This window comes from Salmo salar, chromosome ssa14 (assembly GCF_905237065.1).
Source record: "Salmo salar chromosome ssa14, Ssal_v3.1, whole genome shotgun sequence".
Taxonomy (NCBI): domain Eukaryota; kingdom Metazoa; phylum Chordata; class Actinopteri; order Salmoniformes; family Salmonidae; genus Salmo; species Salmo salar.
Genome location: NC_059455.1, coordinates 21,113,085 through 21,257,263, shown reverse-complemented (window position 1 = coordinate 21,257,263; position 144,179 = coordinate 21,113,085). Strand labels below are relative to the sequence as shown.

Sequence of the window (144,179 nt, the reverse complement as noted above, 5' to 3'; positions counted from 1 at the left end):
AAGGTCCTTCACAGTTTTATTTGAGAAGGCTGTACAGCCATCGAGATTCATTTTCAGATATGACTGCAGACCTCTTTGTTTCCTGGGAACTAGAACTAGCATCTCTGTTTTGTCTGAGTTTAAAAGTAAAATATTTTTCCGCCATACACTTCCTTATGTCTGAAACAGAGTAGGACATTTTAGGATTTCACCATGTTTCATCGAAATATACAGCCGTGGGTCGTCTGTATAGCAGTGAACGTTGATATTGTCTTCCCGAATGACATCACCAAGAGGTAGCATATATTGTGAAAACAATAGGGGTCCTAAGATGGAACCTTGAGGAACACCAAAATGAATAATTTATTTGTCAGAGGACAAACCATCCGCAGAGATGAACTGATACCTTTCTGACAGATAGGATCTAAACTAGGCAAGAACCTGTCTACATAGACGAATTACTGTTACCAATCTTTCCAAAATAATGTGGTGATCGATGGTGTTGGAAGCCACACTAAGGACTAGCAGCACAGGGATAGATGCAGAGCCTTGGTCAGATGCCATTAAAAGGTAATTTACCACCTTCACGAGTGCTGTCTCAGTACTATGATGAAGTCTGAAACCAGACTGGAGCGTTTTCTATACCTTATTTGTCTTCAGGAAGGCAGTGAATTGCTGAGCAACAGCTTTTTCTAAAATGTTTGAGAGTAATGGGAGATTTGATATAGGCCAATAGTTTTGTAAATGCTCCAGGTCAGGGTTTGGCTTTTTCTTGTTGAGGCTTTATTACTGCCACTTATAGTGAGTTTGGTACACATCTGGAGGAAAGGGAGCCGTTTATTATGTTCAACATAGGAGGACCAAGCACAAGAAGTAGCTCTTTCAGTAGGTTAGTTGGAATAGAGTCCAGTAGACAGCTGGAAGGTTTAAAGGCCATGACTATTTTTGTGAATGATTCGAGAGATACAGATTAAAAGACTTGAGTGTTTCCATTGAAACGGATGGAGGTCTTTATTCCAGTGAGATTGCTAAGGCAAACACCGCTATGTTGAGATTTTCCTGACCTAGATTGAGGCACAGCCAAGGTCTGAATGTGGTAAACTAAGCAGACTACACTGCACCCTATCTCATTGTGGAGCAAGAAGTGTTAGAGCCCTGTCTATGTTGATTAATAAGATGAGAGCACCCTTCCAGCAAGGATGGAGTCTGTCACTCCTCAGCAGGCCAGACTTGGTCCTGAATCCCCTTTTGGGAGGGGCTGAAAACTGTTTTCAACCAGCGATTTAGTTGTGACACTACTCTGGAGCTCAGCACTCCCCCTAACTGGGACAATTACTTGATGCTGACACATCTTTCTGGCTAATTTACATACTGAAGCTATGTTGCACTTCATGACCTCTAACTGATTCATCCTAACATCGTTGGTGCCGACGTGGATAACAATATCCCTATGCAGTCTACACTCAACAGTTTTAGCCTCAGCCAGCACCATCTTCAGATTAGCCTTTATGTCGCCAGCCCTGCCTCCGGGTAAACAGCGTATGATCGTTGGGTGATTATTTTTAAGTCTAATATTGTGGGTAATGGAGTCGGCAATGACTAGGATTTTCAATTTTTCAGCTAATAGTGGGAGGCTTCGGCAGTGGGGACCCCGTAACAGGTGGATGAGAGACCTGATAAGTCACGGCCATTGACTCCGACTCGTTGCTTACCGTAACTTCCGGACTATTAAGTGCACCTGAATATAAGCCGCAGCCACTGAATTTTTTTATTTTTATTATTCTGAACATAAATAAGCCGCACATGTCTATAAGCCGCAGGTGCCTACGGGTAGATTGAAACAAATTAACTTTACACAGGCTTTAACGAAACACGGCTTGTAACAAAAATAAATAGGCTTTAACGAAACACGGTTTATATCAAAAATAAATAGGCTTTAGGCCTATCTTTCCGATTTGGTCCTGCCGTACATACCTACACGTACGCTACGGTCACAAGACGCGGGCCTCCTAATTGTTCCTAGAATTTCTAAGCAAACAGCTGGAGGCAGGGCTTTCTCCTATAGAGCTCAATTTTTATGGAATAGTCTGCCTACCCATGTGAGAGACGCAGACTCAGTCTCAACCTTTAAGTCTTTACTGAAGACACATCTCTTCAGTAGGTCCTATGATTAAGTGTAGTCTGGCCCAGGGGTGTGAAGGTGAACGGAAAGGCTGGAGCAACGAACCGCCCTTGCTGTCTCTGCCTGGCCGGTTTCCCCTCTTTCCACTGGGATTCTCTGCCTCTACCCCTATTACGGGGGCTGAGTCACTGGCTTACTGGTGTTCTTCCATGCCGTCCCTGGGAGGGGTACGTCACTTGAGTGGGTTGAGTCACTGACGTGGTCTTCCTGTCTGGGTTGGTGCCCCCCCTTGGGCTGTGCCGTGGCGGAGATCTTTGTGGGCTATACTCGGCCTTGTCCCGGGATGGTAAGTTGGTGGTTGGAGATATCCCTCCAGTGGTGTGGAGGCTGTGCTTTGGCAAAGTGGGTGGGGTTATATCCTACCTGTTTGGCCCTGTCCGGGGGTTTCATCGGATGGGGCAACAGTGTCTCCTGACCCCTCCTGTCTCAGCCTCCAGTATTTATGCTGCAGTAGTTTATGTGTTGGGGGGCTAGGGTCAGTCTGTCACATCTGGAGTATTTCTCTTGTCTTTTCCGGTGTCCTGTGTGAATTTAAATATGCTCTCTCTAATTCTCTCTTTCTCTTCCTTTCTCTCTCTCGGAGGACCTGAGCCCTAGGACCATGCCTCAGGACTACCTGGCTTGATGACTCCTTGCTGTCCCCAGTTCACCTGGCCGTGCTGCTGCTCCAGTTCCAACTGTTCTGCCTGCAGCTATGGAACCCTGACCTGTTCACTGGACGTGCTACCTGTCCCAGACCTGTTGTTCCAGACCTGCTGGAACCCTGACCTATTCACCGGACGTGCTACCTGTCCCAGACCTGCTGTTTTCAACTCTCTAGAGACAGCAGGAGCGGTAGAGATACTCTCAAAGATCGGCTATGAAAAAGCCAACTGACAGTTACTCTTGTGTTACTGACTTGTTGCACCCTCGACAACTACTATGATTATTATTATTTGACAATGCTGGTCATTTATGAACATTTGAACATCTAGGCCATGTGCTGTTATAATCTTCACCCGGCACAGCCAGAAGAGGACTGGCCACCCCTCATAGCCTGGTTCCTCTCTAGGTTTCTTCCTAGGTTTTGGCCTTTCTAGGGAGTTTTTCCTAGCCACCGTGCTTCTACACCTGCATTGCTTGCTGTTTGGGGTTTTAGGCTGGGTTTCTGTACAGCACTTTGAGATATCAGCTAATGTAAGAAGGGCTATATAAATACATTTGATTTGATTTGATTTAACGAAACACGGCTTGTGAGAAAAAAAATTGCAGTAAGCTTTAGTTGTCTTTTAGCACTGAGTCAATTCCTCATGCTGCTGTTTCCAACGTCTTATCATCGACTCATTAAGACCAAGCTCCCGTGCAGCAGCTCTATTTCCTTTTCCAACAGCCAGATCAATCTCCTTCAACTTGAAAGCTTGAAAGCTTGAAATGCATCATATGCATTTCTCCGTGTCTTTGCCATGATGAGGGTGACAAAATGACTACCGTAATCAGAATGATGGGAAGTTTGAGAGCGCCCGATTTAATCTAAACAGTAAACAAAAAAGTTGTTTGACTTAACCCGTTCGGCAATTTCATTGGTCTAATGAAATCTTCATGCCGGCAAAAAACGGAGCACGTCACAGAATGTGTTTTTTTGGAGAAAAGAAATTTGAAAGCGGGAAAAATCCATATATTAGCCGCGTTATTGTTTAACCTGTTAGGGCTAGGGGGCAGTATTGACACGGCTGGATAAAAAACGTACCCGATTTAATCTGGTTACTACTCCTGCCCAGTAACTAGAATATGCATATAATTATTGGCTTTGGATAGAAAACACCCTAAAGTTTCTAAAACTGTTTGAATGGTGCCAAAACCTGAGAAGATTTCAAGCAGGAAGTGGCCTGTCTGAGAAGTAGTGTTTCATCTTGGCTCTTTTTATTGAAGACTCAGGATCTGTGCAATAACGTGACACTTCCTACGGCTTCCATAGGGTCTCAGAGCCCGGGAAAAAGTTGAACGATATCGAGGCAGGCTCTGGCTGAAACACATTATCCCTTTTGGCAAGTGGCCACTCAGAGTACTATGGGCTTAGGCGCGTGCCTGCTTCGACCGAATGCTTTCTTTTCCTTTCTCTGTTTACCTAAAAGAAGATTCCCGGTCGGAATATTATCGCTTTTTTATGAGAAAAATGGCATAAAAATTGATTTTAAACAGCGGTTGACATGCTTCGAAGTACGGTAATGGAATATTTAGAATTCTTTTGTCACGAATTGCGCCATGCTCGCCACCCTTATTTACCCTTTAGGATAGTGTCTAGAACGCACAAACAAAACGCCGCTGTTTGGATATAACAATGGATTATTTTGGACCAAACCAACATTTGTTATTGAAGTAGAAGTCCTGGGAGTGCATTCTGACGAAGACAACAAAGGTAATAACATTTTTCTTATAGTAAATCTGACTTTGATGAGTGCTAAACTTGCTGGGTGTCTAAATAGCTAGCCCTGTGATGCCGGGCTATCTACTGAGACTATTGCAAAATGTGCTTTCACCGAAAAGCTATTTTAAAATCGGACATATCGAGTGCATAGAGGAGTTCTGTATCTATAATTCTTAAAATAATTGTTATGCTTTTTGTGAACGTTTATCGTGAGTAATTTAGTAAATTCACCGGCAGTGTTCGGTGGGAGTGCTAGTCACATGCTAGTCACATGCTAATGTAAAAAGCTGTTTTTTTATATAAATATGAACTTGATTGAACAAAACATGCATGTATTGTATAACATAATGTCCTAGGTGTGTCATCTGATGAAGATCATCAAAGGTTAGTGCTGCATTTAGCTGTCTTCTGGGTTTTTGTGACATTATATGCTAGCTTGAAAAATGGGTGTCTGATTATTTCTGGCTTGGTACTCTGCTGACATAATCTAATGTTTTGCTTTCGCTGTAAAGCCTTTTTGAAATCGGACAGTTTGAAGCCTCTTCGTTCTTTCACCGTTTGCTCTTCTGGGCCCTTTTTTGCTGTTTGACTTTGTGATGTGAACAGGATAGCTGGGAAAAGTCTTCACAAGCACATCTCTAACGATGCCTTTGCTGTCAGCATTGACACCGACCACTCTAGCCAGCTTGTACTGTCCTCTTAGCGCGTTTTGGTCAGCCAACCAGACCACATCTCCAACAGCAACATTTCTCTTTTTGGTATGCCATTTGTTCCTTATGAACAGATTAGGTCCAGCCAATTGGCTCCACTTCTTCCAGAAACGGCTTACCTCTGCTTGAATATGTTTAAGTCTTTTGTAAGGGTAGCCATCAAACTGGAAATCTCCAGGGTCTCCCTTTGGATTGGTACGTCCTAAAAGCAGAGAATTCGGGGTGATGTACTCTACACAGTCTTCTCTGCTTTGAGTTCTTGCATCAATGGGTCTCTCATTAGCAAGGTTGGCTGCCATGAAGAGAAAAGTTTGGAATTCTCCCCACGTAAAACCACCATCTCCACCAAGGTTGCTCAACGCCCGCTTCACTACTTTGACAGCTGCCTCTGCGGCACCATTCCTATGGGGAGAGTCTGCAGGGTGGATCTTCCATGACCATTCTGTACCATGCTTGGCAGCTGTGTCTTCAAGTTCAGACTTATTTTGTTGGTTAAAACCTCTTGGGGCTTGGGGGCAGTATTGAGAATTTAGAAAAAAATATGTGCCCATTTTTAACTGCCTCCTACACCAACTCAGAAGCTAGAATATGCATATTATTGTTCAGGTTTGGATAGAAAACACTCTGAATTTTCTAAAACTGTTTGAATGGTGTCTGTAAGTATAACAGAACTCATATGGCAGTCAAAACCCTGAGACAAATTCTGACAGGAAGTGGATACCTGATGTGTTGAATTACCCTTAAGCCTATGCCATTGAAACACACAGGGGCTTATTAATTTTTGAGCACTTCCTATGGCTTCCACTAGATGTCACCAGTCTTTAGAAAGTGTTTTGAGTCTTATACTGTGAGAACTGAACGAACAAGAGCCTTGGAACGGTGATGGCCGATTAGACTCTTCCGCGCGAGTTCATGTTTGGTACTCTCGTTCCAAAACGTTTTAAAAGAGAATGCAAACGTCCGCCTTGAATATTATTAATGTTCTGGTTAACCTGAGTTGTACATCTTTTTGATGTCTCCTAGAAAAGGCACTAATGATTTATGCTATACAACGTTTGACATGTTTGAAAGAACGTAAATATTTTTTTTCCCCTCGTTCATGACGAGAAGTCCGGCTGGGATAGATCATGTGCTAACAACACGGAGCTTTTTGGACATAAATTAAGAGCTTTTTTTTTTGGATTTGTTGACACTGTTTTGCCTTGTTTTTCCTGCAGACCACACAGCTGTCAACCATTTTCTTGGCAAGTCTACGGCCTTTTATTACCCAGGCTTTCTTCCTCATCTGGAGAAGGGTTCCCGCCACTCCCTCGTGGTTTGCTTTGTGGGATTCTTGTGCCAGCAGTGTAGACACCCATGCTTCAAAGGGTAAAACTGGCACTGCTGTCTTATCTTCGTTGAATGTCTGAATTCTGCCTCCACAAACTAGCAGCCCAGACTTCACATCTTTGTATACTGTCAGTGTGCTTAGAGTTGTCTGAAAAATCTGTACCTTCTTGAGCTGCGAGAAAAAGGTATTTGAGTGCATCTTCATGTTCTTTGACAGTCGGCACAGCTTGCTTGGGTGATCTTACCTCCCTCTTTGCCTGTTTAGGGGCCCGGCCCTTCCTCTTCAGCCACTGCTTGGCTGCTAGACAAACCCAGGCAACGACTCTCACCAGTTTGGACAGGCTAATGAATCTTTTTACTTCCACAAGATCTTTAACCCAACCAGTGGGCTTCCTTCTAAGAAGAGTTGGGTTCACCACAGGTATTCCCTCTTGAGTTTCACTCTTTGGACTTTCCTGAGTGCTTTGTAGGTCTTCTTTCTGCTGACTACTTCTCGCTTCAGCTCTTGTCAATGCACCTGAGAATGCCTTCCTCTGGAGCTTGTTTACACTCTCCCTGACATGAGCTGCAACCTCTCCAGATGATTTTATAGGCCACTCCTCCACTGGCCACTTTAGGAACTCTGGTCCCTCTTGCCATGTGGAATTCTCCTTCAAATCTTCAGGAGCACCCCCTCTTGTTATGATGTCAGCTATGTTTAGATCCCCACGGATCCACCACCAGTCTTGCACTTGTCCAGCCTTCTGGATTTCACCCACTCTGTTTGCAAAGAATGTTTTGTACCCATAACTGACTCTTTTAATGGCTCCCAAGACCGTTTGACTGTCAAGTAGATGGAACCATCTCTCGATCTTAATTCGAGCATGCTTTTCCACATACTTCCTGATCCTGGCTGCGAAGACAGCACCACAGATCTCAGATTTTACAGCGTCTCCCTTCTGATCCAGGGGTGTCAGCTTGGCTTTTGATTCAACAAATCGAACTTTAGTGCCTTGACTTGTCTCCCATCTTAAGTACATCACAGCTCCATAGGTTTTATCACTTCCATCATTCAACAAATCGAACTTTAGTGCCCTGACTTGTCTCCCATCTTAAGTACATCACAGCTCCATAGGTTTTATCACTTCCATCAGAGAATGTGATGCCCCACGGTTTCCCTTCCCAGCCAGCTGGTGTGAGGCTCCTGTGGAATTTCACCTCTCCAAGCTGCACATATTCTTCAAAAAGTTGGATGGCTTCTTCCCTGAGGTTTTCTGAGAGAGGTTGGTCCCAGGTTTCTTGGGTTAGTTTCCCACCCCCTCCTTCTTGGAATGCTTTTCGAACAAGAATTGCTCCCTTCTGTTTGGCAGGTGTAACTAAGCCAATTGGGTCGTACAGTCCAGCCACTTGGCTTAAGAGGGCCCTCCTAGTCAGTGGGTTAGGTATCTCAGTTCTCACCTCCTCCTTGAGAAGATTTTTCCCAACTCTCATCTTCTTTTTCCTTTTTGAAAAGTTAACTGAGGTTAACCTGTTAGGGCTAGGGGGCAGCATTTGCACGTCTGGATAAAAAAAATGTACCCGATTTAATCTGGTTACTAATCCTACCCAGTAACTACAATATGCATATACTTATTATATATGGATAGAAAACACTCTAAAGTTTCTAAAACTGTTTGAATGGTGTCTGTGAGTATAACAGAACTCATTTGGCAGGCAAAACCCTGAGACATTTTCTGACAGGAAGTGGATACCTGATGTGTTGTATTGACTTTAAACCTATCCCATTGAAAAACACAGGGGCTGAGGAATATTTTGGCACTTCCTATTGCTTCCACTAGATGTCACCAGCCTTTACAAAGTGTTTTGAGTCTTCTGGAGGGAGATCTGACCGAACAAGAGCCATGGAACGATGATGTCCCATTAGACACCTGGCGCGCGAGTTCATGTTGGGTACCCTCGTTCCAATACGTTATAAAAGAGTATGCATTCGTCCACCTTGAATATTATTCATGTTCTGGTTAAAAAAGGCCCTAATGATTTATGCTATACAACGTTTGACATGTTTGAACGAACGTAAATATATTTTTTCCACTTGTTCATGACGAGAAGTCCGGCTGGCTTAGATCATGTGCTAACAAGACGGAGATTTTTGGACATAAATGATGAGCTTTTTTGAACAAAACTACATTCGTTATGGACCTGTGATACCTGGAAGTGACATCTGATGAAGAGAATCAAAGGTAATGGATTATTTACATAGTATTTTCGATTTTAGATCTCCCCAACATGACGTCTAGTCTGTATCGCAACGCGTATTTTTCTGGGCGCAGTGCTCAGATTATTGCAAAGTGTGATTTCCCAGTAAGGTTATTTTTAAATCTGGCAAGTTGATTGCGTTCAAGAGATGTAAATCTATAATTCTTTAAATGACAATATAATATTTTACCAATGTTTTCTAATTTTAATTATTTAATTTGTGACGCTGACTTGACTGCCGGTTATTGGAGGGAAACGATTTCCTCAACATCAATGCCATAGTAAAACGCTGTTTTTGGATATAAATATGAACTTGATAGAACTAAAAATGCATGCATTGTCTAACATAATGTCCTAGGAGTGTCATCTGATGGAGATTGTAAAAGGTTAGTGCATCATTTTAGCTGGTTTTATGGTTTTGGTGACCCGGTCTTTGAATTGACAAAACATTACACACAACTCTTGTAAATGTACTGTCCTAACATACTCTAAATTTATGCTTTAGGGTGTTTTCTATCCAAAGCCAATAATTATATGCATATTCTAGTTACTGGGCAGGAGTAGTAACCAGATTAAATCGGGTACGTTTTTTATCCGGCCGTGTCAATACTGCCCCCTAGCCCTAACAGATTAACATCCTTATCATTTATCGCCCTCCAGGTTCCCTTGGAGAGTTCATCAATGAGTTTGACGCCTTGATAAGTTCCTTTCCTGAGGATGGCTCACCTCTCACAGTTCTGGGTGACTTTAACCTCCCCACGTCTACCTTCGACTCATTCCTCTCTGCCTCCTTCTTTCCACTCCTCTCCTCTTTCGACCTCACCCTCTCACCTTCCCCCCCTACTCACAAGGCAGGCAATACGCTTGACCTCATCTTTACTAGATGCTGTTCTTCCACTAATCTCATTGCAACTCCCCTCCAAGTCTCCGACCACTACCTTGTATCCTTTTCCCTCTCGCTCTCATCCAACACTTCTCACTCTGCCCCTACTCGGATGGTATTGCGCCGTCCCAACCTTCGCTCTCTCTCTCCCGCTACTCTCTCCTCTTCCATCCTATCATCTCTTCCCTCTGCTCAAACCTTCTCCAACCTATCTCCTGATTCTGCCTCCTCAACCCTCCTCTCCTCCCTCTCTGCATCCTTTGATTTCCTCTGTCCCCTATCCTCCAGGCCGGCTCGGTCCTCCCCTCCTGCTCCGTGGCTCGACGACTCACTGCGAGCTCACAGAACAGGGCTCCGGGCAGCCGAGCGGAAATGGAGGAAAACTTGCCTCCCTGCGGACCTGGCATCCTTTCACTCCCTCCTCTCTACATTTTCCTCTTCTGTCTCTGCTGCTAAAGCCACTTTCTACCACTCTAAACTCCAAGCATCTGCCTCTAACCCTAGGAAGCTCTTTGCTACCTTCTCCTCCCTCCTGAATCCTCCTCCCCCTCCCCCCCTCCTCCCTCTCTGCGGATGACTTCGTCAACCACTTTGAAAAGAAGGTTGACGACATCCGATCCTCGTTGCTAAGTCAAACGACACTGCTGGTCCTGCTCACACTGCCCTACCCTGTGCTTTGACCTCTTTCTCCCCTCTCTCTCCAGATGAAATCTCGCGTCTTGTGACGGCCGGCCGCCCAACAACCTGCCCACTTGACCCTATCCCCTCCTCTCTTCTCCAGACCATTTCCGGAGACCTTCTCCCCTACCTCACCTCGCTCATCAACTCATCCTTGACCGCTGGCTACGTCCCTTCCGTCTTCAAGAGAGCGAGAGTTGCACCCCTTCTGAAAAAACCTACACTCGATCCCTCCGATGTCAACAACTACAGACCAGTATCCCTTCTTTCCTTTCTCTCCAAAACTCTTGAACGCGCCGTCCTTGGCCAGCTCTCTTGCTATCTCTCTCAGAATGACCTTCTTGATCCTAATCAGTCAGCTTTCAAGACTGGGCATTCAACTGAGACTGCTCTTCTCTGTGTCACGGAGGCTCTCCGCACTGCTAAAGCTAACTCTCTCTCCTCTGCTCTCATCCTTCTAGACCTATCTGCTGCCTTTGATACCGTGAACCATCAGATCCTCCTCTCCACCCTCTCCGAGCTGGGCATCTCCGGCGCCGCCCACGCTTGGATTGCGTCCTACCTGACAGGTCGCTCCTACCAGGTGGCGTGGCGAGAATCTGTCTCCGCACCACATGCTCTCACCACTGGTGTCCCCCAGGGCTCTGTTCTTGGCCCACTCCTATTCTCGCTATACACCAAGTTACTTGGCTCTGTCATATCCTCACATGGTCTCTCATATCATTGCTATGCAGATGACACACAATTAATCTTCTCCTTTCCCCCTTCTGACAACCAGGTGGCGAATCGCATCTCTGCATGTCTGGCAGACATATCAGTGTGGATGACGGATCACCACCTCAAGCTGAACCTCGGCAAGACGGAGCTGCTCTTCCTCCCGGGGAAGGACTGCCCGTTCCATGATCTCGCCATCACGGTTGACAACTCCCTTGTGTCCTCCTCCCAGAGTGCTAAGAGCCTTGGCGTGACCCTGGACAACACCCTGTCGTTCTCCACCAACATCAAGGCGGTGACCCGATCCTGTAGGTTCATGCTCTACAACATCGCAGAGTACGACCCTGCCTCACACAGGAAGTGGCGCAGGTCCTAATCCAGGCACTTGTCATCTCCCGTCTGGATTATTGCAACTCGCTGTTGGCTGGGCTCCCTGCCTGTGCCATTAAACCCCTACAACTCATCCAGAACGCCGCAGCCCGTCTGGTGTTCAACCTTCCCAAGTTCTCTCACGTCACCCCGCTCCTCCGCTCTCTCCACTGGCTTCCAGTCTAAGCTCGCATCCACTACAAGACCATGGTGCTTGCCTACGGAGCTGTGAGGGGAACGGCACCTCCGTACCTTCAGGCTCTGATCAGGCCCTACACCCAAACAAGGGCACTCCGTTCATCCACCTCTGGCCTGCTCGCCTCCCTACCTCTGAGGAAGCACAGTTCCCGCTCAGCCCAGTCAAAACTGTTCGCTGCTCTGGCACCCCAATGGTGGAACAAGCTCCCTCACAACGCCAGGACAGCGGAGTCAATCACCACCTTCCGGAGACACCTGAAACCCCACCTCTTCAAGGAATACCTGGGATAGGATAAAGTAATCCTTCTAACCCCCCCTTTAAAAGATTTAGATGCACTATTGTAAAGTGGTTGTTCCACTGGATATTATAAGGTGAATGCACCAATTTGTAAGTCGCTCTGGATAAGAGCGTCTGCTAAATGACTTAAATGTAAATGTAAATGATCTTCATCAGATGACACTCCTAGGACATTATGTTATACAATACATGTATGTTTTGTTCAATCAAGTTCATATTTATATAAAAAAACAGCTTTTTACATTAGCATGTGATGTTCTGAACTAGCATACCCACCGCAAACTTCCAGTGAATTTACTAAATTACTCATGATTAACGTTCACAAAATACATACCAATTATTTTACGAATTATAGATACAGAACTCCTTTATGCAATCGCGGTGTCAGATTTTAAAATAGCTTTTCGGCGAAAGCACATTTTGCAATATTCTGAGTACATAGCCCGGCCATCACGGCTAGCTATTTTGACACCCACCAAGTTTGGCCCTCACCAAATTCAGAATTACTATTAGAAAAATTGGATTACCTTTGCTGATCTTCGTCAGAATGCACTCCCAGGACTTCTACTTAAAGAACAAATGTTGTTTTGGTTTCAAATAATCCATAGTTATATCCAAATACCTCCGTTTTGTTTGTGCGTTCATGTCACTATCCGAAGGGTGACGCGCATTTCGTGACAAAGAATGTCAAAATATTCCATTACCGTACTTCGAAGCATGTCAAACGCTGTTTAAAATCAATTTTAATGCTATTTTTCTCGTGAAATAGCGATAATTTTCCAACCCGGCGACGTTGTATTCATTCAAAGGCTGAAAGAAAAAAATTGAGAATTCTTATGAACGCGCATCTCCAGTGTCACTGTTCCCAGGCTGACCACTCACAAATTCTCCTGCTGTTCTTCGCCCAGAGACAGCAGACACCCCATTACACTTTCTGGCGCCTTCTGAGAGCCAATTGGATGCCTTAGAAAATGTCACGTTACAGCAGAGATGCTGTATTTTCGATAGAGATGCAACTGAAGGACAACAAATTGTCAGACAGGGCACCTCCTGTATGGAATCTTCTCAGGTTTTGGCCTGCATTATGAGTTCTGTTATACTCACAGACACCATTCAAACGGTTTTAGAAACTTTAGAGTGTTTTCTATCCAAATCTATTAACTATATGCATATTCTCATTTCTGGGCAAGAGTAGTAACCAGTTTAAATTGGGTACGTTTTTTATCCGGCCGTGCAAATACTGCCCCCTAGCCCCAACAGGTTGCTCTCCGGTAACTATACAGTAAAGGTTAATTATCTCCAGTTGTACAGAAAGTACCCTGGATGAGCATCCCAATTCCTCCTCCTCACAGACACTGCAAATCTACTTGTAGTGGAAGCTACTCATCCATACCCAAGAATGAATGGTAAACTGAACGATGAGAGAACCCGTGTGGATCTGGAAATCTCCTCTGCTGTTGTAACAGACTCTGCTCTGTACTACTGTGCTCTGGAGCCCACAGTGACAGGAAACCTGCCAACACTGTTCAAAAACTGCTATCTATTCAAGAGGAGGAGCTAAACTAAGCAAACCACAGGGGGATATCATTTAGTCTGTCACAGGGGAGTGGTACCTCAGTGTTACTGAGAGAGCTGCTGAACTTCCACCATCATGTTCCTCTATCCACTGTTATTCATTTCTGCACTTGTTGGTGAGTTTTCTCAACGTTCATTATAGCCACTGTTGAAACAAGGTTCAAAATTAAAGATTAACACTGTGGGGTGGCAGGTAGCTTAGTGGTTAGAGTGTTGAGCCAGTAACTAAAAAGGTTGCTGGATCGAATCCCTGAGCTGACAAGCTAAAAATATGTTGTGTTACCTCTGAACAAGGCAGTTAACCTGTTGGGGTATAGGGGGCAGTATTTTCACGGCCGGATGAAAAACGTACCCAATTTAAACAGATTACTACTCTTGCCCAGAAACTAGAATATGCATTTTATTAGTAGATTTGGATAGCAAACACTCTAAAGTTTCTAAAACTGTTTGAATGGTGTCTGTGAGTATAACAGAACTCATATGGCAGGCAAAAACCTGAGAAAAAGTCAACCAGGAAGTGGAGGATCTGAGAATTGTAGTTCTTCTTTCTAGTCCCTTTTGAAACTACAGTATCTGTGGGGTTACGTTGCACTTTCTAAGGCTTCCGTTGGCTGTCTAAATCCTTCAGAAAGTGGTTTGAGCATTCTCCTGTCACTGGGCTGAGTATAGGAGCTCAGTTACTGACACAGCGGTTGCATCCACGAGTAGTCTATCTATAATTCTTTAAATAATTGTTATATATTTTGTCAACGTTTATGATGAGTATTTTTGTAAATTGATGTGCACATTCACCTGACATTTTGGTGGGAATACATTTTCTGAACATCACGCGCCAATCTAAAATGCTGTTTTTGGATATAAATATGAACTTTATCGAACAAAACATACATATATTGTGTAACATAATGTCCTAGGAGTGTCATCTGATGAAGATCGTCAAAGGTTAGTGCTTCATTTAGCTGTGTTTTGGGTTTGTAAAGCCTTTTTGAAATCGGACAATGTGGTTAGATTAACGAGAGTCTTATCCTTAAAATGGTGTAAAATAGTTGATTGTTTGAGAAAATTGAATTGTGGTATTTTTGTTGTTTTTGTATTTCGCGCCATGCGATCCCATTGGCTGTTGGCTAGGGGTCCCGCTGGACCGCCTAGATGTAAGATTAACCAGACAAAAACACAGATAATGCATTTTAGAAAACCAGGTACTAAGAGAAGTGTTTTAAGTTTTGTTTTGGTGAAGACACTCGGGGTTAATAGCATTTATAAATATTTGGGTATTTTTATTGACGAACATATTACCTTTCTATACGGAACATCTGCCCTGGCCGACTCAGCAAATAGAGCTCTTGGGGGAGTTTTAGGAAAAACCAAAAACACTCAAAGATATTGGTTATGTTACATTTTCCAAACTGTATCAGACATGCGTGTGTCCTGTTCTGGACTATTCAGTAGGAGTGTGGGGTGCGAAGAGGTATTTTAAAAACAAACATGTTCATAACAGAGCAGTACGTTACATTTTAGGTGTTCACAGGTTTGCACCTGTACTTGCAATAACAGGGGACATGGGCTGGGAACCCTGTGAGGTGAGATGGAAGGCGTGTATGCTGAGCCTTTGGAATAGACTGTTGGATATGCCAACTGCCAGAATAGCGAGTCAAGTTTTTCAATGGGATCTATCCATATGGGGCAACTGAAATGTTTGACCGTTTTCAACAGTCTGACTGTGAACATCTGTATGAAAACCAAATTAAGTGAGACATAGATATGATTAAAAAACAACTGTTGATGCAATTTGAAAAAAAATAGGTGGAGGAGATTCATCATAAACACAAATTGAGAAACTTTTGTTTAATTAAGTGTGAATTTGTGTGTGAGCGATATATCATGTATAACCTACCTAAAAGCAAGAGATCACTATGTGCACAGGTCAGATCAGGGATATTACCTCTGCGTATTGAAACAGGTCAGATCAGGGATATTACCTCTGCGTATTGAAACAGCTATGATCAGGGATATTCCCTCTGCGTATTGAACAGGTAAGATCAGGGATATTGTCTCTGCGTATTGAAACAGGTCACATCAGGGATATTACCTCTGCGGGGGAGGGTGTGGCTCAGCTGGTAGAGCATGGTGTTTGCAATGTGTTTGCAATGCCAGGGTTGTGGGTTCGATTCCCACGAGGGACCAGTATGGAAGAAAAAAAATGTATGCATTCACTACTGTAAGTCGCTCTGGATAAGAGTGTCTGCTAAATGACTAAAATGTAAAAAATGTAAAAATGTATTGAAACAGCTATGATCAGGGATATTGTCTCTGCGTATTGAACAGGTAAGATCAGGGATATTGTCTCTGTGTATTGAAACAGGTAAGATCAGGGATATTGCCTCTGCGTATTGAAACAGGTCAGATGAGGGATTTTGTCTCTGTGTATTGAAACAGGTCAGATCAGGGATATTCAAACAGGTAAGATCAGGGATATTGCCTCTGCGTATTGAAACAGGTCAGATCAGGAATATTGCCTCTGCATATTGAAACAGGTCAGATCAGGGATATTGCCTCTGTGTATTGAAACAGGTCGGTATTGTGGTGAAATGGAAGAGGAAAGACAATGTAACTATTATGATCTTGAAGAAGTATAGAATGAAACTCAGTTTATCCTCTATTACCCTTTCTACCACGATATACGCTTGCTCTTATTTCAGAAAGCACACCAGATATACCCAGGCATTACGTGGCTGAATGACGAGGAGAAATTTAAATGTTTTTATTTGTCTGTATATGGTATGTCTGTATATGGTATGTCTGTATATGGTATGTATGTATGTATGTATGTATGTATGTATGTATGTATGTATGTGTTTGTACAGTATGCATATATGTATGTATATTATTTTACTGCTCTAGGGATGTAATTATTGTTTGGATAGCCTAATTTACTATTATGATTTGATTTACTTTTTATTTTTATTTATTATATGTATTTATTTATTATTATTATTATTATAAAAAATGTAAATCACTCTTTGTGGTGCACAATGCAGAGAACACAGGAAGAAGAGTTATGATTTAATTGCCATAGTGAATTATTGTAATGTTTGTTCAGGTGTCAATTAATCCCAAAAGGGATGGGTTGCCAATTGGCGATTTGACACGAAAATAAAAACATCCTTAATGTACAGTAGACCTGATTTTTTTCATCTGTACTGGTACTTAGGGATGCACTATCAAAAACTGAGCCTGTGTATGTGTTTTATAGTCTACATCTGTGTGATGTGATCAATCAGTATATTCCAGTTCAGAATGCAAATGCTTTATTATATTTTAACAGCAACAGTTCCAACCTAGACAGTGTTTTTAATGGGGAAAAATAAACATGAATAGCTATTTATATTTAATTTCATTGTTATTCGTCATTATTGCATTTGTTTTAGGCTGGCATAAGGGCAATGAAATGTACCGATTTTTACATATAGTCGCATGTTTTCATAAGCTTGGGTCCCAGGAAAACACAGAATTTCTCATTTGGGTCCCATGCTGAAAAAAGTTTAACAACCCCTGATCTGGGTTCCTGGATGCTTTCACAGCATTATAAGTCTAGATTAACGAGAGTCTTTAAAATGGTGTAAAATAGTCATATGTTTGAAAAATTGAAGTTTTTGCATTTGAGGAATTTGAATAACGCGCCACGGGATTACACTGGCTGTTGCTTGCGTCCCACCTAGCCCATAGAGGTTAAAATGTTTAATTAAGATGGTAACTTTTTGTTCTGCCTTTAAAGGTTTACAACCTAATTTACTGGCTAATTTACTGGCTAATTTACTGGTTAAATTACTGGACAGACCAATTAACTGAAGGTAAACTAAAAATAAAAAAGATTGAGTTGGAAAATGTAGTTGTCCCTGTGTCCTTTGGATGGTGAACAAGAGGAGGACTTGACAGTTGTAAACCACGCGGAGCGGCCTGGCCCTGAGGATAAACGGCTTCAGATCCAGAAATAAGCTGTTGACGCAGAGGAAGTCAAGATGGCGGAAGATGTCCTGGGGAAGTCGGTCCAGCAGCTCAAAAAGGAGAGGACCACTGCAAAAAGCAGCTTCACCAGACAAGCCATCTTCATTTCAAGAGGAGCAAGCAGCATGCTTCAAGTGGAGTTAAAGGAGGAATTCGCTAAGCTTTCAGATTGTTTCAGAAAGATGCTCGATGCCAACGATGACTACAGGATTGGACTGGAGGCTGACATGACTGAGGATGAGGAACCAGGTCTTAATGAACAGCAAGAGGCTGACATTGATAGATCTGTAAATGAAGGTGAAACAAAGTTGGCGGAAATAAGAGACATTGTTCAAACAAACCTGTGGTCGAGGTATGGAAGGAGTGAACTTCTTGTGGCAATCCTGGAAGCTGAAAAAGCCAATGATAAAGCGGCTTATGTACCAGTGGAAAGTGCCAATTTAGAGGGCTATGAAGTGCACCTCGCTCTCTTGGACAAGAGGATAAAAGAGGCCATCTCAGCAATGTCATCATGGGAGCGATGGATCCCTGTAGAATTAAAGGACGAATTAGATGGAAGAGTCAAGGACGTAAGAGCATTCTACTACAGGCTTGAGTTAAGGAGACCTGAATTTGCCACTGCACGGACGACCAATGAGCGAGGCACAGGAGTGAAACTACTACCCCAACCGGCAACATCCACACCAATAGTGAGAATCAAGCCAATCTCTCTACCTATCTTCAATGGAAGCAGGAGAGAATATCACAGATGGAGGAAAGACTGGGAAAGCCTGCAAAAGCAGGGAGAGCCATCCGGATCCACTGAAGTTAAGAAAATTCAACTCCTGGAGAGTGTGGATGACAAAATCTCAAAATACCTCAGACTTTCAACCTACACCACTGCCGATGACATGTTCAGAGTCCTGGCGAACAGGTATGGCAACAAGTCAACCATCATTGTGGAAATCCTGGAAGAGCTGGAGAAGATGCCACATGTGAAAGGGAACCAACCAAGAAAGGTAATTGATCTCATACAGTCAGTGGAGAAGGCTCTAGCAGATCTCACAGAGTTAGGAAACTCTGGAGCCATAAATAACCCACTGGCAATTAGATCCATTGAAAGCAAGTTGCCCGACTTCATTAAAAGAGACTGGGTTATGATCATGGTTGAACCCAGAAACGATGTCACATCAGACAACCACTTTGTCATGCTCTTGAAGTTCCTGAAAAGTCAAGAAGGAATACTGGAGAGACTCGAACAGCTCAGAACTGAGGAGAAGGTGGAAAAATCGGATCGTTTAGACAAGAAGTATGACAGAAAGATTGCCTCAACAAAAACCACAAGGAAAGAAGAGCTTGATGAGGTATGTGGTGTATGTGGTGATAGTGGGCACAACAACAAGATATTCTTCTGTAGAAAGTTCAAAAGACTTAACCTGTTGAGGGTAGGGGGCAGTATTGACACGGCTGGATAAAAAACTTGCCCGATTGAATCTGGTTACTACTCCTGCCCAGTAACTAGAATATGCATATAATTATTGGCTTTGGATAGAAAACACCCTAAAGTTTCTAAAACTGTTTGAATGGTGTCTGTGAGTATAACAGAACTCATATGGCAGGCAAAAACCTGAGAAGATTTCATGCAGGAAGTGGCCTGTCTAACAAGGTGTCGTTCTTCTTGTCTCTGTTTATTGAAGAGTGAGGATCTTAGCTGTCCCGTGACACTTCCTACGGCTGCCATAGGCTCTCAGAAGGCGGCAAAATGCTGAATCGTGGCTTTGCAGGCTCTGGCTGAAACAAAGTAGCGCGTTTGGGTAGTGGCTGGTTACAGTACTGTGAGACTCAGGCTCGTGCCCGCGTCGACCGAAAGCTTTGTTTTCTTTCCTCTGTTTAGCTAAATGGACATTCCCGGTCGGAATATTATCGCTTTTTACGAGAAAAATGGCATAAAAATGGATTTTAAACAGCGGTTGACATGCTTCGAAGTACGGTAATGGAATATTTAGATTTTTTTTGTCACGAATTGCGCCATGCGCGCGACCCTGATTTACCATTTCGAATAGTGTCTGGGACGCACGAACAAAACGCCGCTATTCGGATATAACGATGGATTATTTTGGACCAAACCAACATTTGTTATTGAAGTAGCAGTCCTGGGAGTGCATTCTGACGAAGACAACAAAAGGTAATCAAACTTTTGTAATAGTAAATCTGATATTGGTGAGTGCTAAACTTGCCGGGTGTCTAAATAGCTAGCCCGTGATGGCTGGGCTATGTACTTAGAATATTGCAAAATGTGCTTTCACCAAAAAGCTATTTTAAAATCAGACATATCGAGTGCATAGAGGAGTTCTGTATCTATAATTCTTAAAATAATTATGCTTTTTGTGAACGTTTATCGTGAGTAATTTAGTAAATTGTTAGTGAATTCGCTGGAAGTTTGCGGGGGGTATGCTAGTTCTGAACGTCACATGCTAATGTAAAAAGCTGGTTTTTGATATAAATATGAACTTGATTGAACAAAACATGCATGTATTGTATAACATAATGTCCTAGGGTTGTCATCTGATGAAGATCATCAAAGGTTAGTGCTGCATTTAGCTGTCTTCTGGGTTTTTGTGACATTATATGCTAGCTTGAAAAATGGGTGTCTGATTATTTCAGGCTTGGTACTCTGCTGACATAATCTAATGTTTTGCTTTCGTTGTAAAGCCTTTTTGAAATCGGACAGTGTGGTTAGATTAACGAGAGTCTTGTCTTTAAATAGCTGTAAAATAGTCATATGTTTGAGAAATTGAAGTAATAGGATTTTTAAGGTATTTGAAAATCGCGCCACTGGATTAGACTTTCTGTTGTGTAGGTGGGACGAATTCGTCCCGCCTAGCCCAGAGAGGTTAAGCTTGAAAGGGCTGGTAACTGTGACAGCATGGAATTCAAATGAGGAGATAGACAGATGGGTCAGGGGAGAAAGAGAGAATGTCCACTTGGGAGAGATGAGGATTCCAGTGCCACCACCCCGCTGGCTCGATGCTCTAGGGGTATGCGAGAACACGTAGTCAGACGAGGAGAGAGCAGTAGGAGTAGCAGTGTTATCTGTGGTAATCCATGTTTCCGTCAGCGCCAGGAAGTCTAGGGACTGGAGGGTAGCATAGGCTGAGATGAACTCAGCCTTGTTGGCCGCAGACCGGCAGTTCCAGAGGCTGCCGGAGACCTGGAACTCCACGTGGGTCGTGCGCGCTGGGACCACCAGGTTAGAGTGGCAGCGGCCACGCGGTGTGGAAGCGTTTGTATGGCCTGTGCAGAGGAGAGAGAACAGGGATAGACAGACACATAGTAGACAAGCTACAGAAGAGGCTACGCTAATGCAAAGGAGATTGGAATGACAGGTGGACTACACGTCTCGAATGTTCAGGAAGTTAAGCTTACGTTGCAAAAATCTTATTGACTAAAATGATACAGTACTGCTGGCTGGTGGAGTAGGCTAGCTAGCAGTGGCTGCGTTGTTGACTTTGAACGTGTAGCTGGCTAGGTAACCTCGGTAGTTTCAGTACTACACCTTGTCATGATACAAAGCAACTTTGTAGCTAGCTAGCTAACATAACACTAATCAAGACGTTCCTTGTAGTGTATTTAGTTTCAACAATGCTGCTCGTCGGTAATAGTTGGCTGGGTTAGGAAAAATGGCGTCGCGGGGGACGGAAATAGCTGGCTAGCTAACCTCGATGGCTGGCTAGCTAACAATTATCAAGCTATGACAAAGACAACTAAGTAGCTAGCTAGGTAACACTGCACTAGTCAAATCGTTCCGTTGTAAAGTATTAGTATCTACAGTGCTGCTAGTCGGTAACGGTTGGCTAGCTGGCAGTGGGTTAATGATGACTAGGTGTGTTGAGTAAGTCTGGCGCCGCGTCGCGGCTGGCTGGCTCACCTCGATAATACTCAAACTCAAACTACACAATTATCTTAGATACAGAGACAGCAAAGACAACTATGTAGCTGGCTAACTAACACTAACACCACACTAATCAAGTCGTTACGATGTAATAGTTTCTGCAGTGCTGCTAGTCGGTAGAAGTTGGCTAGCTAGCAGTGATGACTAGCTAGCTAGCAGCTAGCAGTGTTGACTACGTTAGGAGGACGAAGATAGCTAGCCTCGATAATTACTCAGTTACTCTAAACTACACAATTATCTTTGATACAAAGACGGCTATGTAGCTAGCTAAGAAGAATTGCTCAGATCAAACAAATCAAGCCGTTGTAATGTAGTGAAGTGTAATATTACCTGTGGAGCGAAGCGTGGTGCGGCTGCTCGCTCCAAACCGGAAGCCAGTATCGAGATCATCAAAGGTTAGTGCTGCATTTAGCTGTGGTTTTGGTTTTTGTGACATATATGCTTGCTTTGAAAATGGCTGTGTGATTATTTTTGGCAGGGTACTCTAATGACATAATCTAATGTTTTGCTTTCGATGTAAAGCCTTTTTGAAATCGGACAATGTGGTTAGATTAACGAGAGTCTTGTCGTTAACCTCTCTGGGCCAGTGGGACGCCCACCTACTCAATAGCCAGTGTAATCCCGTGGCGCGATATTCAAATACCTTAGAAATGCTATTACTTCAATTTCTCAAACATATGACTATTTTACACCATTTTAAAGACAAGACTCTCGTTTATCTAACCACACTGTCCGATTTCAAAAAGGCTTTACAACGAAAGCAAAACATTAGATTATGTCGGCAGAATACCCAGCCAGAAATAATCAGACACCCATTTTTCAAGCTAGCATATAATGTCACATAAACCCTAACCACAGCTAAATGCAGCACTAACCTTTGATGATCTTCATCAGATGACAATCCTAGGACATTATGTTATACAATACATGCATGTTTTGTTCAATCAAGTTCATATTTATATCAAAAACCAGCTTTTTACATTAGCATGTGACTAGCATGTGACTAGCATTCCCACCGAACACTTCCGGTGAATTTACTAAATTACTCACGATAAACGTTCACAAAAAACATAACAATTATTTAAAGAATTATAGATACAGAACTCCTTTATGCACTCGCTATGTCCGATTTTTAAATAGCTTTTCGGTGAAAGCACATTTTGCAATATTCTGAGTAGATAGCCCGGCCATCACAGGCTAGCTATTTTGACACCCACCAAGTGTGGTACTCACCAAACTCCGATTTACTATTACAAAAGTTTGATTACCTTTGCTGTTCTTCGTCAGAATGCACTCCCAGGACTTCTACTTCAATTACAAATGTTGGTTTGGTTCCAAATAATCCATAGTTATATCCAAATAGCGGCGTTTTGTTCGTGCGTTCAAGACACTATCCGAAGGGTAAAGAAGGGTGACGCGCCCGATGCGTTTCGTGACAAAAAAATTCAAAATATTCCATTACCGTACTTCGAAGCATGTCAAACGCTGTTTAAAATCAATTTTTATGCTCTTTTTCTCGTAAAAAAGCGATAATATTCCGACCGGGAGTCGTTGTTTTCGTTCAAAGAGAGAGAAAGTAAACATGGTGTCGGGTCGTGCACGCGCCTCCAGTCTCATTGTCCTCAGATCGACCACTTACCAAATGCGCTAATGTTTTTCAGCCATGGCCTGCAAAGCCACCATTCATCATTCTGGCGCCTTCTGAGAGCCTATGGGAGCGTTAGAAAATGTCACGTTATGCCAAGAAAAAGTCAGATAGAGCGCTTCCTGTTTGGAATCTTCTCAGGTTTTGGCCTGCCAAATGAGTTCTGTTATACTCACAGACACCATTCAAACAGTTTTAGAAACTTTTGGGTGTTTTCTATCCAAATCAAACAATTATATGCATATTCTAGTTACTGGGCAGGAGTAGTAACCAGATTAAATCGGGTACGTGTTTTTTATCCGGCCGTGCAAATACTGCCCCCTATCCCCAACAGGTTAAAATGTTGTAAAATAGTCATATGTTTGAGAAATTGAAGTTATAGCATTTTTGAGGTATTTGTATTTTGCGCCACCTAGCCCAGGGAGGTTAACTCTGCTACCCTGTGTGAATTGTGAGGAGAGCCAACTATAAGAAATAACATTGTTAGACTGTCAAATTCCCAAGTGCTTTTCCAACCACTTAAAAAAATGTAATTGAAGACTACTGATTGAAGGGTAAAGAATACATATTTCTCACAGTGCATTGAATAGGAAGACAGAGAAACACTAGACCACCTGGTGAGTGCACACAGCACAGGTGTAACCACAGTTCTCTGATCTCAACCTCTGCCATTATAATATCAAATTGTGGTTTGATGTTCAAATTTGATCCTCGGTTCATCAAAGCATTTTTGATCTGCAGGTTTTTGTACAGAGTCTTATACACATTCTATCACTGGGTATAACAATTCTCGTAATAACAATCTCTGAGAGCACAGTAGTAGAGAGCTGTGTCTGACAGGGTTAGATGTGTTATGATCAGTTCAGTTGTAGTCCGAGACGTTTTGGATGTATATCTTTTATCAGGGATATGTTCCCTCGTACTTGATTTGGCACCTTTATACAGTAGAAACTGAGGAGCCTGGTTATCATAATGCCTGTACCAGTAAAGCAGAGGATAATTCCAGCTTGCATCATATGAGCAGCTCAGAGTCACAGGTTTTCCCTCTGTACTGATGACTTCATGCTTTACAGCAGTAATGTGCTCCCCAGCAATTCGTTCTGTAAAGAAAATATAGAAACATAATCAATTGGGTGTCAATCTCAATTTCCATTAACAATACGGGCTCACTTAAAACATTTCGTAATCCTCACCTGTACAAAATGTAGAGAACATCCATATCAAACCAAGTAACATCATCATGAATCTACTGTATGTTGACCAACTAACTAAAATATGTATCCTGTAATCATGTGTACAGTTTGAACAGGATCTTCGTAGCTCCTCCCTATACAACTGTATTGTCAATGTTACACTCCCCCAGATAGCACATCTCACACACACACAATTGAGAGGAGCACAGGGTCGTGGCAGTGCAGTGCCGCTAGATGGAGAGCATGTTGTGGGGTTAAGGGCCTTGCTCAAGGTCCCAACAGTAAGGAATTGTTGTCAGGATCTGAACCCAGCAACCCTCCAGTTACAAGATCCGGGTAATAGAACTGGCAACCTACCGCTCAGTTTATGACATGAAACCCATTTAATAACGGTTCAAAATGAAGAGTGGTGATGATGGTGATGAAGGTTTGGTTTCTTAAATGACAGTAAAGATGGATTCAATGGAATTAAAATGAGAGACTGTTTAGAATATTAAATCAGATTAAATTATTCTGATATTCATGACAAATATAAAATCCGGTCACAGGTAGTCAAACATTCAAAAAAACGTTCATATTAAGAAGGGAACATAATGGATGGTAGATAGGATCTATTCAGACTCCGGTTCTAGGGGTTCTAGGGGTCTCAGATTCAGGTTGTCTGTGTCTGTATTGTCAGGATCAATATTATATTTCTGGATTTCCTGTCACTGTGGGCCTCAGAGAACAGTAGTACAGAGCAGAGTCTGTCACTTCAGCAGCGGATATCTCCAGATCCACATGGTTTTCCTCTTTTTCATATTTGATGGTTCATTTTGTGCTATCAGTGTAGGTTATGATCCCAGAGTAGTCCACTGTGAGGAACTGTGGAGAGGATCCAGGGTGCTGGAGGTACCATAACAGACTGTTGGTTAATGAGCTGTTGTATCTACAGGAGAGTTTAACACTACTACCCTCCATAATATCCACTACATCTCTGTCTGGAGTAATTATGTCTTCAACACTTGTACCTGTAAAAAAGAACAACACGTATTACTGAGTCAATGTAGACAGTGTACAGTATATCCACACTTGGTGTTTCAAAGTGTATTGCCACTTGATATTGATAATACCATATTGTAATGAATACTGAACAGTGTACATTCTGTTAGTACACATTCAGTTAATGGAGAGTGAATCCTTACCTACAAGTGCACACAAAAACAAGACTGGATAGAGCAGCATCATAGCCACTGGGCATTAGACAGAGACTTCTTTAATGATCTTCTCTTGGAACATTCACACTCTGTGTGAATCAGTTCCACTCATTACATGTTAAAAGGCGCTCGGCAAGGAAGAAGCCACTACTCCAAAACCATCATAAAAAAGCCAGACTACGGTTTGCCACTGCACATGGGGACAAAGATCATACTTTTTGGAGAACTGTCCTCTGGTCTGATGAAACAAAAATGGAACTGTTTGGCCATAATGACCATCGTTATGTTTGGAGGAAAAAGGGGGAGGCTTGCAAGCCGAAGGACACCGTCCCAACCGTGATGCGCGGGGTGGCAGCATCATGTTGTGTGGGTGCTTTGCTGCAGGAGGGACTGGTGCACTTAAAAAAATAGATGGCATCATGAGAGCGGAAAATTATGTGGATATATTAAAGCAACATCTCAAGACATCAGTCAGGAAGTTAAAGCTTGGTTGCAAATGGGTCTTCCAAATGGACAATGACCCCAAACATACTTCCAAAGTTGTGGCAAAATGCTTAAGGACAACAAAGTCAAGGTATTGGAGTGGCCATCACAAAGCCCTGACCTCAATCCCATAGAAAATCTGTGGGCAGAAGTCAAAAAGCGTGTGCGAGCAAGGAGGCCTACAAACTTGATTCAGTTACACCAGCTCTGTCAGGAGGCATGGGCCAGAATTCACCCAACTTATTGTGGGAAGCTTGTGGAAAGCTACCCGAAATGTTTGACCCAAGTTAAACAACTGAAAGGCAATACTACCAAATACTAATTGAGTACTACTGACCCACTGGGAATGTGATGAAAGAAATAAAAGCTGAAATAAACCATTCTCTCTACTATTATTCTGAAATTTCACAATCTTAAAATAAATTGCTGATCCTAACTGACGTAATCAGGGAATTTGTACTTGGATTTATTGTCAGGAATTGTGAAAAACTGAGTTTAAATGTATTTGGCTAAGGTGTATGTAAACTTCCGACTTCAACTGTATGTATCGAGGAAGAATATATGTTATAGACTTCATGTTCCATCCACTGTAGTTGAGAAGTCTCATTATTGTGGGGCTCTGCAGTAGGGAAGGAGCTAAATGTATATTCAATTGTTAAGTTGAATTGTTGGGGGCAATGATACCACACCGAAACCTGCAAAGGCATGCCGCGTGCATCATTTAACTTTGGTGGTGGGTCATACCATGGATCATTAAGCTATCTGATTTGGAATTTTAGGACCCTTTAGGTAAAAAAAAATAACAAGATGATTTGATAGCCCAAATTGTACACTACGAACAGAAGTTGGCACATCGACAGCGAGAGTCTCTCTTTCCGTAGAGTGGTCACATAAATTTTTTAGGCAAAACGGTTCGGACGCTACAGACATATTTGTGAGAATATCAATTTTCAGGATGTCTCATGGTCTGACAAACACCCCTGAAGCTCGGCCACCTTCCACCGCAGAGGCAGAAGACCGCCATAGGCTGATGCGGTGGTTTGAGACTCAGCCCATGCAAACATGTGTATCTCTACCTTAAAGGAATAGAAACAAACTATGAGACTCCACTGACACCTATTGACTCTCACTAGTAACTTGCCCTTGAAAAAACAAGCAATCTCAAGGTTTCACCTTGTTGGGCAGAATGTTGATCACTTGATGAAACTATTGTATCATTATTATACATAGAAAAACCTTGTCACTGGACGTCATAACCTTGGAGGGCAGTCTATAGGAGGAGGACAGACAAAGAATATATGTCACTTAGCTTAACATACAGTAGGTTTGCTACTTAAGGATGTCATATAGGATGTCTGTTTCCTCCCATGGTTCTTGACAGGTTTTTGTACAGTGTCACAGTTTCCTGTCACTGTGGTCTTCATGGCATGGTAGTCCAGAGCAGAGTCTGTCATATCAGCAGAAGAGATCTTCAGATCCCCACGTTTGTCCACTTTGTCAATGGAAACTGTCAGATGAGGAGGTGGGGGAGTAGCTTTAAATATAGACCCCTCTGGTGTGACTTACAATAGGAATTCTGGTTAGGATCTGGGATATTGGCGGAACCACTGTAGATTGTAAAGAGTGCCATCATATTTGCAGGAGAGATGGACATTCCTTACCTCCTGAACAAGCTCTTCTGTAGTCACAGGGTTTATTGAATCCGCAAAACTGTTTCCTGCAAAAAGATTTGGTCAAATAACTTCTGTAACTGTGCAGTTGTAACTGACGTAAAAAAATTATGAATGTGGAATTATTATGATTATTATGCTGTTCTTTCACAATAAGATTAAATTAAAAGATTTTAATCCGTATAATAACTTGCCTAAGAAAGATAAAAAGAGAACAAATGAGAAGAAAAACATCTTGCTAGACCTTTGAGAAACTAATAGACAGCACTGAGAGACATGACTAACTAGCTACTTCCTGAACAATAACATCCCATAAAGTACATGTGGGTCTTTGATTATACAGCCCCTCCTCTTGACACCAACATGAAATGTTCTCTGTTATGGCTTTCTTTCTACAGTTTTTATGGGTTTCCTGTCACTGTCGGCTGCAGGGCACAGTAGTACAGAGCAGAGTCTGTCACCTCAGCAGAGGTGATCTCCAGATCCACATGGGTCTTATCTTCATTTAGTTTAACAGACATTCGAGTGTCGGTCAATTCATTATGTGTCTTTAACCATCCTTCAAAATGCACTTACCAAAGAACATTGAAAGAAGTAGAATTGCATAAAACATCTTCATGGTGTCTGAGTGACTGGCTTCATGCGTTGTCAAGTAAGAGTGTATCCTCTCATATTGTTGACTACATACTGTAATGTTAAAGCACTCATTGACTTTGTAGCTCCAACTCTCTACACTAAAGGTGGTTGGGTATTTCAGTTCAACTGTCTTTCTGGGTTGGATTTCTGCTCAATGTCATCTTCATGATTTCGCTGGAGTTCTGAGTGGAGATATTTCAGCTCATGACCGCCCTCTATTGATATTGTCTCAAAATGTATGCTGTTCACAAAAAGAAGAAGAAAAAGACAATTACTGCCCGTAATCCTTTAAGCAGTGGTTCCCAATCTGTAGTGCGAGGGGTCAGCCAGTGCGGCTTTAAACTTATTCTTGAAAGTTGTAATAGTAGAATGCATGAGGTGCAATTTCGAAATTGGGTAGTGCATCATCAGTTCCTCTTGTCATGTTATTCATTGCATACCTTAGAGAGCTATTTATAACTTGTCAGCAACGTACAGATCAAGTTTTTTAATGATTTTTTTTAGCCCATAGATATTGTTAATTTTTTTGTCACTCAAATATCACATGAATAAACATTGCGTGATGTTCCACGATGCTGGAATGGAGTCACCGAGTGAAAACGTTTGGGAACCCCTGCTAAAAGGAAGCAAAACAACACTACAAATGTTCTTCATTCTGTATTTATTCAGACTAGTATCTTTGATCATGTTATATCAGAACAGGAAGATGCAGACAATATAAAGTATTATTTCCTCAATAAAATGTATATTAAATGTGTTTTCTTGCTTCTTTTTCAATTAATGTGGATATTCAGGAAAAAATGAATGTATTAATGTACTCTAAATAATAACTGATTGATCAGAACACAATGCACTGTTCACCCCCAAGGGTCTTGACAGGTTTTTGTACAGTGTGTCTGGGTTTCCCGCAGTGGTACAGAGCAGTCTTCCAATTCAACAGAGGAGATCAAGTCAACACGGGTTTTTACCTTTTTTCAGTCTACCAGTGTGTTGTGGAGTCGTAATTTATGTATTCTGTATATACATACCGCTTCATTGGATCAAAAGTAGATATTCTGGTCTGGATCCGGGGTATTGACGGTACCATAATAGATTGATGATGTTGCCCTTGTATTTGCAGGAGAGAGTGATTTCTGTTCCTTGGAGAGCATTGACTTCAGGCTTCAATGGAGTTATTGTATCCTGCTACAAACTATCACCTGCAACAACGTAAGTATTGTCATTATGTTAATGTTTATTCCAAATGAGAAACAATACATGGGTTAGGTGCCCATAAAGTATGACAAGAGAAATAATTGAATTCAGCACTCACTTACAAACGCAGAGAGGAGAAACAGTAATATGAGTGACATCCTGACACAGACTAGATAAACCAACTGAGAGATAAGACAGTGAGAGAGCTGAGTAGTTCCTCTACAGAGACATCCTCATGGTTGCAGGTATACCCAGCCTATACCAGTGTTTGACTATGAGGCCCCTCCTCTGATAACTGGATATGTAACTCTTCTTCTGTGGTTGGTGGTTAAGGGTTTTCAGTTCCTATTGGCCTCCTCTGTTTATTTTAGACTTAATTTATATCTGAAAATGTGAAGTTTTTGCTGTAGTCTTTGTTTTTCCACACGGTCTGTATGAACCTGAGCTGACATACGAGGAGGGACAGGTTTCTGGACATATCCTGATTTTGTGCTGAGAATCAGGAACACTGGTTTAGACCTGGGATACTAACGATACCACTGTAGATTGTTTACAGAGCCAGTGTAGCTACAGGACAGTGTGATGGTATCACCCTCTACACAACCCACCATAGGGTGGGCATCTTTTGGCATCTTCAAAACTGCTACTTATCAAGAGAGGAAAAATATGCGGCTGGTCTTGACTTTTTGGTCTGTTGATGATTTCTTTCCCCTTCTCATTATCATAATACAATTTAGTGATACTCAAATCTGCGGTATAATTGTATTTTTGACAACTTTGAAATACATTCTGGGTTTTAAATTAAAACTGTCAAATTGAATACAGTACTCACCAACAAGGACTAGGAGGATGAGAAATTATGAAAGCAGCAACATAGCTGATAGACACAGTATCAAAAATACTTTGACACAACATAGGCAGAGTTGAATATCTCTCTCTGCAATAATTGTTCAGTCTTGCTGATTGGAGAAAATGTTGTAGCTCCACCTACCACCAAAGACAGGGGCTGTTGAACAACCACATTTGTTGTTTCTCTGTATGCCATGCAATCCTTGTTTAATGTTAGTATTGATGCATTCATTTATTTTTAACAACGCTACTCCATTCATATTACACTGAATTATGAAGATAAAAGTTTGAAATGAATACAGTGCAATTGTGCTGTTTTTTGTATTTTATTTAAGTTACCTTTGTAATTTCATTACTTTTATTTTTCAAAAAATAAGTAGAAAAAACAAGTTCTATTGAATGTCAAACATAAAATACAACAATACAACATAACATAAAATACTAATTAAAAAAACATTAAACAATACAAATCAAATGTTGTTTTTTGTTTTTTATTTCATTTAACTTTGTTATTTTTGTACATACATTTCTTGTACTTTCTGTTACTTATTATTTTTTGAAAGGAGGTTTGGGAATATTTTTGACTTAAAACCTGTTGGGGCTAGGGGGCAGTATTGAGAATTTTGAAAAGAATATGTGCCCATTTTTAACTGCCTTCTACACCAACTCAGAAGCTAGGATATGCATATTATTAACAGATTTGGATAGAAAACACTCTGAATTTTCTAAAACTGTTTGAATGGTGTCTGTAAGTATAACAAAACTCATATGGCAGGCAAAAACCTGAGAAAAATACAACCAGGAAATGAGAATTTTGTGGCTGTACTATTTTCGAGTCATTGCTAATAGATCACACAGTGACAAACGATTCATTCCGCACTTCCTACGGCTTCCACTAGATGTCAACGATCTTTATAAAGTTGTTTGAAGCGTCTATGATGAACAGAGACCGAATTAGAATGAAGGGAAGTTGACGTCCCTGGGATGTCGTCACTTCATTATTGCGCGCACCTGCGCGTGCATGTGAGGCGAGACATTTTTCAAAACGTTTTTCAAGACACAGGAGAGGTCGGGTTGAAATATTACTGATGTTTCATGTTAAAAATGGCCCTAAAGATTGATGCTAAACAACGTTTGACATGTTTGAACGAACGTAAATAGATTTTTTTTTTTACTTTTCGTCGTGACTTTTCCCCCCCGCTCTACTTTTGAGGAGCCTACTGAACGCGCTAACAACATGGAACAACTTGGAGTTATTTGGACATAAATTATGAACTTTGTCGAAAGAAACCACATTTGTTGTGGACCTGGGATTCCTGGAAGTGCCTTCTGATGAAGATAATCAAAGGTAAGGGATTATTTACAATAGTATTATTGATATTAGATGGTGCTAACCTGTATATCCTAGCCTATTGTTCTTAGCATGTTCTTAGCATAGGACCCCGTTTATTACAAAGTGTGATTTCCCAGTAAAGTTATTTTGAAATCTGGCAATGCGGTAGCATTTACGAGATGTTAATCTATAATTCTTTGAATGACAATATTAAAGTTTACCAATGTTTTCGAATAGTAATTTTGTAAATTGTAACGATGATCCAACGGAAGCATTTGAGGGAGAAAAAAAATCTGAATTTCACCGCTACTGTAAAATGCTGTTTTTGGATATAAATATGAACTTGATGGAACAAAAAATGCATGTGTTGTATAACATAATGTCCTAGGAGTGTCATCTGATGAAGATTGTCAAAGGTTAGTGCATAATTTTAGCTGGTTATCTGCTTTTGGTGACGCCTGTCTTTGAATTGACAAAACATTACACACAGCTATTTTCAATGTACTCTCCTAACATAACCTAACTTTATGCTTTCGCCGTAAAGCCTCTTTGAAATCGGACAATGTGGTTGGATTTAGGAGATGTTTATCTTTCAAATGGTGAAAAATAGTTGATTGTTTGAGAAATTGAAATTATTAGATTCTTGCAGTTTTGAATTTCCCGCCATGGTCACTTGTCAATAAATCCCAATACCGGGAACAGAGCGGGAAGGGGTCCTCAACAGGTTATTAATGTCTTATGTTATCTTCTACTCTTCTTTTTATAAAGCTGCTTTTGAGTATTCAGAAATAAAATACTGTAGATCTTCTGACTGGCATGGAAGTGACTAGAGTCTTCAGAGGTATAAGGATAATTAGGAGTATGAAAATAGGGTATTTGATACAGTGGTACTTCATTCATATTATATGTAATTATGAAGAAAATAGTAAAACATTTATAGTTGATCTGGACATGAAGTTAGGGTTAGGGTTATGACTAGAATAGAGGTGTTTAGTGTTTAGGACATATTCATTAACCTGCATGTTGATAACTTTCTCCCCGTAATCAGATGTTCTAGGTCTTTATAGTGTCTCTGGCTTTCCTGTCACAGTGGGCTGCAGGGTACAGTAGTACAGAGCAGAGTCTGTCACTTCAGCAGAGGAGATCTTCAGATCCGTAAGTTTGGCATTTTTGTCATGATGTAGAGTGGACCCTAGTGTAATATCCACGTACTCCATAACCAGTAACTGTGGTGCTGATTTGGGATATTGTCGATACCATAGAAGATAATTAACAATAGAGGAGTAGTTACAAGAGAGAGAGAGTAACTCTGTCACTTTCTGAAGCAACTTCTACATCAGTGTAGGGTGATAATACCACTTCAGAACTGACATCTGTAAAACATAAACATACATTATATTTAATACTTTAAACACACATGGAAAAATGAATGAATTCCAAATGCAGTGTAAAGATAAAAAGTATTCAAAGTAAAAAACTTGTATCCTCATGTAGTGCATTATCTTCATGATCTTTGATTTGAGAAATAAATACCTCTCAACATAATCACACTTGCTTTGAATGAAAATGTCATTACTTACCTATCAAGCCAAAGAAGAGTAATAGTGAACAGAACAACATTGTAGATGGCAAGATGTGTAGAATAAGCACCAGCTGCTGATGAAAAGCACAGCATCAACTGGCTATGATCTTCATGGTAGTATCATGTTTATCTTGAGGATTCATAATCTAATCCTGAGTTTATACTTTAGCTCCTCCTACTGACAGTGTAGAAACAAAGATGTTTCATATACATTTGATTTATTCACTAGAGAATCCACTTGATGGCACTGTGGTCTAACAGAAGACAGCAAATGCTTGTAAATCCATGAAATTCAGCGCACTACTGAGTCAGTATGTTTTGCAGCACTGTGGAGGTCAGAGCACAGCATTACAGTGCAAAGTGTCGTATGGTTTTTAACAGTGTTTCTCAGTTTCATGTCAATGTGAGCTCTACAGTACAGTCGTACAGAGCAAAGTCTCTCACTTCAGCAGAGGAGATCTCCAGATCTTTGTTCAGTTTAACAGTGAGGTAAGACTATGGGGGTTTAGCTCTCACTACAGTCCTAGAGGCATGGAGGATGAAGAGGAGGACTTGGGGAGCTGATACTGGATACTGTTTATACCGCAGTACACTGTATGCTAAGGAGTAGTTGCTGGAAAGCAAAACTACCCTCCTCTTCATAAACTTTTTGTTAGTTTGTCTGGATGGTCTGCTGATAACTGCCACCGACAAATATGAATAGGTGACAGATCAATTACAAGATTGATTTATTTGAAATGAGGAAATATCTTCGTATTTACGCTAAAATCCAGACAGCTGTAACCTCTGGATCTTCAAGGGGAATGATTTTGCTGTGACATTCAGAAGGGCATCAAGTCTCTCCTTGAACTCAGTAGTAGTGTCTGCAGGTGAACATCCCTTCTCAGCATAAACATGGAGGTGATATTTGCTAGTTGTTTGTACCAGAAGAGATATGGTGATTGATCACAAATAGACAAGTGAGTGTTGTTGGTTGCCCTTCTACGACCATTACATCTTTTGTTGGCTGTGTTACATTCTCTTCTGCTCTGCACCCTGAAAAGAAAGATAAATATATCTTCACAACATATAATAATAATGTATATAAATAAAATGAACAAGTGCACAGAAAGAGACAGATGAACAGAGTGATGTTATACAAAAGCAGCATGTAGCCAGAACATGCAGGATCAGCCAATTTCTCATGACTAGTCAGTCAGTTCGTAGTGGAAAAGGTTAGGATCAGAACAATGCTGATCTATCTATCACAGAGCTCTGACACCCTCTGTCCTACTGTTGATGCTTCATGTTGTTCTGTATTACATGCAGTAGTAGACCATGGGGAGGTTTCTGTCTGTATGACATCCTCTGATTCAGGGGTGTGAGTGCTTTGTTAGGTTGCCCCCTTCAGGTTGACTTCCATACTACACCACCAAGCTGTGTGAATTGTGAATAGGGCCAACAATAAATAACAATATTTTTGCACTTTGTCATATTCCCAAGTGATTATCCAACCAATATAAAACAAATGCCTACGGTAAGTGAAATTGAGGACTCCTGATTGAAGAGTGAAGAATACATATTTCTCACAGTGCATTGAATATGAAGACAGATAAACACTAGACCAGCTGGTGATTGCACACAGCACAGGTGTGACCAGAGTTCTCTGATCTCAACTTCTGCCATCATGACATCAAATGTGGTTAATGTTTAATTATGATTTCCACTTCAAAGCATTTTGGTCTGCAGGTTTTTGTATGGTGTACTATACACTTTCCATCACTGTGTCAAGAGCACAGTGGTAGAGAGCTGTGTCTGCCAGGGTTAGTCTTGTTATCACCAGTTCAGTTGATGTTCGGGATGTTGTGGATGTATATCTCTGATCAGAGATCTGTTCACTCTCGCTCTGTGATCTGGCACCTTTATACAGTAGAAACTGGGGAGCCTGGTTAGGATAATGCCGGTACCAGTAAAGTAAAATATACTCTAATTTTGTTTCATATGTACATTTCAGAGACACCGATGATCCCTCAGTGGGGGTGTACTCCTCCTTGTCAGGAGTCACACTATCTCCAGATACAATTCCTGCAGAGAAAAACATATAATAAAAGTGATTGATGACACATGCCTATTTTTAAAGACTTTTTAGAAATCAAGTAAGTTATTCACATTTAAATGACTTTACTTCAACAAAATATGTTTTACTACCAAAACCATAATGTAATAATCTGATTATAAGGATGCAAGGAGTTCAAATGTTAGGTATTGTTTACCTGTAGTCATAATCAGAATGATCAATACACTGATTGATTTCTCCATCTTCAGACTGATGTTTGCATTCATTCACTCTCCTCTGAAATGTCCTTCTGTGTGTCACTGTGTGAGGTGTACAGCCCTGCTAACGTCACACCCACCACAGACGTAAGGCTTCAATTTTTTCTACACTGGTGCCAAGGATACAGTCGTTTTTGTAGGGGGGCTGTATATCCTGTTGTCACAGTGGGCCTCAGAGCAGAGTAGTACACAGCAGAGTCAGACAGCTGCAACCTTTGGATAGTCAAGGGGACAGAGCTAGAATTGAAATTCAGCCTGGAATCAAACCTCTTCTTAAGCTCATCAATATTGCTCCCTTCTGCATAACGATCTCTTCTCAGGACATACTGAATAGATCATTAAGCTATTTGATTTGGAATTTTAGAACACCTTTAGGTATAAAAAATATGTAACAAGATGATTTGATGAAATATTGAATTTGCCCTATACAACCAAAATCCTATAGAAACGTATTCAATAACACATTCATAAATAACACATTCATAAATGGCAAAAAATGAAGTGTCTGTCCTTTAACTATGACCTTGTCACTGGTCTTCATGACTGTGGAGGGCAGTCTGTAGGAGGAGCACAGACACAGAAGATCTGTCACATAACTTAACATACAGTAGGTATTTTACTTAAGTTTGTCATATAGGATGTCTGTTTCCTCCAATGGTTCTTGACAGGTTTTTGTATAGTGTCACCGTTTCCTGTCACTGTGGTCTTCATGGCACAGTAGTAAAGAGCAGAATCTGTCACATCAGCAGAAGAGATCCACACGTTTGTCCACTTTGTCAATGGAAACTGTCAGACGAGACCCCTTTGGTGTGATGTACAAGAGGAATTCTGGTTGGGATCTGGGATATTGGCGGTACCACTGTAGATTGTAGACAATGCCATCATATTTGCAGGAGAGATGGACATTCCTTCCCTCCTGAACAAGATCTTCTGGAGTCGAAGGGTTTATTTTATCCACAAAACTGTTTTCTGCAAAAAGATTTGGTCAAATAACATCTGTAACTGTACAACTGTGCAGTTGTAACTGACATTTAAAAATTATGAATGTGGAATTAGCATGTTTTTCTGCTGTTCATTCACTGTAAGATTAAATGAAAAGATTTCAATTCATATAATAACTCACCTAAAAAAGCTGAAAAGAGAACAAATGAGAAGAAAAACATATTGCTAGACCTTTGAGAAACCGAAAGACAGCACTGAGAGACCTGACTCACTAGCTACTTCCTGAACAAAACATCCATAAGCTACATGTGGATCATTTATTGTACAGCCCCTCCTCTTGACACCAACATGAAATGTTTTATGTTATGGCTTTCTTTCTACAGTATATTGTATGTTGTCAGGTTTTTGTACAGTGTTTTTTGGTTTCCTGTCACTGTGGGCCTCAGAGCACAATAGTACAGAGCAGAGTCAGTCACTTCAGTGGAGGAGATCTCCAGATCCACACAGGTCTTATCTTCATTCAGTTTAACAGACAGGCGAGGGTGGGTCGATTCATTATGTGTCTTTAACCCTCCTTCAGTGAGGAGGAGCAGGAATTCTGGTTTTGATCTGGGGTATTGTTTGTACCACAGTAAAGTATCAGTAGTATAGTAGCCAGTGTAGTTGCAGGATAAAGTAATACCATCACCCTCAAAAACACACTCTTCAGTTGTGGCTGATATTATTTCCTCCTCATTACTGCTACCTGAAATAAATAATGTTAACCTCTTGGCGTTCCCCTAGGATAGGGGGCGCTACAGCGATTTTTGAAAGAAAATCGTGCCCATTTTAAACGGCCTACTACTCAAACTCAGAAGCTAGGATATGCATATAATTAATACTTGTGGATAGAAAACACCCTAAAGTTTCTAAAACTGTTTGAATGGTGCCTGTGAGTATAACAGAACTCATATGGCAGTCAAAACCCCGAGACAGATCGAAACAGGAAGTGGAATTCTGAATTGCGAACTCAACTTCATCACGTTGCCTATTAATCACACCGTGAGCTATGGTTCATTGGTTCATTGAGTCTTTACAATGTGGTTTGAGCCTTCTACTGTGAAAACTGAATGAATGAGATGCAGTGGAACGTGGTCACACGGAGAGGGCCATCACCATTATGACGCCGGCGCCCCTGGTTACCCTCCCCTTTCGAAACGTTTTGAAACCGAATGCAATCGTCCCCCTCGAATGTTATTGGAGCTCTCGTTGAAAAAGGCCCTACAGATTTATGTTATACAACGTTTGACATGTTTGAACGAACCTAAATAAGAAAAAAATGCATTTTGTTGAAAGAGTAGCCCCGCGCAGTTCGGAACTTTTGGTTCAGCCTTCAGAACGCGCTAACAACAACAAGCTAATGGAACATAAAGGATGAACTTTTTCGAACGAAAATACATTTGTTGTGGACCTGGGATTCCTGGAAGTGCCTAAGGATGAAGATAATCAAAGGTAAGGGATTATTGACAATAGTATACAAGACTAGATTTGATATGCGATTGTTCCAAGATAGCTAGCCTATTGCTATTGCTAGCCTATTGTTCTGAGTATCGCATCCCCTTTTATTGCAAAGTGTGATTACCCAGTAAAGTTATTTTTAAATCTGGCATTACAGGTGCTTTCAAGAGATATTCATCTATAAATCTTAGAATGACAATATTACATTTTAAAAATGTTTTCGAATAGTAATTTAGTAAATTGTAGCGCTGTTTCATTGGATGCATTTGAGGGAAAATAGTTAGTCAACGTTACGCACCGATGTAAAATGCTGTTTTTATATATAAATATGAACTTTATCGAACAAAAGAATGCATGTATTGTGTAACATGATGTCCTAGGTGTGTCATCTGATGAAGATTGTCAAAGGTTAGTGTAAAACGATATAATTTGAAAAAAAAATGTGGGAAAAAAAAAATGATTACATTTTGTTATGCTAATGGAGATATGATTTTTCGCTGGATGTCCGTCCCGAGGTCGCACAGGGGTTAAACATGTTTTGAATAAATCATATTGCAATTCATGCACCATAAATGCTATATAGACATATGTGTGCAATCAAAAACTGCAGTGCAAATCCTTTGCACTTACCAATGAACATTGAAAAAAGCAGAATTGTATAAAACATCTTTATGGGGTCTGAATGACTGGCTTCATGCGCTGTCAAGTAAGAGTGTATCACTATTCTCTCCTAAAACATATTGTAGACTACATAGTGTAATGTCAAAGCACTCATTGACTTTGTAGCTCCAACTCTCTACACTAAAGATGGTTGGGTATTTGAGTTCAACTGTCTTTCTGTGTTGGATTGCTGCTAAATGTCATCTTCATGATTTTGCTGTAGTTCGGAATAGAGACATTTCAGCTCATGACTGCCCTCTATTGGTATTGTCTCAAAATGTATGCTGTTCACCAAAATAAGAAGAATAAAACAATTACTGCCCTGAATCCTTTAATTAACCTGTTGGGGCTAGGGGCCAGTATTTTCACGGCCGGAAAAAAAACGTACCCGATTTAAACTGGTTAATACTCTTGCCCAGAAACGAGAATATGCATATAATTAGGAGATTTGGATAGAAAACAATCTAACGTTTCTAAAACTGTTTGAATGGTGTCTGTGAGTATAACAGAACTCATATGGCAGGCCAAACCTGAGAAGATTCCATGCAGGAAGTGCCCTGTCTGACAATTTGTTGTCCTTCTGTTGCATCTCTATCAATATTACAGCATCTGTGCTGTTACATGACACCTTCTAAGGCTTCCATTGGCTCTCTAAAGCATTCAGAAAGCGGAATGACGCGTCTCCTGTCTCTGGGCAAAGTACAGCAGCAGAGTTTGTCAGTGGCCTGCCTGGGGACAGTGAGACTGAGATGCGCATTCACGAGACTTCTCAATTTTTTTCTTTCAGTGTTTGAACGAATACAACGTCGTCCAATTGGAATATTATCACTATTTCACGAGAAAAATAGCATAAAAATTGATTTTAAACAGCGTTTGACATGCTTCGAAGTACGGTAATGGAATATTTTGAAATTTTTTGTCACGAAATGTGCCGGCACGTCACCCTTCGGATAGTCACTTGAACACACGAACAAAACGGAGCTATTTGGATATAACTATGGATTACTCAATAACTGATTGATCAGAGTACAATGCACTGTTCATGCCCAAGGGTCTTGACAGGTTTTTGTACAGTGTGTCTGGGTTTCCTGTCACTTTGGGCTGCAAGGCGCAGTGGTACAGAGCAGAGTCTTCCAATTCAACAGATGAGATCATCAAGTCAACACGGGTCTTCTCTTCATTCAGTGAACCATTGTGTCATGGAGTCGTAATGGATATAGCCGGTACGTACATGCTTTGTAGGATCAAAAGAAGACATCCTGGTCTGGATCCGGGGTATTGACGGTACCATTGAAGATAGTTAACCTGTTATGGCTAGGGGGCAGTATTTTCACGGCTGGATAAAAAACGTACCCGATTTAATCTGGTTACTACTCCTGCCCAGTAACTAGAATATGCATATAATTATTGGCTTTGGATAGAAAACACTCCAAAGTTTCTAAAACTGTTTGAATGGTGTCTGTGAGTATAACAGAACTCAAATGGCAGGTCAAAACCTGAGAGATTCCTTTACAGGAAGTGGCCTGTCTGACCATTTATTGTCTTTCTTTGACATCTCATTCCATTACAAAGGATCTCTGCGGTAACGTGACACTTCCCACGGCTCCAATAGGCTCTCAGAGCCCGGGAAAAACCTGAATGTCGTCATTCCAGCCCCAGGCTGAAACACATTATCGCCTTTCTCAAGTGGCCGATCAAGGGACTGTGGGCTTAGGCGCGTGCACTGGCCGCCCCCGTCTTTGTGATTTTTCCTCTGTTTACCGAAAAGGAGATTCCCGGTCGGAATATTATCGCTTTTTTACGAGATAAATTGCATAAAAATTGATTTTAAACAGCCGTTGACATGCTTCGAAGTACGGTAATGGAATATTTAGAATTTTTTTGTCACGAAATGCGCCATGCGCGTGACCCTGATTTACCATTTCGGATAGTTTCTGGAACGCACGAACAAAACGCCGCTATTCGGATATAACTATGGATTATTTTGAACCAAACCAACATTTGTTATTGAAGTAGAAGTCCTGGGAGTGCATTCTGACGAAGACAGCAAAGGTAATAACATTTTTCTTATAGTAAATCTGACTTTGATGAGTGCTAAACTTGCTGGGTGTCTAAATAGCTAGCCCTGTGATGCCGGGCTATCTACTGAGAATATTGCAAAATGTGCTTTCACCGAAAAGCTATTTTAAAATCGGACATATCGAGTGCATAGAGGAGTTCTGTATCTATAATTCTTAAAATAATTGTTATGCTTTTTGTGAACGTTTATCGTGAGTAATTTAGTAAATTGTTAGCAAATTCCCCGGAAGTTTGCGGGGGGTATGCTAGTTCTGAACGTCACATGCTAATGTAAAAAGCTGTTTTTTGATATAAATATGAACTTGATTGAACAAAACATGCATGTATTGTATAACATAATGTCCTAGGTGTGTCATCTGATGAAGATCATCAAAGGTTAGTGCTGCATTTAGCTGTCTTCTGGGTTTTTGTGACATTATATGCTAGCTTGAAAAATGGGTGTCTGATTATTTCTGGCTGGGTACTCTGCTGACATAATCTAATGTTTTGCTTTCACTGTAAAGCCTTTTTGAAATCGGACAGTGTGCTTAGATAAAGGAGAGTCTTGTCTTTAAAATGCTGTGAAATAGTCATATGTTTGAAAAATTGAAGTTTTTGTATTTTTGAGGAATTTGTATTTCGCGCCACGCCAATCATTGGATATTGGAGCAGGTGTTCCGCTAGCGGAACATCTAGATGTAAGAGGTTAATGGAGAGGGAATTCTTACCTACAAGTGCACATAAACAAGACTGAATAGAGCAGCATCATAGCGACTTGGTGTTAGACAAAGACTTCTCTGTAAAATGATCTTCTATTGAGACATTCGCTCTGGGTGAATCAGTTCCACTCATTACATGTTTTGTGTAACACTATTCTCCCCCTCTTGACATAATATAATGGGTTCATGTTGACTCCACTTGATGGCAGTATTGTCAAATAAAACCTGGAACTACAGAGTAGAAATACTCTCTCAGGTGATGTTAGGTTTTTGTACAGTGTTTCTGGGTTTCCTGTCACTGTGGGATTCAGAGCACAGTAGTACAGAGCAGAGTCTGTCATTTCAGCAGAGGAGATCTTCAGATCTGTACGTTTTGAATTTTTGTCATGATTTAGAGTGAACCCTGGTGTAATATCCGCATACTCCATAACCAGTAACTGAGGTGCTGATTTGGGATATTGTCGATACCATAGAATGCTACCAGTGGAGGTGTAGTTGCAAGAGAGAGTAACTCTGTCCCTTTCTGAAGCCACTTCTTCATCAGTGTATGGTGTTAATACCTGTTCAGAACTGACACCTGTAAAAACATAATATTATATATATTACTTTAAACCCACATGGGAGAATGAATTCATTTCAAATGCAGTGTAAAGATAAAATGTATTCAAAGTAAAAAAACATGTATCCTCATGCCATGCGTTACCTTCATGATCTTTGATTTGAAAAATAAATAACTCTCAACATAATAACACTCAGTTTCAATGAAAAAGTAATTACTTACCTATCAAGTCAAAGAAGAATAGTAGTGAACAGAACAACATTGTAGATGGCAGGATGTGTAGAATAAGCACCAGCTGCTGATGAAAAGCACAGCATCAACTGGCTATGTTCTTCATGGTAGTATCATGTTTATCTTGAGGATTCATGATCTAATCCTGAGTTTTATACTTTAGCTCCTCCTACTGACAGTGTAGAAACAAAGATGTTTCATATACATTTGATTTATTCACTAGAGAATCCACTTGATGGCACTGTGGTCTAACAGAAGACAGCAGATGCTTGTAAATCCATGAAATTCAGCGCACTACTGAGTCAGTATGTTTTGCAGCACTGTGGAGGTCACAACACAGCAGTACAGTCCAGAGCGTTGTATGGTTTTTGTACAGTGTTTCTGTAATAAGGGTCGTCTAAAGGAGACCAAAATGCGGCATGTGAAGTGCTCATATTACTTTTAATGAAAACACTTAGCAAAGTAACAAAATGACCAACAGTCCCTTCAGGTACATACAACGAAATGGAAAACAACCACCCACAAAACCCCATGAAAAACAGGCTGCCTGTTTGGAAACCATACCCGGCACCAACATAGAACAACAATCTAGACAACCCACATAGAAAACAGAAAACCCAAAATACATAGACAAAAACACCCCCCTGTCACACCCTGACCAATCTACTATGGAAAAATGACCTCATACTAAGGTCAGAACGTGACAGTACCCCCTCCAAAGGTGCAGACTCCGACTGCACCTAAACAAAAAAAAATAAAAAATAACCCCAAACAGAAAGGGAGGGCAGGGAGGGTGACAACAGTCTATGGCGGCTCATATGCAACACCCAGAACCTTCCTCTTCTCCCGATCCTCCAGCAACGGAGGTGGCTCTGGCTCAGGGCGAAACCTCCATTCCGCCTGTAGATTCCTCTGCTTCTGTAACATAAGCCTGTAGATCATTATTGGAGGAATCGACCTCCAAGCCGCCGCTGGAGGATCTGGGCTGCAGGCCGCCGCTGAAGGCTCTGGGCTGCAGACCACCGCTGAAGGCTCTGGGTTGCAGACGACCGCTGAAGGCTCTGGGCTGCAAACCTCCGCTGAAGGCTCTGGGCCGCAAACCTCCGCTGAAGGCTCTGGGCCGCAGACCTCCGCTGAAGGCTCTGGGCCGCAGACCTCCCCTGAAGGCTCTGGGCCGCAGACCTCCGCTGAAGGCTCTGGGCCGCAGACCTCCGCTGAAGGCTCTGGGCCGCAGACCTCCGCTGAAGGCTCTGGGCCGCAGACCTCCGCTGAAGGCTCTGGGCCGCAGACCTCCGCTAAAGGCTCTGGGCCGTAGACCTCTGCTGAAGGCTCCGGGATGAGGAGCGTCGCTGGAGGCTCCGGGCGGAGGAGCATCACTGGATGCTCTGGACTGGGGAGCGTCGCTGGAGGCTCCGGGCTGGGGAGCGTCGCTGGAGGCTCCGGGTTGAGGAGCGTCGCTGGAGGCTCCGGGCTGAGGAGCGTCGTTGGAGGCTCCGGACTGGGGAGCGTCGCTGGAGGCTCCGGGCTGAGGAGGCGTCATCATCGGTTCCGGACTTATGACCGTTGCTACTGACTCCATGCCATGTATCATTTCAATAGGTTCCTCGACAAGGATCATCCTTACGGGCGTTGGACCATCGACTATCACTGGAGGCTTTTTACTAGGAGCAGGAATCGGTCTCACCGGACTGGGGAGACGCACTAAGGGCCGAGTGCTCACAGCAGGCACTGGCTGTACCGGGTTTTGAATGTGCACTGGAGGGAGAGTGCGAGGTGCAGGAATCTGTCTCACCGGACCGGGTAGACACACTAAGGGCCGAGTGCTCACAGCAGGCACTGGCCGTACCGGGTTATGGACGCGCACTAGAGGAAGAATGCGAGGAACAGGCACAGGACATACTGTGCTACGGAGGCGCACTGGAGAGAGGCACGCACATGCTCGCTACAAAAAGCACGAGTAGTTGACTAAGGCCTCAACCCTTGCCCACCCAAACTACTCGCATGCGCCCCCCCCAAAAAACATTTGGGGGCTGCCTCCCGTTTCTTCCAGGTAAGTTCGAAATCTTTTGATTACATGGCCCCAAGTCCAGTTTCTCCTTTCCCACCATTCTTCCACTGACCAGGTGTCCATATCTACCCGGGCACGCCGCTTGATCCAATCATGGTGGGTGGTTCTGTACTAAGGGTCGTCTAAAGGAGACCAAAATGCGACGTGTGAAGTGCTCATGTTACTTTTAATGAAAACACTTAGCAAAATAACAAAACGACCAACAACAGTCCCGTCAGGTACAAACAACGAAACGGAAAACAACCACCCACAAAACCCCATGAAAAACAGGCTGCCTAAGTATGTCTTCCAATCAGAGACAACAAAAAACACCTGCCTCTGATTGGAAACCATACCCGGCACCAACCTAGAAAATACAACATAGAACGACAATCTAGACAACCCACATAGAAAACAGAAAACCCCAAATATATAGACAAAAACACCCAGGCTGTCATGCCCTGACCAATCTACTATGGAAAAAAGACCTCATACTACGGTCAGAACGTGACAGTTTCTCTGTTTCATGTCAATGTGGGCTCTACAGAACAGTCCTACAGAGCAAAGTCTCTCACTTCAGCAGAGGAAATCTCCAGATCTTTGTTCAGTTTAACCTCTATGGGCTAGGTGGGACGCTTGCGTCCCACCTACTCAACAGCCAGTGTAATCCCGTGGCGCGATATTCAAATACCTTAGAAATGCTATTACTTCAATTTCTCAAACATATGACTATTTTACACCATTTTAAAGACAAGACTCTCGTTAATCTAACCACACTGTCCAATTTCAAAAAGGCTTTACAACGAAAGCAAAACATTAGATTATGTCAGCAGAGTACCCAGCCAGAAATAATCAGACACCCATTTTTCAAGCTAGCATATAATGTCACAAAAACACAGAAGACAGCTAAATGCAGCACTAACCTTTGATGATCTTCATCAGATGACACACCTAGGACATTATGTTATACAATACATGCATGTTTTGTTCAATCAAGTTCATATTTATATCAAAAACCAGCTTTTTACATTAGCATGTGACGTTCAGAACTAGCATACCCCCCGCAAACATCTGGTGAATTTACTAAATTACTCACAATAAACGTTCACAAAAAACATAACAATTATTTTAAGAATTATAGATACAGAACTCCTTTGTGCAGTCGCTATGTCCGATTTTAAAATAGCTTTTCGGTGAAAGCATTTTGCAATATTCTCAGAAGATAGCCCAGCCATCACGGCTAGCCATTTAGACACCGACCAAGTTTAGCCCTGACCAAACTCAGATTTACTATTAGAAAAGTTTGATTACCTTTGGTGTTCTTCGTCAGAATGCACTCCCAGGACTGCTACTTCAATAACAAATGTTGGTTTGGTTCAAAATAATCCATAGTTATATCCAAATTGCGGCGTTTTGTTCGTGCGTTCCAGACACTATCTGAAAGGGTGACAAAAAATTTGTGACAAAAAAAATCTAAATATTCCATTACCGTACTTTGAAGCATGTCAACCGCTGTTTAAAATCCATTTTTATGCCATTTTTCTCGTAAAAAAGCGATAATATTCCGACCGGGAATGTCCATTTAGCTAAACAGATGAAAGTAAACAAAGCTTTCGGTCGACGCGGGCACGAGCCTGAGTCTCACAGTACTGTAACCAGCCACTACCCAAACGCGCTACTTTGTTTCAGCCAGAGCCTGCAAAGCCACGATTCAGCTTTTTACCGCCTTCTGAGACCCTATGGCAGCCGTAGGAAGTGTCACGGGACAGCTAAGATCCTCACTCTTCAATAAACAGAGACAAGAAGAACGACACCTTGTCAGACAGGCCACTTCCTGAATGAAACCTTCTCAGATTTTGGCCTGCCATATGAGTTCTGTTATACTCACAGACACCATTCAAACAGTTTTAGAAACTTTAGGGTGTTTTCTATCCATATGTAATAAGTATATGCATATTCTAGTTACTGGGTAGGAGTGGTAACCAGATTAAATCGGGTACGTTTTTTAACCAGCCGTGAAAATACTGCCCCCTAGCCATAACAGGTTAACCTCTCTAGACTAGGCGGGACGAATTCGTCCCACCTACGTAACAGCCACTGCTATCCTGTGGCGCGATTTTCAAAACCTTAAAAATCCTATTACTTCAATTTCTCAAACATATGACTATTTTACAGCCATTTAAAGACAAGACTCTCGTTAATCTAAACACACTGTCCGATTTCAAAAAGGCTTTACAACGAAAGCAAAAACATTAGATTATGTCAGCAGAGTACCAAGCCAGAAATAATCAGACACCCATTTTTCAAGCCAGCATATAATGTCACCAAAACCCAGAAGACAGCTAAATGCAGCACTCACCTTTGATGATCTTCATCAGATGACAACCCTAGGACATTATGTTATACAATACATGCATGTTTTGTTCAATCAAGTTCATATTTATATCAAAAACCAGCTTTTTACATTAGCATGTGACGTTCAGAACTAGCATACCCCCCGCAAACTTCCGGGGAATTCGCTAACATTTTACTAAATTACTCACGATAAACGTTCACAAAAAGCATAACAATTATTTTAAGAATTATAGATACAGACCTCCTCTATGCACTCGATATGTCCGATTTTAACCTCTATGGGCTAGGTGGGACGCTAGCGTGCCACCCGTGGTGCACTCCATCAACAGCAGGTGCATTTCAAGAGCGGCAAATTTGAATCCAAATAAATGTCAAAATTCAAATTTTTCAAACATACAACTATTTTACACCCTTTGAAAGATAAACATCTCCTTAATCTAACCACGTTTTACGATTTCAAAAAGGTTTTACGGCGAAAGCATAAATTTAGAGTATGTTAGGACAGTACATTTACAAGAGTTGTGTGTAATGTTTTGTCAAGTCAAAGACAGGGTCACCAAAACCATAAAACCAGCTAAAATGATGCACTAACCTTTTACAATCTCCATCAGATGACACTCCTAGGACATTATGTTAGACAATGCATGCATTTTTAGTTCTATCAAGTTCATATTTATATCCAAAAACAGCGTTTTACTATGGCATTGATGTTGAGGAAATCGTTTCCCTCCAATAACCGGCAGTCAAGTCAGCGTCACAAATTAAATAATTAAAATTAGAAAACATTGGTAAAATATTATATTGTCATTTAAAGAATTATAGATTTACATCTCTTGAACGCAATCAACTTGCCAGATTTAAAAATAACCTTACTGGGAAATCACACTTTGCAATAATCTGAGCACTGCGCCCAGAAAAATACGCGTTGCGATACAGACTAGACGTCATGTTGGGGAGATCTAAAATCGAAAATACTATGTAAATAATCCATTACCTTTGATTCTCTTCATCAGATGTCACTTCCAGGTATCACAGGTCCATAACGAATGTAGTTTTGTTCAAAAAAGCTCATCATTTATGTCCAAAAATCTCCGTCTTGTTAGCACATGATCTAAGCCAGCCGGACTTCTCGTCATGAACGAGGGGAAAAAATATATTTACGTTCGTTCAAACATGTCAAACGTTGTATAGCATATATCATTAGGGCCTTTTTAACCAGAACATGAATAATATTCAAGGTGGACGAATGCATACTCTTTTATAACGTATTGGAACGAGGGTACCCAACATGAACTCGCGCGCCAGGTGTCTAATGGGACATCATCGTTCCATGGCTCTTGTTCGGTCAGATCTCCCTCCAGAAGACTCAAAACACTTTGTAAAGGCTGGTGACATCTAGTGGAAGCAATAGGAAGTGCCAAAATATTCCTCAGCCCCTGTGTTTTTCAATGGGATAGGTTTAAAGGTAATACAACACATCAGGTATCCACTTCCTGTCAGAAAATGTCTCAGGGTTTTGCCTGCCAAATGAGTTCTGTTATACTCACAGACACCATTCAAACAGTTTTAGAAACTTTAGAGTGTTTTCTATCCATATATAATAAGTATATGCATATTCTAGTTACTGGGTAGGATTAGTAACCAGATTAAATCGGGTACATTTTTTTTATCCAGACGTGCAAATGCTGCCCCCTAGCCCTAACAGGTTAAAATAGCTTTTTGGTGAAAGCACATTTTGCAATATTCTAAGTACATAGCCCAGGCATCACGGGCTCGCTATTTAGACACCCGGCAAGTTTAGCACTCACCATAATCATATTTACTATTATAAAAGTTTGATTACCTTTTGTTGTCTTCGTCAGAATACACACCCAGGACTGCTACTTCAATAACAAATGTTGGTTTGGTCCAAAATAATCCATCGTTATATCCGAATAGCGGCGTTTTGTTCGTGCGTTCCAGACACTATCCGAAATAGTAAAGAAGTGTCGCGCGCATGGCGCAATTCGTGACAATAAAATTCTAAGTATTCCATTACCGTACTTCGAAGCATGTCAACCGCTGTTTAAAATCAATTTTTACGCCATTTTTCTCGTACAAAAGCGATAATATTCCGACAGGGAATCTCCTTTTCGGCAAACAGAGGAAAAAATCCCAAAGGCGGGGGCGGTCGGGGTCATGCGCATAAGCCAGTGTCCCTTGATCGGCCACTTGAGAAAGGCGATAATGTGTTTCAGCCTGGGGCTGGAATGACGACATTCTGTTTTTTCCCGGGCTCTGAGCGCCTATGGACGACGTGGGAAGTGTCACGTTAGAGCAGAGATCCTTAGTAAATGATAGAGATGGAAAACAAGTTCAAGAAATGGTCAGACAGGCCACTTCCTGTAAAGGAATCTCTCAGGTTTTGACCTGCCATTTGAGTTCTGTTATACTCACAGACACCATTCAAACAGTTTTAGAAAATTTAGGGTGTTTTCTATCCATATGTAATAAGTATATGCATATTCTAGTTACTGGGTAGGAGTGGTAACCAGATTAAATCGGGTATGTTTTTTATCCAGCCGTGTCAATACTGCCCCCCATCCTAAACAGGTTAAAGAGCATATTGAAGTTAGAAGCAAAAGCCTACAACTATTTTAGCACTGTTTCACGCTGCTCTGTGACAAGCACGACACAGGGATTCTTTAGCTAAATACCCCAGTACTGTACTGCCGGACATCACGTTGTACAGCACCATATTTTCCTTTCCATCCTAACAGAAACCCAGAGGGATTTGTACCCCGGTCTCCTACATGCCCTGTATTCTGTAGTACAGACATGGCTTGCTCTCCCTTATGTAAGGAATTAGGCACTCTCCCATGTTTACTACAGTATGTATTGTAGATTGCACTGTAGCCTAATAAACAAATAAACACATTTTGTTAATAAAATAATGATAAAAAAATACTCTTTCAAAATGCAGCTGTACAGTGCCATATTTTCCATTCCATCCTACCGGAAAGCCTGAGGGTTTCGTTTTTCATGGAATAGAAACACCATAATATTATTAAAATGAATTAAGCAAGTACCAGTCAAAAGTTTGGACACACCTACTCATTGAAGGATTTTTATTTTTACTATTTTCTACATTGTAGAATAATAGTGAAGACATCACAGCTATGAAATTAAACCGGTCTCCCGTGTCTAGAAATGTAGAAATACTCTCTTAGACGATGTTAGGTTTTTGTACAGTGTTTCTGGGTTTCCTGTCACTGTGGGCCTCAGAGCACAGTAGTACAGAGCAGAGTCTGTCACTTCAGCAGAGGTGATATCTAGATCCACACGAGTCTTCTCTTTGTTCAGTTTACCAGAGATGCGAGAGTCAAGAGAATCAGCTCTCTGTCCAGTCCCAGTGTAGTGCGGGATGAGCAGAAGGTATTGGGGAGCTGATCCTGGAGACTGTTTATACCATAGTAGATTGTCTGCTGAGGAGTAGTTGCAGGAAAGAAGAACATTACTACCCACTTCTGCATACACTTCATGTTGGTTTGGCTCGATAGTCTGCTCATAACTGCCTCCTGCAAATGCGAAGAGATGAACATTGAGTAATTTTTTTTATGAAATCAAAATGCATTGTTGTAATTTTCAAAAGAGATAATAAGACGTTACTTTGGAAGTGATATATAACTTACCTATTGTTGAGAACATAATAATTGAACAAATTAACAACATGGTTGGAAGTCAACTGACTAATAGCTCAACAGAAGCTGAATACTCCAACCCAACTTAATCTGCAAAGTTTTACTGTAGCACTGTACTACATTGTTACTTCAGCAGAGGAGATCTCCAGATCCACACAGGTTCTCTCTTTATTCAGATTAACAGTGTCACATCTGCTGCTGCAACACCCTCTACTGCTCATCCTGTGTCTCCTTGACCTGCCGTCACTCCCCCGAAGTCTCTCCCTTTCCCTCTCTCTCTGTGTGTGTGTGATTGTGTGGGTGGAGACAGGTGTGCTGGAGTCAGAGCAGATCCCTACCAGCTGAAACCTATTCCATATCGTAATCTCTGCTCAGTCAGTCTACGGTTCTAGTTTGTTTCTATTCAGATCCTGTTATCCTGTTGTGCCTGTTCTCCTTGCCTGACGCTGTTTTCCTCTCCACTACAGTTCTGTCCGCTCTGACTCTGGTCCCAGTCTCCAGTTCCACGTCTCGTCATCCTGCTACTCTGTCCTGGAGTCCCCACTCTACTACTCCCTTGGATTCCCCTCCGGACCTGCGTACCATGTCTCAACCCCTCTTGCTCCAGCCTCAGCCTCCGGACCAGGTTTCCAGCAACCCGCCCAATCTTCCCCTAACCTGCACTCCATCTCCCCCTGTGTTTCAATAAATACCTTGGTTACTTCATCCCAGTCTCCTCATCTGAGTCTGATCTTGGGTTCCCCGGTTCCACTCCGCGCAACAAACAGACAGTCGAGGGTATGGAGGATCAGCTTTAACTACAGAGGGCTTTGAGGTGACTGTAGTGTAGAGGAGGAATTGGGGAGCTGATACAAGTTTAGATAAACATTTTCAATTCATGGGACATTATTACATACTCTGTGTCATCTTCAATACAAGTGAAAGATAACCACTCAATTACATTTCTTCTAGGAAGTGCTATTTTCAAATGACACTTGACCTTGAATAAACTTAACCCACTGTTCCCCGTAGGCTGTCATTGTACTAAGAATGTGTTCTTAACTGACTTGCCTAATTAAATAAATGTTTAAAACCTTTTTTTATCAAAGAAGAGTAAAAGTGAACAGAACAACATTGTAGATGGAAGGATGTGTAGAATAAGCACCAGCTGCTGATGAAAAGCACAGCATCAACTGGCTATGATCTTCATGGTAGTATCATGTTTAATGTTGAGGATTCATACTCTATGTCACGTCCTGACCCTTGTAAGATGTCATTTTCTATAGTAGAGTATGTCAGGGCGAGACAGGGGGTGTTTTGTGTTTTCTATGTTATCTATTTCTATGTTTTAGTTCTAGTTTTTCTATTTCTATGTTGTTGTTTTTTTGGGTTGATCTCCAATTGGAGGCAGCTGGTCCTCGTTGCCTCTGATTGGAGATCATATTCAGTAGGGGTTTTTCTTCCTGGGTTTTGTGGGTGATTATATTTTGAGTAGTGTTTGTTTCTCTCTCTGCGTCACGGTTTTGTTGTTTTGTAATTCAGTTATTTATGTTTTGCAAAGTTTCACGAATTTAATAAAATGTGGAACTACACCAGCGCTACATCTTGGTCCGCTCCTTCAGACAGCCGTGACAATCTAATCCTGAGATTTATACTCTAGCTCCTCCTACTGACAATTTAGAATCAGAGATGTTTCATATACATTCCATTTATTCACCAGAGAATCCACGTTATTGCAGATGCTTGTAAATCCATACAATTGAGCTCAAGTTATGCGTTACTGTGGATGTCACAACACAGCAGTACCGTGCAGCATGTCGTATGGTTTTTGTACAGTGTTTCTCAGTGTCCTAAAACGTAGGTACCATCTCCTGTAGGTCATGTCATGTGCGTATAGAATGTGTCAGATTAGGTTTTTGTACAGCGTTTGTAGGTCTCCTTTCACTGTGGGCTTCAGTGCACAGTAGTACATCGTAGAGTCTTTCTCTTTAGCAGAGGAGATCTCCAGATCCACACGGTTCTTCTCATCATTTAGTTTGACTGACTGTCTAGGATCCAGACCTGGAGCCCGTGATGGAGACCCAACACCATGCAGGATAAGCAGGATATACTGAGGAGGTGATCCAGGGTCCTGGAGATACCATTGAAGAGAGACTGCAGATGAGTAGGTGCATGAAAGTGTAATATTGCTACCTGCAGGAGCATTCACCTCCTCTCTGATTGGCTCAATGTTCTGGCCATTACTGTCACCTGCAAGAGATGCAAAATATGTTATTCTTCTGTTATTACTCTGTTATAGATCTATTTTCAACACATCAACACTTAGTTTAGATTAAACATAACACCAATAATAGTAGATTACTTACATGCAACTACTAAAAGCCAAATATATGTAGGGATTTACATTGTGGCTGAAACTGGAAGTTAAAATTATAACACAGCACAGACAGATGAGCAGAAGTAACAGCAGACTTCTTGCTGCTGCTTGATGCCACTGTCACATCCTCAAAATGCAGGGCTGAACTGAAATATGATTACCTTAGTCTCCCCCTTTTAATTGGATATTGGATAAAACTGTGTTATTTATCTCCATTTATTTTCATGATTTTATGGCACAGAGTTGGCAGAAGGACCTGATCTGTCTACTGTGATGTCAAACAGGAAAACATTGATTGAAGGGCATATCTGTAAGATAATTAATCTACTGTATTCACCACGAGGCAATTCATTCATTCACAGGTCTATTTGTTTTCATCTTTATATCTAGAATCTACTGTATAAATCTGCAATATATTCAGACAACCGAATTAGTTTCTGTCACTTTTTCATTTGTTTCTTTCATTGTGGGCTCCAGGGCACAGTAGTACCGAGTAGAGTCTAACACTTCATCAGAGGAGCTCTCCATGGCCACACGGGTTCTCATCTTTCAGTCCAACAGACAGTCGAGGGTCTTCAGGTATAGCTTTCACTACAGAGGGGTTTGAAGTCACTCCAGTGAGGAGGAGGAAGATGGGAGATGATCCAGGGTACTGTTGATACCACTGGAGAGTACTAGCAGAGGAGTAGTTACAGGACAGATTTATGACATCTCCCTCCAACCCAAACACCTTATCTGATGTTGGAGTAATGTCATTCCCATGACTGCCACCTGGAAAACAGTTATGGAAACAGGAATTAGTTTTAGGAAATTGTTACAAAATTCAATTCATTATTCAGTGTATTTATAATGGACAAAATATCCTTCACAGTAATATTACTCAAGTCTCCAGTAATTACATTTGATATGTGATTGGATATGAAGAATAGCATCAATCTCACCCACTAGTGCGTATGCTAAAATTGATCCCAGTGACATGCTGGTACGTGTTATTTAACACAGTGAAAAGAGTGAACACAAGTAGAGTTATGACAGATTGACTCCCCTGGTTTCTGACTGTCACCTATAAAAGGCATTTCCTTTCCTCTGCCTCAATTATGTAACACATTCCCTTAAAAAAAGGCACACAACACAAAGTACTGTACAGACAGTGTTTTTGTAAGGGAGCTGTATACCCTGTTGTCACAGTGGGCTTCAGAGCACAGTAGTACACAGCAGAGTCAGACAGATGCACCCTCTGGATCATCAAGGGGACTGATTGTGTCTTGGCATTTAGACTTGCATTGAATCTCTCCTTGAACCCTGCAGCATTGTCTCCAGATCCAATAGAATAACGGTTCAGCATATGTTTAGGGAAAGAATTTGCTTCTTGTTTGTACCAGTAGAGATATGCAACATTATTAGCACTAGTGGTGTTATATTGACAACTCAGTGTTACCAATCCTCCTTCTGTAGCAATCACACCTCCTGGTTGCTGTTGGACATGGTCTCCTGTGCACTCTGGAAGATAAAAAAAAGATGAAGTGAGTGATAATAACAAATAAATATAAAATAATTAGATAGAAACAATGAGGGAAAAGGTTCCATCATACCGAAGCAGAATACATCAAGAACCAGCCAGATGATCAGACAGAGTACCATGGTTATACAGAACACACTGAGAGTGACTGTGAGTTACAGTAAGAGGTAGAGATCCTCTCTCTCTCTTCCATGTCCATCTCAGCCTGTATATCACCATCAACTGACAGACATGAAGGAGGAGTCTGCTCAGAGAGAGGAAAGATTGAATGGAAATGTATGGGTAAATATTACCTCGCTAATATTAGTTGTAAGCACTCTTTGCAGTACATTAGCCAAAGTGAAAGCTTACGTTTTGCTCTCATGAAATGAAAAGTAGCCTAAAGCAATTGTCAATTACACAAATGTTCCATGAAGTGAGTATAATAAAGATATATTTTGTTGTTGTTAAAACCTACAGATATGATATTATAATTCATGTTCAAACACTCATGTAGCCCACAGAGTATCTAATTCAGGTCGGCTACTGTACACAAAGTATATTGAAATACATGTTGTTATTTTGTCCCAACTTTTCAGTGGTACTGTATGTTTCAATGTACACATGTGAAACCTATAGTTTTTGTAGGGGGGTGGTATATCCTGTTGTCACAGTGGACCTCAGAGCACAGTAGTACACAGCAGAGTCAGACAGCTGCAACCTCTGGATCGTCAAGGGGACTGATTTTGAGTCTTTATCTAGATGGGCATCAAATCTCTCTCCATATCCAGTGGCATTTGTACTTCCAAAAGAAAAACGTCCCAGCATGAACTTTAGAAAGTCATTTACTTCATGCTTGTACCAGAACAGGTAGAGATCATTAGTATTAACTGCATCAAATTGACAGTCCAGTGTGACCTGTCCTCCCTCAGTAGCAATCACATCTCCTGGTGGCTGAATGAGTCTTCTCCTCTGCATTCTGGAAAAGGACACATATTTGTATTAGGGGAAAGAGGAGGTAAGCAACATGATAGAGGGAATTGAAATGCATAAACATTTATAGTAGTATAAAACTGAAAAATATGTTTGAAAAAAGAAAGGGATTGGAGAAAAGGACATAAACAAATAAGATAATAATAATATTAACAAAATAACATTATAATACCATAACAAAATGCAGCAAGAATCAGTAAATTCCTCAGCCAGGGTCCCATGTCTGCTACTGTGAGATCAGTGGGAGAAGAGTAATACCACTCTGATGTAACTAGGCAATGATGAGATGATGAAATCCTTATCTCCTCCTCTTTCTGTGTATCGTCAAACATGATTTGGGTTTGAAAAAAATATATATTTCCGGCACTCCACAATCTTTTCAAAGGTCGATAAATTTCATAAAGCTTGTGACATTGTCTGAACAACCCTGTACCCTGTGTTGTTGTACAGTGACTGAATCACTTGTCGTCACAGTGGGCTTCAGAGCACAGTAGTACACAGCAGAGTCAGACAGCTGCAACCTCTGGATCGTCAAGGGGACAGAGCTAGATGTGAAATTCAGCCTGGAATCAAACCTCTTCTTGAACTCATCACTATTGCTCCCTTCTGAATAACGATCTCTTCTCAGGACATACTGAGGAGAGTTACTAGTTAACTGGATGTACCAGAAGAGATCAGGAGATGGACTACTGGTAGTGTAGTTACAGCTGAGTGTTACCAGTCCTCCTTCAAGGGCAGTAACCTGTCCACTCTGCTGGTCAACAGCCTCTTCACCTCTGCAATCTGAAAAAGTTGTTAAAATAATAATTCATCAATAATTGTATATTAACTTATTAGCTCAAGTTCAGACAAAGAGAATAGGAAGGAGAAGCACGATACAGTACCAAAATAGCATGCAGTCAGGATAAGTAAAGTATTCTTAAGCCAATGTTCCATTATGATTCATGTATCGAGGAAGAGTAGACTGTTATAGACTTTATGTTCCATCCACTCTAGCTGAGAAGTCTCATAATTGCGGGACTCGGCATTAAGGGAGGAGCTAATTGTTTATTCAATATTATTTTGGAGTTTGGGGAGGGAGGAGGGTTATTTTAAGATGGTCATTCCATCTTAAATGGATCATTGATCATTCCATGGATCATTTAACTATTTGATTTTGATAAAATATAGAATTTGGCCTTTACTACCAATTCCCGTTGAAACGCATTCATAACACATTCATGAATGGCAAAAAATAACATTTAAAAAAATGTATCTTAAGGAATAAGATTTTGACGTGTCTGTCTTATTTCTAGGAGATACAAGAAAGCTCAGGAAATATTTACAGTACTAGTCAAAAGTTTGAAAACACCTAAACATTCATCCAGAATGAGTAGGTGTGTCCAAACTTTTTACTGGTACTGTATGTAAAAAATGTTTCACACATATTTAACCCCTTAAACTTTCCATCTTGTTTGTAAGAATTGTCCCTTTAAACAATTGGGTCACATTAGTTTGTAGCCTAAACAGTGGAGAGACCAGAGGAGAGACCACCATCGTATTTCATGAGACTCTCATCTTTCTAAAGAGTGGTCATATCAGTTTTCTAGGTCAAACCGTTCAGACACTACAGACGTTTTATGGAAAAGACAGATTTTCAGGATGTCTCATGGTCTGACAAACACGGCTGTGGCTCGGCCACCTTCCACCGCAGATGCAGAAGACTGCCATAGGCTGACGTGGTGGAATGAGATGCAGCCCATGCGACAAAACAGATAACTCTCTCTTAAAGGAAAATAAGCAAACTATGAGACTCCACTGACACCTATTGACTCTCACTAGTAATTTGCCCTTGAAAATATAAGCAATGTCAAGGTTTCACCTTGTTGGGCAGAATGTTGAACACTAGATGGAACTATTGTATCATTATTATACATAGAAAAACTTTGTCACTGGACAGTTATTCATAACTGTGGAGGGCAGTCTTTAGGAGGAGCACAGACAAAGAAGATCTGTCATATAACTGATCAGGAGGCAGAGAGAACATCTCAGTCGACGAGCCACCTGGCTAACTTGGGCCAGATTAGTCTGTCCTTCAGAAGGTGTAATGGGAGGCACATGTAGGATATGAAGGTACCTCACCTGAAGATCAGCCAGGAGCTGCAGAAACGGCTGTTTGTGTGTTTTTTTTTTAACTTGCTACTTACACTTGCTTACCATATTTAAATGTTGAGGAAGTTCAGAGAATGACAAGGTCTATTATCATTCTATTGTCTATTTTTGCACAAATAACTCATTGTCAATTGCATTGTATTGTATGCTGTGCACATTTCAATTTATAAGGACACTAAATCGTCACATGAACAATGAAATATTACAACATGACGATATGTGAAGTTGAATTATTTTTCGTATCTCGTGACCCAGACCAAAACAGTGTAAGATCCTTAGATGTTTGTCTTGTCTGTTACCAGTCAGTTGGCTTCAGGTATGCTCCTCTAAAGAGAGCAGTACATGGATTTACAACCAGAGGACCAAACCACTGAGCAGGTCCATGTTGAGAACAATGATGTCATGTAAACCATGCATATTGTATGAATATCACTGGAGGCTGCTGAGGGGAGGACGGCTCATAGTAATGGCTGGAATGGAGTCAATGGAAAAGTATCAACCACACGGAAACCATGTTTGATATCATTCTACTCACTCCATTCCAGCCATTATTATGAGCCTTCCTCCCCTCAGCAGCCTCCACTGATGTATATGATGGGATTAAAAGGTCTGACTAACAGAATAGGAATACACATCAAATTGACACAATCTATAAATGCTCAAATCATTTTAAGGACAGGTGCAAACGTTGGAGTCATAAGCTTTATTTACAGGACAAATTAACATACAGGAGACATTTATTAGTGTTTTGATGTCTAAAAGCTAAGGGTTAGACACCATATCAAGCAGAAACTGGATAAATCCCTGCTGACTTGGTCTCTGCTGAGGTTTTTCTACAGTGTTTGTAGGTTTCACTGTGGGCCTCACAGCGCAGTAGTACAGAGCAGAGTCTGTCACTTCAGCAGAGGAGATCTCCAGATCCAAACGGTTTTTCTCTTCATTGAGTTTGACAGATATTTGAGTGTTCAGAGGATCTGTTTTCTTTATAAACTCTGTACCTTATATGTACAGGAGGAACTCTGGCCTTTGTTCTGTGTCTTGGTAAAATCAATTGTTATATTAAATGGAGGAACAGTTTGAACTCCTGCTGTCTCTGGCTCCACACCCACCCCGCCCGGCCATCTAGATGTGTGAAAGTTAGTGTATAAGCTAATGATCCATCATGTATGACATCAAATCAAATCAAATGTATTTATATAGCCCTTCTTACATCAGCTGATATCTCAAAGTGCTGTACAGAAACCCAGCCTAAAACCCCAAACAGCAAGCAATGCAGGTGTAGAAGCACAGTGGCTAGGAAAAACTCCCTAGAAAGGCCAAAACCTAGGAAGAAACCTAGAGAGGAACCAGGCTATGAGGGGTGGCCAGTCCTCTTCTGGCTGTGCTGGGTGGAGATTATAACAGAACAAGGCCAAGATGTTCAAATGTTCATAAATGACCAGCATGGTAAAATAATAATAATCATAGTAGTTGTCTCGGGTGCAACAAGTCAGTAACACAAGAGTAAGTGTCAGTTGGCTTTTTCATAGCCGATCTTTGAGAGTATCTCTACCGCTCCTGCTGTCTCTAGAGAATTGAAAAAAGCAGGTCTGGGACAGGTAGCACGTCCGGTGAACAGGTCAGGGTTCCAGCAGGTCTGGGACAGCAGGTCTGGGACAGGTAGCATGTCCGGTGAACAGGTCAGGGTTCCATAGCTGCAGGCAGAACAGTTGAAACTGGAGCAGCAGCACGGCCAGGTGAACTGGGGACAGCAAGGAGTCATCAAGCCAGGTAGTCCTGAGGCATGGTCCTAGGGCTCAGGTCCTCCGAGAGAGAGAAAGAAAGAGAGAAAGAGAGAATTAGAGAGAGCATATTTAAATTCACACAGGACACCGGAAAAGACAAGAGAAATACTCCAGATGTGACAGACTGACCCTAGCCCCCCGACACATAAACTACTGCAGCATAAATACTGGAGGCTGAGACAGGAGGGGTCAGGAGACACTGTGGCCCCATCCGATGAAACCCCCAGACAGGGCCAAACAGGTAGGATATAACCCCACCCACTTTGCCAAAGCACAGCAGCCACACCACTGGAGGGACATTCCTGGGATAGTGAAAAACTTACATTTTGTATTACCATATCATCTTTGTATGTTGTCTATAGTTATGTACTTGAAAATGTATCAACTGACCAATTCGGCACATTTGGGCAGACTTATAAAAATATATTTTTTAAAATATGGTGCAGAATTGCAATGCTTCACTGGATCAATCTGAAACATTGCATACTTACTTCTGCCATCTAGTGGCCAAAATCTAAATTGCACCTGAACACCTCCTGTATATTTTAAACTCAGCAAAAAATAAATGTCCCTTTTTCAGGACCCTGTCTTTCAAAGTTAATTAGTAAAAATCCAAATAACTTCACAGATCTTCATTGTAAAGGGTTTGAACACTGTTTCCCATGCTTGTTCAATGAACAATAAACAATTAATGAACATGCACCTGTGGAACGGTCGTTAAGACACTAAGAGCTTACAGACGATAAGCAATTAAGGTCACAGTTATGAAAACTTAGGACACTAAGAGGCCTTTCTACTGACTTTGAAAAACACCAAAAGAAAGATGCCCAGGGTCCCTGCTCATCTACGTGAACCTGCCTTAGGCATGCTGCAAGGAGGTATGAGGACTGCAGGGCAATAAATTGCAATGTCCGTACTGTGAGATGCCTAAGACAGTGCTACAGGGAGACAGGATGGACAGCTGATCGTCCTCGCAGTGGCAGATCACGTGCAACAACACCTGCACAGGATCGGTACATCCGAACATCACACCTGCGGGACAGGTACAGGATGGCAACAACAACTGCCCGAGTTACACCAGGAACGCACAATCCCTCCATCAGTGCTCAGACTATCCACAACAGGCTGAGAGAGGCTAGACTGAGGGCTTGTAGGCCTGTTGTAAGGCAGGTCCTCACCAGATATCACCGACTACAACGTCGCCTATGGGCACAAACCCACCGTTGCTGGACCAGACAGGACTGGCAAAAAGTGATCTTCACTGACGAGTTGCGGTTTTGTCTCACCAGGGGTGATGGTCGGATTTGAATTTATCGTCGGAGGAATGAGCGTTACACCGAGGCCTGTACTCTGGAGCGGGATCGATTTGGAGGTGGAGGGTCCTGGGGTGGTGTGTCACAGCATCATCGGAATGAGCTTGTTGTCATTGCTAAGAATCTCAATGCTGTGCTTTACAGGGAAGACATCCATCCTCCGCCATACTGCTCATTCTGTGCGTGATTTCCTGCAAGACAGGAATGTCAGTGTTCTGCAATGGCCAGCGAAGAGCCCGGATATCATTCCCATTGAGCACGTCTGGGACCTGTTGGATCGTAAGGTGAGGGCTACGGCCATTCCCCCCAGAAATGACCGGGAACTTGCAAGTGCCTTGGTGGAAGAGTGGGGTAACATCTCACAGCAAGAACTGGCAAATCTGGTGCAGTCCATGAGGAGGAGATGCACTGCAGTACTTAATGCAGCTGGTGTCCACACCAGATACTGACTGCTACTTTTGATTTTGACCCCCCTTGTTCAGGGACCCATTATTCAATTTCTGTTAGTCACATATCTGTGGAACTTGTTCAGTTTATGTCTCAGTTGTTGAATCTTGTTATGTTCATACAAATATTTACACATGTTAATTTTGCTGAAAATAAATGCAGTTGACAGGGAGAGGACATTTCTTTTTTTGCTGAGTTTATTATGGCCTTTCTCGTTAATTTCAAAGGTGATGGAACAAAAAAAAAGTTTTTTCAGTTTGTATTAGCTTTTACCAGATATAATGTGTTATGTTCTCCTACATTAATTTCACATTTCCACAATCTTTGAAGTGTTTCCTTTGAAATGGTATCAATAATATGCATATCCTTCCTTCAGGTCCTGAGCTACAGGCAGTTAGATTTGGGTGTGCCGTTATAGGCGAATATTGAAAAAACAGTAGGTATGTTACTTATGTATGTCATACAGGATGTCTGTTTCCTCCCTTGGTTCCTTACATGTTTTTGTACAGTTTGTCAGAGTTTCCTGTCACTGTGGTCTTCATGGCACAGAAGTACAGAGCAGAGTCTGTCACATCAGCAGAAGAGATCTTCAGATTCACACGTTTGTCCACTTTGTCAAGGGAAACTGTCAGACGTGGAGGTGGGGGAGTAGCTGTAATTATTAACCCCTCTGGTGTGATGTACAGGAGGAATTCTGGTTTGGATCTGGGATATTGGCTGTACCACTGTAGAGTGTAGACAGTGCCATCATATTTGCAGGAGAGATGGACATTCCTTCCCTCCTGAACAAGCTCTTCTGTAGTCACAGGGTTTATTGAATCCCCAAAACTGTTTCCTGCAAAAAGATTTGGTCAAATAACTTCTGTAACTGTACAACTGTGCAGTTGTAAATAACATTTAAACACTATGAATGTGCAATTACTATGTTTTTGTGCTGTTCGTTCACTGTAAGATTAAATTAAAAGATTTCAATCCACATAATAACTCACCTAAAAAAGCGGAAAAGAGAACAAATGAGAAGAAAAACATCTTGCCAGACCTTTGAGAACCTGACAGACAGCAGTGAGAGACCTGACTAATTAGATACTTCCTGAACAATAACATCCCATAAACTACATGTGGATCTTTGATTATACACCCCCTCCTCTTGACACCAACATTAAATGTTTTCTGTTATGGGTTTCTTTCTACAGTATATGTTGACAAGTTTTTGTACAGTGTGTCTGGGTTTCCTGTCACTGTGGGCTGCAAGGCGCAGTGATATAGAGCAGAGTCTTCCAATTCAACAGATGAGATCATCAAGTCAACACGGGTCTTCTCTTCATTCAGTCTACCAGTGTGTCATGGAGTTGTAATGGATGTATTCTGTACAGACATGCTGCTTTGTAGGATCCAAAGAAGACATTCTGGTCTGGATCCGGGGTAATGTCGGTACCACTGTAGATTGTTAACATCGCCCTTGTAGTTGCAGGAGAGAGTGATGTCTGTTCCTTGAAGGGCATTGACTTCAGGCTTCACTGGAGTTATTGTTTCCTGCTCCATACTATCATCTGCAATAATATAAGTATTGTCATTGTGTTACTGTTTATTCCAAATGAGAAAAAGTACATGGGTTAGGTGCCCATAAAGTATGACAAGAGAAAGAACTGAACGTTTCCAGTGAAATGCATCTTAGTGTTTAATGCAATCAATAACTGAAAAAAGCAATGACACTGTTTTCAAAATGTTATTTGGTTTAAGCTGACAATTCAGCACTCACCTACAAACGCAGAGAGGAGAAACAGTAATATGAGTGACATCCTGACACAGACTAGATAAACCAACTGAGAGATACGACAGTGAGAGAGCTGAGTAGTTCCTCTACAGAGACATCCTCATGGTTGCAGGTATACCCAGTCTATACCAGTGTTTGACTATGAGGCCCCTCCTCTGATAACTGGATATGTAACTCTTCTTCTGTGGTTGGTGGTTAAGGGTTTTCAGTTCCTATTGGCCTCCTCCTCTGATTATTTTAGACTTAATTTCTATCTGAAAATATCTTGTTTTTGCTGTTGTTGTTGTTTGTTTGTTTTTTCAATAGATAATACCATACCATGCTATACTATATATACCATCTGCAAATAAACCTTCTCTAAGAATAGTAGAATATTGTGTCACTGTTAATGAAGATGGAGATCATTCCAAAGAAAAAGCCTTCTTCCCACGTCTTTGTGTCAGACTGTGTGGGCTCCATGGCACAGTAGTACAGAGCAGAGTCTGTCACATCAACAGAGGAGATCTCCAGATGCACATATTTGGCTTTTTTGCCATAATTTAGAGTGAACCCTGGTGTAATATCCACGTACTCCATAACCAGTAACTGTGGTGCTGATTTGGAATATTGTGATACTAGTTTACAAATGCACTAGAGACTCCACTTGATGGCGATGTGGTCAAAGAAAATAGCAGATTGTAAAACCACAACCTGTCAGTTCCTCCTCATTAGCTCATTTTAGATTTAATTTCTATGTGGAAATGGATAGAGAATGATACTGTTTGTTTTTTCAATGGATCAACAATGCAATACCGTATGTATCATCTGCAAATAAACCATATGATATGATTCATAATATGGTTTGGAAATGCATTATTTAAAAAAAATCACCATACTGTATATACCATGCTATACCATATATATATAATCTGCAAATAAACCCTAATAGTAAGAATTGTATAATATTGTATGATGATAAGGATGAAGTGAATTCTTAACAGAATTCTTACATCCCAAATCTTTGTGTCAGACTGTCAGCTTTTTGTATGAGGAAGTGTTTCCTGTCACTGTAGACTCCATGTCACAGTAGTACAGAGGAGAGTCTGTCACTTCAGTAGAGGAGTCTGTATGAACGGTCTGTATGAGCCTGAGCTGGAAGGCGAGGAGGGACAAGTTTCTGGACATATCCTGATTGATATCCTGATCCTGATTGCCATGCAATCCTTGTTTAAATTACATCCTAGGATTGAAGCATTTATTTATTTTTAACAATACCACTATATTCATGTTATACTGCATTAGGAAGAAAAAAGTTTGAAATAACAATTGATCTGAACATGAATTTAGGTTTAGGGTTATGGCTAGGGTTAGTGTTAATCCAGGGTGTGAACATGAAACTAGGGTTAGTGATCGGGTTCGGGTTATGGCCAGGGTTTATCTGGGATGTGGACATGAATCTTGGGTTAGTATTAGGGCTAGGGTTACGGCTAGGACAGAAGGGTTCCACACGGGTTCTCCCTTTATTCAGATTAATAACTGTCAGAACTGTCAGATTAACAGACAGTCGAGGGTCATCAGGTTTAGCATCAGGTCTGTCACTTTTTCATTTGTTCATTTGTTTCAACAAATAATTCACTGTTAATTTCCAGCCTACATGTATATTATTTGTCTATTGAAGGTAACCTAATAATGAAAATGTTTCTCTTAGGGGATGTCAGTGTTTCCAGGTCACAGTGTGTCTGGGTTTCGTTTCATTGTGGGCTCCAGGGCACAGTAGTACAGAGCAGAGTCTTTCTTTTCAGCAGAGGAGATCTCCAGATCCACACGGGTTCTCTCATCGTTCAGGTTTAGCTTTCACTACAGAGGGGTTTGAGGACACTCCAGTGAGGAGGAGGAAGATGGGAGGTGATCCAGGGTACTGTTGATACCACTGGAGAGTACTAGCAGAGGAGTAATTACAGGACAGATTTATGACATCACCCTCCGACCCAAACACCTTCTGTTGTTGGAGTGATGTCATTCCCATGACTGCCACCTGGAAAACATGTATGAAACAAAAATTGTATTAAAGTGTATTAAAAATTGATAAAATGTCATTCACAGTAATATTACTCCAGGCTCCGTTAATTACATGGGATATGTTATTAGATATGAAGAATAGTATCAAACTCACCCACTAGTGCATATATTAAAATGTATCCTGGTAACATGCTGGTAAGTGTTATTTGACACAGTGAAAAAAGTGAACAGAGGTATAATTCTGACAAAATGACTCCCCTGGTTTCTCACTGTCCGCTACAGTATAAAATGCATTTATCTTCCTCCGCCTCAATTATGTAACACCTCCCATTAAAAAAACATCACACAACGCAAAATACTTTACACACGCACAAACACATGCACAGCGTTTTTGTAATGGGGCAGTATATCCTGTTGTCACAAGGGGTATCATAGCACAGTAGTACACAGCAGAGTCAGACAGCTGTAACCTCTGGATCATCAAGGGGACTGATTTTGCTGTGACATTCAGAAGTGCATCAAATCTCACCTTGAACTCAGTAGTAGTGTCTGCAGGTGAACATCCTTTCTCAGCATAAGCATGGAGTTGACATTTGCTAGTTGTTTGTACCAGAAGAGATATGGTGATTGATCACAAATAGACAAGTGAGTGTTGTTGGTTGTCCTTCTTACGACCATTACATCTTCTGTTGGCTGTGTTACATTCTCTTCTGCTGTGCACCCTGAAAAGAAGGAGAAATATGTCTTCACAACATATAATAATAACGTATATAAATTAAATGAACAAATATGTCTGTCTGTATGGCATCTTCTGATTCAGGGGTGTGTGTGCTTTGTTAGGTTGCCCCCTTCAGGTTGACTTTCATACTACACCACCAACCTGTGTGAATTTTGAATAGGGCTAACAATAATAATATTTTTGCACTTTGTCATATTCCCAAGTGATTATCCAACCAATATATAAAAAACATGCCTACGGTAAGTGAAATTGAAGACTACTGATTGAAGAGTGAAGAATACATATTTCTCACAGTGCATTGAATATGAAGACAGATAAACACTAGACCACCTGGTGATTGCACACAACACGATGTGTGACCAGAGTTCTCTGATCTCAACTTCTGCCATCATGACATCAAATGTGGTTGCTGTTTAATCATGATTTCCACTTCATCAAAGCATTTTGGTCTGCAGGTTTTTGTATGGTGTATTATACACTTTTTATCACTGTGTCAAGAGCACAGTAGTAGAGAGCTGTGTCTGCCAGGGTTAGGCTTGTTATGACCAGTTCAGTTGATGTCGAGGATGTTGTGGATTTATATCTCTTATCAGGGATATATTCACTCCCGCTCTGTGATTTGGCACCTTTATACAGTAGAAACTCAGGAGCCTGGTGAGGATAATGCCGGTACCAGTTCAGCCAAATATTTTCACTGCTTGTATCATATGAGCAGCTCAGAGTCACAAGTTCTCCCTCTGTACTGATCACTTCATTATTTACAGAATTAATGTGATCCCCAGCAATCTGTCCTGTAAAGAAAGAACAGTAAAATTGTGACTGTGCTGTAGAAATTGGGGTGGAAATGTATTAACAGTAATTATATATTAACAAAGAAAAAAGCCTATAATTTTTCATCATAACATGATATAAAACACTATATTAAATATTGTTTACCTGAGGCTAGAATGAGAACCAGTATCAGAGAGTTCTCCATGTGGAACATAGAAATACCAGATCAGATCTCTGTCTTGGTTACTGGATTATGTTGCTGCAGTGCTTGCTCCTGAGAGTTTTCTGCAGAGAGAAAGGGGATGTACATTACCCAGACAGGAAATAGCTGGTTTATAGGCATTGTGTTGTGAATAGCATTAAAATCAACTGTGTATATGTATGTGTGTCAGATCATGTTTTTGTACAGTGTTTCTGGGTTTCCTATCACTCTGGGCCTCAGAGCACAGTAGTACAGAGCAGAGTCTGTTACCTCAGCAGAGGAGATCTCCAGATCCACGCGGTCGGTAGATTGTTTACAGAGTCAGTGTAGCTGCAGGCTAGTGTGATGGTATCACCCGTCACACCACCCACCATAGACCTAGTGAGATTAATGTCATCTTCAAAACTACCACCTGTCAGAATAGTAAAGACGTGTTGCTGTTTTAATAGCTTTTTTGACAACTATCAATTATATTCTGGAGTTGGAATTAAAATGATGAAAATGAATCAAATCAAGTTTTATTTGTCACATACACATGGTTAGCAGATGTTAATGAGAGTGTACTTGTGAATACACCACTGACCCAAAAATACATCACTCACCAACAAGGACTGTGAGGAGGAGAAATTATGAAAGCAGCATCATAGCTGATAAAAACAGTATACCAAAGTTTCTAACACAAAACAGGCAGAGTTGAATATCTCTCTCTGTAGCAATCTTTCAGTCTTGATGATTGGAGAAAATGTTGTATCTCCACCTACTGCCAAAGACAGGGGGAAACCACATTTATTTACGTGTGTGCCATGCAATCCTTGTTTAATCGTAGGATTGGTGCATTCATTCATTTTTAACATTACTACTTCATTCATGTTATACTACATCACGAAGATAAAAAGTTTAAAATCAATACAGTGCAATTGTTGCTGTTTTTTGTATTTTATTTCATTTAACTTTGTTATTTTGTTACGTTATTTCTTATACTTTTTGTTACTTATTCTTTTTTTAAAGGGTTGGGAATACTTTCAACTTAATTCTTATGATATCTTGTACTCTTCTTTTTATAAAGCTGCTTTTGAGTGTTCAGAGATAAAAGACTGTAGTTCTTCTGACTTTCATGGAAGTGACAAGAGTCTTCAGAGGTGTAAGGATAATTAGGAGTATGAAACTAGGGTATTTGATGCAGTGGTACTTCATTCCTGTTATACTTCGTAATGAAGAAAATAGTTAAACATTCGTAATTTATGTGGACATCAAGTTAGGGTACAGGTTATGGGTAGAATAGAGGGGTTTAGTGTTTAGGACATACAAGTTAGGGTCAGTGTTATGGGTAGAATAGAGGGGTTTAGTGTTTAGGACATATTCATTCATCTCCCCGACATCAGATGTTCTAGATTTTTAACCAGTAACTGTGGTGCTGATTTGGGATTTTGTCGATACCATAGAAGAGTGTTACCAGAGGTGTAGTTACAAGAGAGAGTAACTCTATCCCTTTCTGAAGCCACTTCTACATCAGTGTAGGGTGTTATTACCTGTTCAGAACTAAGACCTATAAACCATAAAACATACATTATATGTAATACTTTAAACACATATGGAGATTGAATTAATTACACATGCAGTGTAAAAATTTTATAATTTCTATGTAAAAAAAACATGCATCCTCATGTCGTGCATCATCTTTATGTTATTTGTTTCTAGTAATAAATACACCTTAACATAATAACACTCAGTTTAAATGAAAATGTCATTACTTACCTATCAAGTTAAAGAACAGTAATAGTGAACAGAATAACATTGTAGGATGTGTAGAGTAAGCACCAGCGCAGATGAAAAGCACAGCATCAACTGGCTATGATCTACGTCAGGCCTGGGCAAAAGAAAGCCCGGGGGCCGTTTGTGGCCAGCGACCTAATTCAATACGGCCCACGGAATCATGCTGAGATCCCATGAAGAATTAATTTTCATGAACCTACAGTAGGATGCCCCCCATGCTCTAAAAGATGCATACGCGGAGTTTATCATGAGCTGTCAGGTTTTTGTAAAGTGCGTCTGGGTTTCCTGTCACTGTGGGCCTCAGAGCACAGTACTACAGAGCAGAGTCTGTCACTTCAGCCTAGGAGATCTCCAGATCCACACAGGTTCTCTCCTTGTTCAGTGTAACAGACAGTCGAATGTCTTGTGGATCAACTCTCAATTCATATGGATTATTGATAGTTGTTACGAGGTAAAGGAATTGGAGACCTGATCCAGAATAATGTCTGTACCACAGCAGAATATCTGCTATTACTTTATAGTTACAGGAGATCTTAACTCTGCTACCCTCTAAATAATACTCCTCAGGACTGGTTGGAGTAATATCATCCTCTAAAGTATCACCTACATGGGCTGAAATCAGTAGAATAGAATCATGATCTATGTTACAGATCAGACAGATCAGACATGAATGTCTAATTTAGAAAACAGCAAAGCCAAAACACTGATATGACTCTGAAATGATAAGTAGGCATATACAATGTTGCTCCTCCTCTTGACATTGCTTCTTAACCTCTATGGGCTAGGTGGGACGCTTGCGTTCCACCTACTCAACAGCCAGTTGAATCCTGTGGCGCGTTATTCAAATACCTTAGATATGCTATTACTTCAATTTTTAAAAAATATGACTATTTTACACCATTTTAAAGATAAGACTCTCGTTAATCTAACCACACTGTCCGATTTCAAAAAGGCTTTACAACGAAAGCAAAACATTAGATTATGTCAGCAGAGTACCCAGCCAGAAATAATCAGACACCCATTTTTCAAGCTAGCATATGTCACAAAAACCCAAACCACAGCTAAATGCAGCACTAACCTTTGATGATCTTCATCAGATGATAACCCTAGGACATTATGTTACACAATACATGCATGTTTTGTTCAATCAAGTTCATATTTATATCAAAAACCAGCTTTTTACATTAGCATGTGATGTTCAGAACTAGCATACCCACCAAAAACTTCCGGTGAATTTACTAACAATTTACTAAATTACTCACGATAAACGTTCACAAAAAGCATAATTATTTTAAGAATTATAGATACAGAACTCCTCTATGCACTCGATATGTCCGATTTTAAAATAGCTTTTTGGTGAAAGCACATTTTGCAATATTCTAAGTACATAGCCCAGCCATCACGGGCTAGCTATTTAGACACCCTGCAAGTTTAGCCTTCACCAAAATCAGATTTACTATTACAAAAGTTTGATTACCTTTTGTTGTCTTCGTCAGAATGCACTCCCAGGACTGCTACTTCAATAACAAATGTTGGTTTGGTCCAAAATAATCCATCGTTATATCCGAATAGCGGCGTTTTGTTCGTGTGTCCCAGACACTATCCGAAATGGTAAATCAGGGTCTCGCGCATGGCGCAATTCGTGACAAAAAAATTCTAAATATTCCATTACCGTACTTCGACGCATGTCAACCGCTGTTTAAAATCAATTTTTATGCAATTTATCTTGTAAAAAAGCGATAATATTCCGACCGGGAATCTCCTTTTCGGAAAACAGAGGAAAAAACACAAAGACGGGGGCGGCCAGTGCACGCGCCTAAGCCCACAGTCCCTTGATCGGCCACTTGAGAAAGGCGATAACGTGTTTCAGCCTGGGGCTGGAATGACTACATTCAGGTTTTTCCCGGGCTCTGAGAGCCTATTGGAGCCGTGGGAAGTGTCACGTTACCGCAGAGATCCTTTGTAATGGAATGAGATGTCAAAGAAAGACAATAAATGGTCAGACAGGCCACTTCCTGTAAAGGAATCTCTCAGGTTTTGACCTGCCATTTGAGTTCTGTTATACTCAGACACCATTGAAACAGTTTTAGAAACTTTGGAGTGTTTTCTATCCAAAGCCAATAATTATATGCATATTCTAGTTACTGGGCAGGAGTAGTAACCAGATTAAATCGGGTACGTTTTTTATCCAGCTGTGTCAATACTGCCCCCTAGCCCTAACAGGCTAGCTAGTAACTCACTGTGTCTGGAGGGGGGGTTTGTATATTTTGTACAGTGCGTGAGTGCAGAGTTGGATGGTGAGTCGTGCATTGCATGACGTGCAATTTTGTGCTGTTTTTATCAGGTAGATGATTGATTGTACACAGCGCAAGAAGAGTCCTGTTACATATACATAGAAAAACCTTGTCACTGGACTTCATAACTGTGGAGGGCAGTCTATAGGAGGAGCACAGACAAAGAAGAGCTGTGATACAATGCATTCAGAAAGTATTCAGACACCTTGACTTTTTCAACATTTTGTTACATTTTAGAATACATTTGTAAAGTATCAAATCGTTTTTTTCCCCTAATCAATCTACACACGTTACCCCATAATGACAAAGCAAAAACAGGTTTTAGGAATTCACATTTACATAAGTATTCACACACTTTACTCAATAATTTGTTGAAGCACCTTTAGCAGAGATTACAGTCTCGAGTCTTCGGTACGACGCTACAAGCTTGGCACACTTGTATTTGGGGAGTTTCTCCCATTCTTCTCTGCAGATCATCTCAAGTTATGTCAGTTTGGATGGGAACATCGCTGCACATCTATTTTCAGGTCTCACTAGAGATGCTCGATCACGTTCAAGTCCAGGCTTTGGCTGGGCCACTCAAGGACATTGAGACTCCTGCGTTGTTTTGGCTGTGTGCTTAGGGTTGTTGTCCGATTGGAAGGGGAACTTTCAACCCAGTCTGAGGTCCTGAGCAGGTTTTCATCAAGGATCTCTCTGTACTTTGCTCTGTTCATCTTTTCTTCAATCTTGACTAATCTTCCAGTCCCTGCTGCTGAAAAAACATCCCCACATTATGATGCTGCCACCAACATGCTTCACAGTAGAGATGGAACCAGGTTTCCTCCAGACGTGACGCTTGGCATTCAGGCCAAAGAGTTCAATCTTGGATTCATCCAAATTTTGTTTCTCATGGTCTGGGAGTCGTTAGGTGCCTATTGGCAAACTCCAAGCGGGCTGTCATGTGCCTTTTACTGAGGAATGGCTTCCGTCTGGCCACTATCATAAACGCCTGATTGGTTCGGATTTCTAAACTTTAAATATTGTTAATCAGCAGTTACACTAGAGACTAGAGATTATTAGAGACTACTACAAACATGTCTTTGTCTTATGCTGCTGTATGACCCAATGGGGGAATAAACTTGGTTTAAGACAAAGACATATTTCCACCAGTGGTAGTATATATACCCCAATTTGGGTGGAGTCACGTCCTTCTCTCTAAACATTGCATCTTTATTACTAGGCAGGAAGTTAAGTGACTACTCAGCACCTCCCAAAGACCCCTGGCTCCTATCCAACCTTCCTTGATCCCACCGTAAACATTCCTCCTACAGATACCCATTAACTTGTGGTGTATAAACCAGACTATGGCACTACTCATGTCACCTCCCTAACCAAGGCCCTTCTCCCTCGATTGCTCAGTTTTGCTGGGAGGCCAGCTCCAGGAAGAGTCTTGGTGGTTCCAAACTTCTTTCATTTAAGAATGATGGAGGCCACTGTATTCTTGGGGACTTAAATGCTGCAGAAATGTTTTAGTACCCTTCCCCAGATCTGTGCCTCGACAAAATCCTGTCTCGGAGCTCTGCGGACAATTCCTTCGACTTCATGGCTTGGTTTTTGCTCTGACATGCACTGTCAACTTTGGGACCTTATATAGACAGGTGTGTGCCTTCCCAAATCATGTCAAATCAATTGAATTTACCAGAGGTGGACTCCAAGTTGTAAAAACATCTCAAGGATAATGGAAACATGATGCACCTGATCTCAATTTCGATTCTCATAGCAAAGGTTCTGAATACTTATGTACTTATGAACATTTTCCACTAAATCCTCAAATGAATAATGCATTATTATACATGTACACACTTAAATTACTTTTCCTGTCTTGTGACCCAGACCAAAAGAGCCTTTTTTATATTTGTCTGGTCCATTACCAGTCAGCTGGCTTCAGGTATGCTCCTCTAAAGTGTGCAGTATATTGATTTACCATCAGAGGACCAAACCACTGAGCAGGTACATGTTGAGAGCAATGATGTCATATGGTATGCATATTGTATATATATGATGTGGTTAAATGGCCGAACTGTAGCAGAATAGGAAAACACATCAAAATGACAATCTATCAATGCTCAAATCAAATTAAGGACAGGTGAAACATTTGAGTCATAAGCTTTAATTACAGCAGACATGAACATCCTTATTTGTTGTTTTTTTATGTCTAAAAAGTAAGGGGCACAAGTTCATAAAGAAACTGGATAAATTCCTGCTGATGTGGTCCCTGCTGAGGTTTTTGGGCAAATATGTTCAGGAACAATACTGAATACAGCAAGCAACTCCATCTTTGATGAACTGAGACAAACAGTCACTTCAACAGAGGAGATCTTCAGATCCACACGTTTGTCCACTTTGTCAATGGAAACTGTCAGATGAGGATGTGGCGGAGTAGCTTTAATTATTAACCCCTCTGGTTTGATGTACAGAAGGATTTCTGGTTTTGATTCATTATATTTGTAGGAGAGACGGACATTCCTTCCCTCCTGAACAAGCTTTTCTGTAATTGAAGGGGTTATTGAATCCCCAAAACATTTTCCTGCGAGAAGAGTTGGTCAAATAACTTCTATAACTACAAAATTGTGCAGTTGTAACTGATATTTTCAATTGATTCATGTGCAATTACAATGTTTTACTACAATAAGTATATGAAAATGTGCTTCACTTCATTCACTAAGATTTCATTTGAAATATGACAAGGATTTTATCATACAATAAATGACCTAAAAAAGCTGACAAGAGAACATATGAGAAGAGCAACATCTTGCTAGACCATTGAGACACAGACAGACAAACAGAGAGCTCTGACAGACTGCTGTAACTACTTCCAGAACAATAACATTGATAAGCTTCAGGTGGATCTTTGATTATACTGCCCCTCCTCTTGACACTAACGTGAAATGTTTTCTGTTATGGATTTCTTTCGACAGTATACTGTCTGTTGTCAGATTTTTCTACAGTGTTTCTGGCACAGTTTTACAGAGCAGAGTCTGCCACTTCAGCAGAGGAGATCTTCAGATCCATACATTTGGCATTTTGTCATGATTTAGAGTGAACCCTGGTGCAATATATGCGTACTCCATAACCAGTAACTGTGGTGCTGATTTGGGATATTGTCGGTACCATAGAAGATAATTAACAGAAGAGGTGTAGTTACAAGAGAGAGTAACTCTGTCCCTTTCTGAAGCCACTTCTACATCAGTGTAGGGTGTTAATACCTGTTCAGAACTGAGACCTATAAAACATATTTAATTCTTAAACCCATATGGAAAATTGAATTAATTCCAAATGCAGTGAGAAGATAAGAAGTATTCAAAGTAAAAACATGTATCCTCAAAAACATGTATCCTCATGTAGTGCATTGTCCTGAGTTGTATGCTCTAGCTCCTCCTACTGACTATGTAGAATCAAACAAAAAGGTGTCATATAGATTTGAAAGCAGTTTACAAATGATTTATTCAAGAAACTCCATTTGATGGCGCTGTGGTCAAATGAAATATAGCAGATGTTTGTAAAACCACAAACTGACAGGTCTATATTCTGCTGATTGCTGAGTGAGTGACTTATGTGTCTCTGTGGACATTACAACACAGCAATACAGAGTGGAGTCTTTCCCTTCAGCAGAGGAGATCTCCAGATCTGCCCAAGTTTTACCTTTATTCACTTTTACAGTGAGGCGAGGGTGCAGCAAGTAATATAATTGTGTGGATAAATGCCATACTGTATCTGAGGTTAGATGCTAGGGTGAATTCCAGCACAGTTTTTTAAAGGAGAATGTATTATCTTGACTAAGCCTTACCCCTGCCCTAAAATATGCATAAGAAGCGTTTATCGTGAGCTGTCAGGTTTTTGTACGGTGTTTATGGGTTTCCTGTCACTGTGGGCACCAAGGCGCAGTAGTACAGAGCAGAGTCTGTCACTTCAGCAAAGGAGATCTCCAGATCCATACGTTTGGCTTTTTTGTCAAGATTTAGAGTGAACCCTGGTGTTTTTGCAAGCATATGTTCCATGACCAGTAACTGTGGTGCTGATTGTGGATATTGTCGATACCACTGAAGAGTGACACCAGAAGAGTAATTACAAGAGAGAGTAACTCTTTCCCTTTCTGAAGCCACTTCTACATCAGTGTAGGGTGTTAATACCTGTTCACAACTGAGACCTGTAAAACATAAAACACATATTACATTTAATACTTTAAAACCACATGGCAGAATGGATTAATTCCAAAAGCAGTGTAAAGACAAAAATGTTGTGCATTATCTTTATATTCCTTGATTTGAAAAATAAATACACCAAAACATAATCACACTAATTTTAAATGAAAAATGTAATTACTGACCTATCAAGTCAAAGAAGAGTAATAGTGAACAGAACAACATTGTAGATGGCAGGATGTGTAGAATAAGCACTAGCTGCTGATGAAAAGCACAGCATCAACTGGCTATGATCTACATGGTAGTATCATGTTTATCTTGAGGATTCATGATCTAATCCTGAGTTTTATACTCTAGCTCCTCCTACTGACAATGTAGAATCAAATACGTTTCAAATACATTTGATTTATTCACTAGAGAATCCACTTGATGGCACTGTGGTCTAACAGAAGACAGCAGATGCTTGTAAATTCATAAAATTTATCTCACTGCTGAGTCAATAAGTTATGTGTCACTGTGGACGTCACAGCACAGCAGTACAGTGCAGTGTTGTATGGTTTTTGTACAGTGTTTCTCAGTTTCATGTCAATGTGAGCTCTACAGCACAGTCGTACAGAGCAGTCTCTCACTTCAACAGAGGAGATCTCCAGATCTACACAGGTCTTTTCTTTGTTCAGTTTAACAGGGAGGTGAGAGTATGGAGGTTTAGCTCTCACTAGAGTCCTAGAGGCATGGATGATGAAGAGGAGGAAATGGGGTGCTGATCCTGGATACTGTTTATACCACAAATCACTGTATGCTGAGGAGTAGTTGCAGGAAAGCAAAACTACCCTCCTCTTCATAAACTTAATGTTGGTTTGTCTGTATGGTCTGCTGAGAACTGCCACCGACAAATATGAATAGGTGACAGATCAATTACAAGACTGATGTATTTGAAATTAGGAAATATCTTCGTATTTACTCTAAAATCCAATAGCACAGATAAACTATAAATTAGCCTAAACAATGTAGTAAAAATAATGCCAGGAATACATTAATTTACTAGCCTAAGAAAGTAAAATAACTGTGTGGAGAACGATCATATTGTAGATGAGGATATGCTTAAGTACATCAGTTTTTTAAAGGATCATTTATCTTCATGAACCTACAGTAGAACACCCCACCCCTGCCCTAAAAGATGCACAAGAGGTGTTTATCATGAGCTGTCAGGTTTTTGTACAGCGTTTCTGGGTTTCCTGTCACTGTGGGCTCCAGGACGCAGTAGTACAGAGCAGAGTCTGTTACATCAGCAGAGGAGATCTCCAGCTCCACACGGGTTCTCTCATCGTTCAGTTCAACAGACAGTCGTGGGTAAGGAGGAGTAGCGTTCACTACAGAAGGGGTTGAGGAGACTGTAATGAGGAGGAGGAAGGTGGGAGATGATCCAGGGTACTGTCGATACCACTATAGAGTACGAGCAGAGGAGTAATTACAGGACAGATTTATGACATCACCCTCCAACCCAAACACCTTATCTGTTGTTGGAGTGATGTCATTCCCATGACTGCCACCTGGAAAACATTTATGAAAACAAGAATAAGTCAATTGCATGAAAAAGTAATAACATTTCCTTCACAGTCATATTACTCCAGGCTCCAGTAATTACATTGGATTTGTAATTGGATATGAAGAATAGTATCAAACTCACCCACTAGTGCATATATTAAAATGTATCCTAGTAACATGCTGGTAAGTGTTATTTGACACAGTGAAAACAGGGAACACAAGTATAATTCTGACAAAATGACTCCCCTGGTTTCTCACTGTACTCTACAGTATAAAATGCATTTCTCTTCCTCCGCCTCAATTATGTAACACCTCCCCTTAAAAAACGTCACACAACACAAAGTACTTAACACACACACAGTGTTTTGTAAGAGGCAGTATATCCTGTTGTCACAAGGGGCATCAGAGCACAGTAGTACACCGCAGTCAGATAGCTGTAACCTCTGGGGACTGATCTTCAAGGGGACTGATTTTGCTGTGACATTTAGAAGGGCATCAAATCTCTCCTTGAACTCAGTAGTAGTGTCTGCAGTTGAAAATCCCTTCTCAGCATAAACATGGAGGTGATATTTGATAGTTGTTTGTACCAGAAGAAATATGGTGATTGATAAGTTGTGACGAATAGACAAGTGAGTGTTGTTATTTGTCCTTCTACGACCATTATATCTTCTGTTGGCTGTGTTACTTTATCTTCTGCTCTTCACCCTTAAAAGATAGATAAATATATCTTCACAACATATAATAATAATGTATATAAATTAAATTAAGAAATGCACAGAGAGGCATATGTACAGCGTGATTTTATACAATTCAAAAATTCAGCCTGGAATCAAACCTCTTCTTAAGCTCATCAATATTGCTCCCTTCTGCATAACGATCTCTTCTCAGGACATACTGAATGGATCATTAAGCTATTTGATTTGGAATTTTAGAACACCATAATTAAGGTATAAAAAATATATAACAAGATGATTTGATAAAATATAGAATTTGCCCTATACTACCAAAATCCCATAGAAACGGATTTAATAACACATTCATTAATGGCAAAACATCTAGTGTCTGTCCTATATCTATGACATATAAGAAAGCTCGTATATATATATAAAACACATATTTAACCCCTTATGTTCTCCATAGTGGTCGTAAGAATCTACCCTTTCCACAGTGGGGTCATATTAGTGGTACGCCACAAACAGAAGTTGGCACTTCGACAGCAAGAGTCTCATTTTTCCATAGAGTGGTCATATACATTTTTTAGGCCAAACCGATCCGACGCTACAGACATATTTGTGAAAAGATCAATTTTCATGATGTCTCATGGTCTGACAAACACTGCTGCAGCTCGGCCACCTTCCACCACAGATGCAGAAGACCGCCATAGGCTGATGCGGTGGATTGAGACACAGCTCATGAAAAAACTGATATCTCTAGCTGAAAGGAATAGAAGTAAACTATGAGACTCCACTGACACCCATTGACTCTCATTAGTAACTTACCCTTGAAAATACAAGCAATGTCAAGGTTTCACCTTGTTGGGCAGAATGTTGAACACTGGATGGAACTATTGTATCATTATTATACGTAGAAAAACCTTGTCACTGGACTTCATGTCTGTGGAGGGCAGTCTATAGGAGGAGCTCAGACATAGAAGATCTGTCACATAACTTAACATATAGTAGGTATGTTACTTAAGTATGTCATACAGGATGTCTGTTTCCTCCCATGGTTTTTGTACAGGGTCACAGTTTTCTGTCACTGTGGTCTTCATGGCATAGTAGTACAGAGCAGAGTCTGTCACATCAGCAGAAGAGATCCACCCGTTTGTACACTTTGTCAATGGAAACTGTCAGACGAGACCCCTTTGGTGTGATGTACAAGAGGAATTGTAGACAATGCCATCATATTTGCAGGAGAGATGGACATTCCTTCCCTCCTGAACAAGCTCTTCTGGAGTCGAAGGGTTTATTTTATCCCCAAAACTGTTTCCTGCTAAAATATTTGGCCAAATAACATCTGTAGCTGTACAACTGTGCAGTTGTAACTGACATTTAAAAATTATGAATGTGGAATTACCATGTTTTTGTGCTGTTCGTTCACTGTAAGATTAAATTCACTAGAGAATGCACTTGATGGCACTGTGGTCTAACAGAAGACAGCAGATTCTTGTAAATCCATAATATTCAGCTCACTGCTGAGTCAATAAGTTTTGCGGCACTGTGGACGTCACAGCACAGCAGTACAGTGCAAAGTGTCGTATAGCTTTTGTACAGTGTTTCTCTGTTTCATGTTAATTTGGGCTCTACAGAACAGTCGTACAGCGCAAAGTCTCTCACTTCAGCAGAGGAGATCTCAAGATCTTTGTTCAGTTTAAAAGTGAGGTGAGAGTATGGAGTCATGGCGGATGAAGAGGAGGAATTGGGGATTGATACTGGATACTGTTTATACCACAGTACACTGTATGCTGAGGAGTAGTTGTAGGAAAGCAAAACTACCCTCCTCTTCATAAACTTAATGTTGGTTTGTCCGGATGGTCTGCTGAAAACTGCCACCGACAAATAAGAATAGGTGACAGATCAATTTCAAGATTGATGTATTTGAAATGAGGAAATATCTTCGTATTTACTCTAAAATCCAGACAGCTGTAACCTCTGGATCTTCAAGGGAAATTATTTTGCTGTGACATTCAGAAGGCCATCAAATCTCTCTTTGGATTCAGTAATAGTTTCCCCAGGTGAAAATTCCTTCTCAGCATAAACATGGAGTTGATATTTACTAGTTGTTTGTACCAGAAGATATATGGTGATTGAGAAGTTGTATCAAATAGACAAGTGAGTGTTGTTGGTTGTCCTTCTATGACCATTACATCTTCTGTTGGCTGTGTTACATTCTCTTCTGCTCTGCACCCTGAAAAAAAAGATAAATATATCTTCACAACGTATGTCACGTCCTGACCATAGTAAGATGGTATTTTCTATGGTAGAGTAGGTCAGGGCATGACAGGGGGTGTTTTTCTATGTTTTCTATTTCTATGTTTAAGTTCTAGTTTTTCTATTTATATGTTATTTGGGGGGGTTGACCTCTAATTGGAGGCAGCTGGTCCTCGTTGCCTCTAATTAGAGATCATATTTAAGTAGGGGTTTTTCTTACTCTATTTTGAGTAGTGGTTATGTCTCTCTGCGTCACGGTTTGTTGTTTTGTCACATTCAACGTTTATATATGTATTGCATTAAGTTTCACTGTTGAAATAAATAATGTGGAACTACAACCACGCTGCATTTTGGTCCGCTCCTTTCGACAGCCATGGCAACGTATAATAATAATAATTTATATAAATTAAATGAACAAATGCACAGAAAGAGACAGATGAAGAGAGTGCAGCCAGAACATGTAGGATCAGCCAATTTCTCATGACTAGTCAGTCAGTTTGAAGTGGAAATTATCTTATTATTATTATCTTATCTTATCTGTTGTTGGAGTAATGTCATTCCCATGACTGCCACCTGTAAAACATATATGAAAACAGGAAGTATTTTCAGGATATTATTATAAAATTCTATTCATTATTCATTGTATTAAACATGGACAAAATATCCTTCACAGTAATATTACTCAAGTCTCCAGTAATTACATTGGCTATGTGATTGGATATGAAGAATAGCATCAATCTCACCCACTAGTGTATATCCTTAAATTGATCCTAGTAACATGCTGGTAAGTGTTATTGATACGGGAATATTGAATCCCAATGATAATAATTAACAATCAATAAGCTTTGACTTATCCCCAAGGTTTGTAAGACACTGGGTTAAGAATAATTAGGCAAGGACTCAGCTTTCTGCAAAAGGTCTGTACAGTTTATTCAGAGAACGTTCTAAAGTCAAAAATTAGGACTCAGTCCTTTTATAATATACACCTACATTCCTATCTTTAGACCACTCCCTTCTCAAACAACCAGTACTTTTCCACTAACCACAAAGTGCCATAAAAGTTGTCACATTCTTCAAGGCTTTCACCTCCCCTCCCCCGTTGAGACCCTCTTGGGTTGAAACCCCCCAATGATTTCCTATTACCTACTATACAACTTCACTCTGTTTACATCCCTACTAAAGACTATAACATCCAAGTATTACAATACCAACAAATCTCCCCACACCCTGGTTTTATCTTCCCATGATTCTCAAACATTTCCCCCTATTCTACAATTTCAGAGTGGAACAATTTAGTCATTATTCTAACACATACAAATTATTCTAACAGTTATATAACACAGTAAAAAGGGTGAACACAAGTAGAGTTATGACAGAATGACTCCCCTGGTTTCTCACTGTCACCTATAAAAGGCATTTCCTTTCCTCTGCCTCAATTATGTAACACATTCCCTTAAAAAATAGCACACAACACAAAGTACTGTACACACAGTGTTTTTGTAAGGGAGCTGTATATCCTGTTGTCACAGTGGGCCTCAGAGCACAGTAGTACACAGCAGAGTCAGACAGATGCACCCTCTGGATCGTCAAGGGGACAGATTTTGCTGTGAAATTCAGACGGGCATCAAATCTCTCTTTGAACTCCGTAGCAGTTTCCCCAGGTGAAAACTTATCCCTTCTCAGCATAAATATGGGGTTGCTATTTGTTTGTTGTTTGTACCAGAAGAGATTTGGTGACAGATCAGCTGTATCAAATAGACAAGTGAGTGTTGTTGGTTGTCCTTCTACGACCAGTACATCTTCTGTTGGCTGTCTTACATTCTCTTCTGCTCTGCAACCTGAAAAGAAAGATAAATATATCTTCACAACATATAATAATAATAATGTATATATATAAAATGAATAAATGCACAGAAAGAGACAGATGAACAGAGTGATGTTATACCACAGCAGCATGCAGCCAGAATATGCAGGATCAGCCAATTTCTCATGACTAGTCAGTCAGTTTGAAGTGGAAAAGGTAAGGAGCAGAACAATGCTGATCTCTCTATCACAGAGCTTTGACACCCTCTGTCCTACTGTTGATGCTTCATGTTGTTCTGTATTACATGCAGTAGTAGATCATGGGGAGGTGTCTGTCTGTATGGCATCCTCTGATTCAGGGGTGTGTGTGCTTTGTTAGGTTGCCCCCTTCAGGTTGACTTTCCTTCTACACCACCAAGTGGTATAAATTGTGAGGAGTAACTACAAACAATAATATTGTTGTACTTTGTCACATAAAAAAAAACATGCCCACGTTAAGTGAAATTAAAGACTACTGATTGAAGGGTAAAGAATACATATTTCTCACAGTGCATTCAATATGAAGACAGAGAAACACTAGATCATCTGGTGAATGCACAAAGTACAGATGTGACCACACATCTCTGATCTCAACCTCTGCCATTATAATATCAAATTGTGGTTTGATGTTTCATGATGATCCACAAAGCAACAAAGCATTTTGTTATGCAGGTTTTTGTACAGGGTCTTACAGTGAGGGAAAAAAGTATTTGATCCCCTGCTGATTTTGTACGTTTGCCTACTGACAAAGAAATGATCAGTCTATAATTTTAATGGTAGGTTTATTTGAACAGTGAGAGACAGAATAACAACAAAAATCCAGAAAAACGCATGTCAAAAATGTTATAAATTGATTTGCATTTTAACCTGTTGGGGATAGGGGACATGTCAATACTGCCCCCTAGCCCTAACAGGTTATTGAAGTAGAAGTCCTGGGAGTGCATTCTGACGAAGAACAGCAAAGGTAATCAAACTTTTCTAATAGTAAATCGGAGTTTGGTGAGTACCACACTTGGTGGGTGTCAAAATAGCTAGCCTGTGATGGCCGGGCTATCTACTCAGAATATTGCAAAATGTGCTTTCACCAAAAAGCTATTTTAAAATCGGACATAGTGAGTGCATAAAGGAGTTCTGTATCTATAATTCTTAAAATAATTGTTATGGTTTTTGTGAACGTTTATCGTGAGTAATTTAGTAAATTCACCGGAAGTGTTCTGTGGGAATGCTAGTCACATGCTAGTCACATGCTAATGTAAAAAGCTGGTTTTTGATATAAATATGAACTTGATTGAACAAAACATGCATGTATTGTATAACATAATGTCCTAGGATTGTCATCTGATGAAGATCATCAAAGGTTAGTGCTGCATTTAGCTGTGGTTTGGGTTTGTGTGACATTATATGCTAGCTTGAAAAATGGGTGTCTGATTATTTCTGGCTCGGTACTCTGCTGACATAATCTAATGTTTTGTTTTCGTTGTAAAGCCTTTTTGAAATCGGACAGTGTGGTTAGATTAACGAGAGTCTTGTCTTTAAAATGGTGTAAAATAGTCATATGTTTGAGAAATTGAAGTAATAGCATTTCTAAGGTATTTGAATATCGCGCTACGGGATTACACTGGCTGTTGAGTAGGTGGGACGCAAGCGTCCCACTGGCCCAGAGAGGTTAAAGGGAGTGCTCCTAATCTCAGCTTGTTACCTTTATAAAAGACACCTGTCCACAGAAGCAATCAATCAATCAGATTCCAAACTCTCCACCATGGCCAAGACCAAATAGCTCTCCAAGGATGTCAGGGATAAGATTGTAGACCTACACAAGGCTGGAATGGGCTACGAGACCATCGCCAAGCAGCTTGGTGAGAAGGTGACAACAGTTGGTGCGATTATTCGCAAATGGAAGAAACACAAAATAACTGTCAATCTCCCTTGGCCTGGGGCTCCAGGCAAGATCTCACCTCGTGGAGTTGCAATGATCATGAGAACAGTGAGGAATCAGCCCAGAACTACAAGGGAGGATCTTGTCAATGATCTCAAGGCAGCTGGGACCATAGTCACCAAGAAAACAATTGGTAACACACTACGCCGTGAAGGACTGAAATCCTGCAGCGCCCGCAAGGTCCCCCTGCTCAAGAAAGCACATATACATGCCCGTCTGAAGTTTGCCAATGAACATCTGAATGATTCAGAGGACAACTGGGTGAAAGTGTTGTGGTCAGATGAGACCAAAATGGAGCTCTTTGGCATCAACTCAACTCGCCATGTTTGGAGGAGGAGGAATGCTGCCTATGACCCCAAGAACACCATCCCCACCGTCAAACATGGAGGTGGAAACATTATGCTTTGGAGGTGTTTTTCTGCTAAGGGGACAGGACAACTTCACCGCATCAAAGGGACGATGGACGGGGCCATGTACCGTCAAATCTTGGGTGAGAACCTCCTTCCCTCAGCCAGGACATTGAAAATGGGTCGTGGATGGGTATTCCAGCATGACAATGACCCAAAACACACGGCCAAGGCAACAAAGGAGTGGCTCAAGAAGAAGCACATAGCATAGCCAGTCCCAGACCTTAATCCCATACAAAATCTATGGAGGGAGCTGAAGGTTCGAGTTGCCAAACGTCAGCCTCGAAACCTTAATGACTTGGAGAAGATCTGCAAAGAGGAGTGGGACAAAATCCCTCCTGAGATGTGTGCAAACCTGGTGGCCAACTACAAGAAACGTCTGACCTCTGTGATTGCCAACAAGCGTTTTGCCACCAAGTAATAAATCATGTTTTGCAGAGGGGTCAAATACTTATATCCCTCATTAAAATGAAAATCAATTTATAACATTTTTGACATGCGTTTTTCTGGATTTTTTATTGTTGTTATTCTCTCTCGCTGTTCAAATAAACCTACCATTAAAATTATAAACTGATCATTTCTTTGTCAGTGGGCAAACATACAAAATCAGCAGGGATCAAATACTTTTTCCCCTTACTGTATATGTATCACTGGGTATAACAATCCCTGAGAGCACAGTAGTAGAGAAATGAATCTGTCAGAGTTAGGCTTGTTATGACCAGTTTAGTTGATGTCCAGGATGTTGTGGATTTATATCTCTTATCAGGGATATGTTCACAAGAGCTCCTTGATCTGGCACCTTTATACAGTAGAAACTGAGGAGCCTGGTTAGAATAATGCCGGTACCAGTAAAGGTAAATATCATTGCAGCTTGTTTCATATGTACAGCTCAGAGTCACTGATGATCCCTCAGTGGGGGTGTACTCTTCCTTGTCAGGAGTCACACTATCTCCAGATACCATTCCTGCAGAGAAAAACATATAATAAAAGTAATTGAAACACATGCTTATTCTTTAAGACTTTTTAGAAATCAACTAATTATTCACATTTATATGAATTTACTTCACCAAAGATGTTTTACTACCAATACCATAATGTAACAATCTGATTATAAGGGTGCAAGGAGTTCAAATGTTGAGGTGTTGTTTACCTGTAGTCATAATCAGAATGATTAATATGCTGATTGATTTCTCCATCTTCAGATGGATGTTTGCATGCATTCACTATCCTCTGAAATGCTATTCTGTGTGTCACTGTGTGAGGTGTACAGCCCTGCTAACATCACACCTACCACAGAAGTAAGGCATTTATTTTTTCTACACTTTTGCCAAGGATACACTAGTTTTAAAGGGGGGATGTATATCCTGTTGTCAAAGTGGGCCTCAGAGCACAGTAGTACACAGCAGAGTCAGACAGCATCAAACCTCTGGATCGTCAAGGGGACTGATTTTGAGTCTGTTTTTAGATGGGCATCAAATCTCTCCTCAAATTCAGTGGCATTTATACTTCCAAAAGAAAAACGGCCCAGCATAAACTTTGGGAAGTCATTTGCTTCGTACTTGTACCAGAACATGTTTAGATTTGTTGTATCTGAAGTCTCAAATTGACAGTCCAGTGTGACCTGTCCTCCCTCAATAGAGATCACATCTCCTGGTGGCTGAGTGACTGTGTCTTCTCCTCTGCATTCTGGAAAAGGACACACATTTGTATTAGAGGAAAGAGGAGGTAAGCAACATGATAGAGGGAATTAAAATGCATAAAATGAATAGAAGTAAAAACCTGAAAAATATGTTTGAAAAAAGAAAGGGATTGTAGAAAAGGACGTAAACAAATAAGAAAATAATAATATTAAACAAAAAATGTCATAATACCATAACAAAATGCAGCAAGAATCAATAAATTCCTCAACCAGGTTCCCATGCCTGCTACTGTGAGATCAGTGGGAGAAGAGTAATACCACTCTGATGTAACTAGGCCATGATGAGACTATGAAATCCTTGTCTCCTCCTCTTTCTGTGTATCGTCAAACACTTAGAAGCTTGTCACATTGTCTGAATGAGCCACACTCTATGTGTTTTTGTACAGTGACTGAATCACTTGTCGTCACAGTGGGCTTCAGAGCACAGTAGTACACAGCAGAGTCAGACAGCTGCAACCTCTGAATGGTCAAGGGGACAGAGCTATATGTGAAATTCAGCCTGGCATCAAACCTCTTCTTGAACTCATCACTATTGCTCCCTTCTGAATAACGATCTCTTCTCAAGACATACTGAGGAGTGTCCCTGGTTAACTGGATGTACCAGAAGAGATAAGGAGATGTAGTACTGCTAGTGTAATTACAACTGAGTGTTACCAGAACTCATATGGCAGTCAAAACCCCGAGACAGATGGAAACAGGAAGTGGAATTCTGAATTGCGAACTCAACTTCATCACGTTGCCTATTAATCACACCGTGAGCTATGGTTCATTGAGCACTTCCTATTGCTTCCACTAGATGTCCCCAGTCTTTACAAAGTGATTTGAGACTCCTACTGTGAAAACTGAATGAATGAGACGCAGTGGAACGTGGTCACACAGAGAGGGCCATCACCATTATGACGCCGGCGCCCCTGGTTACCCTCCCCTTTTGAAACGTTTTGAAACACAATGCAATCGTCCCCCTCGAATCTTATTGGCTCTCTTGTTGAAAAACGCCCTGAAGATTTATGTTATACAACGTTTGACATGTTTGAACGAACCTAAATGGGAAAAAAAAGCATTTTCTCGAAATGGCTGCCCCGCGGCCGACGGAGCCTTTGGATCAGCCTTCAGACGCGCTAACAAGAACAAGCTCTTGGAACATAATGGAGTAATTTTTTCGAACGAAAATACATTTGTTGTGGACCTGGGATTCCTGAAAGTGCTTTCTGATGAAGACAACCAAAGGTAAGGGATTATTGACAATAGTATACAAGACTAGATGTGATATGCGATTGTTCCAAGATGGCGCTGATCTGTAACGTTAGCCTATTTTTCAGAGTATCGCATCCCCTTTCATCGCAAAGTATGATTACCCAGTAAAGTTATTTTTAAATCTGGCATCACAGGTGCTTTCAAGAGACATTCATCTATAAATCTTAGAATGACAATGTTACATTTTAAAAATGTTTTCGAATAGTAATTTAGTAAATTGTAGCTCTGTTTCATCGGATGCATTTGAGGGAAAATAGTTAGTCAACGTTACGCACCGATGTAAAATGCTGTTTTTATATATAAATATGAACTTTATCGAACAAAAGAATGCATGTGTTGTGTAACATGATGTCCTAGGTGTGTCATCTGATGAAGATTGTCAAAGGTTAGTGCTGCATTTAGCTGTTTTTTGGTTATTTGTGATGCATGTGGTTGGTCGGAAAATGGCTATGTGGCTATTTTTGCGATATACTCCTCTAACATAATCTAATGTTTTGCTTTTGCTGTAAAGCCTTTTTGAAATCGGACAACGTGGTTCGATTCAGGACAGGTGTATCTATAAAATGATATAATTTGAAAAAAAAATGTAACATTTTTTTTTATAAGATTTTGTTATGCTAATGGCGATATGATTTTTCGCTGGATGTCCGCCGCACAGGGGTTAAATAATAATGAATCAATAATTGTATAGTAACTTATTATCTCAAATTCAGACAGAGATTACAGGAAGAAGAAGCACTATACTGTACCAAAATAGCATGCAGCCAGGATAAGTAAAGTATTCCTAAGCCAATGTGACATTATGATTCTTGTATAGAGGAAGAATAGACTGTTATTGGCTTTATGTTCCATCCACTGTAGCTGAGAAGTGTCATAATTGTGGGGCTCGGCAGTAAGGGAGGAGCTTATTGTATATTCAATTGTTTTATTGATGTTGGTGAGGGGGAGGGGTTATAAGTTGACATATATAATTATTTTAAGATGGTCATATCATGGATCATTTCGCTATTTTTGATTTGGAATTGTAGGACCCCTTTAGGTATATAAAAATATATAACAAAATGATTTTATAAAATATAGAATTTGGTCTTTATTACCAATTCTCGTAGAAACGCACTTAATAACACATTGATAAATGACCAAAAATTATATTATGAAATTATCTTAAGGAATAACATTTTCAAGTGTCTGACATATATCTAGGAGATATAAGAACGCTCAGGAAATATTTAAAGTACCAGTCAAAAGTTTGGACATACCTACTCATTCATCCAGATCCTTGACTGGTTTGAATGGTACTGTTTGTAAAACATTTTTTACACCTTGTTCATCTTGTTTGTGAGAATTCCCCCTTTAAACAGTTGGGTCACATTAGTTTGTAGCCCAAACAGAGGAAAGACCAGAGGAGAGACCACCATCATATTCGTGAGAGTCTCATCTTTCTAAAGAGTGGTCATATTAGTTTTCTAGGCCAAACCGTTCGGACGCTACAGATATTTTTTTGAGAAGACCGATTTTCAAACACCGCTGTTGCTCGGCCATCTTCCACCGCAGATGCAGAAGACCGCCGTAGGCTGACGTGGTGGAATGAGACGCAGCCACTGCAACAAAACAGATATCTTTAGCTTAAAGGAATAGAAGCAAACTATGAGACTCCACTGACACCTATTGACTCTCACTAGTAACTTACCCTTGAAAATACAAGCAATGTCAAGGTTTCACCTTGTTGAGCAGAATGTTGAACACTAGATGTAACTGTTGTATCATTATTATACATTGAAAAACCTTGTCACTGGACAGTTGTTCATAACTGTTGAGGGCAGTCTTTAGGAGGAGCACAGACAAAGAAGATCTGTCATATAACTGATCAGGAGTCAGAGAGAATATCTCATTGGTTGTGCCTGAAGAGTGAGAAGCAGTGGACGAGCCACCTGGCTAACTTGGGCCTGATCAACCCGTCCTTCAGAAGGTGTAGTGGGCAGCACATGTAGGATAAGAAGGTACCTCACTTGAAGATCTGCCAGGAGCTGCAGAAAGGGCTGTTTGTGGGTAAATATAAAGAAAACCCTTTATACTCTACTTTCACTTTGTTGATCGCATTTAAATGTTGAGGAACTTCTGAGAAAAAAACACACTAAATCCTCACATGAATATTGAATTATTATACAAGCACAAACTTGATTTACTTTTTATGTCTAGTGACCCAGACCAAAAGAGCAGTTTGTCTGGTCCATTACCAGTCATTTGGCTTCAGGTATGCTCCTCTAAAGAGAGCAGTACATGTATTTTTCCACCAGAGGACCAAACCACTGAGCAGGTCCGTCTTGAGAACAATGATGACATATAATCCATGCATATTGTATGTATATGATGTGGTTAAGAGTCCTGACTGTAGCAGAATACGAATACACATCAAATTGGAAGGAATTTTCCTGTCACTGTGGTTCTCACAGCACAGTAGTACAGAGCCGAGTCTGTCACTACAGCAGAGATCTCCAGATCCAAATGGTTTATCTCTTCATTCAATTATTCGAGTGGTCAGTGGATCTGCTAATTTTATTATCTCTGAACCTGAGATGTACAGGAGTAACTCTGGCCTTTGTGAGGTGTCTTGGTGATACCAACAGACTTAATGTCCAGCAGTAGCTGTCCTGGAGTATTTGTAAGACAGGGTAACAGGGGTTCCCTCTAAACAGTACTCTTATTTCTTGAGTGGAGTGAGGTTCTCACAATTGACACCTGCATAGAGAATGGTTTTGTAAAAAGCTGGTTTTTGATATAAATATGAACTTGATTGAACAAAACATGCATGTATTGTATAACAATGCAAGCGTCCCACCTAGCCCATAGAGGTTAACCTGTTGGGGATAGGGGGCAGTATTTGCACGGCCGGATAAAAAACGTACCCGATTTAATCTGGTTACTACTCCTGCCCAGTAACTAGAATATGCATATAATTGTTTGATTTGGATAGAAAACACCCTAAAGTTTCTAAAACTGTTTGAATGGTGTCTGTGAGTATAACAGAACTCATATGGCAGGCCAAAACCTGAGAAGATTCCAGGCAGGAAGTGCCCTGTCTGACAATTTGTTGTCCTTCTGCTGCATCTCTATCAAAAATACAGCATCTCTGCTGTAACGTGACATTTTCTAAGGCTTCCATTGGCTCTCAGAAGGCGCCAGAAAGTGGAATGACGTCTCTGCAGTCTCTGGGCGAAAAACAGCAGGAGTTTTTGTGAGTGGTCAGGCAGGGAACAATGACACTGGAGATGCACGTCCATGAGACGACTCCATGTTTTTCTTTCAGTCTTTGAATGAATACAACGTCGCCCGGTTGGAATATTATTGCTATTTTACGAGAAAAATCGCATAAAAATGGATTTTAAACATGACATGCTTCGAAGTACGGTAATGGAATATTTTGAATTTTTTTGTCACGAAATGCGCTCGCGCGTCACCCTTCGGATTGTGACCTGAACGCACGGGCAAAACAGAGCTATTTCAATATAACTATGGATTATTTGGAACCAAAACAACATTTGTTGTTGAAGTAGAAGTCCTGGGAGTGCATTCTGACAAAGAACAGCAAAGGTAATCCAATGTTTCTTATAGTAAATCTGAGTTTGGTGAGGGCCAAACTTGGTGGGTGTCAAATTAGCTAGCCGTGATGGCCGGGCTATCTACTCAGAATATTGCAAAATGTGCTTTCGCCGAAAATCTATTTTAAAATCTGACACCGCGATTGCATAAAGGAGTTCTGTATCTTATAATTCTTAAAATAATTGTTATGTATTTTGTGAACGTTAATCGTGAGTAATTTAGTAAATTCACCGGAAGTTTGCGGTGGGTATGCTAGTTCTGAACATCACATGCTAATGTAAAAAGCTGTTTTTTGATATAAATATGAACTTGATTGAACAAAACATGCATGTATTGTATAACATAATGTCCTAGGAGTGTCATCTGATGAAGATCCTCAAAGGTTAGTGCTGCATTTAGCTGTGGTTTTGTTTTTTGTGACATATATGCTTGCTTTGAAAATGGCTGTGTGATTATTTTTGGCAGGGTACTCTCCTGACATAATCGAATGTTTTGCTTTCGCTGTAAAGCCTTTTTGAAATCGGACAATGTGGTTAGATTAACCTCTTGGGGCTATGTGGGACGCTAGCGTGCCACCCGTGGTGCACCCTATCAACAGCAGGTGCATTTCAAGAGCGGCAAATTTGAAACCAAATAAATGTCAAAATTCACATTTTTCAAACATACAACTATCTTACACCCTTTGAAAGATAAACATCTCCTTAATCTAACCACGTTGTCCGATTTCAAAAAGGTTTTACGGCGAAAGCACAAAGTTAGATTATGTTAGGAGAGTACATTGACAATAGCTGTGTGTAATGTTTTGTCAATTCAAAGACAGGCGTCACCAAAACCATAAAACCAGCTAAAATGATGCACTAACCTTTGACAATCTCCATCAGATGACACTCCTAGGACATTATGTTAGACAATACATGCATTTTTAGTTCTATCAAGGTCATATTTATATCCAAAAACAGCGTTTTACTATGGCGTTGATGTTCAGGAAATCGTTTCCCTCCAATAACCGGCAGTCAAGTCAGCACAACAAATTAAATAATTAATATTAGAAAACATTGGTAAAATATTATATTGTCATTTAAAGAATTATAGATTTACATCTCTTGAACGCAATCGACTTGCCAGATTTAAAAATAACCTTACTGGGAAATCACACTTTGCAATAATCTGAGCACTGCGCCCAGAAAAATACGCTTTGCGATACAGACGAACGGCCATGTTGGAGAGATCTAAAATCGAAAATACTATGTAAATAATCCATTACCTTTGATTCTCTTCATCAGATGTCACTTCCAGGAATCCCAGGTCCATAACGAATGTAGTTTTGTTCAAAAAAGCTCATCATTTATGTCCTAAAAGCTCCGTGTTGTTAGCACATGATCTAAGCCCGCCGGACTTCACTTCATGAACGAGGGGAAAAAATATATTTATGTTCGTTCAAACATGTCAAACGTTGTATAGCATAAATCATTAGTGCCTTTTTTCACCAGAACATGAATAATATTCAAGGTGGACGAATGCATTCTCTTTTAAAACGTATTGGAACGAGGGTACCCAACATGACCTCGCGCGCCAGAGTCTAATCGGCCATCACCGTTCCAAGGCTCTTGTTCGGTCAGATCTCACAGTAGAAGACTCAAAACACTTTGTAAAGGCTGGTGACATCTAGTGGAAGCAATAGGAAGTGCCAAAAGATTAACAAGCCCCTGTGTGTTTCAATGGCATAGGCTTAAAGGTAATTCAACACATCAGGTATCCACTTCCTGTCAGAATCTGTCTCAGGGTTTTGCCTGCCAAATGAGTTCTGTTATACCCACAGACACCATTCAAACAGTTTTAGAAACTTTAGGGTGTTTTCTATCCATATATAATAAGTATATGCATATTCTAGTTACTGGGTAGGATTAGTAACCAGATTAAATCGGGTACGTTTTTTTATCCAGCCGTGAAAATACTGCCCCCTAGCCCCAACAGGTTAACGAGAGTCTTATCTTTCGAATGGTGTAAAATAGTCCTATGTTTGAGAACTTTGAATTATGACATTTTGTGGTTTTAACCTCTCTAGGCTAGGCGGGACGAATTCGTCCCACCTACGTAACAGCCACGGCTATCCTGTGGCGCGATTTTCAAAACCTTAAAAATCCTATTACTTCAATTTCTCAAACATATGACTATTTTACAGCCATTTAAAGATAAGACTCTCGTTAATCTAACCACACTGTCCGATTTCAAAAAGGCTTTACAACGAAAGCAAAACATTAGATTATGTCAGCAGAGTACCAAGCCAGAAATAATCAGACACCCATTTTTCAAGCCAGCATATAATGTCACCAAAACCCAGAAGACAGCTAAATGCAGCACTCACCTTTGATGATCTTCATCAGATGACAACCCTAGGACATTATGTTATACAATACATGCATGTTTTGTTCAATCAAGTTCATATTTATATCAAAAAACAGCTTTTTACATTAGCATGTGACGTTCAGAACTAGCATACCCCCGCAAACTTCCGTGGAATTCGCTAACATTTTACTAAATTACTCACGATAAACGTTCACAAAAAGCATAACAATTATTTTAAGAATTATAGATACAGACCTCCTCTATGCACTCGATATGTCCGATTTTAAAATAGCTTTTTGGTGAAAGCACATTTTGCAATATTCTAAGTACATAGCCCAGGCATCACGGGCTCGCTATTTAGACACCCGGCAAGTTTAGCACTCACCATAATCATATTTACTATTATAAAAATTTCATTACCTTTTGTTGTCTTCGTCAGAATACACACCCAGGACAGCTACTTCAATAACAAATGTTGGTTTGGTCCAAAATAATCCATCGTTATATCCGAATAGCGGCGTTTTGTTCGTGCGTTCCAGACACTATCCGAAATAGTAAAGAAGTGTCGCGCGCATGGCGCAATTCGTGACAATAAAATTCTAAGTATTCCATGACCGTACTTGGAAGCATGTCAACCGCTGTTTAAAATCAATTTTTACGACATTTTTCTCGTAGAAAAGCGATAATATTCCGACAGGGAATCTCCTTTTCGGCAAACAGAGGAAAAAATCCCAAAGGCGGGGCGGTCGGGGTCACGCGCATAAGCTAGTGTCTCTTGATGGGCCACTTGAGAAAGGCGATAATGTGTTTCAGCCTGGGGCTGGAATGACGACATTCTGTTTTTTCCCGGGCTCTGAGCGCCTATGGACGACGTGGGAAGTGTCACGTTAGAGCAGAGATCCTTAGTAAATGATAGAGATGGAAAAGAAGTTCAACAAATGGTCAGACAGGCCACTTCCTGTAAAGGAATCTCTCAGGTTTTGACCTGCCATTTGAGTTCTGTTATACTCACAGACACCATTCAAACAGTTTTAGAAAATTTAGGGTGTTTTCTATCCATATGTAATAAGTATATGCATATTCTAGTTACTGAGTAGGAGTGGTAACCAGATTAAATCGGGTATGTTTTTTATCCAGCCGTGTCAATGCTGCCCCCTAGCCCTAACAGGTTAAATTTGGCTTTCTGATTTGTCACTGGCTGTTGAATAGTGTGGGACGATTTAATCCCACGTACCCTAGAGAGGTACGTGGGACGAAATATGCTTATAATATGCTGTATAATATGCTTATGTGAGATACTTTTCATTAGGATGGCGTGCCCTTTGGATTCTGGTGTCTTTCAGTTGCACGTTTCCCTTAGCTGGGGCTCAGTCACTTGGGGCCCAGAGAGGGGAGAGGTCAGACTTGTATTTTACATGTTGCGATGCAGAATATCAGACAGGGAGGAGGACAGAATGAAACATTGTATACATATGTGTGTGTGTCTTACTGAGGATGGGCCTCTATGAGATAGCAGACAGAGGAGATTTATGATGTATTTTGATAAGAACGCCTAAAGAGCATTCCAGAGGACATGAGCTAATGGTTCTGTTCTATACCGTACCAGGGTGGGACGGTTCTAGTTTGGAGTAGGGAGACCAGACACTGGTCTGGTTAAAGGAATTTTATATCTTGATGATAATAATCAATAATCAATTCGCCTTGACTAATGCCCAAGGTTTGTAAGACAATGGGTTAAAATAATTAGGCAAGGACTCAGCTTTCTGCAAAAGGTTTCTGTAGCTTTATTCAGAGATCGTTCTGAGGTCAGGATAACAAAACAGTCATTATATAGTTCTTGCTTACTTACGCACATGCATTTACACACAATCTGTTGGTGACCTGCAACCCCCATTGACTTCTCACGCTGTTTATCACATTCTGGCTCAGCCTGTTCCTTTCCTTCAAGGTTAGGAACTCTTTGAAGTTTTACTCCCTTGACCATCTGCTTCTGTAGCTCTCTATACTAATTGCATACACACATTTCTTTCCCTCTCCAGTGGTTCCTGGACTTTCCGGAACTAATCAGACCAATCGATCCCTACATTGATCATTACATTGATTATTCATTAACCATGCTGTATGACTAATAATTCATCATGGTTTATTGATTCATTTACCTGTATTAGATAATTCTCTTATCAGGTCTATACAATGAACACTGTTGATACAGCAGTTGTTGTCTGCTATGTTTTATAGATATCTTTCATACAAAACTTAACCTTAGTGAACTGTTCCTAAGATCTGTGGTTCGTCATGTACGTTGAGAGGGGTGGATCTTGGGTATAAAAAGCTCTTTGTACTTTTGTGTAGTCACTTTTTCAATGGTTCATTAGAGATAGTGCATTATTGAAGGTCAAAGTGCTTTTACAAAAGCATCTTAATTATTAAAGATGTAGTTTAACTCTGACTGGTGTGTTTGTAACTCTCCTCATTTGGTAATGTAGAAATTAGCCACCACAGTCTACACCTGTTGTATTCGACACGTGACAAATAACATTTGATTTGATTTGATATGCTATGATTGGGAATATTACAAAGAATATCAGTGTGAATGCTAAACCTACTTCCTCAGTAAATGGACTTGTGTATGTGTTTGGGGGGAAAGCCTACTATTATCTGCCTACAAACTGGTCAGGATCATGTTATGCTGCTTACGTTGTTCCTGCTGTGCATGTTACCCCAGTACCCCCAAATCACCCTTTCTTCCACTTGTATAGGAGGACCATTGTAGCTGTCCCTGCAAAACTTTTTTTCTCAGCATGAATCCCCAATTATGGCTTGACAGTTGCACTTGATTCCATTAGAGAACTAACAAATTAAGTAGAAAGACAGGGTAAGGCTACTGCACTGCTATTGAAGAATTAACTTCTGAACTTGTGGCTATGCGTACCATGGTCTTACAGAATAGATTGGCTTTGGATATTCTCCTAGGGGTGTCAAAGGGAGGCCCCTGTGCGGTGGTGGGTCAAGAATGCTGTACTTATATTCCAGACTCCTCTATTGATGTTGCTGAGTCATTTGCCACTATCAGACAGGTGGTTGCTACTGACGCAAAAGAGATAACGACTGGGGTTCGGATCTGTTTGCAATGGTGAAAACTAGCCTGGGGAACATTGGAACTCTCGTCTTGCAATGTCTCCTGGTACTGGTTGGAGTCCTTTTGCTATCGTTCTGTCTGTTCTCATGCCTGACAACCTTGGTGAGAAGATCGTGTGAAACAGCAGTATCTCCTCCCCACCTGAGGGTCATGACCATGGATCTTAAAGGACCTGACGGATCTCGCCACTGTTTTACCCTTTATTGGGGATTCAGATTGCGCTATTGGAGATGAAGGCGCCTACCAGTCGTGGATCCTCAGAGGAGGAAGGGGAGGACCATCCTCCTCAGTTCATTTCATAAAAATGTAAATAGTGAAACATTTATCCTTTTTAGACAAAAGTATATGAAAAATATTCACGTCACCAAATAATTGATTAAAACACATTGTTTTGAAATGAAGGTCTACAGTTGCCTCAACAGCACTCTGTAGAGTAGCATCATGGTGTAGCCAGAGGACAGCTAGCTTCCGTCCTCCTCTGGTTACATTGACGTCAATACAAAACCTAATATTGACATCAATGTACGTTCTCACCCCCTTCCATAGACTTACATAGTAATTATGACAACTTCTGGAGGACGTCCTTCAACGTATCAGAGTTCTTGCAGCATGAACTGACATGTTGTCCACCCAATCAAAAGATCAGAGAATGAATCTAGTACTGAAAGCATAAGCTACAGCTAGCTAGCACTGCCGTGCATAAAAGGAGGTGAGTAGTTGTCTCAAAGAGAGGAAGACAATAATTGAAGAATTTTTAACAAATTAATTTCTTCAAAAATTAAGGAGAAGCAAGATGGAGAGACTGGGAGAGTTAAACTTAGTAAAAAAAATCACTTTCACTTTGCTAGCAAATGCAGCTAGCTAGTTTAGCCTACCCAAACACCCGGCTCAAATACAGTGATCCTATGTTAGCTAACTGGCTATGACTATCCAACACCGGAACTCTACCAAGTCTAGGTAAGCTTTTGGTTTTACAAATGTATCGTCACCGGGGCCCACCGTTGTAACTGCTAAACCACTTACTGACTGTACACTATACTGCATGATTGTAGCGGGTTTACTAACGTGCTAGTTCTATTAGTTCTTTTGACTATGACATTAGTTTAGCTAATATGGTGACAGTGATGTAAGCTGTGTGTAGCTGTGAGCAGTTATGATATATTTTTGCTTGGAAAGGTTTACCTTGACTGTGATCAGAGACGGATCTACTGGCAGCTGCTTGCATTAAAATATGTACTATTATACAATTAAATGAGTCTCTGCCTAGATTCTTTGGATAAAGTTTTCCACAACAATGTTGATGTTAGTTCTGTGTGTGAAGTTAAGGGCAAGCGATGCTGCTTTGGTCTTTGGTCTTTCTTTACTACACCTGACCATATTATCTGACAGTAATCAAGATCGGACAAGATCAAAGCCTTAACAACTAGTGCAGTTATCGGGCTCCTGAGTGGCGTAGCACTCTAAGGCACTACATGTCACTACTAGACGTGTCACTACAGACCATGGTTCTATTCCAGGCTGTATCACAGCTGACTGTGATTGGGAGTCTCATAGGGTGGTGCACAATTGGCCTAGCGTCGTTAGGGTTTGGTCAGGGTAGACCGTCACTGTAAATAAGACTTTGTTCTTAACTGGCTTGCCTAGTTAAATAAATAAAAAATAATAATAGACATAGAGTGCCTTCAGAAAGAATGCTACAGCCTGTAATAAAATTGTATTAAATATTATTTTTTCTCACACATCTACAAACAATACACCATAATGAAAAAGTGAAAACATGTTTTTAGAAATGTTTGTAAATGTATTGAAAATGAAATACAGAAATATGTCCATAGTGCAAGATGTTCTACATTGGACGGACAAAGAGACGCCTTCAAGACCACTTCTCGGAACACAAGTACGCCATACGGGTAGCCAATGAAGATTACCCCATGGCAAGGCACTACAAGTGCTTACACCATGGCAACCCTGCCTCCCTACAGGCTATGGGCATTGATCATGTTCCAGCATCAATTAGAAAAGGGGACCGTCTTAAACAGATAAACCAAAGGGAATGTTTTGGGATTTACAAACTACAGGCCACTAAGTACCCTGGTTAAAATTAAGATATGGATTTCTCACATTTCCTGTAGGGTCGTAAGAGGTCCCTTTGCTGTCATCTGGTGGACTCTTTGCTCTATTGCCCTCAGGTATGTTCAGGCTGTTGTGATCCATGTTTGCTGTGTTCTGGTGTACTGTAAAATAGATGACTATCCTATTCATTACAATTTGCCCAGTCATATTCAAAGTTAGAACTAACTTTCTAGGGGTTCTAATGCCTCTAGCCTTGAGATGCATTTCTGGTGGCGTGTCTACAGTATTTCACTTTTTGATGTGTGTAGTACTGCTTACTAGGTGTTGTCCAATGAATTCGGTAACACTCACTCTTCAAATCAGTGTTGATTGGAAAAAGACGACATTGTATTATCATATCTTTGTACTCCCTGGCTAAGGCCATGCAGCCAAAATGCATCGGAGTTTTTTAAACTTTGTTTCCATTGAACATGGCATACTAATAAAGGCATTTTAATTAATTACATGAAGAGTGCCTCGGTCCTACTTTCTTTTTGATGACCAAATTACCCCTTTTACGAAAATCTACTATTCTGTACCTTAGCAACACTTCGCTTCCTTCCTTCTTTTTCTTCTAAAGAAATATCTAATTTACATAAGTATTCAAACCCCTGAGTCAATACATGTTAGAATCACCATTGGCAGCGATGAAAGCTGTGAATCTTTCTGGGTAACGTTAACATGCTGACCACACGGCTTGCGTTACGTGCGCGAGCATTGCAAAAAAATATTACACACACGTGTTATTCAATCATTTCATCCAAACTCCTCACCAGTGTCTGCGTTGCCAGGCTCAGTAACTACATTCACAGTGATTGGACATGAGGAATAGCATCAAACTCACCCACTATTTCTAATATTAAAATGTATCCCAGTAACATGCTCGTAAGTGTTATTTAACAGAGTGAAAAGAGTGATCACAAGTATATTTATGACAGAATGACTCATCTATAAAAGCCATTTCCTTTCCTGTGCCTCAATTATGTAACACCTGCCCTTGACTTAAAAAATGGTACATAACACAGTGTTTTTGTAAAGGGGCTGTATGTCCTGTTGTCGCAGTGGTTAGAGCGTTGAGCCAGTAACCGAAAGGTTGCTGGATCAAATACCCAAGTTGATAAGGTAAAAATCTGTCCTTCTACCCCTGAGCAAGGGGTTAGTCCACTGTTCCCCAGGTGCTGAAAATGTGGATGTTGCAGATAGCTGTAACCTCTGGATAGTCAAGGGGACTGATTTTGTCTTGGCATTTAGACTTGCATTGAATCTGTCCTTGAACCCTGCAGCATTGTCTCCAGATCCAAAATAACAACAGCTCAACATATGTTTAGGGAAGTAATTTGCTTCTTGTTTGTACCAATATAGATATGCATTGTGAGCACTGGTGGTGTTATATTGACAACTCAGTGTTACCAGTCCTCCTTCTGTAGTAATCAAACCTTCTGGTTGCTGTTGGGCATGGTCTCCTGTGCGCTATGGAAGACCAAAACAGATGAAGTGATGAAACATTAAAAACATGAACATTAGATAGATTAAGATTAAATAAACAAATGAGAGAAAAGGTTCCATCATACCCAAGCAGAATACAACAAGAACCAGCCAGATGATCAGACAGAGTACCATGGTTATACAGAACACACTGAGAGTGACTGTGAGTTACAGTAAGAGGTAGAGATCCTCTCTCTCTCTTCCATGTCCATCTCAGCCTGTATATCACCATCAACTGACATACATGAAGGAGGAGCCTTTTCAGAGAGAGGTAAGATTGAATGTAAATGAGTGTGTCAATATTACCATGTTGATATAATAATTAAGCACTCTTTGCAGAACATTAGCCAAAGTCAAAGTCTGACGTTTAGCTCACATGAAATGAAAGGTAGCCTAAAGCAATTGTCAATTACATGAATGTTTCATGAAGTGAGTGTGACAAACTACATTTTTGTGTGTGAAAAAGTACAGATATTATTTTAGAATTAATGTACAAAACTCATGTAGTCAACAGTGTCAAATTCAGGTCTACTACTGTAATAAAGTATATTGAAATACATTTTGTGCTTTTGTCCCAACTTTTCAGTGGTACTGTATGTTTCTATGGACACATGTTTTTGTAATTGGCTGTATATCCTGTTGTCACAGTGGGCCTGTAACAACATGTCTAAGTGGAATTGAAGATACTGATTGAAGAGTGAAGAATACATATTGCTCACAGTGCATTGAATATGAAGACAGAGAAACACTAGACCACCTGGTGATTGCACACAGCACAGGTGTGACCACAGTTCTCTGATCTCAACTTCTGCCATCATGATATCAAATGTGGTTGAAGTTTAATTATCATTTCCACTTAATCAAAGCATTTTGGTCTGCAGGTTTTTGTATGGTGTATTATACACTTTGTATCACTGTGTCAAGAGCACAGTAGTAGAGAGCTGTGTCTGCCAGGGTTAGGCTTGTTATGACCAGTTCAGTTGATGTCGAGGATGTTGTGGATGTATATCTCTTATCAGGGATATGTTCTTCAGAGCTCCATGATCTGGCACCTTTATACAGTAGAAACTGAGGAGCCTGGTTAGAATAATGCCGGAACCAGTTAAGGTAAATATACTCGCTGCTTGTTTCATATGTACATCTCAGTGACACGGATGATCCCTCAGTGGGGGTGTACTCCTCCTTGTCAGGAGTCACACTATCTCCAGATACCATTCCTGCAGAGGAAAACATATAATAAAAGTGATTGATGACACATGCTTATTTTTTAAGACTTTTTAGAAATCAACTAAGTTATTCACATTTAAATGACTTTACTTCAACAAAATATGTTTTACTACCAATACCATAATGTAATAATCTGATTATAAGGATGCAATGAGTTCGAATGTTTAGGTGTTGTTTACCTGTAGTCATAATCAGAATGATCATCACACTGATTGATTTCTCCATCTTCAGACTGATGTTGGCCTTCATTCACTATCCTCTGAAATGTCCTTCTGTGTGTCACTGTGTGAGGTGTACAGCCCTGCTAACGTCATACCCACCACAGATGTAAGGCTTGCATTTTTTCTACACTGGTGCCAAGGATACACTCGTTTTTGTAGGGGGGCTGTATATCCTGTTGTCACAGTGGGCCTCAGAGCAGAGTAGTACACAGCAGAGTCAGACAACTGCGACCTCTGGATACTGTAGTCAAGGGGACAGAGCTAGAAGTGAAATTCAGCCTGGAATCAAACCTCTTCTTAAACTCATCACTATTGCTCCCTTCTGCATAATGATCTCTTCTCAGGACATACTGAATAGATCATTAACCTATTTGATTTGGAATTTTAGGACACCTTTGGGTATAAAACATATATTACAAGATGATTTGATAAAATATAGAATTTGCCCTATACTACCAAAATCCGATAGAAACGGATTTAATAACACATTCAGAAATGGCAAAAAATGAAGTGTCTCTCCTATATCTATGAAATATAAGAAAGCTTTGAAAATATATATTTTACACATATTTAACCCCTTAAATTCTCCATCGTGTTCTTGAGAATCTTCCCTTTCCACAGTGGGGTCACATTAGTGGTACGCTACAAACAGAAGTTGGCACATCGACAGTGAGTCTCATCTTTCCATAGAGTGGTCATACATATTTTTTTAGGCCAAACCGTTCGGACGCTACAGACATATTTATGAAAAGATCGATTTTCAGGATGTCTCATGGTCTGACAAACACTGCTGCAGCTCGGCCACCTTCCACCACAGATGCAGAAGACCGCCATAGGCTGATGCAGTGGATTGAGACGCAGCCAATGAAAAAACTGATATCTCTAGCTGAAAGGAATAGAAGTACACTATGAGACTCCACTGACACCTATTGACTCTCACTAGTAACTTGCCCTTGAAAATACAAGCAATGTCAAGGTTTCACCTTGTTGGGCAGAATGTTGAACACTGGATGGAACTATTGTATCATTATTATACATAGAAAAACCTTGTCACTGGACTTCATGACTGTGGAGGGCAGTCTATAGGAGGAGCACAGACACAGAAGATCTGTCATATAACTTAACATACAGTAGGTATGTTACTTAAGTTTGTCATACAGGATGTCTGTTTCCTCCAATGGTTCTTGACAGGTTTTTGTACAGTGTCACAGTTTCCTGTCACTGTGGTCTTCATGGCACAGTAGTACAGAGCAGAGTCTGTCACATCAGCAGAAGAGATCCACACGTTTGTCCACTTTATCAATGGAAACTGTCAGACGAGACCCCTCTGTTGTGATGTACAAGAGGAATTCTGGTTGGGATCTGGGATATTGGCGGTACCACTGTAGATTGTAGACAGTGCCATCATATTTGCAGGAGAGATGGACATTCCTTCTGTCGTGACGTTGTATTAGTTAATGTGACGACTGTTGCTCATCGAATGATTAACGGTTTATAATTGCGTGATTAAATTAATTAAGCAATGAATCAAGCAATTATTAACTCATCAACCTGGGGCACCATGGGAACAGTATTTTGATTGAGTTTCTATTTCCCAAATTAACTCAAAGGATATCAGAATATCGATTTTACAACAGTCGCTAAATTAATCAATTTCCTCTACAGTCTCATTCTGAACGTCGCATAATCCGGGAATCTGCACGGACCCGGGCTTCACCAATGAGTTTACCACACCAATCTTAGTTGATTATTTATTTACTAGCAAGCTAAAATGATGATAAAAATACACATACACAAAACACAGTCTAGCTATTGATTAGGACTTAGTATAACGGGCCAACACACTATGGCGCGTGTTACCCAAAATGGGGATTTAAAAGAGAGAGAAATCAAGAAAGTACACGAGAGAAATATACATTTGGGTTCATTTGTCAGCCATGCTTATTTAAACCTAGCCTTGCCCCGAACTGCCGCTCTTATGGGTCAGAAGATAATGATGTAATTACGTGTTGGAGGTCTCAGGTGGGAAGCTCCGCGTGTGTCGTTTAGGCTTCTCAATGACGCACTTCTCCGGCGCAACTCTCTGGTTGTCCTCACGATGTCAGTGTCCTTCTTGGCTAAGTGGTCTGATCCCTCGCCCTTGATCTGAAAGGGGTCTTCTGAGGACAGACAGCTCTGTAGCTCAGAGCTCACAGCTTCGGACTCGAACGGTGTATATACCACGATTCAATGGAGAGTGTGGTTTGGCTTGAATTCACCCGCTTAGACACAGCTACTCGTCCGTAGCTCCTGTAGAAAAAGATTTCTTTGTCTTCAATCTTGTGTTTCGTTTTGGGGTTCGTTGACTTTGTTAGACCTTAGCTGCAGCTTGGGGTCACTTAGTCTCCTATGTTAATTCTTCACTCTCCTGTCTTATACCCTCGGGTCAGAAGTGGGTGTAACCGCCTTTAGGGCAATTCTCTGGGCGGACCAAGTTAAGGGGCAAGGCCTAGATTTGACTAAAATCCTATTTTAGACACTACCTTCACATCTCATCTTTACCAAAACATTCTCTTTGATTTGGATATTTTCCACACAACGTACAATGTATAAACATCAGGCATATACTGGGAAAACTCTTAAAGGTACAATGTTTTCATAATAACGTCATCTCTTAACCTTTAATAACAATTCAAAAGTTACATACATTTTCATATTCCACCTCTCGTCATGACCACCATTGTGGCTGACGGAAACCATTGTTCCAAAGTCCCTTTATTGCATGTTTTAATGTTCTGAGGCCAGAATTCCATTGTGAGGACAAAGGAATTTCTCTGTGGCCTAAGGTTTATTATGGCGTGAGGGGTCATAAAACCTCCACGTCTTCAGACCCCTAGATCTCTCCTCCTCTGTTGGGGTTTTGGGAGATAATCTGTAGGGTGGTGGTCTCCTGTACCCTGACCTGATCAGGACAGTCATGACACTTCCCTCCTGAACAAGCTCTTCTGTAGTCTGTTAATGTTGCGAAAGTTCGTTTCTGGTATCAGAACAAAATAGTCAGCACATAGTAACTTCTGATTTAGCTGTACTTTAATTAATGCAAACACGTGTGTGGTATATGTGTGGTTTGTATATATACGGTCTCGCTGTTATACCTCGCAGGGCAAACAGAGAAGAGGACGTCACATTCTATTGTTCTCTCTTTTATACTCTGACAGAGATAGTTCCCGCTCAATGCTGGCCTGTCAGAGGGAGGAGAAGCGTGGTTTAAACTTGCTCCTCCTAACGTCGGCGTGCAGGCAGGTCGCAGCGTCGTGACGCACTTCCTGTTGCCGGTTGTAGTTCTTCTTGTCTTCAACAGTTGATTTACCCGTAGTTTATGTACTTAGCATAGCTTCCCCAGTATATTATATAAGTTATGCATACAAATAGCCAGTTCAACCCTAACAAGTCGAAGGGTAAATGTTTGAATGCCCAAAACTGTTTCCTGCAAAAATATTTGGTCAAATAACTTCTGTAACTGTACAACTGTACAGTTGTAAATGACATTTAAAAATGATGAATGTGGAATTACCATGTTTTTGTGCTGTTCGTTCACTGTAAGATTAAATTAAAGATTTCAATTAATGTAATAACTCAACTAAAAAAAGCTGAAAAGAGAACAAATGAGAATTAAAACATCTTGCTAGACCTTTGAGAAACCGATAGACAGCACTGAGAGACATGACTAACTAGCTACTTCCTGAACATTAACATCCATAAGCTATGTGTGGATCTTTGGTTAAAACCTCTTACATCTAGACGTTCCGCTAGCGGAACACCTGCTCCAATATCCAATGATAGGCGTGGCGCGAATGACAAATTCCTCAAAAATACAAAAACTTCAATTTTTCAAACATATGACTATTTCACAGCATTTTAAAGACAAGACTCTCCTTTATCTAACCACACTGTCCGATTTCAAAAAGGCTTTACAGCGAAAGCAAAACATTAGATTATGTCAGCAGAGTACCAAGCCAGAAATAATCAGACACCCATTTTTCAAGCTAGCATATAATGTCACAAAAACCCAGAAGACAGCTAAATGCAGCACTAACCTTTGATGATCTTCATCAGATGACACACCTAGGACATTATGTTATACAATACATGCATGTTTTGTTCAATCAAGTTCATATTTATATCAAAAAACAGCTTTTTACATTAGCATGTGACGTTCAGAACTAGCATACTTCCGGGGAATTTGCTAACAATTTACTAAATTACTCACGATAAACGTTCACAAAAAGCATAACAATTATTTTAAGAATTATAGATACAGAACTCCTCTATGCACTCGATATGTCCGATTTTAAGATAGCTTTTTGGTGAAAGCACATTTTGCAATATTCTAAGTACATAGCCCAGCCATCACGGGCTAGCTATTTAGACACCCGGCAAGTTTAGCACTCACCAATATCAGATTAACTATTATAAAAGTTTGATTACCTTTTGTTGTCTTCGTCAGAATGCACTCCCAGGACTGCTACTTCAATAACAAATGTTGGTTTGGTCCAAAATAATCCATCGTTATATCCGAATAGCGGCGTTTTGTTCGTGCGTCCCAGACACTATCCGAAATGGTAAATCAGGGTCGCGCGCATGGCGCAATTCGTGACCAAAAAAATCTAAATATTACATTACCGTACTTCGAAGCATGTCAACCGCTGTTTAAAATCCATTTTTATGCCATTTTTCTCGTGAAAAAGCGATAATATTCCGACCGGGAATGTCCATTTAGCTAAACAGAGGAAAGAAAACAAAGCTTTCGGGCGACGCGGGCACGAGCCTGAGTCTCACAGTACTCTAACCAGCCACTACCCAAACGCGCTACTTTGTTTCAGCCAGAGCCTGCAAAGCCACGATTCAGCGTTTTGCCGCCTTCTGAGAGCCTATGGCAGCCGTAGGAAGTGTCACGGGACAGCTAAGATCCTCACTCTTCAATAAACAGAGACAAGAAGAACGACACCTTGTCAGACAGGCCACTTCCTGCATGAAATCTTCTCAGGTTTTTGCCTGCCATATGAGTTCTGTTATACTCACAGACACCATTCAAACAGTTTTAGAAACTTTAGGGTGTTTTCTATCCAAAGCAAATAATTATATGCATATCCTAGTTACTGGGCAGGAGTAGTAACCAGATTAAATCGGGTACGTTTTTTATCCAGCCGTGAAAATACTGCCCCCTAGCCATAACAGGTTAAGTTTGCCTGCCTTAAAGTCCCCGGCCACTAGGAGCATCGTTTCTGTGTGAGCATTTTCATCTTTGCCTATGGCCTTATAGAGTTGGTTGAGAACGTTCTTAGTGCCAGCTTCGTTTTGTGATGGTAAATAGACGGCTACGAATAATACAGATGAGAACTCTCTTGGTAGATAATGTGGTCTTCAGCTTATCATAAGGTACTCTACCTCAGGTGAGCAATACCTCGAGACTTCTTTAACCTGTTAGGGCTAGGGGGCAGTATTGACACGGCCGGATAAAAAACGTACCCGATTTAATCTGGTTACTACTCCTGCCCAGTAACTAGAATATGCATATAATTATTGGCTTTGGATAGAAAACACCCTAAAGTTTCTAAAACTGTTTGAATGGTGTCTGTGAGTATAACAGAACTCAAATGGCAGGTCAAAACCTGAGAAGATTCTGTACAGGAAGTGGCCTGTCTGACAATTTCTTCCCCTTCTTGATTATCTCTATCCATTACAAAGGATCTCTGCTGTTACGTGACACTTCCTACGGCTCACATGGGCTCTCAGAAGGCGGCAAAAAGCTGAATCGTGGCTTTGCAGTCTCTGGCTGAAACAAAGTAGCGTGTTTGGGTAGTGGCTGGTTACAGTACTGTGAGACTCAGGCTCGTGCCCGCGTCGACCGAAAGCTTTGTTTTCTTTCCTCTGTTTACCTAAAAGGAGATTCCCGGTCGGAATATTATCGCTTTTTTACGAGAAAAAATGGCATAAAAATTGATTTTAAACAGCGGTTGACATGCTTCGAAGTACGGTAATGGAATATTTAGATTTTTTTTGTCACGAATTGCGCCATGCTCGCGACCCTGATTTACCATTTCGGATAGTGTCTGGAACGCACGAACAAAACGCCGCTATTCGGATATAACGATGGATTATTTTGGACCAAACCAACATGTGTTATTGAAGTAGCAGTCCTGGGAGTGCATTCTGACGAAGACAACAAAAGTAATCAAACTTTTGTAATAGTAAATCGGAGTTTGGTCAGGGCTAAACTTGGTCGGTGTCTAAATGGCTAGCCGTGATGGCTGGGCTATCTACTGAGAATATTGCAAAATGTGCTTTCACCGAAAAGCTATTTTAAAATTGGACACCTCGATTGCACAAAGGAGTTCTGTATCTATAATTCTTAAAATAATTGTTATGTTTTTTGTGAACGTTTATCGTGAGTAATTTGTAAATTCACCAGAGGTTTGCGGGGGGTATGCTAGTTCTGAACGTCACATGCTAATGTAAAAAGCTGGTTTTTGATATAAATATGAACTTGATTGAACAAAACATGCATGTATTGTATAACATAATGTCCTAGGGTTGTCATCTGATGAAGATCATCAATGGTTAGTGCTGCATTTATCTGTCTTCTGGGTTTTTGTGACATTATATGCTAGCTTGAAAAATGGGTGTCTGATTATTTCTGGCTGGGTACTCTGCTGACATAATCTAATGTTTTGCTTTTGTTGTAAAGCCTTTTTGAAATCGGACAGTGTGGTTAGATTAACGAGAGTCTTGTCTTTAAAATGCTGTAAAATAGTCATATGTTTGAGAAATTGAAGTAATAGCATTTCTAAGGTATTTGAAAATCGCGCCACTGGATTAGACTGGCTGTTGAGTAGGTGGGACGAATTCGTCCCGCCTAGCCCAGAGAGGTTAACTTCTTGGTGACAGGGGGCAGTATTCAGAAATTCAGATGAATACGTGCCCAAATTAAACTGCCTGCTACTCGGGCCCAGATGGTAGGATATGCATATTGTTAGTAGATTTGGATAGAAAACACTCTGACGTTTCTAAAACTGCTTGAATGATGTCTTTGAGTATAACATAATTTATATGGCAGGCAAAAACCTGAGAAAAAATTCAACCAGGAAGTGACTTCGGCTTCCCTGTGGCTCAGTTGGTAGAGCATGGTGTGTGCAACGCCAGCATGGTGTGTGCAATGCCAGGGTTGTGGGTTCGATTCCCACGGGGGGCCAGTACAAAAAAAAATGCATGAAAAGAAATGTATGCATTCACTACTGTAAGTCGCTCTGGATAAGAGCGTCTGCTAAATGACTAAAATGTAAGAATGTTATCCCTGTTCAAACTACAGTGTCTGTGGGGTCTTTTTGCACTTCCTAAGGCTTCCATTGACTGTCAACAGCCTTTAGAAACTTGTTTCATCCGTCTACTGTTACTGGGCAGAGAATAGGAGCTCAGTCAATCAGTGGACTGCCTGGGACCAGTGAGTTGTTTACTGTGCGACATGTTGGCGCGCCTCTCCTTCTTTTTCCTCTGTAATGAATACGCTATTGTCTGGTTGGAATATTATCGACGTTTTATGTTAAAAAGACCCTAAGGATTGATTGTAAACATCGTTTGACATGTTTCTATGAACGGTAATGGAACTATTTGACTTTTCGTCTCTGGTTCTGCGCTCTCACGTTATGGCTTTGGATTAGTGACCTGAACGCGCGAACAAAACGGAGGTATTTGGACATAAATATGGAGTATTTCGAACAAAAAGAACATTTCTTGTGGAAGTGGGAGTCCTGGGAGTGCATTCCGACGAAGATCAGCAAAGGTAAGGGAGGATTTATAATACTAATTCTAAATTTAGTTGACTCCAGAACTTGGCGGGTAACTGTATAGCTTGCTTTGATGGCTGAGCTCTGTACTCAGAATATTGAACAATGTGCTTTTGCCGAAAAGCTATTTTAAAATCTGACACAGCGGTTGCATTAACCTCTATGGGCTAGGTGGGACGTTTGCGTCCCACCCTAGTCAACAGCCAGTGGAATCCCGTGGCGCGATATTCAAATACCTTAGAAATGCTATTACTTCAATTTCTGAAACATATGACTATTTTACACCATTTTAAAGACAAGACTCTCGTTAACCTGTTAGGGCTCAGATTATTGCAAAGTGTGATTTCCCAGTAAGGTTATTTTTAAATCTGGCAAGTTGATTGCGTTCAAGAGATGTAAATCTATAATTCTTTAAATGACAATATAATATTTTACCAATGTTTTCTAATTTTAATTATTTCATTTGTGATGCTGACTTGACTGCCGGTTATTGGAGGGAAACAATTTCCTCAACATCAATGCCATAGTAAAACGCTGTTTTTGGATATAAATATGAACTTGATAGAACTAAAAATGCATGCATTGTCTAACATAATGTCCTAGGAGTGTCATCTGATGGAGATTGTAAAAGGTTAGTGCATCATTTTAGCTGGTTTTATGGTTTTGGTGACCCTGTCTTTGAATTGACAAAACATTACACACAACTCTTGTAAATGTACTGTCCTAACATACTCTAAATTTATGCTTTCGCCGTAAAACCTTTTTGAAATCGTAAAACGTGGTTAGATTAAGGAGATGTTTATCTTTCAAAGGGTGTAAAATAGTTGTATGTTTGAAAAATTTGAATTTTGACATTTATTTGGATTCAAATTTGCCGCTCTTGAAATGCACCTGCTGTTGATGGAGTGCACCACGGGGGGGACGCCTGCGTCCCACCTAGCCCATAGAGGTTAATCTAACCACACTGTCCGATTTCAAAAAGGCTTTACAACGAAAGCAAAACATTAGATTATGTCAGCAGAGTACCCAGCCAGAAATAATCAGACACCCATTTTTCAAGCTAGCATATAATGTCACCAAAAACAAAACCACAGCTAAATGCAGCACTAACCTATGATGATCTTCATCAGATGACACTCCTAGGACATTATGTTATACAATACATGCATGTTTTGTTCAATCAAGTTCATATTGTCATGACGTTGGCCTCTTTGAGTACAGGGAGGACAGTTGACCCCCTCCCCCCCTTTTACACCATTCCCCAACCTACCTTCCTCCACCCAGTCCCGGTGTGAAGGAGTGGTAAAATTCCAGGAGAGTCTCTGGCCACATGGCCCATAGAGAGACACAGGAAATTCTTCCAACTCACAGAATTGGGGAGCCAAGCGACATTTGTGTTCTGGAGAAGGTATGGAAGATTGGTGAAGAATCCAGCTACGAACTGGTCCGCTTGGTACAATTTTGTGATACTCAGAAGAGACAATATAGCCATATTACCATAAAACTGTTTATATAATAGCCTCAGCTTGAGACTTGCATCATAATGGTTGTATAAAATGTATTAATAAGGATTAAGCTATTTGTAATACATTGAGATGCTATGTACTGATGTTAATGTGATAGAATTGGATTTCTGTACCAAGCTTCACTCAGCCATCGGCATGCCCCCAAGGGACACAGACAGGACCAGGCGTCATTTGACAAGCCTGTTCAAGGGTCACTATAAAACTATACCCTGAGCTACATTTCTCCAGACCAGGCCTCCACTCCATGGCCAATAGGTTTTACCATCCAATTCCTCTACTGAAAGTGAACTACACCACGTGGTTAACTTTTAGACTATTGATACCGACAGAATAAGAACAAGTCTTTGATATTAATTATTAGTCTGCAGCTAAGTAAATTATATCATCGAACGCGAAGACCAACGAAACATCCATTCTATTACGACATTAATGAATGTCGCTTTGAAAGATCCATTCTAACCGAGAGAGAGAGAGAGAGAACTCTCCATCAGAACAACGCTCGAACAAGGATCCCGACGACACACTGAGCGTAAATATATATTGATTGCAATTGTTCCCGAATGAGTGAGCGTTCAATTGTCAATTGTTAATATTAATGAACTCTGTGTACCTCCTCAGCTGACCGTTTATGACCCATTGTCTAACAGACCAGCCATGCCTGTTAGCCATTAGGGCATATTACCCTACCAATCCTTTGTGACGATAATTACTGTTTGTATGTTTTCTGTTAATTACTTAGTGTAGTAAATAAATGATTTTAAGACAATTGATGTATGGATGATTTTAGTAAAGACTGGGTTCGTGCAGATACAACAATTTACGACGTTTGGAATGAGACTGGACTCGAGGTAAAATACCCCATTTAAACCAGAAGATAATCGGACTATACTATAATATAGGAAAGTTATATTAGGAAAATTATAACTTTGTAATCTGAGTATTTTCCTTGGTGCCCCGATCTCCTAGTTAATTACAATTAAACGATTAATCAGTTTAATCGCGTGATAATAATTACAGGAAGTTAATTGATAAACATGTCTTCAGTTTAATGGTACCCCAAAGACACGACAATATTTATATCAAAAACCAGCTTTTTACATTAGCATGTGACTAGCATGTGACTAGCATTCCCACCGAACACTTCCGGTGAATTTACTAAATTACTCACGATAAACGTTCACAAAAAACATAACAATTATTTTAAGAATTATAGATACAGAACTCCTTTATGCAAGCGCGGTGTCCGATTTTAAAATAGCTTTTCGGTGAAAGCACATTTTGCAATATTCTGAGTAGATAGCCCAGCCATCACAGGCTAGCTATTTTGACACCCGTCAAGTTTGGTACTCACCAAACTCAGATTTACTATAAGAAAAATTGGATTACCTTTGCTGTTCTTCGTCAGAATGCACTCCCAGGACTTCTACTTCAATAACAAATATTGGTTTGGTTCCAAATAATCCATCGTTATATCCAAATAGCGGCGTTTTGTTCGTGCGTTCAAGACACTATCCGAAGGGTAAAGAAGGGTGACGCGCCCGGCGCGTATCGGGACAAAAAATTTCAAAATATTCCATTACCGTACTTCGAAGCATGTCAAACGCGGATAATATTCCGACCGGGAGTCGTTGTTTTCGTTCAAAGACTGAAAATGTAAACATGGAGTCGTCTCGTGCATGCGCGAGCCAGTCTCATTGTTCTCAGATCGACCACTTACCAAATGCGCTACTGTTTTTCAGCCATGGCCTGCAAAGTCATCATTCAACGTTCTGGCGCCTTCTGAGAGCCTATGGGAGCGTTAGAAAATGTCACGTTATGCCAGAGATCCCCTGTTTTGGATAGAGATGACAAAGAAGGCCAAGAAATGGTCAGAGAGGGCGCTTCCTGTTTGGAATCTTCTCAGGTTTTGGCCTGCCAAATGAGTTCTGTTATACTCACAGACACCATTCAAACAGTTTTAGAAACTTTAGGGTGTTTTCTATCCAAATCAAACAATTATATGCATATTCTAGTTTCTGGGCAGGAGTAGTAACCAGATTAAATCGGGTACGTTTTTTATCCGGCCGTGCAAATACTGCCCCCTATCCCCAACAGGTTAAGGAGTAGTATATCTTTAATTCTTTCAATAACTGTTGTAAAGTTTATCAACGTTTATGATGAGTAGTTTTGTAATTGATGTGCTCATTCACCGTAGGTTTTGGTGGGAATACATTTTCTGAATATCACGCGCCAATGGAAAATGGGGTTTTTGGATATAAATATGAACTTTATCGAACAAAACATACATGTATTTTGTAACATTGAGTCCTGGGAGTGTCATCTGATGAAGATCATCAAAGGTTAGTGATTCATTTTAGCCGTATTTCTGGGTTTTGTGACGCCTCTCCTTGCTTGGAAAATGGCTGTGTGGTTTTTCTTGTCAAGGTGATGTCCTAACATAATCTAATGTTTTGCTTTCGCTGTAAAGCCTTTTTGAAATCGGACACTGTGTTTAGATTAAGGATAAACTTATCTTTAAAATGGTGTATAATACACTGCTCAAAAAGTAAAGGGAATAGTCTGGAAATTACGGTATATATATATATATATATATATATATACTGCTCAAAAAAATAAAGGGAACACTTAATCAACACATCCTAGATCTGAATGAAATAAATAATCTTATTAAATACTTTTTTCTTTACATAGTTGAATGTGCTGACAACAAAATCACACAAAAATAATCAATGGAAATCCAATTTATCAACGCATGGAGGTCTGGATTTGGAGTCAGACTCAATTAAAGTGGAAAACCACACTACAGGCTGATCCAACTTTGATGTAATGTCCTTAAAACAAGTCAAAATGAGGCTCAGTAGTGTGTGTGGCCTCCACGTGCCTGTATGACCTCCCTACAACGCCTGGGCATGCTTCTGATGAGGTGGCGGATGGTCTCCTGAGGGATCTCCTCCCAGACCTGGACTAAAGCATCCGCCAACTCCTGGACAGTCTGTGGTGCAACGTGGCGTTGGTGGATGGAGCGGGACATGATGTCCCAGATGTGCTCAATTGGATTCAGGTCTGGGGAACGGGCGGGCCAGTCCATAGCATCAATACCTTCCTCTTGCAGGAACTGCTGACACACTCCAGCCACATGAGGTCTAGCATTGTCTTGCATTAGGAGGAAACCAGGGCCAACCGCACCAGCATATGGTCTCACAAGGGGTCTGAGGATCTCATCTCGGTACCTAATGGCAGTCAGGCTACCTCTGGCGAGCACATGGAGGGCTGTGCGGCCCCCCAAAGAAATGCCACCCCACACCATGACTGACCCACCGCCAAACCGGTCATGCTGGAGGATGTTGCAGGCAGCAGAACGTTCTCCACGGCTTCTCCAGACTCTGTCACATCTGTCACATGTGCTCAGTGTGAACCTGCTTTCATCTGTGAAGAGCACAGGGCACCAGTGGCGAATTTGCCAATCTTGGTGTTCTCTGGCAAATGCCAAACGTCCTGCACGGTGTTGGGCTGTAAGCACAACCCCCACCTGTGGACGTCGGGCCCTCATACCACCCTCATGGAGTCTGTTTCTGACCGTTTGAGCAGACACATGCACATTTGTGGCCTGCTGGAGGTCATTTTGCAGGGCTCTGGCAGTGCTCCTCCTGCTCCTCCTTGCACAAAGGCGGAGGTAGCGGTCCTGCTGCTGGGTTGTTGCCCTCCTACAGCCTCCTCCACGTCTCCTGATGTACTGGCCTGTCTCCTGGTAGCGCCTCCATGCTCTGGACACTACGCTGACAGACACAGCAAACCTTCTTGCCACAGCTTGCATTGATGTGCCATCCTGGATGAGCTGCACTACCTGAGCCACTTGTGTGGGTTGTAGACTCCGTCTCATGCTACCACTAGAGTGAAAGCACCGCCAGCATTCAAAAGTGACCAAAACATCAGCCAGGAAGCATAGGAACTGAGCAGTGGTCTGTGGTCACCACCTGCAGAACCACTCCTTTATTGGGGGTGTCTTGCTAATTGCCTATAATTTCCACCTGTTGTCTATTCAATTTCCACAACAGCATGTGAAATGTATTGTCAATCAGTGTTGCTTCCTAAGTGGACAGTTTGATTTCACAGAAGTGTGATTGACTTGGAGTTACATTGTGTAGTTTAAGTGTTCTCTTTATTTTTTTGAGCAGTGTACTTGTATGTTTGAGAAATTTGAATTATGAGATTTTTGTTGTTTTGAATTTGCCGCCCTGCTATTTCACTGGCTGTACCGCGGGTGGGACGCTAGCGTCCCACATAGCCCATACTATTAAGGCACAAATCATCTCTTACTGACTTTCACCTCTCAGTAATCCTGCGCATAGCGAGGTCAGAAACTATACGTGACTTCACTGCTCTAGTCAATGCCCATCAGAGACTTCACTCCTCTGATTGAGTAGTTTAAATGTATTGTTGAGCTCTCTCTCTTTCTTGTGTTTTTGTGCATACCCGTTAACAAGAGTTCTGTCGATGGTGTTGAATGCACAGTGTATTTTTCCCTCTGTCTAGTTCATTGCATGTTTAATAATGAAAATACCTACCAAAAGGAGAACATGGATGTGGTTTATTTCTGTGCATGTTAAAGAAGTAAAATAAGCAGCATTTCTGAATGTGATTTACAGTAGATATATCTGTCAACACAGTCATACACATGATGTATAATCCTGTAATTTGATTCTGGCCCGTGATAGGAAAAATGTATTCCAATGTGGCGCTCCATGGAAAAGAATTGCCCAGGCCTGATCTACATAGTAGTATCATGTCTTACCTTAAGGATTCATAATCTAATCCTGAGTTTTATACTCCAGCTCCTCCTACTGACTATGTTGAATCAAATATATTGTAGATGTACATTTAATAGCAGGTTACAAATTATTTATGCACTGAATACACCACTGGATGAAGCTGTGGTCAAACAAAATTCATCAGATGCATGTAAATCTATAACTAACTGACAGGTGATAGGTCTGTATTCTGCTGAGTCAGTGAGTTAAGTGTCACTGGACATCACAGCACAGCAGTACAGAGCAGAGTCTCTCACTTCAACAGAGGAGATCTCCAGATCTGTACAGGTCTAATCTTTGTTCAGTATAACAGTGAGGTGAGAGTATGGAGGTTTATCTCTCACTACAGTCCTAGAGGCATGGAGGATGAAGAGGAGGAATTGGGGAGCTGATCCTGGATACTGTTTATACCACAGTACACTGTATGCTGAGGAGTAGTTGTAGGAAAGCTGAATATTACTACCCTCCTCTCCATACACTTCATGTTGGTTTGGCTGGATGATCTGCTCAAAACTGTCACCTGCTAATGTGAAGAGGTGATGGATAAATCACAAGGTAGATGTATTTGAAACGAGGAAAGATCTTGGTATTTACTCTAAAATCCCAAAATATAGATAAACTATAGAATAGCCAAAACATTTACTTAAAATAATGACAGGAACACAGGAATTTACTAACCTGTCAGAGCAGAGAGTAAAATAACTCAGTAGAGAACCATCATACTATAGCTGAGGTTATATGCTGGAGTGAAGTCTAACACAGTTTTTTACAGGATAATTTATTTTCTTGAACCTACAGTAGAACGCCCCCCATATTGTAGCTCTCCTGCCCAGAGCAGAGTCTGTTACTTCAGCAGAGGAGATCTCCAGATTCACACGGGTTCTCTCTTTATTCAAATTAACAGACAGTCGAGGGTCATCAGGCTTAGCTATAAATACAGAGGGGTTTGAGGTGACTGTAGTTTAGTGCAGGAATTGGGGTGCTGATCTGGGATATTGATGATACCATGGAAGATAGTCTACTGAGCCAGAGTAGTTGCAAGACATTGTAACCCTGCTTCCCTCCATGCCATGGTCTGTCTCTGAAGTTGGTTTTATGTAATTTTCATAACTGCCTACTGTAATAAAGTTACGTTTAGATAAACATTCTCAATTCATGGGAAATTATTACATACTCCGTGACATCTTCAAAACAAGAGAAAATATAATCTGTCATTTACATTTCTTCTAGGAAGTGCTATTTTCAAATGACACTTGACAGTTACATTGAATAAACTAAAAGTATGTAATGTCAGACTAATACTCATCAACAAGTGCAGAGAGGAGAAACACCGGGTAGAGAAATATGGTGATGGGTGTAACAGTGTGTTATCAGGAGGAAAAACTGAAGACATCCCACTCTTCCAGTCAGTTAGAGGAGAATCATCTCTCCACCTCTCATCTTAGCCCCTCCTATTCAGTACATGGACCCACATTACGTCAACATTATAATTTGTGATTAACAAATATTTGTAACGGTCGTCGTATATACTGGACCAAGGCGCAGCGGTTGAGTGCTCATTTTTAACTTTATTTAGAACACTTAATTAACAAAAACAAGAAAACGTATGAACGAAAAGTATTGCAGGCTAACACAGCAGTGCAACAACAACTTCCCACAAACCACAGGTGAAAAAAGGGCTACCTAAGTATGACTCCCAATCAGAAACAACGATGTACAGCTGTTCCTGATTGAGAGCCATACCAGGCCAACAAAGACATACACAACATAGAAAACCATAGAAATACAAAACAAGAACATTACCCAAAAACCCCGGAACACATAAAACAAACACCCCTCTTACATAAATACATATCCCAATAAACCCCGAACCACATAAAACAAATACCCCCTGCCATGTCCTGACCAAACTACAATAACCATTAAGATCTCCTGTAACTATACAGTAATAGCAGATAGTCTGCTGTGGTACAGACAGTACTCTGGATCAGGTCTCCAATTCCTTTACCTCATAACAACTATCAATAATCCATATGACGCGATAGGTGATCCACAAGACTTTCTACTGTCTGTTACACTGAACAAGGAGGGAACCTGTGTGGATCTCCTCTGTTGAAGTGACAGACACTGCTCTGTACTACTGTGCTCTGAAGCCCACAGTGACAGGAACCCAGAAACACAAAAAAAAACTGACTGTAATAAATTCCTACTCATAAAACAATGTAATAGGCAAGCATCTGCATACAAATGATCAGAGATCATGTTCATGATTAACACTCAATTAAGAAATATTGTCACGTCCTGACCAGTATAAGGGGTTAACTCTGCTGCCCTCTAAATAATACACCTCTGGGCTGGTTGGAGTAATATCATCCTATAAAGTATCACCTGTGAAGGAGAAGAAAATAAGCATGAGACAAAACATAAAAACCTCTTATTTTATATTTGAACACATCAAAACTTAGTTTAGATTCAACATTATTATAGATTACTTACATGCAATCACTTAACCTCTATGGGCTAGGTGGGACGCTTGCGTCCCACCTACACAACAGCCAGTGTAATCCCGTGGCGCGTTATTCAAAAACCTCAAAAATGCAAAAACTTCAATTTTTCAAACATATGACTATTTTACACCATTTTAAAGACAAGACTCTCGTTAATCTAACCACACTGTCCGATTTCAAAAAGGCTTTACAACGAAAGAAAAACATTAGATTATGTCAGCAGAGTACCAAGCCAGAAATAATCAGACACCCATTTTTCAAGCTAGCATATAATGTCACGAAAACCCAGAAGACAGCTAAATGCAGCACTAACCTTTGATGATCTTCATCAGATGACAACCCTAGGACATTATGTTTTTCAATACATGCATGTTTTGTTCAATCAAGTTCATATTTATATCAAAAAACAGCTTTTTACATTAGCATGTGACTAGCATGTGACTAGCATTCCCACCGAGCACTGCCGGTGAATTTACTAAATTAATCATGATAAACGTTCACAAAAAGCATAACAATTATTTTAAGAATTATAGATATAGAACTCCTCTATGCACTCGATATGTCCGATTTTAAAATAGCTTTTCGGTGAAAGCACATTTTGCAATATTCTCAGTAGATAGCCCGGCATCACAGGGCTAGCTATTTAGACACCCAGCAAGTTTAGCACTCACCAAAGTCAGCTTTACTATAAGAAAAATTGTATTACCTTTGCTGTCTTCGTCAGAATGCACTCCCAGGACTTCTACTTCAATAACAAATGTTGGTTTGGTTCAAAATAATCCATAGTTATATCCAAACAGCGGCGTTTTGTTCGTGCGTTCAAGACACTATCCGAAAGGGTAAATAAGGGTGACGAGCATGGCGCAATTCGTGACAAAAAAATTCTAAATATTCCATTACCGTACTTCGAAGCATGTCAACCGCTGTTTAAAATAAATTTTTATGCAATTTTTCTCATAAAAAAGCGATAATATTCCATTTACATTCCATTTAAGTCATTTAGCAGACACTCTTATCCAGAGCAACTTACAAATTGGTGCATTCACCTTATGATATCCAGTGGAACAACCACTTTACAATAGTGCATCTAAATATTTTAAGGGGGGGGGGGGGGTTAGAAGGATTACTTTATCCTATCCCAGGTATTCCTTAAAGAGGTGGGGTTTCAGGTGTCTCCGGAAGGTGGTGATTGACTCCGCTGTCCTGGCGTCGTGAGGGAGCTTGTTCCACCATTGGGGTGCCAGAACAGCGAACAGTTTGGACTGGGCTGAGCCGGAACCGTGCTTCCTCAGAGGTAGGGGGGCCAGCAGGCCAGAGGTGGATGAACGCAGTGCCCTTGTTTGGGTGTAGGGCCTGATCAGAGCCTGAAGGTATGGAGGTGCCATTCCCCTCACAGCTCCGTATGCAAGCACCATGGTCTTGTAGCGGATGCGAGCTTCAACTGGAAGGCAGTGGAGAGAGCGGAGGAGCGGGGTGACGTGAGAGAACTTGGGAAGGTTGAACACCAGACGGGCTGCGGCGTTCTGGATGAGTTGTAGGGGTTTAATGGCCCACGCTTGGAGCCCAGCCAACAGCGAGTTGCAGTAATCCAGACGGGAGATGACAAGTGCCTGGATTAGGACCTGCGTCGCTTCCTGTGTGAGGCAGGGTCGTACTCTGCGAATGTTGGAGAGCATGAACCTACAGGATCGGGTCACCGCCTTGATGTTAGTGGAGAACGACAGGGTGTTGTCCAGGATCACGCCAAGGTTCTTAGCACTCTGGGAGGAGGACACAAGGGAGTTGTCAACCGTGATGGCGAGATCATGGAACGGGCAGTCCTTCCCCGGGAGGAAGAGCAGCTCCGTCTTGCCGAGGTTCAGCTTGAGGTGGTGATCCGTCATCCACACTGATATGTCTGCCAGACATGCAGAGATGCGATTTGCCGCCTGGTTATCAGAAGGGGGAAAGGAGAAGATTAATTGTGTGTCGTCTGCATAGCAATGATAGGAGAGACCATGTGAGGATATGACAGAGCCAAGTGACTTGGTGTATAGCGAGAATAGGAGAGGGCCTAGAACAGAGCCCTGGGGGACACCAGTGGTGAGAGCGCGTGGTGCGGAGACAAATTCTCGCCACGCCACCTGGTAGGAGCGACCTGTCAGGTAGGACGCAATCCAAGCGTGGGCCGCGCCGGAGATGCCCAACTCGGAGAGGGTGGAGAGGAGGATCTGATGGTTCACAGTATCAAAGGCAGCAGATAGGTCTAGAAGGATGAGAGCAGAGGAGAGAGAGTTAGCTTTAGCAGTGCGGAGAGCCTCCGTGACACAGAGAAGAGCAGTCTCAGTTGAATGCCCAGTCTTCAAACCTGACTGATTAGGATCAAGAAGGTCATTCTGAGAGAAATAGCAGGAGAGCTGGCCAAGGACGGCACGTTCAAGAGTTTTGGAGAGAAAAGAAAGAAGGGATACTGGTCTGTAGTTGTTGACATGGGAGGGATTGAGTGTAGGTTTTTTCAGAAGGGGTGCAACTCTCGCTCTCTTGAAGACGGAAGGGACGTAGCCAGCGGTCAAGGATGAGTTGATGAGCGAGGTGAGGTAGGGGAGAAGGTCTCCGGAAATGGTCTGGAGAAGAGAGGAGGGGATAGGGTCAAGTGGGCAGGTTGTTGGGCGGCCGGCCGTCACAAGACGCGAGATTTCATCTGGAGAGAGAGGGGAGAAAGAGGTCAAAGCACAGGGTAGGGCAGTGTGAACAAGACCAGCGGTGTCGTTTGACTTAGCAAACGAGGATCGGATATCGTCAACCTTCTTTTCAAAATGGTTGACGAAGTCATCCGCAGAGAGGGAGGAGGGGGGGGAGGGGGAGGAGGATTCAGGAGGGAGGAGAAGGTAGCAAAGAGCTTCCTAGGGTTAGAGGCAGATGCTTGGAATTTAGAGTGGTAGAAAGTGGCTTTAGCAGCAGAGACAGAAGAGGAGAATGTAGAGAGGAGGGAGTGAAAGGATGCCAGGTCCGCAGGGAGGCGAGTTTTCCTCCATTTCCGCTCGGCTGCCCGGAGCCCTGTTCTGTGAGCTCGCAGTGAGTCGTCGAGCCATGGAGCAGGAGGGGAGGACCGAGCCGGCCTGGAGGATAGGGGACAGAGAAAATCAAAGGATGCAGAAAGGGAGGAGAGGAGGGTTGAGGAGGCAGAATCAGGAGATAGGTTGGAGAAGGTTTGAGCAGAGGGAAGAGATGATAGGATGGAAGAGGAGAGAGTAGCGGGAGAGAGAGAGCGAAGGTTGGGACGGCGCAATACCATCCGAGTAGGGGCAGAGTGAGAAGTGTTGGATGAGAGCGAGAGGGAAAAGGATACAAGGTAGTGGTCGGAGATTTGGAGTGGAGTTGCAATGAGATTAGTGGAAGAACAGCATCTAGTAAAGATGAGGTCAAGCGTATTGCCTGCCTTGTGAGTAGGGGGGAAGGTGAGAGGGTGAGGTCAAAAGAGGAGAGGAGTGGAAAGAAGGAGGCAGAGAGGAATGAGTCAAAGGTAGACGTGGGGAGGTTAAAGTCACCCAGAACTGTGAGAGGTGAGCCATCCTCAGGAAAGGAACTTATCAAGGCGTCAAGCTCATTGATGAACTCTCCAAGGGAACCTGGAGGGCGATAAATGATAAGGATGTTAAGCTTGAAAGGGCTGGTAACTGTGACAGCATGGAATTCAAATGAGGAGATAGACAGATGGGTCAGGGGAGAAAGAGAGAATGTCCACTTGGGAGAGATGAGGATTCCAGTGCCACCACCACGCTGGCTCGATGCTCTAGGGGTATGCGAGAACACGTGGGCAGACGAGGAGAGAGCAGTAGGAGTAGCAGTGTTATCTGTGGTAATCCATGTTTCCGTCAGCGCCAGGAAGTCTAGGGACTGGAGGGTAGCATAGGCTGAGATGAACTCAGCCTTGTTGGCCGCAGACCGGCAGTTCCAGAGGCTGCCGGAGACCTGGAACTCCACGTGGGTCGTGCGCGCTGGGACCACCAGGTTAGAGTGGCAGCGGCCACGCGGTGTGAAGCGTTTGTATGGCCTGTGCAGAGGGGAGAGAACAGGGATAGACAGACACATAGTTGACAAGCTACAGAAGTGTTGTTTCTTGTATTATTGTCTCTTGTGTCTTTAGAGAACTGTTTCACTTTGATATCCTTTTTCTTCTGTCCTGATTTTCTCTTTCCTTTCTTCTGTTAACTAGATATTCTTTGTTATTCTTTGTTAGCTAGCTAGCTTCTATTCTGACTGGGAATCTGCGTTTAGGTAAACAGACGAAAGAAAATAAAGCATTCGGTCGACTCGTGCACGCGCCTAAGCCCATAGTACTCTGATCGGCCACTTGCCAAACGCGATAAAGTGTTTCAGCCAGAACCTGCCTCGATATCGTTCAGCTTTTTCCCGGGCTCTGAGAGCCTATGGGAGCCGTAGGAAGTGTCAAGTTATTGCAAAGATCCTCAGTCTTCAATAAAAAGAGCCAAGATGAAACACAACTTGTCAGACAGGCCACTTCCTGCATGGAATCTTCTCAGGTTTTGGCCTGCCATATGAGTTCTGTTATACTCACAGACACCATTCAAACAGTTTTAGAAACTTTAGGGTGTTTTCTATCCAAAGCCAATAATTCTATGCATATTCTAGTTACTGGGCAGGAGTAGTAACCAGATTAAATCGGGTACGTTTTTTATCCGGCCGTGTCAATACTGCCCTCTAGCCCTAACAGGTTAAAGCTAAATAAATGTGGGGATTGACATTGTGGCTGAAACTGGAATTTAAAATGATAGCACACAGCACAGCAAGATTTGTGTGAATAAAAAAAAATCCTCCTCCTTCTAGTTCTGAATGGAACATCTCTTCTCAAACCTTTGAAGCCTCACCGAAAATATAGAGACTTGTCAGATGAGCAGAAGTAACAACAGACATCTTGTTCCTGCATGATGCCACTGTCACATCCTCAAAATGCAGGGCTGCACTGAAATGTGATTACCTTAGTCTCCCTCTATTGGATATTGGATGAAACCACTGTCTACTGAAGGGACCTAATAATGAACATGTTTCTCTTAGGGGATGTCAGTGTTTTCAGTTCACATTTTTGTACAGTGTGTCTGGGTTTCCCTTCATTGTGGGCTCCAGGGCACAGTAGTAAAGAGCAGAGTCTAACACTTCAGCAGAGGAGATCTCCAGATTCACACGGGTTCTCTCATCGTTCAGTTTAACCTGTTATGGCTAGGGGGCAGTATTTTCACGGCTGGATAAAAAACGTACCCGATTTAATCTGGTTACCACTCCTGATGCTAGCTTTTTTATAAAAGTTTGATTACCTTTTGTTGTCTTCGTCAGAATGCACTCCCAGGACTGCTACTTCAATAACAAATGTTGGTTTGGTCCAAAATAATCCATCGTTATATCCGAATAGCGGCGTTTTGTTCGTGCGTCCCAGACACTATCTGAAATGGTAAATCAGGGTTGTGCGCATGGCGCAATTCGTGACAAAAAAAATCTAAATATTCCATTACCGTACTTCGAAGCATGTCAACCGTTGTTTAAAATCCATTTTTATGCAATTTTTCTCGTAAAAAAGCGATAATATTCCGACCGGGAATGTCCATTTAGCTAAACAGATGAAAGTAAACAAAGCTTTCGGTCGACGCGGGCACGAGCCTGAGTCTCACAGTACTGTAACCAGCCACTACCCAAACGCGCTACTTTTTTTCAGCCAGAACCTGCAAAGCCACGATTCAGCTTTTTACCGCCTTCTGAGACCCTAGGGCAGCCGTAGGAAGTGTCACGGGACAGCTAAGATCCTCACTCTTCAATAAACAGAGACAAGAAGAACGACACCTTGTCAGACAGGCCACTTCCTGAATGAAACCTTCTCACATTTTTGCCTGCCAAATGAGTTCTGTTATACTCACAGACACCATTCAAACAGTTTTAGAAACTTTAGGGTGTTTTCTATCCATATGTAATAAGTATATGCATATTCTAGTTACTGGGTAGGAGTGGTAACCAGATTAAATCGGGTACGTTTTTTATCCAGCCGTGAAAATACTGCCCCCTAGCCATAACAGGTTAAAGATGAACTTCTTGTTAATTCAACCACGGTGTCAGATTTCAAAAAGACTTTATGGTGAAAGCATACCATGCCATTATCTGGCGACAGCGCCCAGCAGACAAATCATTACAAACAGTAACCAGTCAAGTAGAGGAGTTACACAAGTCAGAAATAGTGATAAAACTAATCACTTACCTTTGATCATTTTCCTATGGTTGCACTCACGAGACTCCCATTTACTCAATAAATGTTAATTTAGTTCGATAAAGTCCATTTTTATATCCAAAAACCTCCGTTTTGTTCGCATGTTTTCTTCAGGAATCCACAGGCTCAAATGCAGTCACAACAGGCAGATGAAAAATCCAAATAGTATCCGTAAAGTTTGTAGAAACATGTCAAACGATGTTTATATTCAAACCTCATGTTGTTTTTAGCCTAAGTAATCGATAATATTTCAACCAGACAATAACGTCATCAATATAAAAGGTAAACAAGAAAGGCGCTCTCTCAGTCTCATGCATGAAAAAGATCTGGGCCACTGCAGTGTCCACTCATTCAAAGTGTTCTTACTCCCTCATTTTTTAGAACACAACCCTGAAACAATTTCTAAAGACTGTTGACATCTAGTGGAAGCCATCGGAAGTGCAATTTGAGTCCTAAGTCAATGGATTCTGTAATGGCATTCAATAGACAACTAGAAAATAAAACAATCCCACTTCCTGGATGGATTTTTCTCAGGTTTTCGCCTGCCATATCAGTTCTGTTATACTCAGACATTTTTTTAACAGTTTTGGAAACTTTACAGTGTTTTCTATCCAAATCATATGCATATCCTAGCTTCTGGGCCTGAGTAGCAGGGAGTTTACTTTGGGCACGCTTTTCATCCGGAAGAGAGAATAGTGCCCCCTACCCTAGTGAAATTAAATAACACCTCCCCTTGACTTAAAAAACGGCACACAACACAGAGTACTGTACAGTCGTGGCCAAAAGTTTTGAGAATGACACAAATATTCATTTTCACAAAGTCTACTGCCTCAGTTTGTATGATGGCAATATGCCTTTACTCCAGAATGTTATGAAGAGTGATCAGATGAATTGCATTTAATTGCAAAGTCCCTCTTTGCCATGCAAATGAACTGAATCCCCTTAATCCTCTTCAGCGTCTCATCCCGTCAGCGGGATCAAAATCCAGCGAAAAATCATATCGCCATTAGCATAACAAAATTTAATAATTTGAATATTTTTTTTTTCTTCGTTTTATAGATGCACCTCTCCTGAATCGACCCACGTCGTCCGATTTCAAAAAGGTTTAACAGGAAAAGCAAATCATTAGATTATGTTAGAGGAGTCCATCGTAAAATGCAGCAACATAGCCATTTTCCGACCAAACACATGCATCACAAATAACCAAAAAACAGCTAAATGCAGCACTAACCTTTTACAAACTTCATCAGATGACACACCTAGGACATCATGTTACACAATGCATGCATTCTTTTGTTCAATAAAGTTCATATTTATATATGAAAACAGCATTTTACATCGGCGTCTGACGTTGACTAACTATTTTCCCGTCAAATGCATCCAGGGAAACAGTGCTACATTTTACTGAATTACTATTCGAAAACATTTTTAAATGTAATATTGTCATTCTAAGATTTATAGATGAATATCTCTTGAAAGCACCTGTCATACCAGATTTAAAAATAACTTTACTGGGTAATCACACTTAGCGATAAAAGGGGATGCGATACTCAGAAAATGAGCAATTAAATACAGCTCGGCGCCATCTTGGAACAATCGCATATCACATCTGATGTTGTATAATATTGTCAATAATCCCTTACCTTTAGTTGTCTTCATCAGAAAGCACTTCCAGGAATCCCAGGTCCACAACAGATGTATTTTCGGTCGAAAAAGTCCATCCTTTATGTTCAATTAGCTTGCTGATGTTAGTGCGTCCGAAGGGCATATCCAACTAATCTGCCTTGCGCGCCACAGTGGTTTCGAAATAGTACTTTTTTTTCACATTTAGGTTCGTTCAAACATGTCAAACGTTGTATAACATAAATCTTCAGGGCCTGTGTCAACAAGAGAGCCAATAAGATTCGAGGGGGACGATTTCAATCTGTTTCAAAACGTTTCCAAAGGTGGGGGTAGACAGGGCCGCTGGCGTCATAATGGTGATGGCCGTCCCGCTGTAACCAATTTCGAACGCGTCTCATTGACTGAGTTTCGACAGTAGAAGGCTCAAAACACTTTGTAAAGACTGGCGCCATCTTGTGGAAGCAATAGGAAGTGCTCAAATAACGATAGTTCACGGTGTGAATAATAGGCAATGACGTGACGTTGAGTCCACAATTCAGAATTCCACTTCCTGTTTCAATCGGTCTCGGGGTTTTGACTGCCATATGAGTTCTGTTATATTCACAGACACCATTCAAACAGTTTTAGAAACTTTAGGGTGTTTTCTATCCACAGGTATTAATTATATGCATATCCTAGCTTCTGAGTCTGATTAGTAGGCCGTTGAAAATGGGCACGAATTTTTTCCAAAATGCGCTGTGGCGCCCCCTATCCTAGGGTAACGTCAAGAGGTTAAAACATTTCCAATGCATTTCAGCCCTGCTGAAAGGACCAGCTGACATCATGTCAGTGATTCTCTCCTTAACTTCTTAAAGTATAGGGGGCAGTATTTTCATGGCCGGATGAAAAAAGTACCCAAATTAAACTGGTTACTACTCTGGCTCAGAAACTAGAATATGCATATTATCCAGGCAGAGTATAGGAGCTCAGTCACTGAGTGGACTGCCTGGGGACAAAAGGATTGGATATGCACGATCCCGCGAGCACGGCTTTCCTTCTTTTTCTTCTTCAATGAATATGCTATTGTCCGGTTGGAATATTATCGCAATTTTACGTTAAAAATACTATAAAGATTGATTTTAAACAACGTGTGACATGCTTCTAAGAACGGAACATTTTGACTTTTCGTCTCTGGTACCGCGCTCGTGCGTTATGCATTTGGATAGTGCTCTGTACGCACGAACAAATACTGAGGTATTTGGACATAAATATAGATTATTTCGAACAAAAACAACATTTCTTGTAGAAGTAGCAGTCCTGGGAGTGCATTCTGACAAAGACCAGCAAAGGTAAGAGAATATTTATAATACTAATTCTGAGTTTAGGTGACCCCGAACTTGGCGGGTGTCTGTATAGCTTACTGTGATGGCGAGCTTTGTACTCAGAATATTGCAAAATGTGCTTTCTCCGTAAAGCTATTTTAAAATCTGACACAGCGGTTGCATAAAGAAGTACTGTATCTATAATTCTTAAAATAATTGTTATGTATTTTGTAAATTCACCAGAAGGTTTTGGTTGGAATACATTTTCTGAACATCACGCGCCAATGTAAAATGGGGTTTTTGGATATAAATATGAACTTTATTGAACAAAACATATATGTAATGTGTAACATGATGTCCTAGGAGTGTCATCTGATGAAGATCATCAAAGGTTAGTGCTTCATTTAGCTGTGTTTTTGGTTTTTGTGACATATATCCTTGCTTGGAAAAGTTCTAAAGACTGTTGGCATCTAGTGGAAGCCATAGGAACTGCAAGCAGATTTCTAATAAAAAGGGCTTACCATAGAAAACTAATGGAAAACACATTGACCTCAAAAATGTTTTTCCCTGGATGGATTGTGCTTGGGGTTTTGCCTGCCAAATCAGATGCATATCCTAGCTTCTGGGCCTGAGTAGCAGGCAGTTACTTTGGGCACGCTTTTCATCCGGATGTGAAAATACTGCCCCCTAGCCCAAAGTGTTTTTAAGGAAGACAACCTCTTCTGCAAACCATCTGAAACCAGGACAACAGGAGAGGATATTTTTAAAGTGTGGGGCAGCTTTGTGACATCAAATGGACTTTGGTGGTCAAGATGTGTTGGTATCTGTACTGATGGCACAAAAGCCATGACAGCTGGACATAGTGGAGTGGTAACGCACGTGCAAGCAGTTGCTCCCGACACCACTTGGGTACACTGCAGCATCCACCGAGAGAATCTTGCTGCCAAGGGAATGCCTGACAGCTTGAAAGACATTTTGGACACTACAATGAAAATTGTTAATTTTGTTAACTTCTATGGGCTAGGTGGGACGTCAGCGTTCCACTCTATTCAACAGCCAGTGGAAGAGTGTGGCGCGAAATACAAAAACCTAAAAAATGCTGTAATTTCAATATTTCAAACATACTTACACCATTTGAAAGACAAGACTCTCGTTGATCTAACCACATTTTCCGATTTCAAAAAGGCTTTACAGTGAAAGCAAAACATTAGATTATGTTAGGAGAGTACATAGACACAAATAATCACACAGCCATTTTTCAAGCAAGCATATATGTCACAAAAACCCAAAACACAGCTAAATGCAGCACTAACCTTTGATCTTCATCAGATGACACTTCTAGGACATTATGTTATACAATACATGCATGTTTTGTTCAATCAAGTTCATATTTATATCAAAAACCAGCTTTTTACATTGGCATGTGATGTTCAGAAAATGCATTCCCACCCAAAACTTCCGGTGAATTTACTAAATTACTCATCATAAACGTTGACAAAATACATAACAATTATTTTAAGAATTATAGATACAGAACGCCTTTATGCAATCGCTATGTCAGATTTTAAAATAGCTTTTCGGCGAAAGCACATTTTGCAATATTCTGAGTACATAGCTCAGCCATCACGGCTAGCTGTTTTGACAACCGCCAACTTCTGGGCACACTAAACTCAGAATTAGTATTAGAAAAATTGTATTACCTTTGCTGATCTTCGTCAGAATGCACTCCCAGGACTGCTACTTCCACAAGAAATGTTGTTTTTGTTCCAAATAATCGAAAGTTATGTCCAAATACCTCCGTTTTTTTTGTGCGTTCAGGTCCAAAGGGTAACGCGCAAGCGCAATTCGAGACAAAAAAATTCAAAATGTTCCATTACCGTACTTAGAAGCATGTTTAAAATCAATTTTTATGGTATTTTCTCATAAAATAGCGATAATATTCCAAATGGACAATAGTGTATTCATTCAAAGAGGAAAAGAAAAAACAGCATGGTCTCGTGAATGCGCATATTCAATCTCTTAGTCACCAAGCAGACCACTGAGAAACTGAGCTACTATACTCTGCCCAGAGACAGGAGACGCCTCAATCTGCTTTCTGAAGGCTTTAGAGAGCCAATGGAAGCCTTAGAAAGTGCTGCGTAACCCCACAGATACTGTAGTTTCGATAGAGAATCAAAAGAAGAACTACAAATTGTCAGACAGGCCACTTCCTGCTTGGAATTTTCTCAGGTTTTTGCCTGCCATATGAGATCTGTTATACTCACATACACCATTCAAACAGTTTTAGAAACTGCAGAGTGTTTTCTATCCAAATCTACTAATAATATTTGACTCTGGGCCCGAGAAGTAGGCCGTTTAATTTGGGTACGTTTTTCATCCGGCCGTGAAAATACTGCCCCCTATAGCAAAGAGGTTAACATAAAACTTCAATAATATTCCAACTGGACGATTCCAATGTCTTGAAAAACATTATGGAACACAGCTACCTCATCACGTGAACGCGCGCCACAAAACGTTTGTCATTTTCTGAGTCACCAACTTCCCGGCCTTCTTGTTCGCTCTCTGTTCACTGCAAAAGCCCGCAACTAGGTTCTAAAGACTGTTGACATCTAGTGGAAGCCTTAGGAAGTGCAAAATGAATCCTAAATCACTGTGTGTTAGATAGGCAATGACTTGAAAAGACAACAAGCATCAGATTTCCACTTCCTGGATGGATTTTTCTCAGGTTTTTGCCTGCCATATGAGTTCTGTTATACTCACAGACATCATTCAAACAGTTTAAGAAACTGCAGAGTGTTTTCTATCCAAATCTACTAATAATATGCATATTCTAGTTTCTGGGTCCGAGTAGTAATTTGGGTAAGTTTTTCATCCGGCAGTGAAAATACTGCCCCCTACCCAAGAGAGGTTAACTAATTACACATTATTATGACTGTTAAATGTATTTTACTTATCCACCAATGTTAAAAAGAACAAGGTGAATCGGCACAGAATGGTTATTGTTAGAGAGACAATCTTACAATGCACTGAGGAAAGACCTTCATGTCATTTTGAGTGTCTCCTTTTCATTCTCATACTAGCTCCTCCTCTAAACACAACACAACTCATTTTTCAGAGGATCTTCTGAAGTGAATGAATAACAGGAAGAAAAACTGCATTTTCAAATGATTTGGTTTCCATATTTATTATATTCTCTAATATGTATTGAATTTCCCCTAATATGTTAAATGTGTTTTTACTTACTCTAACAACTGTTGTTACCACAATAATCTAATCTACAAACCCTCTGCTGCCTTATAATGAACTGTGGTCTTGAAATGACTAACAAGCTCATCTAAAACAAGTAATTTATCAGTGTTCTAGTTTTTGTACATATTCTCAAAGACTATGTATCGCTGGGCTCCTTCAGGGCAAAGTTGTAGAGAGCTGTGTCTGCCAGAGTTACTTGTTTTATCTTGAGTGTAGTTTGGGATATATTTCTATCCACAGTATCAAATTGACAACCCAGTGTGACCTGTTCTCCCTCCATAGCGATCACGTCTCCTGGTGGCTGAATGACTGCGTATTCTCCTCTACATTCTGGAAAATAATGTAATACACATTTTGATTAGGGGAGAAAATAATCAAGCAACATGATTGAGGGAATAAAAACGCATTCAATTAATGCTAGTAGTATTGTACTGAAATGCATATTTACAAAATAAAGGGGTTGAAGAAAAGGCATTAAGAAAAAAAATGTATTAATATTTATCATGATAAATGACAGTTTTCATACCACAACAAAATGCAGAAAGAATCAGAATATGCTTCAACCAAGATCCCATGTCTACTGTGAGATGGGTATGTAAGGAGAGAGTAAACACACTGACTTACAAATGTCTCAGGATTTTGATACTCTGCACTTTAGGTACCATTAAGCTTGTCACGGTAACGGGTTATGAAAGAAGAATTCATTGCAAACAGTTCTGAAAACGTTGATGCTCAATTACTTTGCTTTACGCAGAATGACTCTTAAAGTCCCATGGTCACAACATGTCAGGATTCCAGTAAGATCAGCATATTTAAAAAAAGATAATGACAGCCGTATCCTACCAAAGATAAGTGCAGCAAGAACAACAAAGGTCAGCCAATGTCCAATACTTATCATAGGATACACTGAGCAAGACAAACTAATATGTAATGACGTTGACTGACCTTTGTTAGAAACGGATGTGCTCTCTTGATTCCTGTCTTTGTGGCAGCACAGGCCTAGACCATGCAGCACAGCACAGACGGATGCTCAAAAAAGCAACACTAACTTGGTACTGTGGCCCCCTTGTGGTTGATGTTGGCTTTTCCATTACTCTCTAAACAATACTGAGTATAACTTTTTTTCTCGTGAATGAATCTAGTTAGACTTGACTAACTGTATATGTTTTAATCCAAGAGATATATTAATGGCATTTTAATGTCTCTTAAATCTACATTTAGAGCTGAATTGGAAGAGGGAGCTTTATTTTCCCCTTGACATCACTTTTTTTCAAAGTGATGTTGTATACTGTACAGACAGGTGTATTGTCATTGTGTACCATAGCTTAGTATGTTTTTGTAAGGGGGTTGTATCTTCTGTTGTCACAGTGGGCCTCAGAGCACAGTAGTACACAGCAGAGTCAGACAGCTGCACCCTCTGGATCGTCAAGGGGACTGATTTGGAGTTGGCATCTAGATCGGCATGAAATCTCTCCTTGAACTCAGTATCATTGTCCCCAATTCCACATTTTTGCCACATAATCATATACTTGGGGAAGTCGTTTGCTCGCTGTTTGTACCAGAATAGATATGGACTTGGATCATCTGTTTCATAATGACAGACAAGTGTTATTTGTCCTCCTTCAGGAGCCGTCTCAACTCCTTTTGCCTGTAACACTCTGTCTCCTCTACATTCTGGAGAGAAATTATATACGTTGAAAAAAGAACGGATGTTTGATGATTTATACCAATTAAATCATTGGGAGCATATAGAGTGAGCTAATTTCACGATTCTTCATGACAACATCAAGTGATAATTAGAGCAATGGCAGTCAGCAAAAATGTTTTATCATACCCCAACAAAATGCAGAAAGAATCAGAATATTCTTCAGCCAAGATTCCATGTCTACTGTGAGATGGGTAGGTAAGGAGAGAGCAAACACACTTATATGTGTCACCACTTCTTTAACTCTGCCTTCGGAAGCATTGAGGAGGAGCTTCCACTAGGCTCTCTAAGAGTCTTACATCACACTATCAAATCGTTTTTGAAATGAGGCTGTATATCCTGTTGTCACAGTGGGCCTCAGAGCACAGTAGTACACAGCAGAGTCAGACAGCTGCAACCTCTGGAACGTCAAGGGGACTGACTTGGAGTCTGCATCGAGATGGGCATCAAATCTATCCTTGAACTCAGTGGCATTTTTACTTCCAAAAGGAAAACGGCCCAGCATGAACTTTGGGAAACCATGTAATTCATGCTTGTACCAGAACAGGTAGAGATTTCTAGTATCATCTGTATAAAATTGATAGTCAGTGGTGTGGGGGCTGTGCTTTGGCAAAGTGGGTGGGGTTATATCCTGCCTGTTTGGCCCTGTCCGGGGGTATCATCGGATGGGGCCACAGTGTCTTCTGATCCCTCCTGTCTCAGCCTCCAGTATTTATGCTGCAGTAGTTTATGTGTCGGGGGGCTAGGGTCAGTCTGTTACATCTGGAGTATTTCTCTTGTCTTATCCGGTGTCCTGTGTGAATTTAAATATGCTCTCTCTAATTCTCTTTTTCTTTCTTTCTCTCGGAGGACCTGAGCCCTAGGACCATGCCTCAGGACTACCTGGCATGATGACTCCTTGCTGTCCCCAGTCCACCTGGCCATGCTGCTGCTCCAGTTTCAACTGTTCTGCCTGCGGCTACGGAACCCTGACCTGTTCACCGGACGTGCTTGTTGCACCCTCGACAACTACTATGATTATTATTATTTGACCATGCTGGTCATTTATGAACATTTTAACATCTTGACCATGTTCTGTTATAATATCCACCTGGCACAGCCAGAAGAGGACTGGCCACCCCTCATAGCCTGGTTCCTCTCTAGGTTTCTTCCTAGGTTTTTGGCCTTTCTAGGGAGTTTTTCCTAGGGAGTTTTTCCTAGCCACCGTGCTTCTTTCACATGCATTGCTTGCTGTTTGGGGTTTTAGGCTGGGTTTCTGTACAGCACTTTGAGATTTCAGCTGATGTACAAAGGGCTATATAAATACATTTGATTTGATTTGATTTTTGATTTGATAGTCCAGTGTGACCTGTTCTCCTTTAGTAGCGATCACATCTCCTGTTGGCTAAATGACTGAGTCTTCTCCTCTGCATTCTGGAAAATAGTGTAATACACAATTGTATCAGGGAGAAAATAATCAAGCAACCTGATTGAGTGAATACAAATGTATGAATGGTAGTATTGTACTGAAAAATATGTTTGGAAAAAAAAGGGATTTGAGCAAAGTCAGTAAACAAATCAGATATTTTTTTTATTATACCGTAACAACATGCAGCAAGAATCAGTAAATTACTCAGCCAGGGTCCCATGTCTGCTAGTGTGAGATCAATGGGAGAAGAGTAAAACCGCTCGGATGTAGCTAGGCCGTGATGACAGCATGAAATCCTTGTCTCCTCCTCTTTTTGTGTATTGTCAAACATTGAGAATCCTGAGGCAAACACTCTACAGAGCTAGATGCGAAATTCAGGCTGGAATGAAACCTCCACTGGAACTCAACACTACTGCTCCCTTCTGAATAACGATCTCTTCTCAGGACATACTGAGGAGAGTTCCTAGTTAACTGGATGTACCTGGACTGGACTACTGGTAGTGTAGTTACAGTCCTCTTTCAAAGGCAGTAACATGTCCACTCTGCCGGTCAACAGCCTCATCTTTGCAATCTGAAAAAATATATCTTGGGGTTGTATAATACATAATATGCTAAGGTTCATAGAATGAGAGTGTAGAAAGGAGAAGCACTATACTGTACCAAAATAGCATGCATCCAGAATAAGTAAAGTATTCCTAAGCCAATGTGCCATTATGAATCATGTATAGAGGAAGAACAGACTGTTATAGACTTTATGTTCCATCCACTGTAGCTTATTGTATATTCAATTATTTAGTTCAATAGCAAGAGGGATTCCTTGTTAAAGTTGATATATTTGGAACCATAAATATCGTGTATACATAATGTTATCTTATTATACAAGTCATGTGAACATTATAATTTGGCTGTTGTTATGGGGTTTGAAGAAATATATTTTCTGTTAATGCCAAATTGAGCTCTTCTGACAAATATAATACAATAATATGTCCACTGAGGATTTGCAACAAAATCAGAATAATTTTCCACAGTAGCCTATGGATCAGTCCAATATAGACCTGGGGCCGGTTTCACAAAACCTTCTTAAAACCTCTTAAGGATTGGACCCTTTCGAATGTTTTTTGGCCTAAAATTACATACCCAAATCTAACTGCCTGTAGCTCAGGACCTGAAGCAAGGATATGCATATTATTGATACCATTTGAAAGTAAACATTTTGAAGTTTGTGGAAATGTGAAATTAATATAGGCGAATATAACACATTAGATCTGGTAAAAGATAATACAAAGAAAAAAACATGCGTTTTTTTGTATTTTTTTGTTCCAACATCTTTGAAATGCAAGAGAAAGGACATTATCTGACATAGGACTCTAGGCACAATTTATATTTTGGCCACTAGATGGCAGCAGTGTATTTGTAAAGTTTTAGACTGATCCAATGAACTATTGCATTTCTGTTCAAACTGTTGTGTCAAGTCTGCCCAAATGTGCCTAATTGGTCAATATATACATTTTCAAGTACATAACTGTGCACTCTCCTCAAACTATAGAAGGGTATGTTTTCACTGTAATACCTACTGAAAATTGGACAGTGCAGTTAGATTAACAAGAATTTAAGCTTTCTGCCCATATAAGATATGTCTATGTAGTGGGAAATTTCCTTGTTACTTACAATGTCATGCTAATCACATGAGCGCACGTTAGCTCAAATGTCCCGAGGGTGGGCCACTGATCTGTAGAGATCCTTAAGACGTTTTAAGAATACATTTCTTCTTAACCTCTCTTGGGTATGTGGGACGTGACCGTCCCACCTGCAGGACACACTATTCAACAGCCAGTGAAATAGCAGGGCGCCAAATTCAAAACGACAAAAATCTCATAATTCAAATTTCTCAAACATAGAACTATTATTTCCCATTTTAAAGATAAGATTCTCGTTAATCCAACCACATTGTCCGATTTCAAAAAGGCTTTATGGAGAAAGCATAGCATTAGATTATGTTAGCACATCACCTTGACAAGAAAAACCACACAGCCATTTTCCAAGCAAGGAGAGGCGTCACAAAAACCAGAAATACAGCTACAATTAAGCACTAACCTTTGATGATCTTCATCAGATGGCACTCATAGGACTTCATGTTACACAATACATGTATGCTTTGCTCGATAAAGTTCAGATTTATATCCAAAAAACCCATTTTACATTGGCCAGTAATGTTCAGAAATGTTTTTCCTTCAAAAACCTCCGGTGAATGAGCACATCAATTTATAGAAATACTCATCATAAACGTTGATAAAATATTAAACTGTTATTCAAAGAATTATAGATAATTCATTAACCTGTTGGGGATAGGGGGCAGTATTTGCACGGCCGGATAAAAAACATACCCGATTTAATCTGGTTACTACTCCTGCCCAGTAACTAGAATATGCATATATGCGCTTCCTATTTGGAATCTTCTCAGGTTTTGGCCTGCCAAATGATTTCTGTTATACTCACAGACACCATTCAAACAGTTTTAGAAACTTTAGGGTGTTTTCTATCCAAATCAAACAATTATATGCATATTCTAGTAAATCGGAGTTTGGTGAGTACCACACTTGGTGGGTGTCAAAATAGCTAGCCTGTGATGGCCGGGCTATCTACTCAGAATATTGCAAAATGTGCTTTCACCGAAAAGCTATTTTAAAATCGGACATAGCGAGTGCATAGAGGAGTTCTGTATCTATAATTCTTAAAATAATTGTTATGTTTTTTGTGAACGTTTATCGTGAGTAATTTAGTAAATTCACCGGAAGTGTTCGGTGGGAATGCTAGTCACATGCTAGTCACATGCTAATGTAAAAAGCTGGTTTTTGATATAAATATGAACTTGATTGAACAAAACATGCATGTATTGTATAACATAATGTCCTAGGATTGTCATCTGATGAAGATCATCAAAGGTTAGTGCTGCATTTAGCTGTGGTTTTGTTTTATGTGACATTATATGCTAGCTTGAAAAATGGGTGTCTGATTATTTCTGGCTAGGTACTCTGCTGACATAATCTAATGTTTTGCTTTTGTTGTAAAGCCTTTTTGAAATCGGACAGTGTGGTTAGATTAACGAGAGTCTTGTCTTTAAAATGGTGTAAAATAGTCATATTTTTAAAAAATTGAAGTAATGTTTGAGAAATTGAAGTAATAGCATCTCTAAGGTATTTGAATATCGCACCACGGGATTACACTGGCTGTTGAGTAGGTAGCACACTTTGCAATAATCTGAGTACGGCACTCAGAAAACAACATCAGGCAATACAGATACCCGCCATTTTGGAGTCATCTAAAATCATAAATAGCATTATAAATATTCACTTACCTTTGATGATCTTCATCAGAATGGACTCCCAGGATTCCCAGGTCCAGAATAAATGTTGTTTTGTTCGATAAAGTCCATCATTTATGTCCAAATACCTCCTTTTTGTTAGCGTGTTCAGGAAGGTACTCCAAATGTAGGAAGTGCTCCGAAGATTTCACAACGAAAACTCAAAAAAAGTTATATTTACGTTCGTAGAAACATGTCAAACGATGTATACCATCAATCTTTAGGGCCTTTTTAACCTGTTAGGGCTAGGGGGCAGCATTGACACGGCTGGATAAAAAACATACCCGATTTAATCTGGTTACCACTCCTACTCAGTAACTAGAATATGCATATACTTATTACATATGGATAGAAAACACCCTAAATTTTCTAAAACTGTTTGAATGGTGTCTGTGAGTATAACAGAACTCAAATGGCAGGTCAAAACCTGAGAGATTCCTTTACAGGAAGTGGCCTGTCTGACCATTTCTGGAACTTCTTTGCCATCTCTATCATTTACTAAGGATCTCTGCTCTAACGTGACACTTCCCACGTCGTCCATAGGCTCTCATAGCCCGGGAAAAAAGAGAATGTCGTCATTCCAGCCCCAGGCTGAAACACATTATCGCCTTTCTCAAGTGGCCCATCAAGAGACACTAGCTTATGCGCGTGACCCCGACCGCCCCCGCCTTTGGGATTTTTTCCTCTGTTTGCCGAAAAGGAGATTCCCTGTCGGAATTTTACCGCTTTTCTACGAGAAAAATGACGTAAAAATTGATTTTAAACAGCGGTTGACATGCTTCGACGTACGGCAATTGAATACTTTGAATTTTATTGTCAGGAATTGCGCCAAGCGCCGACACTTCTTTACTATTTCGGATAGTGTCTGGAACGCACGAACAAAACGCCGCTATTCGGATATAACGATGGATTATTTTGGACCAAACCAACATTTGTTATTGAAGTAGACGTCCTGGGTGTGCATTCTGACGAAGACAACAAAAGGTAATGACATTTTTATAATAGTAAATATGATTATGGTGAGTGCTAAACTTGCCGGATGTCTAAATAAGCGAGCCCGTGATGCCTGGGCTATATACTTAGAATATTGCAAAATGTGCTTTCACCAAAAAGCTATTTTAAAATCGGACATATCGAGTGCATAGAGGAGGTCTGTATCTATAATTCTTAAAATAATTGTTATGCTTTTTGTGAACGTTTATCGTGAGTAATTTAGTAAAATGTTAGCGAATTCCCCGTAAGTTTGCGGGGGGTATGCTAGTTCTGAACGTCACATGCTAATGTAAAAGCTGGTTTTTGATATAAATATGAACTTGATTGAACAAAACATGCATGTATTGTATAACATAATGTCCTAGGGTTGTCATCTGATGAAGATCATCAAAGGTGAGTGCTGCATTTAGCTGTCTTCTGGGTTTTGGTGACATTATATGCTGGCTTGAAAAATGGGTGTCTGATTATTTCTGGCTTGGTACTCTGCTGACATAATCTAATGTTTTGCTTTCGTTGTAAAGCCTTTTTGAAATCGGACAGTGTGGTTAGATTAACGAGAGTCTTATCTTTAAATGGCTGTAAAATAGTCATATGTTTGAGAAATTGAAGTAATAGGATTTTGAAGATTTTGAAAATCGCGCCACAGGCTGGCAGTGGATGTTACGTAGGTGGGACGAATTCGTCCCGCCGGTCCCATAGAGGTTAACCTCTATGGGCTAGGTGGGACGCTAGCGTGCCACCCGTGGTGCACTCCATCAACAGCAGGTGCATTTCAAGAGCGGCAAATTTGAATCCAAATAAATGTCAAAATTCAAATTTTTCAAACATACAACTATTTTACACCCTTTGAAAGATAAACATCTCCTTAATCTAACCACGTTTTACGATTTCAAAAAGGTTTTACGGCGAAAGCATAAATTTAGAGTATGTTAGGACAGTACATTTACAAGAGTTGTGTGTAATGTTTTGTCAAGTCAAAGACAGGGTCACCAAAACCATAAAACCAGCTAAAATGATGCACTAACCTTTTACAATCTCCATCAGATGACACTCCTAGGACATTATGTTAGACAATGCATGCATTTTTAGTTCTATCAAGTTCATATTTATATCCAAAAACAGCGTTTTACTATGGCATTGATGTTGAGGAAATCGTTTCCCTCCAATAACCGGCAGTCAAGTCAGCGTCACAAATTAAATAATTAAAATTAGAAAACATTGGTAAAATATTATATTGTCATTTAAAGAATTATAGATTTACATCTCTTGAACGCAATCAACTTGCCAGATTTAAAAATAACCTTACTGGGAAATCACACTTTGCAATAATCTGAGCACTGCGCCCAGAAAAATACGCGTTGCGATACAGACTAGACGTCATGTTGGGGAGATCTAAAATCGAAAATACTATGTAAATAATCCATTACCTTTGATTCTCTTCATCAGATGTCACTTCCAGGTATCACAGGTCCATAACGAATGTAGTTTTGTTCAAAAAAGCTCATCATTTATGTCCAAAAATCTCCGTCTCGTTAGCACATGATGTAAGCCAGCCGGACTTCTCGTCATGAACGAGGGGAAAAAATATATTTCCGTTCGTTCAAACATGTCAAACGTTGTATAGCATAAATCATTAGGGCCTTTTTAACCAGAACATGAATAATATTCAAGGTGGACGAATGCATACTCTTTTATAACGTATTGGAACGAGGGTACCCAACATGAACTCGCGCGCCAGGTGTCTAATGGGACATCATCGTTCCATGGCTCTTGTTCGGTCAGATCTCCCTCCAGAAGACTCAAAACACTTTGTAAAGGCTGGTGACATCTAGTGGAAGCAATAGGAAGTGCCAAAATATTCCTAAGCCCCTGTGTTTTTCAATGGGATAGGTTTAAAGTCAATACAACACATCAGGTATCCACTTCCTGTCAGAAAATGTCTCAGGGTTTTGCCTGCCAAATGAGTTCTGTTATACTCACAGACAGCATTCAAACAGTTTTAGAAACTTTAGAGTGTTTTCTATCCATATATAATAAGTATATGCATATTCTAGTTACTGGGTAGGAATTAGTAACCAGATTAAATCGGGTACATTTTTTTTATCCAGACGTGCAAATGCTGCCCCCTAGCCCCAACAGGTTAAAGTCACCCAGAACTGTGAGAGGTGAGCCATCCTCAGGAAAGGAACTTATCAAGGCGTCAAGCTCATTGATGAACTCTCCAAGGGAACCTGGAGGGCGATAAATGATAAGGATGTTAAGCTTGAAAGGGCTGGTAACTGTGACAGCATGGAATTCAAATGAGGAGATAGACAGATGGGTCAGGGGAGAAAGAGAGAATGTCCACTTGGGAGAGATGAGGATTCCAGTGCCACCACCCCGCTGGCTCGATGCTCTAGGGGTATGCGAGAACACGTGGGCAGACGAGGAGAGAGCAGTAGGAGTAGCAGTGTTATCTGTGGTAATCCATGTTTCCGTCAGCGCCAGGAAGTCTAGGGACTGGAGGGTAGCATAGGCTGAGATGAACTCAGCCTTGTTGGCCGCAGACCGGCAGTTCCAGAGGCTGCCGGAGACCTGGAACTCCACGTGGGTCGTGCGCGCTGGGACCACCAGGTTAGAGTGGCAGCGGCCACGCGGTGTGAAGCGTTTGTATGGCCTGTGCAGAGGGGAGAGAACAGGGATAGACAGACACATAGTTGACAAGCTACAGAAGTGTTGTTTCTTGTATTATTGTCTCTTGTGTCTTTAGAGAACTGTTTCACTTTGATATCCTTTTTCTTCTGTCCTGATTTTCTCTTTCTTTTCTTCTGTTAACTAGATATTCTTTGTTATTCTTCGTTAGCTAGCTAGCTTCTATTCTTACTGGGAATCTGCGTTTAGGTAAACAGACGAAAGAAAATAAAGCATTCGGTCGACTCGTGCACGCGCCTAAGCCCATAGTACTCTGATCGGCCACTTGCCAAACGCGATAAAGTGTTTCAGCCAGAGCCTGCCTCGATATCGTTCAGCTTTTTCCTGGGCTCTGAGAGCCTATGGGAGCCGTAGGAAGTGTCAAGTTATTGCAAAGATCCTCAGTCTTCAATAAAAAGAGCCAAGATGAAACACAACTTGTCAGACAGGCCACTTCCTGCATGGAATCTTCTCAGGTTTTGGCCTGCCATATGAGTTCTGTTATACTCACAGACACCATTCAAACAGTTTTAGAAACTTTAGGGTGTTTTCTATCCAAAGCCAATAATTATATGCATATTCTAGTTACTGGGCAGGAGTAGTAACCAGATTAAATCGGGTACGTTTTTTATCCGGCCGTGTCAATACTGCCCTCTAGCCCTAACAGGTTAAAGCTAAATAAATGTGGGGATTGACATTGTGGCTGAAACTGGAATTTAAAATGATAGCACACAGCACAGCAAGATTTGTGTGAATAAAAAAAAATCCTCCTCCTTCTAGTTCTGAATGGAACATCTCTTCTCAAACCTTTGAAGCCTCACCGAAAATATAGAGACTTGTCAGATGAGCAGAAGTAACAACAGACATCTTGTTCCTGCATGATGCCACTGTCACATCCTCAAAATGCAGGGCTGCAATGAAATGTGATTACCTTAGTCTCCCTCTATTGGATATTGGATGAAACCACTGTCTACTGAAGGGACCTAATAATGAACATGTTTCTCTTAGGGGATGTCAGTGTTTTCAGTTCACATTTTTGTACTGTGTGTCTGGGTTTCGCTTCATTGTGGGCTCCAGGGCACAGTAGTAAAGAGCAGAGTCTAACACTTCAGCAGAGGAGATCTCCAGATTCACACGGGTTCTCTCATCGTTCAGTTTAACCTGTTATGGCTAGGGGGCAGTATTTTCACGGCTGGATAAAAAACGTACCCGATTTAATCTGGTTACCACTCCTGATGCTAGCTTTTTGGTGAAAGCACATTTTGCAATATTCTAAGTACATAGCCCAGGCATCACGGGCTAGCTATTTAGACACCCGGCAAGTTTAGCACTCACCAATATCAGGTTTACTATTATAAAAGTTTGATTACCTTTTGTTGTCTTCGTCAGAATGCACTCCCAGGACTGCTACTTCAATAACAAATGTTGATTTGGTCCAAAATAATCCATCGTTATATCCGAATAGCGGCGTTTTGTTCGTGCGTCCCAGACACTATCTGAAATGGTAAATCAGGGTCGTGCGCATGGCGCAATTCGTGACAAAAAAAATCTAAATATTCCATTACCGTACTTCGAAGCATGTCAACTGCTGTTTAAAATCAATTTTTATGCAATTTTTCTCGTAAAAAAGCGATAATATTCCGACCGGGAATGTCCATTTAGCTAAACAGATGAAAGTAAACAAAGCTTTCGGTCGACGCGGGCACGAGCCTGAGTCTCACAGTACTGTAACCAGCCACTACCCAAACGCGCTACTTTTTTTCAGCCAGAGCCTGCAAAGCCACGACTCAGCTTTTTACCGCCTTCTGAGACCCTATGGCAGCCGTAGGAAGTGTCACGGGACAGCTAAGATCCTCACTCTTCAATAAACAGAGACAAGAAGAACGACACCTTGTCAGACAGGCCACTTCCTGAATGAAACCTTCTCACATTTTTGCCTGCCAAATGAGTTCTGTTATACTCACAGACACCATTCAAACAGTTTTAGAAACTTTAGGGTGTTTTCTATCCATATGTAATAAGTATATGCATATTCTAGTTACTGGGTAGGAGTGGTAACCAGATTAAATCGGGTACGTTTTTTATCCAGCCGTGAAAATACTGCCCCCTAGCCATAACAGGTTAAAGATGAACTTCTTGTTAATTCAACCACGGTGTCAGATTTCAAAAAGGCTTTATGGTGAAAGCATACCATGCCATTATCTGGCGACAGCGCCCAGCAGACAAATCATTACAAACAGTAACCAGTCAAGTAGAGGAGTTACACAAGTCAGAAATAGTGATAAAAGTAATCACTTACCTTTGATGATTTTCCTATGGTTGCACTCACGAGACTCCCATTTACTCAATAAATGTTAATTTAGTTCGATAAAGTCCATTTTTATATCCAAAAACCTCCGTTTTGTTCGCATGTTTTCTTCAGGAATCCACAGGCTCAAATGCAGTCACAACAGGCAGATGAAAAATCCAAATAGTATCCGTAAAGTTTGTAGAAACATGTCAAACGATGTTTATATTCAAACCTCATGTTGTTTTTAGCCTAAGTAATCGATAATATTTCAACCGGACAATAACGTCATCAATATAAAAGGTAAACAAGAAAGGCGCTCTCTCAGTCTCATGCATGAAAAAGATCTGGGCCACTGCAGTGTCCACTCATTCAAAGTGTTCTTACTCCCTCATTTTTCAGAACACAACCCTGAAACAATTTCTAAAGACTGTTGACATCTAGTGGAAGCCATCGGAAGTGCAATTTGAGTCCTAAGTCAATGGATTCTGTAATGGCATTCAATAGACAACTAGAAAATAAAACAATCCCACTTCCTGGATGGATTTTTCTCAGGTTTTCGCCTGCCATATCAGTTCTGTTATACTCAGAATTTTTTTTAACAGTTTTGGAAACTTTACAGTGTTTTCTATCCAAATCATATGCATATCCTAGCTTCTGGGCCTGAGTAGCAGGCAGTTTACTTTGGGCACGCTTTTCATCCGGAAGAGAGAATAGTGCCCCCTACCCTAGTGAAGTTAAATAACACCTCCCCTTGACTTAAAAAACGGCACACAACACAGAGTACTGTACAGTCGTGGCCAAAAGTTTTGAGAATGACACAAATATTCATTTTCACAAAGTCTACTGCCTCAGTTTGTATGATGGCAATATGCCTTTACTCCAGAATGTTATGAAGAGTGATCAGATGAATTGCATTTAATTGCAAAGTCCCTCTTTGCCATGCAAATGAACTGAATCCCCTTAATGTTTATTCCAAATGAGAAACAATACATGGGTTAGGTGCCCATAAAGTCTGACAAGAGAAATAATTGAATTCAGCACTCACTTACAAACGCTGAGGGAACAACAGTAATATGAGTGACATCCTGACACAGACTAGATAAACCAACTGAGAGATAAGACAGTGAGAGAGTTGAGTAGTTCCTCTACAGAGACATCCTCATGGTTGCAGGTATACCCAGCCTATACCAGTGTTTGACTATGAGGCCCCTCCTCTGATAACTGGATATGTAACTCTTCTTCTGTGGTTTGTGCTTAAGGGTTTTCAGTTCCTATTGGCCTCCTCAGTTTATTTTAGACTTAATTTCTATCTGAAAATGTGTAGTTTTTGCTGTAGTCTTTGTTGTTTTTTTTTACACGGTCTGTATGAACCTGAGCTGGAAGGCGAGGAGGGACAAGTTTCTGGACATATCCTGATTTCGTGCTGAGAATCAGGAACACTGGTTTAGACCTGGGATACTAACGATACCACTGTAGATTGTTTACAGAGCCAGTGTAGCTACAGGACAGTGTGATGGTATCACCCTCCACACCACCCACCATAGGGTGGGCATCTTTTGGCATCTTCAAAACTGCTACTTGTCAAGAAAGGAAAAACATGCGGCTGTTCTTGACTTTTTGGTCTGTTGATGATTTCTTTCCCCTTCTCATTATCATAATACAATTTAGTGATACTCAAATCTGCATTATAATTGTATTTTTGACAACTTTGAAAGAAAATAAAGCACGGGGTCGACTCGTGCACGCGCCTAAGCCCATTGTCCTCTGATCGGCCACTTGCCAAAAGCGCAAATGTGTTTCAGCCTGGGGCTGCCTCGATATCATTCAGCTTTTTCCCGGGCTCTGAGAGCCTATGGGAGCCGTAGGAAGTGTCACGTTACAGCAAAGATCCTCAGTCTTCAATAAACAGAGCCAAGATGAACAAGAACTTGTCAGACAGGCCACTTCCTGTAAGGAATCTTCTCAGGTTTTTGCCTGCCATATGAGTTCTGTTATACTCACAGACACCATTCAAACAGTTTTAGAAACTTTAGGGTGTTTTCTATCCAAAGCCAATAATTATATGCATATTCTAGTTACTGGGCAGGAGTAGTAACCAGATTAAATTGGGTATGTTTTTTATCTGGCCGTGCAAATACTGCCCCCTATCCCCAACAGGTTTAAGGAGCTGTTGTATCTACAGGAGAGTTGAACACTACTACCCTCCATAATATCCACTACATCTCTGTCTGGAGTAATTATGTCTTCAACACTTGTACCTGTATAAAAGAAAAACATGGATTACTGAGTCAATGTAGACAGTGTACAGTATAT

The 144,179-nt window shown here is 40.8% G+C and overlaps 1 long non-coding RNA gene, 1 pseudogene and 2 gene segments (V, D, J or C); all 4 read right to left on the bottom strand.

Moving 5' to 3' along the window:
* Window positions 1-26,486: 26,486 nt before the first annotated feature.
* On the bottom strand, window positions 26,487-30,139 carry LOC106569107 (T cell receptor alpha variable 17-like). The segment is given in 4 exon segments: window positions 26,487-27,514; window positions 27,669-28,248; window positions 29,348-29,495; window positions 30,116-30,139. Coding segments are annotated over 3 exon segments (342 nt in total).
* Window positions 30,140-49,835: 19,696 nt separating this feature from the next.
* Window positions 49,836-50,551, bottom strand: LOC106569117 (T cell receptor alpha variable 3-like). The segment is given in 2 exon segments: window positions 49,836-50,209; window positions 50,324-50,551. Coding segments are annotated over 2 exon segments (414 nt in total).
* Window positions 50,552-58,024: 7,473 nt separating this feature from the next.
* On the bottom strand, window positions 58,025-71,746 carry LOC106569106 (T cell receptor alpha chain MC.7.G5-like; annotated as a pseudogene).
* Window positions 61,461-62,775, bottom strand: LOC106569060 (uncharacterized). The gene is made up of 3 exons (XR_001320436.2): window positions 62,634-62,775; window positions 61,864-62,424; window positions 61,461-61,709 (listed from the first exon to the last, which is right to left on the bottom strand). It is a non-coding gene; the product is annotated as an uncharacterized lncRNA (long non-coding RNA).
* Window positions 71,747-144,179: the final 72,433 nt, after the last annotated feature.